The sequence below is a fragment of the Nyctereutes procyonoides genome, unplaced genomic scaffold (genome assembly GCF_905146905.1).
Source record: "Nyctereutes procyonoides isolate TBG_1078 unplaced genomic scaffold, NYPRO_anot_genome, whole genome shotgun sequence".
In the NCBI taxonomy this organism is placed as follows: Eukaryota; Metazoa; Chordata; class Mammalia; order Carnivora; family Canidae; genus Nyctereutes; species Nyctereutes procyonoides.
In genome coordinates this window covers 9,605,463-9,713,448 of record NW_026575147.1, presented here as the reverse complement: position 1 = coordinate 9,713,448, position 107,986 = coordinate 9,605,463, and the positions used below count along the sequence as shown (strand labels likewise).

Sequence of the window (107,986 nt, the reverse complement as noted above, 5' to 3'; positions counted from 1 at the left end):
TATTCCCACTACCATTTGTTGAAAAGAAGACTGTTTTGAGGTGCCTGGGTGGATCAGTCTGTTAAGTGTCTGCCTTTGGCCCAGGTCATGATCCCAGGATCCTGGGATTGACCCCCACATCGGGCTCCCTGCTCAGCATGTAGTCTGTTTGTCCCTCTCTCTGACCCTCCCCCTGCTTGTGCAGGTTCTCTCTCTCTCATAAATAAGTACAATCTTGAAAAGACTGTCTTTTTCCCATTTAATGGTCTTGAAGTCCTTGTCAAAAATCATTTGACCATGTATGTGACAGTTTATTTCTGGGCTCTCTATTCTATTCTATTGGTCTATATGTCTACCTTAGCCAATAGCACTGTTTTCATTACTGTAGCTTTGAAGCAGGAAGTGTGAGTCATTCAGTTTTGTTTTGCTTTGTTTTGTTTTTTCTTTTTCAAGATGGTTTTGGCTATGCAGGGTCAGTTGAAATTCCATATGAATTTTAGGATGGGTTTTTCTATTTCTGTGAAAAATGCCACTGGGATTTTAATAGGGAGGGATTGCAATGAATCTATACATCACTTTGGGTAGCAGTGATATTTTAATAATAATAAGTCTTCCAATCTGTGAACATAGAATATGTTTCCATTTGTGTCTTCCCTACTACTTTCAGCAATGTTTTGTAGTTTTCATTGTACAAGTCTTTCACCTCCTTGGTTAACTCCTAAATATTTTTATTCCTTTTGATGCTTTTGTGAACGGAATTGTTTTTGTAAATTCTTTTTAGATTGTTCATTATTTGTGTATAGAAATGCAAATTAGTGAAAAAAGAGAAATGCAAATTATTTTTGCGTGTTGACTTTTTTTATCCTGCTACTTTGCTGAATTCATGATTTATTTTAACAGGTTTTTGTGTGTGTGGAATCGTTAGTTTTCTACATATATGGTCATATCTGCAAACAGAGCTATTTTACTTCTTTCTTTTCAATTTGGATGCCTTTTACATTTTTTTTTTTTAGTAATCTCTACACCCAGCGTAGGACTTGAACTCATGACCTTGAGACCAAGAGCCATATGCTCTTCTGACTGAACCAACCAGGTATCCCCATGCCTTTTATTTTTAATTTTTTTTAAAGATTTTAAGTATTCATGAAAGATCCAGAGAGAGAGGCAGAGACACAGGCAGAGGGAGAAGCAGGCTCCCTGCAGGGAGCCTGACACAGGACTCAATCCCTGCACTCAGGATCATGCCTCCAGCCAAAGGCAGACGCTCAACTGCTGAGCCACCCACACGTCCCCCCCATACCTTTTATTTCTTTTTCTTGCCTAATTACTCTAGCTTAAACTCCAGTCATAGTTTGAACAGAAGTGAAAGACTTATTCTTGATTTTAGAGTGAACACTTTCAATGTTTCATCATGTTTACTATGGGTTTTTATTCTATAGTTCTTACGATGTTGAGAAGTTTCTTTCTATTCCTAGTTTGAGTGTGTTTATTGTGAAAGCATGTTGAATTTTGTCAAATGCTTTTTTCTGTATTAATTGGGATGATAATGTGTTTTTTTCCCCTTCATTCTGTTGATGTGAATTATATTCATCAAGTTACATATGTTGAACCATCCTTACATCTCAGGAATAAATCTCACTTGATTGTGATGTATAATCCTTTTAATTCGTTACTGAATTCTGTTTGCTAGTATTTTGTTGAGGACTTTTGCATCTACATTCATCAGGAATATTAGTCTGTAGTTTTCTTGTAGTATCTTCATCTGGCTATCTTGTATGAGGCAATGCTGACCTCACAAAAATTAATTAATTGTTCCCTCCTCTTCAAGTCTCCTCTTCAATTTTTTGGAAAAAAATTGAGAAGAATGGGTGTTAGTTCTTCTTTAAATGTTTGGTAGAATTCACCAGTGAAGACACCAGGTCCAGAGCTTTTCTTTTTTGGAAGATTTCTGATCACTGATTCAATGTTCTTACTAGTTTTGGTCTACTCCAATTTTCTATTTCTTTGTGATTTAGTCTTGGTAGGTTTTGTGTTTCTAGCAACTTGTCCATTTCATCTAGGTTATCCAACTTGTTGACATACAATTGTTCATAGTATTTTCTCATAATCCTTTTAATTTCTTTCTTTTTTTAAAGGTTTTATTTATTTATTCATGAGAGACACACAGAGAGGCAGAGACATAGCCAGAGGGAGAAGCAGGCTCCATGCAGGAAGCCCAATGAAGGACTGGATCCTGAGACTCCAGGATCATGCCCTGAGCTGAAGGCAGACACTCAACCACTGAGCCACCCAGGCATCCCAATCCTTTTAATTTCTATAAAATTAGTAGTAATGTCTCACCTTCGTTTCTGAGTTTAGTAATTTGAGTCTTCTATTTTCTTTTTAGTCCATCTAGCTAAAGATTTAGTGATTTTGTTGATCTTTTTGAAGAACCAACTTTGCTTCGTTGCTTTTCTCTATTGTTTTTCAATGTTTCATTTATCTCTGCTATAGTCTTTATTATTTCCTTCCTTCTGTTATCTTTGGTTTTAGTTCATTCTTCTTTTTCTAGTTCCTTGAATTGTAAAATCAGGCTGTTGATTTGAGATCTTTTTTTTTTTCTAAGCTTTATTTACTTGAGAGAGAGAGAGAGAGAGAGAGAGAGAGAGAGTGCATGAGCATCAGTGGGGGGGGGCAGAGGAAGAGGGAGAGAGAATCTCAATCAGACTCCACACTGAGCATGCAGCCCAACACAGGGTTCCATCCTATGACCCCAAGATCACAACCTAAGCTGAAATGAAGAGTTGAACGCTTAACTGACTGCACCATCCAAGTGTCACAGACATCTTGTTTTTGTTTTTGTTTTAAGATTTTATTTACTTATTCATGAGAGACACAGAGAGAGAGAGAGAGGCAGAGACATAGGCAGAGGGAGAAGCAGGTTCCATGCAGGGAGCACAATGTGGGACTTGATCCCAGGACTCCAGGATCATGCCCTGGGCCGAAGGCAGATGTTCAGCTGCTGAGCCACCCAGGAGTCCTGACATCTTGTTTTTGAATGTAAGTATTTATAACTATAAATTTCCCCCTTAGTAGCACTTTCACTGAGTCGCATGAGGTTTGGTATGTCGTGTTTCATTTTTGTTCATCTCTAAGTATGTTCTTATATCCCTTGTGATTTTTTTTTGATCTGTTGTTTGTTTAAAAGTGTGTTATTCGGGGATCCCTGGGTGGCGCAGTGGTTTGGCGCCTGCCTTTGGCCCGGGGCGCGATCCTGGAGACCCGGGATCGAATCCCACGTCGGGCTCCCGGTGCATGGAGCCTGCTTATCCCTCTGCCTGTGTCTCTGCCTCTCTCTCTCTCTCTCTCTGTGTGACTATCATAAATAAAAATAAAATAAAATAAAAGTGTGTTATTCAGTATCCACAATTTTGTGAATTTTCCAGTTTCCCTTTTGTTATTGATTTCTAATTTCATCCCATTGTGGTTGGAGGAGAGGATTTGATGGGCTCTATCTTTTAAGTCTCAAAATCTATTGAGACTTAATTTGTAGCCTAACATACTGTCTATCCTAGAAAATGTCCCATATGCATGAGAAAAACAATATGTATTCTATTGTTGGGTAGAACATTCTGTATATGTCTGTTAGATCTAGTAGTTTTATTGTGTTAAGTTCTCTATTTTCCTACTTCTCTTCTGTCTGGTTGTTCTATCCATTATTGTGAGTGGGGTACTGAAGTTTCCATTTTTTATTGTAAACCTGTGTATTCCTCCCTTCAATTCTTATCAATTTTTGCTTCATATATTTTGATGGTCTGTCATTAGGTACATAACTATTTGCACTAAAATTCTTGCTATATTGAAATTTGTATTATTATATAATGTTCTTATCTCTTATAACCTTTTTTAAAAGATTTTATTTATTCATTCATTCATTCATGAAAGAGAGAGAGAGAGAGTGAGAGAGAGGCAGGCAGAGACACAGGCAGAGGGAGAAGCAGGCCCTACACCAGAAGCCTGATGTGGGATTCGATCCTGGGTCTCCAGGATCACGCCCTGGGCCAAAGGCAGGCGCAAAACCACTGAGCCACCCCGGGATCCCCCTCTTTTTTTATTTAAAATCTGTTTTGCCTGATATTAGTATATCCACACCTGGTCTCTTGATTACTATTTGCATGGAATATCTTTTTCCATGGTTTCACTTCTGATCTGTTTGTGTCTTTGGATCTCCAGTGATTCTCTTGGTTTTCTTGTTTGTTTATTTTGTTTTTTTTTTTAAGATTTTATTTATTTATTCATGAGAGACACAGAAAGAGGCAGAGACATAGGCAGAGGGAGAAGCAGGCTCCTCACAGGAAGCCCGATGTAGGACTTTATACCCTGAGCCACCCAGGTGTCCCTCCAGTGATTTTCTTGTAAACATAATATATTTGGGTCATTTAAAAAAAGATTTTATTTATTTATTCATGAGAGACACAGAAAGAGAGAGGCAGAGACATAGGCAGAGGGAGAAGCAGGCTCCATGAAGGTAGCCCGATGTGGGACTCAATCCTGGAACTCCAGGATCACACCCTGAGCTGAAGGCAGATGCTTAACCGCTGAGCCACCCAGGCATCCCTGGATCATTTGTTTTTATCCATCTATAAACCTCTGCCCTTTTTTCCCCTACATATATTTTTATCTTTAGGCACCAGACCAAAGTGACAGCAAAAGTGAAGAGGAGTTTGGCAAAAGAGTGTAGTTACTTCTCTATTCCCCTACCCTTTGGAAGAACAAATATCAGAACCATCTCCTGATGGAGAGGAAAGAAGTTGCCTTCACCTCTATTTTCAGCAAATGGTACTTGTAGCTTCCGACTGCAGGAGTCAAATTCTATAATATTTAACTTTATTTTCTTTACAAATACAACAAATGTAAAACTAAATAATGAGGATATGGTATGTTAACCGAACCCAAATAGGAATTTCATAATTTGGTAAGTCTGAAATAAATGTTCAGGACAGATAGTACAAACTAAGAAATAAATGTTCAGGACAGATAGTACAAACTAAGAAATGGGTTTGCCAGCAGTTCAGTGAAATGGCTAATAATAATAGAACAGAACATTACATTTAAATATTTACACTGAAATCAAAGAACATCAAATTTATAAAGGATACAGAGAATATGTAGATCTCACATCTACAAAGAAGTAAACTAAGATTCAAAAGATTAAGTGATGGAAATAGCTTAATGCAGAGAAAAGCTTGTGTCAAACTCTAATTTTGTCATTTACCAGCTGCATATCTTGGCTATTATTAACTTCTCAGAGTTTTAATTTCTTCTCCTGTATGAGATAAATGTACTATCTAATTTACAAAGTGGCTATTAAGATTATGATAAAATACCCAGCTGAATTTCTCAAAGCCTAACAACTGTTCAATAATTATTACAATCTCTTCCAAAGTCACAACCTATTGCAGAGCTGGTACTGGAACCCAGGTGTCCTGGCTGTTCCTTAATGTGCTGCCTTTTCCAAGGTTGCACTGTTTCAAAGCTTACATTTAAGTCATTTTATTTTTTTAAGATTTATTTATTCATTTGAGAAAAAGAGAGAGAGCACTCTTATGGTGGGGAAGGGCAGAGGGAGAGGGAGATAATCTCAAGCAGAATCTTCACCGGGTGTGTAGCCTGATGCTGGGCTTGATCTCACAACCATGAGATCACAAACTGAGCCAAAACCAAGAGTTGGTTGCTTGACCCATTGAGCCATCCAGGGTATACATATGGATGGACATATTCATATGACTTCAACTAAACCAAGGTCAAGTCTTGATCACTGTGAATGAATTGACTGGCCACATTTCATTCATCCCCATCTTTCAAAAGTTACATCCATGGCCTAGAGTATGACTGAATCAAGTTTGATATTAAACCATTTATTAAACCACTTCTACATAATTATTTCTCTTTAAGCCATTTCTATTCTCTTTGGAGGACATAACTAGATTAATTTCAAAATTAATCTTTGATAATTAGTATTATGTTCATAAATGAAGTACAGCACATTAATAGATTATTATATCAAAGAGAATTTGTGAATCTCAAACAAGAAGTAAGGGAAATTTTAAGAAGAAATGCTCATGTTGGGATGCCTGGGTGGCTCAGTATTTGAGCATCTGCCTTTGGCTCAGGGCATGATCCTGGGATTCTGGATCAAATCCCACATCAGGCTTCCTGCATGGAGCCTGCTTCTTCCTCTGCCTATGTCTCTGCCTCTCTCTCTCCCTCTCTGTGTCTCTCATGAATAAATAAATAAAATCTTTTTTAAAAAAAATGCTCATGTGGAGCTCTCCTCCCTATGTAGTACCCACCTTCCTGAAAAAAAAAAAAAAAGATTGCTTTTGTCCAGTAGACCATATTCAGTGAAGTTTGTCTGACTACCCTTGGGAAGAAACAAAGACATTCTTTCTCATTGGATGGGATATAATCTCTCTCTTTTGATTAAAGAGCTTAATCCATTTACATTTAAAGTAATTACCAAGAAGGAAGGATTTACTTCAGTCATTGTGTTGTTTTCTACATGCCTTATAGCTCTTTTGTCCCTCATTTCCATCACTACTGTCTTATTTTGTGTTTGGGGTTTTTCCGTTAGTGAAATGTTTAAATTCATTTCTCATTTCCCCTTATGTATATTCTGTAACTATTTTCTTTATGGTTACCATGAGGTAACATTTACATTTAACATCCTAAAGTTAAAACACTCTAATTTGAATTTATAGCAGCTTAACTTCAATAATATAACAAAAATTCTGCTCCTTTACAATTTTGTCTCCATCTCTTTTAGTTGTTGATGTCAAAAATTACATCTTTATACATTGTGTGCCCCAAAACATAAATATTGTAAATGCATTAGTTTCTTAAATTATGTAGAAAACAAGATTTGGAGTTATAAACCAAAATCACAAAAATACTAGCTTTTACATAAAAGCATTGTTTTTTTTTCTTTAAATGTATTTATCTCTTAAATTATATAGAAAACAAAAAGTACAAACCATTGTTACAAACCATTGTTACAATTATTTTTTAATTTTTGTGTTTTTAAAATCAATCAATATTTTCCTTTATAGCTTCAGATTTTGACTCATCCTTTAAAAATCTTTTCCCTAACACCTACACAAAAATAAATTCCAGACCTAAATGTAAAAGCTAAAATAGCAAAGAATAAAAAAATAACAGGAGATACTTCATGACTGGGGCAGGCAAAGGTGTCTTTTAAATGACACAAAAATAGATCATTAAACTATTAAAATTAGTAATTTTTGTTCATTAAAAAACCCAACAATAAAATAATGAAAAAACTTAAAAATAAAGAATGAAAAGGCAGACCATAGGATGGGAGAAGTATTTGCTTCTCTGTATATTGCAACAAAGAACTTGATTCCAAAATATCTATCTATATGTAAACATCTTACAAATTAATAAAGAAAAGATAGTTACCCAACACAAAAATAAGCAAACTACTTGAACAGGCACCTCACACAAAAGAGGATATCCAAGTGGTTGACAAGCTAATGAAAAGATGCTGAACATAAACAGTATTCAGGGAAATAAATGCACATTAAAATCACATGTTACTAAACTCACAAAGCTGGAGGATTTGAACCTAGATAATCTATTAACCTCTCTTGCTCTATTTACTTATGTTTAAACTGGGAATATTAATGTCTGTCTGGGAATTTATAGTCTTAGGAAGAATAAGTGAATTAACAAAAAACAGATAACCATGTAGTGAAATAGAGTGAATTGTGTACTAAAAATCCAGAGCTAGAGACACAGTGACTATGTTCTTCATCCAAAAATCAGCATAGATAGATTTAAAATGGTTTTTTTTTTTTTTTTTTTTTTTTAGGGAGCCTGGGTGACTCAGTAGGTTGAAGGTCGGCCTTCAGGTGAGTCACAGTCTCTAGATTCCAGGAGGAAGCCCTGCATCAGGCTTCCTACTCAGCACAGAGTCTGCTTCTTTCTCTCACTCTCTCTCCTCTGCCCTTCCCCACTGCTCATTCTCTCTCTCTCAAATAAATACAATCCTTTTTTGAGAGTGTGTGCCCATGAGCATAAGAGGAGGAAGGGCAGACTCCCACTGAACAGGGAACTGGAACATGGGACTCAATCCAGGGACACCAGGATCATGACCTGAGGCAAAGGCTCACATTTAACAGACTGAGCCACCCAGGCACCCCAGACTAAAAATGTTAAGCCTTCCATCTTACAAGTTTTACCTTGTTCTTTGTCAATGCCCCTTAATTCCAGAGTGCATGCTGCTGCAAGATTAGCCCATTGAGAGTCTCAGAGCATAGAGTGATACAGACCAGATACTTTAACTTGGCCTTATAAATCTGTCCCCACCCTCTCACTAAATCCTTTTAAGAAGCTTAGCCCACCTCATCTACCAATATAAATCTCCTCTCTCCTCCCTATAATAGTTACCATTTAGCGAAAAACATCCTTTTATTTCATTCTTGTAACAATCCCATCAGGTGAGTATTATTTTCTCACCCAAGAGATCATTCCCATTTTACAAGAAATTGGAGGCTTGGAGTGAATAATCCACTTATCTGAAGTCACAGAAATGTTCAGTGACAAAGCTGAAATTTAAAGATAGGTTTTTTCCAATTCTAAAATCTACATTTTCTATCACTGTGCTCCACTATCCCCCAACAGCATGAGCTGTTATTGTCTTTGTGGGTCTGAAGAGGTGGATGCCTGCGTCCCTATTCACAAGCATGCTGTTGGCACCTTGGCACTGCCATCTGGGCGGGGACTGTCCTGGGGGTGGCACAGGAAAGGAAAATCTCCTTAAAAAGAGATATGTTGGGGCATCTGGTGGCTCAGTCAGTTAGGTGTCTGCCTTCAGCTGAAGTCCTGGTCTTGGGGTCGTGGGATCCAGCCTGGAGTGGGGCTCCCTGCTCCTCAGGGAGTCTGCTTCTCCCTCTCCCTCTGCTCCTCCTCCTCCTCATGTTCTCTCTCTCTCTCTCTCTCACACACACACACACACACACATACACACTGTCTTTCAAATAAGTGGATAAAATCTTAAAAAAATATGTTGAGAAATGGTGTGTGTTGGATTTAGGAGTTAATGCGGGGGTGCTCTAGAACTTTCATTTGATCCCCCAGTGGGTCTGACTTCAGGTCAGTGAGAGCTCCTCTTCTGAGTTCGCATTCCACCCACACCCCCTTCTCAGAGTTATCACTGGAGTCCCCTCATCTATGACCCAGCACCGCCTGGCCAGACCACAGTAAGCCTAGACCTGGGACTAGCTGGGCCACCCACTGACGATTTCACCCAGAATCTTAGGTTCCAGGCTGCCTGGGGGTGCTGTCCAGAAGGTGGGGCCAGTATTTGCTAAAGTGGGAAGGAGGGTGGGGCAGGCAGCTGCTTACCTCAGCAAGGTTCCTTTAGAGGAACTAAGGCGTCCCAGGCAGAGCAGACAGGGACGTGTTTGTGTCCCAAATAGCTGATGCCTATTGACAATGGCATGGGACTGCCTTCAACCTGATTAAGTAGTTTCAATGTCTGCCATCAATCTGAGGAGGCAGGATGCAACAAGAATCCCTCTGAGTGTCACAAGCAAAGCACAATGCTCACCATGTACCTGGCCAATTTCAGATGCTTTACATGGATTAACTCCTGTCATCTGCACAACTCCACCAGGTGGCTACTATTATCACCCATTTTACAGGTAAGAAAATACAAACCGTAATTTGTAATTTGCCCAAGCTAGTAAGTAGTGATTATTCACCTGTAAAACAGGAATACAAATGTCGGCCCTAAACCTACATAACTCAAGGAGTTTCATACACAACTCCTATGCATTGGTAATAAAGAGTATTTCTTAAGCTGGAACCATTACAGCTTTTCTCCTAACACCTTTTGGGATAGAGGAAAGATTTTTTTTTTCCAGTGGGGTTCAGGTAATGTGGGTGCAAAAAGTTCCTGGAATGATCCAAAAAAAATTGGTAACCGTGGCAGGGTCTCCAGGCAGGCCAGGCCAGGGTCTGGGGTTTTTTGTTGTTGTTGTTGTTGTTGTTTATAGTTCAAAGATTGATTTTTTTGTTTCTTTTTTCTTTCTTTTCTTTTCTTTTTTTTTTTTTTTGCTTTTGTGAAGAAAAATAAGGTTATGTTTTTCGTTTGAAAGAAAACACGAGGAAGCCCCCCTCCCTGCTCTGCTTCTCCCCTGACCCAGCGGGGTACTGGGACCTCTGGTCTTGGGCAGGAGAGGGCACTGTGTTGAGGCTTCCTCAGAGCCACAGTGGAAAGGTGTTCGGGAATGGAGTTTGGCTTTGTTACGCAAAAAAATAAAATGAGAAAACTTGACACACATGCCCACTATACAAATGGGGGGCCAAGAAGCAGCACCTCCAAGTTGGAATCATCTCTGGCAGTTCCACGCAGGGTCCTGGTGCGGAACCAGGGTCCTGGTGCCAGGGGGCTCCCCACACCCCGTGTTCTGAGATGCCGGATGGGAAATTTTGTTTTCACCGTATTTATCAAGATATTTAAAATAAATAAATAAATAAATAAATAAACAAACAAACAATTTTTTTTTTTTTTTAAGTCTGCTTAGTCGCAGGCGAATCTGGCTGGCGCTTCTGCTTCGAAGACGGCGCAAGGATAAGCCCAGGCCCGAAGGCGCCCGGTGGCCAGGCGGCGGCTCACCCGCGCGCCGCAGCGAGCCCAGGGGCCTTTCCCACCGCGCCGGGGTGCGCATATTCAAACGCGGAGGAAGGGAGGCAGCGCCCAACTAGCCTGCGAGGCGTGCGCGGGCTTTGGGGGGTCTGCGCCCCGCAGCGCGCCGCGGCCCCGCCTGGGCGGCTGAAGAAGGGGGCGGGGTGGGGCCGGCCCCCGCCCCGCCCCGCCCCGCCCCGCCCCGCCCCATGTAAGATCCTAGCCCTCGGCTGGGGCCTCCCTCCCAGTGGCCCGGCGCTCCCCTCGCCTCCCGCGCTCCCCGCACGGCCGCCCACAGGCCCCGGCTCCTCTCCCAGCGTCCGCCCGGGCGGGGGCCGCGCCATGCCCAGCTCGGCGCCGCGAGCCCGCCGGCCGCCCGCTCCCCCCGGCGCTCGGGGCCAGCCCCCGCGCTCAGGCGGCTCCCGCGCGCCCCGGCCGCCCGCGCTCCCGCGCCGCCCCCCAGGCCCAGGCACGCCCCGAGCTCCCGGGCGCCTCGACTCGTCCTTCTCCGTCGAGGCCATCCTGGCCAGGCCCGCCCGCCGCGCGCCCGCCGCCCCGCGGCCCGGCCCCGCGCCCTCCGGGTTTCCCGCGACGTGGCTGCCCGCCTACCTGAGCGCGGGTCTCCTCCAGCCTTGCCCCCGGCCGCCCCGGCCCGGGCTCCGCCCGGCTCCATGCTGCGGCCTTCGGGGCCTCGGCGTCACAGGTACGAGGTGGCGGGGCGGCGGGCGCGTGGAAGCCGCGACGGTGGGCACACGGCAGGGGAGGAGTCCCTGAGTTTGAGAGCCACGCACGGTCGGGGCGGGGCCCCGCGCCCCTTGGCCACGCGCTGCAGCCCGAGGCCCGCGAGAGGGGCTGGCGGAGACCAGGTGGCCGCCGCGCGAGCCGCCCCCCCACGCGCGCTGCTGAGGGGGGAGGCGCGGCGTGCGACGCGGGTGCCGCGCGGGTCAGAGCGGGCCTCGGCAGACGCGGCCACGGCCAGCCCGGGGGCTGCAGAGCGTCCCTTCCGAAGGGGTCGACCGTCTCTCGCTCCCTCCACGCCCTCGGATGACTTATGCTCGGTAGCGCACGCTCATCCCCAACGCAGCTCTCTTCCCCGGAACGGACGGCCCCGTTTTATCTGGGCGAAGCGGCTGCTGCGGTGGTGAGGTTCAGCGAGGAGCTGGGAGGAGCGGACAAATTCCCGGACCCCAGTGCCGCCCCCGCAGCTCACGGCCGGCGGGGGGAGCTTAGGCTCCACGCTGAACTGCTCCGAGCCTGCTGGCCTGTGGCGCTCTTAGAGGGGGACCTCAGGCGGTGCGGCGCAGGCACTTCAATCCAAATAAATAAATCCGTCCATGCATCCAACACGCATCTCCATCCATCCATCCATCCATCCATCCATCCATCCATCCATCCATCCATCATCCATCCCAAAGAGAATTGAACTGTTTCCCTAACGTTCTCTAGCGTTAACATCCACCTACAGGAGCCTTTTGCCATTTTTGGCAATCTGATTCATGCTTTCCCACCTACCCCTGAGCAAAGTTAGTGCAAGCCTTGCCAACCCGTTACCAAGATCCATGTAACAGTTTTACCTGGTGCCTACTCCCTGGGCTCTCTCCATTCTGCGTTTCTCCTTTCAGCTGGGCATTCTCCACCCCACCCTCATTCTAGGCTCTCTACCCCATCCAAATTCCTGCCACTGCATCTGAGCGACGTGCGCATGGCTCCAAGCCACTTTTCCTTAACCTCCTCACACTGCGGAGCTCTGAATTGCAGTTTACCATCTTATATTACAGTGATCTCATTTTCAAGTTCGTTTTTGCGTAGTTATTACATTCATACAGCTCAAACTTCAAAATGTTTAAGTTAGATAATTTCCCTTAACATTCCTGTTCCCCAGTCACCTGGTTAACCCCACCCCACAAGCAGCCAAGGATACCAATCTCTTTATCCATCCAGAGGTATTTTATGCATATTGTTTGTGTGTGTCTGTGTGTGTGTACGTATGCTCTTTAGGCTTAGAGCTGGCTCACTGCTCAGGCTTCTGGGGTACCCCAGACTGGGCTGCAGCAGAGGAACTTCAGGACACTGAGAGACCCCAAAAGAGGGTTCGGACTATGTTTAACTTGAAGCAGCTGGAAGAGTTGGAGAACGTCTTTACAAAGCAGCACAATCTTGTGGGGAAGAAGAGAGCTCAGCTAGCAGCCCGGCTCAACCTTACAGAGAATCAGGTGAGAGCAGGGGACTGCTGCAGGACCATGGCTGTACATGGAGGCAGACCAGAAGGCCCTGGGTGAGGTTGGGGGGAGACATGGACCCTCTGCCTCTGGGCCAGGCCACTGGGGGAGGCAAGCCATAATCTTTGGCACACTCCCTACATGAATGAGCAAAATAGTCCCATTTGAAACCACATTATGGGAATGACACACAATCTAGATATTAATCTAGAACTTTATGTTTCCATGTTAAAAAAAAGAAGCTGACAGTGAAATTAAGTATGTTCAAGGACAAAATATTAAAAATAGTAATAAACATTCCCTTGATCTCCATATTCTCCTCTAGCCACTACACCATTTTTCTGCTCTTTTCATAGGCAGACTTCCCAAGAACTTGTTATAGTCACTCTGTGTCCTCATTTCCCATCTGCTTAACTCATTCCAATATGAATTCTTTCCCCACTGTTCCATCGGAACTTCTCCTCTGGGTCCCTTAATGACCTCCAGGTTGCCAAACTCAGCAGATGCTGTCCTCCTTTTATTCAGTTGACTGCACCTTCTCTATTGACACATACTTCCCTTGGCTTCTGGGTACCACATTCTTGGTTTACCAGCTCTCTGGCCACTTCTCTGTCATCTCTGTAGGGGTACTCTTCTCTTTGTGACCTCAAATTTGTCTCCCCAGCTGATCTCATTTATTCCCACAGTTTTTTGTTTGTTTGTTTGTTTGTTTGTTTTAGATTTTATTTATTTATTCATGAGAGACACAGAGAGGCAGAGACACAGGCAGAGGTTGAAGCAGGATCCTGGTGGGGAGCCCAATGTGAGACTCGATCCCAGGACCCCAGGATCATGCCCTGAGCCGAAGGCAGCCGCTCAACTGCTGAGCCACCCAGGCGTCCTTATCCCCACGGTTTTAAATACCATCTCCCAGATTTATATCTCCACCCACTCCTTTTTTCTTTTTCTTTTTTTTTAAAAAAGATTTTATTTATTCATTCATGAGAGACATACAGAGAGAGACAGGGACACAGGCAGAAGCAGGCTCCCTCCAAGGAGCCCGATGCGGGATTCGATCCCCAGCGGCCCCATGATCATGGCCTGAGCCAAAGGCAGATGCTCAACCACTGAGCATCCCAGGCGTCCCCACTCCTTTTTTTCTCACTTGTACATCTACCTACCTTCTTGAGGTCTCCACTTGGATGTCTTCTGGGTAGGCATTTCAAACTTAACAAACCTAAACCTCAGTTCTTGACCTTTTCCCTCTCCAGATCTGTTCCTCTCTCTAACTCATGGCTCCACCATCCATCCAATTGCTCAAAATACCAAGTCATCCTAGATTCCTCCTTCTCTCCCACCTCCAGTCCATCAGCAAGCCTTGTCACCGATACCTTCAAAATACAGGATCCAAAAAAAAAAAATAAATACAGGATCACTTCAGTTTTCTCCATTGCCCCTAGTTCATCCCAATCCCAGCTTCTTTCTGGATCATTGCAGTAGCCTCTCAGCCATCTTTCTGCATCTCCTTTTATATTCTTCACATAGCTTCCATGGTCCTAGGTGATCTGGCCTCTGCTGACTCCTCTCATTTTCCCTTCCTTCACTTCCCCATCTCCGTCTCAGATACTTCAGCCATGCTCTTCTCCTTTCCGGTCCTCAAGCACACCACACTTTCCTACATGTCGTCCCCTGTTCCAGCCTGCTTTTCTCTGTCCCATTAAACCAGCCTCTTATCCTTCAACCTCAGCTTAAGTGCTGATTCCTCAGGGAGGATCAAACCCCCATTTGTGTTTATGTATTTCTTTGTTTCCATTTTTGTTATTTTCCTTTCTCTGGACTGTGAGTTCCATGAGGTCAGGGACCATAGCTCTATTGCTCCACCATGTATCACCATCACCTAGGATGGTAACTAGTACATAACAGGAGCTCAATAAATATTTGTTGGATGAACAAGTGGTGTCTGAAATTATAGGGAAAGGTGTTTGGGAGGAGATGCTTTGTTAGAAGAAAGAGCAGGGATGCCTGGGGAGCTCAGTGGTTGAGCATCTGCCTTCAGTTCAGGGTGTGATCCCGGGGTTCTGGGATCGAGTCCTGCATCAGACTCCCCGCAGGGAGCCTGCTTCTCCCTCTGCCTATATCTTTGCCTCTCTTTGTGTCTCTCAAAAATACATACATATATAAAAGAGCGAATGTGGGCCCAAAGAGCAGTTGTCACTGTGTGTCGGGCGGGGGGGGTGGGTGTGGAACCAGGGGAGCTGCTGGTCATATTCCAGCCTCTGACCATTGCCTCTGATTGTAGGTGAGGGTCTGGTTCCAAAACCGCAGGGTCAAGTATCAGAAGCAGCAAAGGCTGAAGCTGCCAGCTGTATCTGCCGTGGCTGCCCCCCAGGATGAGCCCTCCAGCAGCTCTGACAACAGCATACAGAGAGAAGACACTGAGTCAGGAGTGGACAGCTGAGGACTGGGACAGAGCCCGAGGCCATCTGGGCTAGTTCTTCTTGGGGGAACTAACTGGAACTACTGAGGCCTTTTTCTTCATCTGTGTAATGGGTGCATTAACAACTTAGTCCTCCCAGAGCTGACAGAATGTCTGTAAAGCTGTTACAGTGTACCAGACTGGGTGCTAAGTGTTCAGTAACTGTTAAGGTTTCTAAATTTCCTTCACCTGGGGAAATCTGCGTTCTGGTGTGGTACTTACACCAGAACTGGCCTCTCCAGGTATTTCATCTGTTACTGACCTGGCCTGGCTGAGAAGGGGCCTCCCTGAATCAGTGTCTGGGCCTAGAAGCCTCTTGCCCTCTGAAGGTGGTGGAGTTGGGAGCAAAGAGGGAAAGGTAAAATGTTTTGCCTACTTGCCTTCCTGGAGTTTCCCAAAGTTTTCTTATTTTGTCTGAACTATTACCACTTTCAGTAGCTCAGCCCCAGCTGCCTGAGTAGAAGCAGGCATGCTACCCTGGCCACCATCTTTTCCCCTATAGTTATCCACCCTCATTCCTCTCCACCATTACATAAAATAGAGAAATTTGGCTCTACCTTTGCCAACGCAGGCATTTTGTCACCAACTCTGCTTATTTCCAGGAGACACTTATAACTTCTCCCCCTTCAAGATCTTAACTCATGATCTGCTTTCCTTCCCAGGAAGCTGCTAAGTTTTTCTATAAGAAACCTGCTGATAGTCTACCCATGTGAGGCCAATCACCAGCAATTCCAGACCTGATTTTTCTAGCTTTCTTCATTCCTGGAAAGGCCTCTGTTAAGGGTATTGATTTAGAACCTAGGATGGTTTCTCCATAGTGAGGTGAACTGGTGAAAAGAGGCCTGCCCTGCCACCTCGTGGTGAGAGAAGGCATGGTCCCCACTGCTGTTGGCAGTGTTCTGAAGGAAAGAGGAAAGGCAGGGAGCAGAGGTCGCCCTGGAAAACCACATGCTTCCAAGGTAGTGGTAGACCAGCCTCTCTTAGATACTAGGTCACAGGCTTCAGAGAGGCCAGGGTCTAGCCCCAAGAACCCTTCTCTCTCCCAGTCTTAAGGGAAATCCTTCCTAATGCTGGACCCAAAGTCAACTCTCTCAATCAAAGGGATCCAGCTGCCATCTACCTCTTCTAGCACCTGCCTCTTCAATTGACTTAACTTTTTAAAAATAAAAAAAAAATCAACAGTTAACCTGTTCAGCAGTTACTGGGCTCTACCCAATCCCCCAGTGTCACCATGAGACCATAACAGAACAGACACACGTCCTTTTTCAAGGAGCGCAAAATCAATTGGAGGACAAAAAGGCATGGTGATCAGGCTTGGCTGTGGGAATAGATGCTTTAAGTCAGTGGTTTCAGCTTCTTGGGGTCCTGAATGAGAAAACAGGCCCCTCTTCGGTTTCCAGGACAATGTGCATATGACACTACTTCTGCATACAATTTCAGGGGTCCTCAGACCTGAGGTCTATACCCTCTTCCATCACCCCTAGGCTGCAAGGTCCCTAAACCCCCTTAGGGGCTGAGAGAAGCACAATTCCAGCTTGATCTGCCGTAGAAGGCCTAAGGAAAAGGGAATTCTTGCACCCGACTGAGTAGGATGGATAGGTGCAGTAAGCTAGTCCTTCCTTTCAAGTAGATCCGAGACGGTAGAAATCGGCCGGCTGCTGTCCCACCCCTCGGCTGGGTCCGAAGAGCGCTGGACTCCGGCCACTGGGTGGAGAGACAACAGGCACAGAAACACGAACCGTACACAGATACATCAAAACTATACACACACCGGTACGTACGGAGACACAGACGCAAAAGCGCACAGATGTAAAACACAAAGGCAGACCCAGCTACATCCAGCCAATCGACCTAAACATAGATTAAAGGGATCCAAATTCGGACTCCCTAGAGCGCAAACCCTCACGCCTTCTGAGACACACACGCCGGGGGCGGGGCCGGAGAGGGCGGGGCCTCCCGGGTCGAGGCGAGGTCAAGGGTCAGAAGGCGGAGGCGCGCCCAAGATGGCGGCCTCCATGGGCGACGTGTTCTCTTTCTGCGTGGGCGTGGCGGGCAAGGCCCGGGTCGCGGTGGAAGTCCGTTTCGTAAGCAGCGCTAAGGTAAGGCCAAGGCAGAGCCGCCGGGAGCCCCCACTCTGTCCGGCTATGGAGACAGCCACGTGGGATCCCAGCCCGGAGCCTAGAAGCTCCTGTGCTGCCCGGACTCGGCGGCTCGCTCCCTACTCGCGGCCCGGGGGCTCCCTGTCTGTCCCCGCGCGAAGGCTTCCGGGGAGGTCACGCGGTGGATCGGGGGCTCCGAAGTCTCCGTTCGTTCCCCCTTTCCGCGGAACCCGGAGCGCCCGCCGGCGGCCCTACTCCCGCCGCTCCACGCAGGGCCGGGGGTAGGGGACGCGGGGCGCCGGGGCTTACGCGCCAGGCTGGGCCCCGGGGGTGGTGGGCGGGGACATGCTGAGCGGAGGGAACTGAGGTAGAAACAAGCCTGGGCCCTCAGGGATCTTTCTAAGTGAGATTTGGGGGTGGGGTGTGGAGGGAGACTAGGATCTTCCATGAAAGGCCTTGGGATGCTAAGAAATTTGGACCAGAGCTCGAAGCCCCTGGGAGCATTTGAAGCGTTTAAATAGGAGAGTGACGTAATTTTGTCGTTAGATTATCGTGTTTTAAAAGTTATAGAAAAATACCGAAAATGCATGTAAGGAAAGAGAAAGTAAAAATCACTCATAATCCTGTACTATGTACAAATATGTGAATATTAAAATTACAATTTTAGAAATCGCTGTTTGATGCAGTAGTAAATCACATCAATAAACCTACTTCTACGTTGTTGTTTTTTTATTATTATTTTTTATTTCTACGTATTTTTAAGAGCTGTTTCACGGGATGGACGCAGTTATTCAACCAACTACTTATTTGTGGACTTGTATGTTGTATTTTATTTTTTCATCTCTGAGATCAGAGGTCTTGAAGCTCAATTTCTGTGCACACATCCTTTTGTTCCCTTCAGCAGAGTGTTTTCTCTCCCAGTTAACTTTGCCAAGTGATATGTGGAAAATGGTATCACTTTCATATACATTTCTTTGTTTACTGAGGAAGTTGAATAATTTATCATGAGTAATGGCTGTGTGTATTCCTGGACCCTGCCCAAGAGGTCAGCCTTGTAGTCATCTGCCTCCCCATCTCCCCAACCCAACCCACTATTGCCTTCTTTCCATTCCAAGACACATCTGGAGCATTCCTCTCCTTCCATGATAAAGCAGCTCCCCTATATCCTTGGTGTTCTCAGCTGCTCACATTTCCATATCCACCACAGGCCTCTGGGGTTCTTGACTAGGTCATAGTTTGATGGTGTCTGGGTTCTATCACTCCTAGCACACAAAGATAGTCACCTTTCCCTTCACTGCACCCCCTGTCTCAGCCCCTCCTCTCTTTCCTTCTTCCTCTCACTTCATCACATCAGCCATTCTGCTTGTCCACTTGACCTTTCCAAGCCCTCTATCAAACCCCACCCCTAGAAGAATGAGCTGGCCACCCCCTCCATGCCCACACCTGATCTGCAGCTGGAGAAAATCACATACCCACCCAGACATGGTGACAAGATGGATTATGCCAAGCTTTTTACATCAATATTCATCAAGCGAGATTGATTTGTGAGGTTTCTCCTTTGTGCTATCTTCCTCAAATTACTACATCAGAGTTATATTTGGTTTTTTTTTGGTAGAATGGAGAAGCTTCCCATTTTTCTCTGTTACTGAATAGTTAAAATAGCATAAGAATTACTTATTCTTTGGCTTGAGAGAGGTGGGTCATAAGCCATATGGACTAGGGGCCTCACATGGGAGTTGTTTTTGACTATTTTCTCTATTGCTTTTCTGGATATTTGCCAGAGCGATCTTTTAAAGACTGACCAACTACTGTGCCAGGGACAGTACCAATCAGAACATGATAGTGGCTGACCAAAGATGATGGATGCCAACCAGAGTGCCATACTGGTGCAGGTCAACCAGATAATCCGCACTGCTTCTTTGTCTAGGCTTTCTTCCTTTTGAATTCAGTTTTGGTGATTTATGTTTTTCTAGAAAATTATCCATTTAGTAAAGCTTTTAAAATTTACTACATAGTCATAGAATTTTGCACAATATTTTTTTCTAAAATGTATTTTTCAAATTGGAAATATCTTTGCAAATTTATGCCCTTTGCATTCAGGTTTACTTCTCTCCAAGCGTCTTGGTAATATAAATGAGAGCTGCTTTTCTTGAAACACTGTCTTATGTTTGGGGGGATGAGTGGTTTCATAAAGGAACCAGCTCTGATTCTGTTCCCTTTGTTTTGATGACTAAATATTTTCTGCATTCGGTCCTCCAGAAAGAGAGAGAAAGACATCGTTATTTACCCAATGTTGAGATTTGAGATTGTCAGCAATAATGTGGGTCCATGTTGATATCCCTTTGTCCCATTGAAGAAGGCCATCTTTTCATTTTGCTAGATTGGGTCTGGCGCTAAAAGGCACGGAGGTGGGGTTCCAAGAAGACAACCAAGGATACATCAATGGCTTTGGCAAGAGGTTTTGTCCAGCTGTTCCACTCTGCACTTAGAGCTCCCAGAGTATTCAGGGTTGAGATCTGTAGCTCATGGGTTGCTCCAGGCCATCCTGGTTTACACATTCCTGCTTCTCTGACTTTGGGAGGTTCTGCTATCTAGCCATAGTGCCAATGCTGGAAGGAAACTGGGAGCTACCTAAGAGGGCACATGATGGGACGTCTCACTGCTATGTCCCTTCCCTTCCTTACTTTCTTCCTTCCTTCTTTCGTTCTCTTTTTGTGTCAATTCAGTGCTGTCAGGGGCACTACCCCTCTTCTCTAAGTGTACCTCCAGAGTAAGTGCCCAGCAGGGCCAGTAACTGCCTGGGTTCTGAGGCTATCTCCTGAGCCCCTCTGCATCACCTTCATGTCTTACAGGCTGTGTACAGTGCTTTAGACCACAGTCCTCAGACTTTAACATGCATGTGCATCATCTGAGCATCTTGTTAAAATGCACATTCTGCTCAGCAGGTCTCGGGTGGGGCCTGAGATTCTGCATTTCTAAGTCTTCCAGAGGATGCCCTTGTTGCCCATCCATCACCTCATTTTGAGTAGTAAGAAGCTAAAGCTCATAAGGTGAGCTTGGGTTGAGGTGCATCCTGGAAACTACCGTAGGTATTGTTATAATTTTCATATGTGAAACAGATGCAAAGAAGTGAAGCAATTGGCTCCAAGGTTCACAGCAAGTAGTATTAGGGTTGATGCTAGAATTTGTCATTCCTTTCAGTGTAACACTGAGAAATTGTTGTGTCCTTTGAGTACCCCACTGACCAGGGGAATACAGCACATTCTCCCCCAACTAGGCTTCCCTCTACTGTGGCATAGGAGTCCTCTGCAACCCTGAGCAGCAGTATCATTGCCAGGATCCTGGAGGGGGGCACATGGGTGACTCCAAGAAGACCACCCTGTCATTACCACCTCCTGGTACAGGAGCCTCAGTGCTCCTCTGGCCTTTCCAAAAATTCTCCTCCTCTGACTGACATGGCGGCTCCCTCCGCATCCCAGTTCCTCTGCTCTGGAGAGGCTGACAGAAGTGTGGCTGAAAGTAGGTCAGCGGAGGCAGTTATGAGAGGATGCTGACCATGTTCCACCAACCCTCCCAAGGCAGAAGCCTCTCCTGAGAGGGAGGTGAATGGGGGGTGATGCTGGGCAGCCCTCTGGGAATCCTTGGAGCAGTGTCCTCTTTCTCTCTTTATGGCCATCCTATTCCTTTTTCTCCCCGGTAGGGAAAGGGGCTGTTTGCCACACAACTGATCCGGAAGGGGGAGACCGTCTTTGTAGAACGGCCCCTGGTGGCTGCACAGTTTCTCTGGAATGCACTTTATCGCTACCGAGGTGAGCACATCTTGTCCACTTCTCATGGCTGCTGGGCCTAGCTGTCTTTGTGTCTCTGGTGTCTCTGGGAGTTCAGGTGTTGGGAGAAAAGTTCATCTTCCCTTGGAGAACTGTGCCTGAGAACCATGCTGCTGTCTAGTGTCAGGGCATTTGGGACTGCAAATGAGTGGTAGAGGGGCTCTTCCAGTCTGCTCCCTGGGGGAGGACTGTCACTCAGATGGAACTCAGACTGAGTCAGAGTATGGGGGATGTGTGTCATGCCAAAGGGCTTGTGCCAAAGAGCAGCCCCTCCAAGAGAGGGCCACGGGCCCTGTGGTCAAAACAGGCTGAGTTAGGGGTCAGAAGGAAGTAGAATGCACTTAGTTTTTCCAGCCATATGCTTTTTTCACACTTAGGCTACAGACAAACATGAAAGGAGGTCACTTGGCTGCAGAATGTGGGGAAAGCACATTCTGAGGGGATAGGAGGAGAGCCCCACAGACTCAGTCCCATTGGGAAGGGGGGAGAGCCTGACAGGAGGGGTGGAACTCCAGAGAAGGAAGAAAACCAATCGGCGTTGGAATGCCTGTGAAATCATTCACTCACTCATTCTGTTCTTTAACACGGTTGTTCATTCACTTCCCAAATGTCTGCTGAGTACCTACCATGTGCCAGCCACTATTTTTAGCCCTAGAGATGCTGCTGTGAAAAAGACAAAACATGGCTCCTGTCCTAAAGACACTACTCACATTGTCCTGTGTGGCTCTCTCCCTCAGCTTGTGACCACTGCCTTCGGGCACTGGAGAAGGCAGAGGAGAATGCCCAGAGGCTGACTGGGAAACCAGGCCAGGTTCTGCCTCACCCTGAGCTGTGTGCTGTGCGCAAGGACCTCCACCAGAACTGTCCCCACTGTCAGGTGAGCATCCCTGGGGAGTACACATGGAAGGGAGCTGGGGGAGAGGCCTTAGCTGAAGTCCTCTGTGAGTACCATGAGCAAGTCACGGCCCCTGAGAGCCATAATGTAGGGGAACACATTCAAAAGACTCAGTTACCGCTCCATTTGTGTCCTCCCTACCCCTGTCCCGCTCCCTAGAAAATAGGTCTGATGAGAACTTGCCCTCTTCCCAGGACGTTGGCAGGGGCTCTTCCCTCTACCTGAAAGCTCTCTCCTTCCCATAGTTTAACAAGCCTGGGTGCGCTTCTCACATGCTCCCAGGACACTATATGCTTTCTGCTCATGATGCCACAGAGCTACCGCTCAGGGGCTATTCATAGAAGGAACACAGTTAGTGCAGGTGAGTACCACTGAGGAACGTCTGTGCCTCATACCATGGCCAGATCCTAGGGTATTGACCTCCACCCACTCATCCAGGTGATGTACTGCAGTGCAGAATGTCGACTGGCAGCTGCTGAGCAATATCATCAGGTCCTGTGCCCAGGGCCCTCCCAGGATGACCCCCTGCATCCTCTCAATAAGCTGCAGGAGGCATGGAGGTAGGTAGCATTTCATCTCTTCCGTTTATCTTCCCTCTTTGCCTGCCTGCTTGAGATCAGCAGGTGCAGTCATCTGTCTTAAACTGCCATCCCCCTGATTTTTCCTCCATTCTTAGGGTTTAACAGAAGTCACATCACCCAACCCCCTGCCTTCAATGTGAACCGCCAGTCCCGCCACCCTCAGTATTGTATACACTCCCAGGAAGAGCCCCATTGAGCCACTAGGGATGTAAAGTCCTGCCCACATCCTTGCCAATGACTTCCTCTCTTTGGTTATAAATGGAGCTGGTAGGAAGGATTCTCCATAGCAATCAGACTGGGCTTCCCTGAATGCAGCTACTGGGAAGGGAATTTCTAGGCCAGATCTTTTTTTCTTTCACCCCAGGAGTGTTCACTACCCCCCTGAGACTGCAAGCATCATGTTGATGGCCCGGATGGTGGCCACAGTGAAGCAGGTGAGTCCACCCATCCCTCTCAGGGAAGCCAGTTCTGACCTCATTTTCCCCTTGGCCACAGTCTTCCCCCACTCACCTCAAAACCCTGACTTGGATGAAGAGCTCCCCCTGGGCTTCCCAGAGGAGAGCTATGCGCTATGTAAAATCAGGAGCAGCTAACCCATAAGGCTGGCAGGAGACTCATCTTTCCTGCAGCCTCTAGTCTAAGACAGGGTGTCCTATACAGCAGCAGGTCACGTACTCAGCTTACAGGTGCCACTTTTTCAGGATTGTGCCTCACATGTAAAGTGAGAGGAGCCACTCCAACACCTTCTATTAACATTGAAGCTCCACAGCCTCATCCTCCTGCTTTCCTAAGTGTTACACTGGCCAGCCTGGCCCCGTTGGGGAGATGGCTGGGTGTGGGCAGGGAGGGGAGGAAGCTCCCAGGCCAAGGAAGGGTCTACCAAGAATCTCATATGTGCTGGTGTTTCCCTGATGGCAGGGGCTTTAGAATCACAGCCTACCCTCCCTCCTGGGCACAGGGGGCAGCGAGGAGGCAGCCGTCCCCAAGTCCATGTGTGCACATGCATGCATGTACGGGCATATGTGAACATGACTATTTGTTCACTTGGTCATTGTTCACTACAGGCTAAGGATAAAGATCGTTGGATCAGGCTCTTCTCCCAGTTCTGTAATAAAACAGCCAATGAGGAGGAGGAAATTGTCCACAAACTCCTGGGGGACAAATTCAAGGTTAGTCTTTGCCTGTGATCCCCCCACCCCCAATAGCCTTGAAGGTTCTGTGGCTGCCTGATGGGAGCTGCACATTTGGTCCCTTCCCAGCCACAGGAAGAGGTTAGAGCCTAGGGCCTATATTCCTGCCACTATTTAACTTTGTGACCTAACATGGACCAAGAGTTGAGAAGTAGGATGATGACAGAGGAAGGAAGGATTGGGTGCCCTGACATAATAAAGCAGAATCTCAGGATAGCAGCGGGCAGGTCTGTCACAACGGAGAAAAACGGGCTGGGGGTCCCTAGGGTGAGGGAGCAGTGTGAAACAGGAGGATTTTAGCTGCCCGTGTGCTGAGTACCTACTCCCACCCAAGGAGGATAGCAGACTCCCAGGCAGGAGCTGCCTGAAAGCACAGGCAGGGTTGAAAACACAGCTGGGGTAGGCCTTCCTACATCCATTCTGGGGACAGGAGTAGGGAGTCAGGCTGGCCCGGAGGCCAGGTCAGGGGGCCTGGAAGATGGTGGTAAGGACAGACATTCCAGGCAAGGTTGCCTCAGCCCTCCTGGTACAAGCGCTGGAGAATAGGGAGGAGTTTGGGTTTGCCACCCTGGGTTGGAACCATCCACCAGACTGCCAAGGTTCTTTGGAAATAAGGACTCTGTGGCCTTCCTTTGCGTTCAGGGAAAGCTCATTCTACAGAGCTGGCCCTTTCCTTCCCTCACCCGGTCTTCTGGGCCCTGTCTGGGTGCTAATGGCAAATCCCCAGGAACACAAGTCTCTCCCTGCTTCCCCCACACCAGGGCCAGCTGGAACTTCTGCGGAGGCTCTTCACAGAGGCCCTTTATGAGGAGGCACTCAGCCAGGTGAGTGAGTGCCGGGGGAAGGTGGGACCAGTGGCCTCCTACCCATTCCAGCTCCCCAGGAGCAGCCAGGTCAGCATCTCCTACTTGAAGAGCTAACCCCGAGCTGACTTGGTATGAAGTTGGGATGGGACTGACTCACAGAAGACTTCCTAAATGGAGAGTTGTATCAGGAAGAAAAGTGAGTGACTGTAGTCTGTGCACTCATTTTTCTTTCTCCCCACAGTGGTTCACACCAGATGGATTCCGGTCTCTCTTTGCTCTTGTTGGGACCAATGGCCAAGGAATTGGGACCAGGTTAGGAGGGAATGTTCCAAAGCTATTGAACTTGTCTCTCAGGGCTGGCGTGGGAGATTGACAGAGGAAGGTAGCCACATCTTCTTTCAAGATTAGGGTGGGGTAAGGTATAATTCTGTGGCCCAAGCGCTGGACTGGATGCAGTGGTGGGAGTCAGAAAGGCTCAGGTGGTAAAATTTGCTCTTGGGAGCCTTGGTCTTTTGGGGAAGATGGGCCTCTGCCCCGGAGAAAGAAGTGGGCTTAACTTGCCTGGAGGTGGAGAGTCCTGTGAGCTGGGCCTCCTCTTCTCCAACCATGGATGCCTGGGACCCCCAGCTCCCTGAGCCAGTGGGTCCATGCCTGTGATGCTCTGGAACTGAAGCCTCAGGACCGAGAGCAGCTGGACGCCTTCATTGACCAGCTGTACAAGGACATCGAGGCAGGTTGGTGAGATGGACCCTTGGTCTCACCCAACCTTGGATGCCCCCCATTCAGATACAGTCTTCCCCTGAGGGAGTTCTAAGTGAACAGTTGGGGAAGTTAATCCCTATGTGCCTATGAGAAACTGTAGATCTATCCACAGGACACAGAGATAAGCCATGACCCCAAGATCCATACAGAGGCTCGGTCCTGAGGGTTGGGGGGTCCTGGACAAGTAAGGTGATACCATTTATGGGAAAGCAAGCTTGTGCCTCCAAGAAGCAAGGTCAGGTGACTAGTGGCAAGACAGTAGACCCAGTGCCTATCCTCATAACCCTTGTTTTCTTTTCCTCCCAGTAAAATGGATAGAATAATATCTGAATATTACTGTCTTACAGCAACTGGCGAGTTTCTTAACTGTGAAGGATCTGGCCTGTATGTGCTTCAGAGCTGCTGTGAGTCCCGGTATTAAGGAGGGGTAGCCTTACGGCCACAGGACATCTCTCCTACTTGGTCCCTTGTAGGCTGGTGGAGAGGACTCTAGGAGCAGGATTGGGTCTGAGCTTCTTTGGGGATTTTCTCATTCATTCATTTATTGGACTGTTCATGCCTTAATATATGTGTATATATCAGACCTTCCAGGGGGCCAGGCCCTGTGCTAAAGTACGACACAGACTCTGATTTTAGGCATATACCACCACTGCCCTGTCAGGTTCGGGAGGGGGGTGTTACAAGACCTTGGGAGGAGGGAGCTCAGGCGAGAAGGGGAGTCTCATAAGCACCTGACAGGGAGGAGCAGAGCCAATTCACACAGTTGTCTTTTGCAGACTCAGCCTCTCCCCCTCTGATTTCCTCACTGTAAGCCCCACCCCCCCAGGCTCTGGGACCATTCTGCCCCTCACAAACTAGGCTCACAGAGAGCCTTGGCTCAGCTGTTACCAGACAGGACTGAGTTAAGTGGTCAGGCACGGGAGTTCTTTCATAGCCCTGCTCCTCCTGTGGGACACTGGAGACACAAGCGAGACTCCAGCTGCCCAGTGTTGAGGACAGCAGGGGCAGTGATGGCAGGTGGGAGGGGATAGGAAGTAAGTGCATGTGTGCCTGTGCTCTGTGGTCTTCAGGAAAGAGCCCCAGACAGGGAGTTGGGAAGCTTGGGTGCCAGGATCTGTGCAGCCCCAGCAGGGATCAGAGAACAGGGAAGGATGGGGAACCAGCGCTCTGCACCTTGAGGCTGTTATTTTTATTAGTCAACAGTCCTTATTATTTGCCTCTTTCAGGTAACCACAGCTGTGTCCCCAATGCAGAGACCACTTTCCCAGAAAACAACTTCCTTTTGCATGTCACCGCCTTGGAGGATATCAAGCCAGGAGAGGTGAAGGGGCTGGGAACTGGGGGTGGGGTTGGGGAGGGGGCAGTTGGCCCTGCAGGTTCTCCCCAAAGGATAGCCAGGGCCCCCAGTTCAGGCTGTTTAGTTGAATCCCCACATGCCCCAGGACAGGAGTCTTTCTCCCCATGATTATGCTCTAACCCCACCCCTCCCCCAGTTCTTCACAAAATAGCCAGAAAGCCGCAGAGCAGTGATTGAGGGGCAACTGTGTGCCCACATTCTTCTTCCTAGCCACCTTTTAATCAACAAATCCACTTCTAAGAAAGCAAGAGATGGCTCTTTGTGGCTTGGGCTGTGGATGAATGTGTGGGTTTGGGTCCTGACTGGGCACAGTACACAGAGTCTCGATGCATCTTCCAGGGGAAGTAGCATCATATCAAGATAACCTCTGACCCCAGCTATGACCTTGGCCATCAACTGCCTGTAACCATAACCTCGAGGCTAACCACAGTTCCCTCTCTGTCTCAGACACAAGTTGTTGGAGCCTCTTTGTGGTCTGCTGAGGGCACAGAGAAATGGATGAGGGCCTAGCGTCTGGGAGATGGGGCAGTGGGTAGAGATGGGGCAGTGGGTGGAGAGGCTCCCATCTAAGAGAGCACAGACTGCCAGATGCCACATCTTCTCTGCCCTCCAGGAAATCTGTATCAGCTACTTAGACTGCTGTCAGCGGGAGCGCAGCCGCCACAGCCGCCACAAGATCCTCAGGTGCCAGCTGGGATGCGGTGGGTGGCTGGGCTCTGGGAGGCCCCATCCTAGTGGCCGCCTGACTTCACCCTCACCACCATCCCCCATCCCCTGCAGAGAGAACTATCTGTTTGTCTGTTCCTGCCCCAAATGCCTGGCAGAGGCGGATGAACCCAATGTGACCTCGGAGGAGGAGGAAGAGGAGGAAGAGGAGGAGGAGGAAGGAGAGCCAGAAGATGCAGAGCTGGGGGATGAGATGACTGATGTGTGATGTCACCCTGCCTGGAAGGGACCCTACCCCAGACCCTGCAGGAAAAGGGGGCCTTCCTCCCAAGAGAGGAAGCTTGGAAGGAACTCCCCATTCCCCTTGCCTGGTTTCCCCCCCCCCCCCGATTCCAGCTCTGTTTCTGCCAGAAGGTAGGACAGAGGCTGGACCCTAGGCCCTAGGCACTCACCTCCCATCAGACCTCATGCCCTAGACACTGCTGCTGAGTGGCTCAGGCTCTGTGCCGTCACTGAGCCTCTCAGAACTGCCCCCGCACGATACACACACACTCTCCAGGTGTGAGCAGCTGCAGCCAAGGTCAGGCCCTAACAGTGTTCTTCCCCTTGGCCCCATGGCCATGCTTACCTGTCCATCTGAGGCTTCCCCCTTCCAACCTGCTACAGAGGGGGTAATAACGTGGCAATCTGAGGATGGCCTGACTGCACTGAAGAAGAAAGGAAGGATGAGCTGCTTCTACTTTCTTCCTCACCTCCCACCCTTGTAGCTGCTAAGGCAACTGCCTGCTGCTAGCAGAGCGGGGAGAGGCAGGAAGGCACAGCTGGGCCTCTAGAGCATCTTCCCTGAGGCTCTGTGCCGGGGACACTGAACCAGGGGGATACTTCTCCCCACCCCCCCATTTGGACATCTGGGGCAGTAGAGATTAACCCCATCCCCAGACTCTGAAATCTCTGTACCTTGTGCCTTGCCTACCAGGCCCTGGCACAGTGGCTGGCCACATGGGGTAAGCAAGAGGCCTCTGCCTCCCTCAAGAGGGGCATGTGGGGGATCATCACCCCTTCCTCACACTTTCCCACCGAGGACTCCAGCAGCATGGCTGACACTGGGGCATGACAGGCCTATGCTCCTTAATTTTGGATGCTCAAGAGGCTTCCCTGGGACCAGTTTAACATGGGTCTGTGAGGGGCTCTCTTGGCCTCAATTTCCATCTTTAGGGTCTTCAGAGAGGAACATTGAAGTCTTCCAGAAATCTAGAGGAGCTGGGCTAGATTTTCTGAGATAAGCCCTGACTGTATCACCCTCCCCTTGGTTAGCACCACCCCTCACTCTTGGGTTGGATGCTATGGGAATTATAGACCATCACTTGAGATTTCTTTGCCTACCTTCCCTGGGGAGCCTGCCACACACCCCCTGATGAGGGATCTCTGGGAGGGCAGGTGCCCACCCCGTAGGTTGTCCTAGATCATGAGCCAGTTAGTGCCCACCTGTCTGGTATATCGGGTTCTTAACTCCTTCACAGCAGCCAGCACCCCCCACCCCCCCTCTCGCCCCTGCCTGCCCACTGTTCTTAATAAAGTATGAGTGGTGACAGGCCTCTGCAGGAATGCTTCATGGAGAATGACTCAACAAGCTGTCTGGACACCCAGCAGTCACATAGGTGGTGCATAGGCAATTGGCTTTAGACCAGGTGATGGCAGGAGATGGGAGCTGCAGCTTCTCAGTTTGGGCTCCTCTCTGCACTCTGCACCCACACTCTGCTGTGCAAATGTTTCTAAATGCCAAGAGCACAGGTCCTTTGAGTTCTAGTGTGGATCCCCAGGACCAGGCTACTGGAAGAGTCTTCTCAGGGGACTGAACTATGGCTTCCTGAGTTCTTGAGCAGGAAGCAGGCTGTTGGGATCCAAGATTAGCACCTAAGCACTGGTCCTAAAGGACCGTGGGCAAGTCATTTACCCTCTGTGGGCCTCAGTTTCTTCCCCCTCAAAATACAAGCATGGGACCAGAGGAATATGAAAGCCCCTCCCACCCGTGTGCTCTTATTCTAGGACACGCTTGCAACCCTGATGAGAGGCTTTATTGCTAAAAAGACAGTGAGGGTTTATTAATTCCTCAAACACCAGCTCCTTGAACCACTCCAGCAATTGCTGTGAAGTACACTGAGGAGACCTTGGGAGGGGGAGGCTGGAGCCAGGTGGGATGGGACAAGTCACAAGTGGATCTCTGGCCACCTGCCTTTAGCCTCTTTTGTTCCAGATTCTAGCCAAGAAGCTCTGGGGCCTGACTCTTGCCTCATCCCAAGGCATGAGATGTTTGGGGGTTCCCTGAGGGAGGGAAGGCTAGCAGCATGGCTTCTCTTAGCATAGCCAAGGCCCAAGCCTTTTTCCTCTGCCCAGCTCCCCCTGTCCCCAAATGCTATCCCCAAATCCGAAAGAGCAGACTTCCTGGATTTTCTTTTCCCAGCTCAGAGTTGTTTAAGGCTGGTATGTGGGAACAACTCTTCTACCAGAAGGTCCAGGGCGGTTGCAGCAGCTCAAAGGTAGGGATGCTGGTGACATTAACTGGGATGGAAATGATGGCCCATGGCAGCCCATGCTGTTCCAGGGAGCGGCGGATCATGTAGCTGGGAGGGCATGAAGAGAGGTGGTGATGGTCACTTTCTCAGCACCCCATCATGCCCCACTGTCCCCATCACTCTGGGAGTTCTAGAGCCCAAGGACTTGGCCCTCCAACTTGTTTGGCCCAAGGACTCTTGGCCCTCCAACTGAGGCTGGCGGGGAAGGGACTGGTGATTGCCCCTGACCTCCCCAAATCGTGGCACCCAGCCTGGTGCTGATACAGCCAGAGACAAAGAGCCCTCACCCATCTCGGCCGAGCAGGAAGAGAGCAGGGATGTCAGCTGTGCGCTGGGTACTGTCCTGGATCATCTCCACGTAGAAGCTGTCATTGTCAACTGCATTGTCAGAGATGATCACTGCCCGCCCGCCGTGCTCCTGCACCACTCGGGTCTTGGAGAGGAAGGAGCAGCCCCTGGAAGAGGTGGTGATAAGACCAAAGGAAAGGCAGGTTCCTAGCTAGCCCTCAGACTCACACTGGAAGGATGAAAGGACCAGGGGGAATTTTTTATAAAGCCTCATAAGTAAATGGTCAAAAATCATGGAGAACCTTAAGACATTTCTTAAAGACCATTAAAAACGTGAGTTATTTCAGAGCGCCACCACCAACACTGATCTCAGAATCCACCCTACACCTGTCCTCCTTTTATGCCTGTGCCTCTCTGCTCCTTACCCTCTCTCCACCAGAGCAATCTGGTCCTGGATGAAGAAACCGTTGCTGAGCTCCCCACAGGCCTCTGAAGGTTCTGCAGGGACAAGGTGAATCTGCTCATACCTTGTGTGCTGAAAGACATTTAGATAGGTCAGAGTGAGGAGACTTGCCAGTTTTAAGACCAGGCTGGTCTACTAGTTCCTCACAAAGTGTGAATAGTAGTTTCTGTATGCTGGGCACTGATTTTTACTAAATTCTCACCAAGGGCTATCTTAGTTGTCCTACTCCATCCTGCCTTTCCATGAACAACATAGGGGAGCTGGTATGGACCCACAAAGGGGAAGTAACTTGCCTTAAGTCACAGAGTGCAGACAGAGCTAGCAGAACCCTTGGTTCCTCACTATTTCGTGTCCCCGAAGACAACTTGTCCCTGTCTGGTGTCCAGGTCCTATTACACCCAGGAGGGTAGCTAGCTGGAAGCCCTTTCTTCCTACACAGCAGTCCTGGGAGGACAGAGCTGGATTCTGCACCCTTCTCTGTCCCAGCACTCAAGTATTGGTTGAAGGGATGAGAGAGTCACCTTACTTAGTGGGCTGGAGGTGGAGACAAGATCAGAGACAGGGTCTCCCTGAACTTACAAAGATACCACCAAAGTCCTTGGCAGGTGTGGCTGTGAAGATGTATCGAATGTCTCCAGGACTCAGCACTTGGAAGTACAAATAATCATGGATGCGTAAGCCTGGAAGATAAAGAGTACGGGTGAGATGCCTCCGGAGAACAAGCTGCTTCAATTTCAGATCGTGGACACCTTGTCTTCAACAGGGCTGGCTCTAGTCTGGGCTCAGGGACCCAACTTCAGCCAAGTGAGTCCTCCAGGTGGGTGAGACAGATGCTCTCTGCCCTGGGAAGGATAGAGCTGATGCAGAGAGAGTTAGCAACCCCAGAGAGATCAGCAGCTGCCGCCACTGCTGCTATGCAGGGGAGCCAGGAAGAAGGAGAGCCCTTGTGTTCTCTCTCTCAGGATGAATCTGTCTTTGCTCTGAAGTGGACCTGAGAGTTTCAAGGTGGAGCCGTGGTAGCCTTAAAAGTGGACTCTGTCTGGTTCCATTGCCATCCCGCTAGTCTAGCCACTATCATTTCTTGTCCTCACAGGTCTAGCTTCTTAACCAGTCTATCTGCCTCCATTTTTTCTCTCTACTGTCCATTCTCCCAAACAACAGTCAGGGGGCTTCTTAAAATATCTTTTTAAAAAATTATTTATTTGAGAGGGAGGCAGAGACATAGGCAGAGGGAGAAACAGGCTCCCTGCAGGGAGCCCGATGTGGGGCTCCATCCCCAGACTGCGGGATCACACCCTGAGCTGAAGGCAGATGCTCAACTGCTGAGCCACCCAGGTGTCCTGCTTCTTAAAATATCTTAGAGCAACTATGATCAGGTCACTACTCCTATGGCTCCAGTACCCCTCAACAATTACCCTTTGCACTAAAAATAAAATCTAAGCTTTTAAGTGTGGTCCTGTTCCATCTGGCTCTTGGCTCCTGCTACAACCTCACCGACTCCTTCCTGGCCTCCTTTCAGTTTCTTCACTTCTCTGAGTCTTCTTGCAACTGTTCCCTCTACGTGGGCGGCTTCCTCCCCTTACCCCACCCCAGTTCTTCCTCTTCACCTGGCTCACTCCTACTCATTGGTTAGGTCATAGCTTAAATGTCTCTAGAGAAACCTGCCCTATCACTGCTCTCCCCCATGCCCCTTCAAAATGAGCTTTTTCTCCATTGACATTTTCAACATAATTTGTAATTATATAGTATTTATAATTTTTTGTTTAATGTCTGTCTCCTCCACTAAGGCAAGAGCTATAGTTTTGTAACTTAGCTCAATGCTGTATCCACATTATGTAACAGCGGCTAGGATATGTGGGTGCTCAATAAAGGTTGTTGAAGGAGTGAACAACTATTTTCAGCTCCATTGCAATGAGGAAGAGAATTTTCAGAACAACCAGATTTTTCTGGCGTTTGAGACCTTCTCTTCAGCACCAAAGTGTAATCTTTTACCTAGACTTGAATCACTGGTTTCCTTAGCCCAGCAAGTGAGGAATGTGGAAGTGTGGAAGCTGCCGCCACAGGTCAAGTAGTCAGTCAACAAACCATCAAGCCACTATTGTGTGTCAGGGTTAGGACTGATTGTGGCTTTAGCTGCCCTTCTCCACTGCCCAAAACTCAGCCACTAGATCAAGTTTCACTGGCTTGGCATTGGTCTCTAAGCCTTTTTTTCCCCGGGGAATGGGGATTTCCCATCAGATACATTCCCAAGAAGCCTGAACACTGAACTCACTTTCCCACACACGTCTTTTCCTGGCCGTTGCATCTGCTGATCTGTGTAAATCAAGTGTGGGTATACGTATGTGCTCGTGTGTATGGGTGTATACGTTTATGTGCTCCTTCAGGAGCAAACAGGTTGTGTGTGTACGTGCGTGCCTGCACCCGCGGGCCCACGTGTAAGAATGTGTGCTCCTGCATGCCCACGTGAGTGCTCACATACCTATTTCCAGCTTGTAATCTCTCTAGCTGTCCCTGGTTCCTTCTAGTCACCCCTTCAGCCATCTGGGTCGGCGCTACTGGGGGCGTGGAGAGGAGTCTTGCTTAGACGTGAGGAGCCGAGGACTCAGAGTCTTCCGGCCGCGCCTTCCTCATGTCCCTGGGGACTACCACCCACTCAGTCCATCGCCCACGCCCAGACCTCCCCTGTCCCGAATTCGCGGGGTCCCCAAGGTGACCCGGGACTCCCCGCCCGACACGCGAGCAAGCTAGAGGGCCAGCCCCGCCCCGCAGCGCAGCCCCGCCCGTTGCCGCTCACCGTGGGCCGCGACGCACGCGGGGAGCCAGAGCACGAGACACCACCAGCCCGCGGCGCCGGGGACCATCTCCAGGGCCCGGGCCGGCGCCGCGCTTCCTCTAGCCGCCCCACCGCGCTGGCTCGCTGGACTTCAGCCTGACAGCTGCTCCGGCCCCAGCCCCCAGGCCCGCTCTTACCGCGGGTTGGCGGACGGGAACGAGGCCCACGGCTGATTGGCTCCGGTGCCTGCTCGTGTAGCTGCACGTTCCGCCTCTGCGCCTTAGCCCACTTCCTATTGGCCAAGAGAAGTGGGGCCGAGGCCTGATTGGTCTAAACTCTTAACAGCAACTGCCGCCTCCCCTCCCCCGGCGCCCCGGCCCCTTAGTTTGGACTCGACTCCGGGACTGCGCGGGCCGGTGGGCGAGCCGGAGTTGGGCGCCGCGTCTCGCTTCAGCCGCGGGAAGTCCGCGCGGTCAGCCGCTGCGGTCTCGGCCGGATCTCCCCTGCGGCCGCCGAGCAGGACGACGATTTGCTTCTCCCAAGTGTGCTTTCCTCCTGCTCACCCCTTCCGTGGGAAGGCGTTCGTCTGGCGTCCAGGTGGTCTCCCGCGACCGCCGCTCCGCTCGTCCTCTGCCGGCTTCCACCGGTGCCTGCTCTCTGTCGGTGGGCGCTGGGGACGCGGCTTGGTGATCCCCTCCCTTGGCGAGGCTGTGGCCCGCGCAGAGCCAGAAAACGGGCAGTGGGGCAGCTGCCGGGTGCCCACGCTTGCTTGTCTGCCGCAGTGTGCGACTGTGACCTTGGACACCTTTCATAACCTTTCAGCCGCAGTCCCTTCATCTGTAAAATGGGCATAACAAAACCAATGCGATAGGATTGGAAGGGCTGCGAGATCTCTTACCAGGTTCTTATTTAATAAACCCGTCCTACAGTCAGCATCCAATAAATGTTTGTGTTTATTGTATTCCTTGGTCTGGCGGGGGGCGGAATGAGGGTTAGTGGGTAACTCGGGACGAGCGAGGATTCTACTTGCTCGAAGAGAAAAGCATGAGCAAAATCGGGCGACCCCTAGGTAACCAACGTTTCTCGCAAGAGCGCCCTCGGACCTCCAGCCTTGGCCCTTCTAGCCGTACCGACTCTGTGGTAGCAAACTATAGAGTGGCGGAAGTGGCCCGTCCCCTTCCTCTCCCGAGCCAACGGCTGGGCGAAGCTTCTGGGGACTTCTCTGTCGCGGGGGATTGTGGGGTTGCTAGGCCGCCCGGACGCGGAGACTGGAGGAGTTGCGGGCCACCGAATAAGCTTCCAAAATGATGGTGAGTGGCGTTTCGCACATCGGCCGCCATCCGCTGCCATCCGGTCCGTGGGTGACGCCGCCCGGCCCGAGTCGGTCCGGTAGGGCCCTCCGCTCCCTGCTTATTGTGTCTTTACCCGGATCCCGTGTCTACCGGTGACCCCGGCCCGCCGCGGCCCGGCTCGGCCCCAGCACGGAACAGGGGCCCTGGGCGAGGGCTTTGTGGGGCTGGAGGGAAGGCTGTGGTCTGGCCGGCTGGGGACTACAAGTCCCAGGCTGCTTCGGGGCCGCGAGCCCGCCTAGGGGACCCGGTTTGGGGAGCGCCCCCACAACCGTAACCTATGTTAAACGAGTGCAACTTGAGTGTGCGTGCATATGCGGTCGGCGGGCCGACTTGGAAGCCCTGGTGCCTTGAGAAATGTGGGGTGTAAAAACATGTGCTTCTAGAACGGGCGGAGGCAGCATGGGGACCTTACATTGAGCTGAGCCTAAGGGTTCAACTAGGGTTGCTCGCCGGTTCCCCGGCCCGCCTGCTGCTGAATCAATGGAAGCAGACGTGGCTTGTACTTGAGCACTCACTCGTTCATTCCTAAACACGTTTTTAGCGCCTGCCGAATGTAGTGTAACGCTAGCTGATTGTTGGGGGGTGCAGCTCCTCCGCCGGGAGAACGGACAGGGCACAAGGTGGGCACTACGTCATAGGTGGGAGGACCCGGGCTCTGACTCCGACTCTGTCTGCCCCTCCGATTTGGCATCAGACCAGGCTTTCCGAGTTGGCCATTCTAACTCGGTGTCGTTTTCTTGAATGACGGGTGTTAATGAATCCCAGAGGCCCCCTGTAGGTACCCGCTTCCACATCTTCCCTTTCTGCCACCTCAGCTGTAGATACCTTCCTTGGATCCCAAGCCTCCTGCTGTCTCTTGTGTTACTGTTGAGCGAGGCCCCCTTTTAGGGAGGTGTTTGAGGCAAGACCCTAAGATACTGCTCCCTGTGGTACACTTGGCCTTTCGTTCATTCATTTTGGTCTGCCCATCAGAGGAAGTCCTCTGTCCTCTTCTGGCCTGCTGCCACTGCTTCCTGTCCTGGTAGATGTCACACTGATGCCTGTGAGATGTTGATTCTCTTACCAAATGCTGCGTGAATCCAATTGTACCCATGATAGAAGGAACCTAGGATTTATCTGTACTCTTTCTCTCTCCATACCTCTTAGTACTGTCCTTTTTCAGTTCCTCTTCCAGCATTACCTATTCTCGAGGTCGCCCTCATCTTCCATGTAGAGGCAGCAGAGCCCTCGAGAATAAGAGCTATGGAGCCACACTGAATGCTTAGGTTTGTAACTAAGCTGGGTCACCTACTAGGTGTGTGACTTTGAGCATGTTACTAAATTTCTGGCCCTCCATGTATTCAGGAGATTCATTGAGCTAATACATAGAAAGTGTCCAGCATGTAGTAAGCACTCAGCAAATGTTAGCTATTCTACTAGGTGGTGATTTGCTTCCCTTCCTCTCTGTAATCTGTCCTGCTGACAAGGCTTCCATAAGAGTTTTGGTAGAACTGAGTATCACAACCAAGGCTCTTCTGTCTAGTGATGAAACTCTTCCCTGAGGGGCTCCACCACAGTTGGGTTTTTCTTTAACTGACCCCTGCTCAGTTTCCTTGCTATATTGGTTATTTATATTTTTCCTTTTGGAATGTGAAACTTCTATCAAGAATCCTCCTTGCTGGGATCCCTGGGTGGCGCAGCGGTTTGGCGCCTGCCTTTGGCCCAGGGCGCGATCCTGGAGACCCGGGATCGAATCCCATATCGGGCTCCCTGCATGGAGCCTGCTTCTCCCTCTGCCTGTGTCTCTGCCTCTCTCTCTCTCTGTGACTATCATAAATAAAATAAAAAAAAAAAAAAAAAAAAGAATCCTCCTTGCTGTCATGCCCCTAGTATTCTAGAAGGCTTCTGTGATTGGAAGAGAGGTAGAAGGCACCTGTGGCTCAGTCAGAAGAGCATGCCACACTTAATCTTGGGTTGGGGGTTTAAGCCCCATGTTGAGGATAGAGAATACTTAAATAAAACCTAAAAAAGAAAAAAAGGAAGAGAGGTAAAAGGGTGCCCTGAGGAACCTCAATCTTGTGACTTTTGGTACACTTGTACAGAATATATGTCCTTGCCTTTGTGGTATTGTGCACTATACGCCTTGGCATATGGACACCTGTTGTTTTACAGAACATCAAGCTTAATAATACTTAAATGTTTTGAGGATGAAGGTTAAGATCATTAAGCTGAAATTCCAGAGCCTACCATGATATCCTTGGCAGATTACTGGTTCCAGTATTGTTTCTTTACTTGAATAAGAATGAATGAGGTTGAAAAGTAACAGAAAAGAAGCTGGACTTTCCATAGCAGTGCATTATTAGCTCCCCAAGGGCATGCCCGACACGGGGCTCAATTCCAGGACCCTGAGATCATGACCTGAGCTGAAGGTAGATGCTCAACCAGGTCAACCACCCAGGTGCCCCTTGTGTACAACTGTTAGAACACCCGCCATCTAGATTTGGCCTCATATGAAGCAATATACATCAGCTTTTGGTCCTGAAAATTCAACTTTATATATACTTGTGTTTGATGCAAGCCATGAATTAAGATAGCACTAGCTTCTAATTTTTGGAAAAGCAGTGGCAGTATGCTGACACTAAATCAATGGAGAAATCTTAAGTACAAAGCAAGTATGGCTCAGAAGCAGCTAACCACATAGTCCCCACATTCCCTATGCTTTATAGGCCTTATATAAATGGCAGGGTGGGTAGAGGAGAGATCTAAGGGAAGGGAAAGGTGGTTGAGCTGGATTGAGCCAAGCCAGGTCAAACAGGATGAATTCCATGTCGGGCTCTCTGCTCATGGGGAGCCTGCTTCTATTTCTTACTCTCCCTCTGTTCTCTCTCTCTCTCTCTCTCTCTCTCTCTCTCTCTCTCTCTCTCATAAATCTTAAAAAAAAAAAAAGTTGTACACAAAAGGAAGCAGAGGACATTATGGGATCCTTTGTTTAGGGTGCTCCTAATAGCTGCTGTTGAAAAAACATCTTGGAAGAATTGGGGCTTTGATGAGTTGTTGGCCTAGTGGTAAGAAAGTGCATTTAAAAAAAAATTTAAATATATTTATATATATAATCATTATTATTAAGTAAACTTTGCAGCCAACATAGGGCTCAAACTTATGACCTGGAGATCTAGAGACATCTGCTCTACCGACTAAGCCAGTGAGGTGCCCCAGGAAAGTGGTTTTGGTAGGAAGTGCCAGAATAAGGGTGCCTGGGAGGCTCAGCTGGGCATCTGACTCTTGGTTTCAGCTCAGGTCATGATCTCAGGGTCTTGAGATCTAGCCCCACTCAGTACTGAGTCTCTTGTCCCTCCTCTGCACCCTTCCCCCATGTGTGTATGTACACACACATACTCACAAATAAGTAAGAAATATTTTAAAAAGTGCAAGGGTAGCTCTTGTAAATAGAGGTACAATTTGGAGGTGGAGGTAAGAAAAAGTCTTCACAAGCATTATTATTATTATTTTTAAAGATTTTATTTATTCATGAGAGACACAGAGAGGGGGAGGGCAGAGACACAGGCAGAGGGAGAAGCAGGCTCCATGCAGGGAGCCCGACGTGGAACTCGATCCCGGGTCCCCAGGATCACACCCTGCGCTGCACACGGCGCTAAACCGCTGTGCCACAGGGGCTGCCCCTTCACAAGCATTAAGTTATCCTGTTGGAGAAGTGAAAATTTGTGGAAGACAATCAGAAGAGTTTGAGATCCAAGTCAGTTTTTGATTTGAAGTGTAAGACTATCTAGGATGAGGATGAACTGAAGAAGCTTGGAGGCTGCCGTTATTTAGTAGGACAGGGTGAGGGTGGAGCCTTTGGAAGGGACACCTTTTTCCTTAAAGGAGATTTAAGAGGCCTGAGAGAATGCTGGGAGTATAAAGAAGCCATTTCTTGTTGCCAGACCTGGGATACTTCTGTGAAAGGGAAGAGATTCTCCCTTCACCTTGTGCTTGGCCCCAGATTTAGGGGTTTATCTGACAGCTATTCTTTAAAAAAAAAAAAAAAAAAAGTAATGATATATGTTCTTTGGGAAAAAATTGAAACAAAAAAGAAAATATACAATACAAAGAACCCTCTTTACTCCCACCCTCATACTCATTAGAGTGTGTTGTGCATCTTTCCAGCCCCCTTCTATGTATTTACATATATTATCTTGCCTCCTACTTTTTCTCTTTTTTTGTGTTTTATGTAGATAAAATGTAAGTCAAAACATGCCATTCCTCTGCTAAAAGTTTTTCCAGAGCTTCCTTTTGTAGGAATAAGATCTAAATTCCTTAGCATGGTCTACAGTTGAGTATGTGATCTGGTTCTGGCATGCCTCTTCAGCCCTATCCCAGTCTTCCTCCTGCCTACTACCCTCCAGCTGGACTGGCCAAAGGAGTTGGACTTTTTCAGGAATTGCCCAGTGAATATGGAGTCAACCTCATGGGTCACTTGACTTTCTTGTGTGTTAATCCCTGATTCCTTATTGTTGGGTTGAGATATTCCTTGTGCTTTCCCATGGCTTTTCTGCTCAGACACCTGAAGTACCTATAGAGGTGGACATGGGCGGTGGCTTTCAAACTTCATATTGCAATCCATGGTAAAAAAATAAATTTAAGTCATTGCCTAATATACAGAATTCAGTCACAAGCACAGGAAGACAGTCTGGTTTATGAGCTCATCCGTGAAGACACAGGTTTTGATACAAACTCGGTTTGCTAGGATGAGGAATTACTGTCTGTGCTGATGGTCACTGAAGTAAAGATCTCTAAGCAAGCCTTTAAACTCTGTCTTCCCAGAGTTTCTAAGGCAGGTCTGCAAATAAAACTCTATAGGAATAGTGGCTGTTCTCAAGGCTAGCATGCAAAATAGAGAAAAATTTCTGTTGGGACATTTGATTGGAGATTGGTCACTGGGAATCTGTAGAACCTGCATGAGAGATGGACTCACTGTAGTAGTTTCACTGAGTTAGATTTGTTGTCATTTTGTGAAACAGACAGACATGCTATTTGTTTCTCTGCCTGGTTCCTTCCCTATACTTCAGCTAAGCATGTTTTGGTAAAGCTGCTTGCCTGGGCATCTCCAGGACACCACCTGAAGATGCAGGCACCTCATGTTTTGCATCAGTGCCCCATCAACTTCTCTAGGATTAAGCTGTAATGCAGATAAATGGTTGTTTTGCTAGAGGGTGAACACTGAGCTGCTTCCTCTTGTGCTGTGACCTAATTCTTCAAGACAGGGAATGGTGTCAGAAGTTGAAAAGGCAAAAAAAAAAAAAAAGAAGAAGAAGAAGTTGAAAAGGCTATGCTTATTCCACTGAGCACTGGAGAACATAGTATTTGATCTGTTTTTTTAAGACTAAATTATGCTTCTCATACTATTTTCTAGCACACCTGTAGGATATGCTATAGTCTTAGCAGTATCCCTGGATGTAGGAGCTAGTTAAGGAGTCAGTGTGGTGGATAGTGGGAATAATGGTTTTAAAAAGCCTCCAGAGGGCAGCCCTGGTGGCGCAGCGGTTTAGCGCCGCCTGCAGCGCAGGGCGTGATCCTGGAGACCCTGGATCGAGTCCCACGTCAGGCTCTCTGTATGATGCCTGCTTCTCCCTCTGCTTGTGTCTCTCTCTCTCTCCCCCTGAATAAATAAAATCTTAAAAAAAAAAAAGCCTCCAGAGGGGCACCTGGGTGACTCAGTCCATTAAGTACTTGACTCTTAATTTCAGGTCATGATCTCAGGGTCATGAGATCAAGCCTGGTATCAGGCTCTGAGTTCAGCAGGGAGTCTGCTTCTCTTCCTCTGCTCCCCTTCCTTTGCATGTGTGTGTGTGCAAGCATGCTCTCAATTCTTTAAAAGTCCTCCATATATTTGTTATGGGAGAGATGGAAACATTTATCCTTTATGCTCCCTCCTTGTATTTCATTGTAATAGATGATTATTAAAACCAGTCCATTGTTCTTTCTTCTCTAGCCCACACCAGTTATCCTGTTAAAAGAGGGGACCGATAGCTCCCAGGGCATCCCCCAGCTTGTAAGTAACATCAGTGCCTGCCAGGTGATTGCGGAGGCTGTAAGAACCACCCTAGGCCCTCGTGGCATGGACAAGCTGATTGTAGATGGCCGAGGTAAGTGTGCAGGGTTCCTCAGGCTGGGGTGCAGGAGAGGAGACTCCTGGAGAATGTTTTGGGTTAGCAGAGGTTGGCATCAGAAATGCTGCTACTTTTAACATCTCAGAGGGATTGGTCTCTATGAAATGATTCCATTTCAATACATTGTCCTGAATGCTGACCCTATGGGAATGTATGGGAGACATTGGGCTCAGGAGCCTGTTTCCTTGTAGAGAGAGGCAGACTGGAAACATGAAAGGGGACTATCTGAGTTGCTTGTGATCGTTCCTATTGTATCATGTTACCAAGACAGAATTCTCCCTCCTGTTTTAGTGTATTAGCTGATGTGTGAGATTGGGTATCAACTGTGTCAAGAATATCTAAACGGTTTCTCATTCTCATTTAAAGTAATATTTTCTACATCCAGTTTGAAGTGTGCTAAATGCTGTTCAGAGAAAATCAGGTGCTCATGGTCTTCAGAAGCTTGTGATTTTAAGTGGCCCTTTGTGCACAGAGCTAAGTCTATAAAAAAATCAGTTCATTTATGCCATGATCTCCTCTGCCCCATACCAGTAAAGAGTATGTGGGCTCCAAGTCCAACTGGGAAAAGGGTCTTTAAATTTTTACTTTGTGTTTGTTCCTTTTAAGGCAAAGCAACAATTTCTAATGATGGGGCCACAATTCTGAAACTCCTTGATGTTGTCCATCCAGCAGCAAAGACTCTAGTGGACATTGCTAAATCCCAAGACGCTGAGGTGGGAAAATCAAGCATGTGTTTAAATAAACTTTGAAATACATGCCTGCTTGCTCCTTTGCTTTTCTTTTAAAATTTTTTTGACTTTATATCTGAAATTATGATTTCACAAGTAATACATGCTTGTAAAATATTTAGATGGAATTGAGAATCTTTTAAAATTCATACTGTTTCATTGCATGTAGCTGAAATCTTAGGACTACGCTCATGTGCTGGCATTCATATCAGTGACCTGGTACATAATTTAATCTCTAATGTGTCACCTTATGAGATGGAGCTGGAAACTGTTTCCAGTTTACCTGTTTTTTATTGTGGGTTTATTTTTTAATTTTTTTAATTTAAATTCAATTTGCCAATATACAGTATAACACCCAGTGCTCATCTCATCATGGGGTTTATTTAATGATAAAATATAGATAACATGAAATGTACCACTTTAGCCATTTTTAAGTGTATAATATGATGGCATTAATTAGTCTGTCTTAAGACATTTCTTTTTTTTTGTCTTAAAACATTTCTAACACTGAAGTCTTGATAATAAATATTGAGAGAAAAGGTTTGCATTATAGAGTATTACAGGTATATTTTGAAGTTTTATAAAAGGTTTATTGGGACCCAGTAGCCTATAAAAACAGTATGGCTTATATAAAATTAAAGTGAAAATAGTCTGGATTTGGCCTGTTACTGTCTTTATTAAGGGACTAATTAATACCTTTCTGGCCAGGAATTTGGCAGCTTAAACCCTTTACCACAGCAACACTTTTTCCCCTTTGAAAATCCCTCAACATTTAACAATGGACATAATTGAATTGAAGGTAAATTTCAGTGAAATCAGAGGTGAACTGGTTTTAGCTCTTTCTCCCTCATTAAAAATAGGGTTTAGATCCTATTGTAGAAAATGACTATGTTAGACATTTAGCAGACTAGTGATCTGCCTGTTCCAACCAGTGTTCAAAGTGTAAAGGACTTTGGCTGGTCCTAGAGGGTTGTTTTATTTATTTTTAAAATTCTACTTCTGTTTTTTTTTTTTTTTTTTTAAGATTTCATTTATTTATTCATGAGAGACACAGGGAGAGAGAGGCAGAGACATAGGCAGAAGGAGAAGCAGGTTCCATGCAGGGAGCCCAACGTGGGACTCAATCCCGGGTCTCTAGGATCACACCCTGGGCCAAAGGCGGGCACTAAACCGCTGGGCCACCCAGGGATCCCCTAGAGAATTGTTTTAATGGGATTTGTCTGGAAATTATCTTTTTGTAAACTCCTATAGTACTTTGTGCTTCTTTTAAAGAATATTTTTTGATGTTTCCTACTACTGTGGTTACTTATGACACATAAGTATTATATTATGAGTGGGAGTGTCTTGTTGTTCATCAAGCCCATATATGTAATAAGTTCTTGGTTAATCTGCTTGTGTAATTTCATATCCTGAGGAACTGGTTGTCCAAATCAGCCCTCTTTGGAGAATGGGCATGGCTGGTGAATTAATTTTGTAGCCCAGAGCCATTCGATGGAATGGATACCTAACTACTGTTACCACCTTCCTTGTACTTGTTGCCATCACCTGTGCTTCCAGAAAAAACATTTCACACCCATTTAAACAGTCCCCACTTTAAATGGGTAGGTTGCCTAAAAATGGAGTTTCAGGCTTTATCTCTAACCGTGAGAGAATATGGGGGCACCTGGGTGGCTCAGTTAAGTGTCTGCCATTAGCTCAGGTCATGATCCCAGGGTCCTAAGATTGAGCCCCATGTCCAGCTCCCTGCTCAGTGAAGAGCCTGCTTCTCCCTCTCCCTGTCGCTCTCCCTGCTTGTGCATGTGTGCTCCTCTCTCTGTCACATAAATAAAATCTTTAAAAGAAAAAGAATAATAAACATGAGAAAATGTGAATTTCTTACTATCTTCTTCCAGGTCGGTGATGGTACCACCTCAGTGACCCTGCTGGCTGCAGAGTTTCTGAAGCAGGTGAAACCCTATGTGGAAGAAGGTTTGCACCCACAGATCATCATCCGAGCTTTCCGCACTGCCACCCAGTTGGTATGGGAATAACTGGCTGCCCTGGCCTTTGCCTGGGTACCTTCATGTTTTCCTTAGAATAATACCTTTAGTGGGGTGTAAAGAGACTGGTAACTGGGTTCCTTGGACATTTTCTGAATTTTCCCTACTAATCTCAGTTCTAACATTCAGTAGCTATTTGACTAATCTCTTTAAGCCTCAGGTTTCCTGGTGGACTCAGTAAGTGAGAGTGGGGTTTTTTAGTTTGTTTTTTATCAAGTTCCTCATGACACACGTCTTCGGACCTTGTTCTTATTAACCTTTGACCTTCATTCTGTGATCTTCGGCCAGTCAATCACTCCAGGCTTTACTTTCTTCCTTTACTCTCTGTTTCAGGGGTGCTTGGTGTCTCAGTCAAGTTATTTCAACTCAGGTCATGATCTCAGGATCATGGGATCAAGCACTAGATCAGGCTCTGCTCTCTGTGGGGAGTTGACTTGAGATTCTCTGCTCTCCCTCCACCCCTCAAAAAAATTATTTACTATCTGTGTTTCAGGGTGGTGACATTAAAACAAGATCATATATGAGAAGTACTTTTGAAAAGATACTAAGTTTAAAATACAGATATATTGCATAACACATCTAATTAACCTATAAAGTACTAGAAATCGTCATGGATATCTCTCATAAGCCAGAAGGTTTGACCCAGTCTAGCATCCTAGTTTGTTTCTACTTATTTGTTTTAGTGTGTTCCTTGAATATTCAGAGTTAAATCCTGGAAATACCCTGATGATTCTTCAGAACTATATCTATACTGAACCTATACCTGTTTGTCATGGGGAGTTTTCTAAACTGTAGAGATTTGTGTTTCCAGGCAGCTACAAGACTTGGAAATACTGTTTGAGCTACAGAGTGGGACTGTTTAAGATTTGGGAGTAAACAGATTGGAGAGTGGCAAGAGAGACTGGGACCACCTCTCCATTTTGCCCTTGGCACCAGAGACTCATTCGGCTTCTGTTGTTGGCAGGCAGTTAACAAGATCAAAGAGATCGCTGTGACCGTGAAGAAGGAAGATAAAGTGTAAGTTTCTGGTGGGCTTTGTCAGAACCTTGACTTTCCGTGGCCAAATTGGATGTAGAAGTGTATTGCCACCCTGTATGGGCCTGGGGCTATTTGGCTCTTGATAGACCCTTGGCTGTACCCGAGCTCACACAGCACAAAAGAGGCTGTCCACTGTAGTTTTAAAGCTGTCACACCTGAGGTCTCTGATTGCAATCACCATCTGCCAGTAATAATCTGTCCTAAAGATATAGCAGATGAAGTTGGTGTGGTCTGAGTTTAGGGACTAGAACAGAGACCCACTCCACATTGTAGTAGACTCAACACGAGGGGCTTTCCGGGACTGACACAGGTCCCACCATCCTTGTGTCCCAGGGAACAGAGGAAGCTGCTGGAGAAGTGTGCCATGACCGCCCTGAGCTCTAAGCTGATTTCCCAGCAGAAAGCCTTCTTCGCTAAGATGGTGGTGGATGCAGTGATAATGCTCGATGAGTTGTTGCAGCTTAAAATGATTGGAATCAAGAAGGTGCAAGGTGGTGCTCTAGAGGTAAGCCTGTTACAGCCTCCCTAGGAGGCTCTTACTCTCACATGGACTCTTCAGACAAGTTGGTACACGAGGTGAACACATATTACAGGTGTTGTGAGAATGCATTTGGGCTAGAAGTCGAGTTGAGTTGTATTCCCCCACTCTGTCACTATAGCCTGTGACTGCTGATATATTTTGTAATATCTATGGACCTGTATTTACTTTTCAGCAGAAATCAGATTAAACTCATTGATTTTTAGAATCTCAGTGTGATGTGGGAGGGGATAGCACCAGATCCATCTGATAATTACCTGTGACCCTCTCAGTTAATAAATCTGAGAACTTCTTAGTCCCTTCTTTTCCAAGTGACACGCCCAAGCTCTTCCTTTTGCATCTGTAAGCACATATGTAAATACTGCTTTTCTAAACACAAGTGTTCATTTATAATACATAATGTTGTAACTTGCTTTTGTCCATTTAACCATGTATTTTAGAATTTGATCTATATCAGCACGTGGGGCTTTTAATCCAGTTCTGCACGATAGAGCTTTCTGTGATAGTAGGACTGTTACATGTCTGTGTTGTCCATTTTATGGTAGCTGTTAGCCATGTGTAGCTACCACAGCACATTAAATGTAGTTAGTACAACTAAGGAACCAAGTTTTTAATTTAATTTTTATTTATTTAAATTAAAGTAGTGGGATCCCTGGGTGGCGCAACAGTTTGGCGCCTGCCTTTGGCCCAGGGCGGGATCCTGGAGACCCAGGATCTGGTCCCGCGTCGGGCTCCCGGTGCATGAAGCCTGCTTCTCCCTCTGCCTGTGTCTCTGCCTTTCTCTCTCTCTCTGTGTGACTATCATAAATTAAAAAATTAAAGTAGCAACATGCGGTTCATGGCTACTGCATTGCCTAGCATAACTAACTTGTTCTTTTTTTAACACAGTGGTATCTAGAAGCATCTTTTGATGTTGGCATCTCCGTGCCACTTTGGTCCTTCTCCCCTCTGACCTGCCCTACTTCTTTACTCAATTGTGGTGACCCAACCTGAGGTGATTTGGATAGGACAAGATCTGCTTGAAATATTAAAGCCTGGCCTGGCCCTTCACTTTTTGTTCTTTGACTTATCTTTCCAGATTATATTCCCACTCTGTGCTCCTCCTCCCCTTCCTCCTGTCATGGCACCTGTCAGTGGACTGAGGTTCTCTTTTCTCTAATAAAGCTGTGAGGAATCTCTAGGGCATCTGAGCAACCCCCCTGTCTTTGGTCCCTGTACCCCTCCTTTCTCAGCCCATCCATCGTGGCTTACTGACTTTGTTTTTACCACTGCTTTGGTAGCAGTAGTCATCTTCTCCTGGGCCTTCCTGTTTCCCCAGACTCTTGAGATTAGATTGGCATTCACTCAATTAGGGAGCAAAAGTGATCGTTTTGTGTGGTCAGAAAGCCAGGGATTCTCACCCACTTCTTAGGCTGTCCAACATTCCTTAAGCTCATATAAAACCTTTAACACCTCTCTCTGTGTGACTATCATAAATAAATAAAAATAAAAAAGGGGGGGGGATCCCTGGGTGGCACAGTGGTTTGGCACCTGCCTTTGGCCCAGGGCGTGATCTTGGAGACCCGGGATCGAATCCCACATCGGGCTCCCAGTGGATGGAGCCTGCTTCTCCCTCTGCCTGTGTCTCTGCCTCTCTCTCTCTGTGTGTGACTATCATAACTAAATAAAAATTAAAAAAAAAATAAAACCTTTAACACAAAACCTGAGTCACAGAATTCAGTAGATGGTGGTAGTGGTTATTGACTTATTCTCAGGATTAATGGAGAACTTCCTGATCTGTATCTTTAGTCCTTACCTCCCCCTTGAACCTCAGGCTCCTGTATCTGCTACTGAATTCATCATCCAGTCCTCCAAACCTGTAGCACTTTCTGTGTTCTTTGATATGGTTGGTATCATCACCATTGACTTAGTCCCTCACGCCAGAAATGCAGGGTCATCTTTAAAAATGTTTACAACTTCTCACAACCCGTCAATTACCATTGTCTCATTTTGCCCACCAATTTACTATTTACTTCTTAAAGCTCTCTCTTTTACTTATTCTCAAGACCACTGTCCTGGCCGTGGTCACCCTTCCTCCAGTCTTGCATCCCCTTAATCAGCTCTATTTTCTGTTGTAAGGTGAGCTTCCACAGTTTACTACCCCGTGTATAAAGCCTTTGGGGGTTCCACATTGCATACAGAATAAGAGGCAGGCCTTAGCAGAGCCTATAATATTCTAAACTGGCCCCTGCCCTCTGCTTATATTCCTGCAACTATAAATGGCTTTGCATTCTCTGATACCAACACACTGCTTCTTCAGAACATCTTTTCCTTTTTCTGTTTGATAATTCTGCCTATCCATGTTGATGTAGCTCAAGCATTGCCCCCTTTAGGATGCTGTGGATTTGAGTAATGCACGAATGTGTTCACTGATAAAACTACCATATTCTAGATTAGGACTATAGATTAGCACTGGCAGAAGACACAGAGGTCACTGAGCTCAATATACACTTTTTTTTTGAGTGGAAATGACTTGATCATTTACTAAGAAAGAGATCTGAGGTTTGAAATGCCGAAGTCAGTCCCAGGTACAATGTGCTTACTACTCCCTGCTATTAAATCCAACCCATGGGGAGCTCGTGTTCTGAGGGACTGACATAGAGGAAGCCACAATTGTATCTAGAGAACTGTACAAGGAATTTCTGACACTTAGGACCTCTGGCCTCATCTGGGAAGAAGAAGCACCTAGGCTACTGCACACAGGTAGAGTATGTGTGTGCGTGTGCATAGGGCAGGTACGGGGGGGTATGTGGAGGTGTGTCCAATAGCTACAGACTGGGGTTTGAGTTGGGATTGAAGGGGTGAGGCATCGGGACTATACTTTACTCAAAAATGCCCGACCCCTTGCCTAGTACCATAGGATATGTTCAGCATTATCCCTTGGCACCTGCTTTGGATGTCAGTCTTAGAGGATAGTGCAAACAGACCTTTACTGTGCTGAGTCTCTGCAAGCTGAATGATTGGTTTTCTTCATACTGAAGGGACACCCAAAATCTGTTTTATATTTTCCCCAGATTTTATGAAAATGAAAAGGCTTTGTTGTAACAGTGAAATAAAGACATGGTTAATTCCATCAGGTTCAGGGGAATGGACACACATTAGTGTAGCATACCTGATTTCATTTCAGGCCAATACTGAACTGTGTACTGTTTTTTTGTGTGTGTTTGTTTTTTTTTTGTTTTTTTTTTTTTTTTTTGACAGGAGTCCCAGCTGGTCGCTGGCGTTGCATTCAAGAAGACTTTCTCTTATGCTGGGTTTGAAATGCAACCCAAAAAGTACAACAATCCAATGATTGCCCTTTTAAATGTTGAGCTTGAGCTGAAAGCTGAGAAAGATAATGCTGAAATCAGAGTCCACACGGTGGAGGTAGGCCCCACCAGCTGGCAGTTGCATGGAAACAGCTTTCTGGGCCAATGTCTTGGGTCTTTGTGGCCGTCTTGGGACCAGCTCTGTTTCTCAGTCTCCTTATGAACCCACTTCTGGCCCCTGAATATATTGCTGTCCAAATACCAGGCCCACTTCTTTTCTCAGTGAAAAGTTGGTGACCTAGACCTGAGGAGGTTTGAATAGAGAAGACCTGCTGAAGTATTATCCTCTCGCCCCAGGAAGGGCTGGCAGGGGCCCTCCTCCTTTACATCGATCCCAGTATTTTGAGTCTTCTCACTTGAGCAGATGAAAGGTCTCCTCCTGTACCTGGTTCTACACTGTAGGGACAGGTGTACTCCCATCACTGATTATACCAAGGCTGTATCTGGAAGTAGCAGTGCCACCCAACCATAAGCAGGTGGTATTGGGTAATGTGTCCCCAACACAGAATGGCCTCTGGGGGAAGAGGTCTTGTCATTGGGAACTCCATGGGTCTAGCTTCTCAGAGGAATCTAGAACACTCAGGCTAAACTATTTCTCACACCTTGCATGTCAGCTCTGGAGTAACTCCTAGTCCTGGGGTTACTTTCTGCCTTTGTGTTTGAAAGCTTTATGTGGTTGCTAAGTTACTGTATAGGGTCCTTGTTTAGTTGGACTGAGGAGAGGCTATTCTGTTTACACTTGTTAATTCCCAGATAAATCAGCATATTTTATTTTAAGGGGTATATCTTAGCCTACCATGTTTCCTCATCTTCCCCCAAAAGCATCCTCTTCTTTTTCTGGGTCTTTTCAGGATTATCAGGCAATTGTTGATGCTGAGTGGAATATTCTCTATGACAAGTTAGAGAGGATCCATCATTCTGGAGCCAAAGTCGTCTTGTCCAAACTCCCCATTGGGGATGTGGCCACCCAGTACTTTGCCGACAGGGACATGTTCTGTGCTGGCCGAGTGCTGGAGGAGGATCTGAAGAGGACAATGATGGTAACCAAATATTCCCATGCTGCTCCTTAGTGTTCGTGGCCTTGAGGGGTTTTCATTTACTCCTGGTGTACTAGAGTGCAGTAAGGTGGGCGTGTGACCCTAAGCTTGTCTTCAGTTTTTGTTTTTTTGTTTGTTTGTTTGTTTGCTTGCTTTGAAGTATTCCAGTCACCATGTTCATGTGCTCTGCACAGGCAATACTCAAGTCAGGAAATCTGATTTGTGAGAGCACCTAGTAGTAATGCTATGATAAACTCAAGTTTTGGTGTTTTCAGCCAAGTTTACTCCTTTTCTTTTTGAGCATCTCACCAAAGACATGTTGGGTCTAAAGCACCTATCTTAACTAGTTGTTGGGCCCAGGACAAACTAGGTGGAGGAGTGGGTACTGGTGAAGTAAAGGGTCCCCATCTTCTTGAACTAGGCCTGCTCGCCTGTCACATGTTTTTGTTCTGTTTTATTTTCTCCTCTTCCAGGAGGGTAAGGGTGAGAGTGGGTTATCCAGTGGGACTCTCCTGGGGCACTGTAGCAGAGTTTAGCATGGGAATTAGCTTTTGAGATTGGGTGGCGGGAAGTTGTCTTTGGGCTTCATGTCAGCCTTTACTGCCAGGTGATCTTACCTTCTTGCGCCTTTCAGGCCTGCGGAGGCTCCATCCAAACCAGTGTGAATGCTCTGTCAGCTGATGTGCTAGGCCGCTGCCAGGTCTTTGAAGAGACGCAGATTGGAGGCGAGAGGTGAGCCACGGCCCTGGGCTGCCTATTGGCTGAGTTCATAGGATCTGCCTGGGTCTGGTCTTCTCCCGTCTTTTGGGTGTGGTATGCAGCACGTGCTACTCTTTTGGAGGTCTCACCTTTCGGGGCTTCAATGACTCCAATATAAACTGTTCTGAGGGGGAAGAAGATCAAGTTGAAGCTAAAGTCTGACTCTACAATATTTTATGCCTCAGGGATACAGCCCCAACCCTTTCCCCAAGCAGGTCTCCAAGAGTGAGATTGAAAAACCTAGTGAGGAACCAAAGAGCAGCTGCTGAGTGTTGGGAGGAGGTGGTGAGGTCGCATGCAGCAGCTGGGCAGCAGAAAGAAGTTCACATGTATGATTTGATCATGGGTGCAGGTACAATTTCTTCACTGGCTGCCCCAAGGCCAAGACCTGCACTATCATCCTTCGTGGTGGTGCTGAGCAGTTTATGGAGGAGACAGAGCGGTCTCTGCATGATGCCATCATGATCGTCAGGAGGGCCATCAAGGTACTAGGCTGGGGTTTCCTGCCCACATAGCCCACTCTGCCTCCCCAGCTGATAAGACCCTGGATTTGTGTGCTGATTTTCTTCCTTGTATAAGCTGTCCTTCCCTAGATGGCCTGTTGGCCCTGAGTTGCCTCACAAATCCTAGAGAAGTAGCCTCAGTCTCTAAAAATAAGTCACATTGCCTTTAAGGCTATGATTTGTGAGCAAGCAGTGAAGCTGCTATCGTCAGCCATTCCAGTGATTGTATCAATGCCCTCAAACTACCAGGTGACCTTAAAGACGGTCAGAAACCATACGTTCACCAGATCAAAGTTGGGATGGGCTAGATCTGGGCTTCCTGTGGTTTGGAATCGGGAGGAATGAGGAACCACTCCCCTTCTGTCCTAGAGGGCCTATTGACTGGCTGATCTAGCTCGGCTCTGGCTGGAGCTTGGATCAGGGGCCTGTTAGCATTAAAAGGTGGGTCTTGCCTCTGCAGAATGATTCAGTGGTAGCTGGTGGCGGGGCCATTGAGATGGAGCTTTCCAAGTATCTGCGGGATTACTCAAGGACCATTCCAGGAAAACAGCAGCTGTTGATCGGGGCATATGCCAAGGCCTTGGAAATTATCCCACGTCAGCTGTGTGACAATGCTGGCTTTGATGCCACAAACATCCTCAACAAGCTGCGGGCTCGGCATGCCCAGGTGGGTCCTTCTCCTTGGGGTCCAGGGACTGGGTGCATGGAGCTAAATTTTGAGTGTGTGTTGGGACCCAGTGACAGGGCTAGAACTAAACCCAGTACTAGCCAGCTGTGCCTCTGAGGGCAGAGAGAAAGCCGCAGTGCCAGGACTGGAGGTTCCAGGGTTTATTTAGTGCTGGGAAGAGTATGATGGCTCCTTGTGGTGCCATCAGAGGAATCAGGGGGACCTTGCAGCCTCCTCCCTAGAGGCACAAGCCGACCATGTGTAGTGGGCTTCCCAAGGTGGTGGTGAAGTGTGCCAGAGCCCTGCTGAAGAATGGCCTGGCCATGGCCCTACCGCCTCTAAGTTGTGGTCTCTCTCAGAATCTAATTTGTTCATTTGCTGTTTAACAAATATTTGTTTAGAAATATTTGTTAAGTATTCAGCACTGTGACAGCAGCATTTGGTGAGTGGCCTTGCTTCTGACTTGCGTGAGGGCTTGAAGCAAATCATTCACTTCTCCATTTCCTCATCTGAAATGGAGACTAATGGAAGCAGTAAGCTAAGGGATTAGAAAGTGTTCCTCCCGAGAAATGGACAGTCCTCAGGTGACTTGAGGCCAGGGCCTCCCGAAACACAGCATGTTGACTGGAAGAGGGCCCAGAGCTCTTGAGTGAACAGCATATCTAGGGTTTGAAGAGGGTGATTGCTAGGGGCACAGGCGAGATGTGTACATCCAGGTTCCTGGTGTGAGGCCATGCAGACGCCATCCTCCTTGGAGAAATGCAGGCAAGTTCAGAGAGCGTGAGGTTTCCTAACACCCGGAGTCTTTGGAGGATAGGCAGGAAGCTATTTGAGAGCAATTCCCTCTCACCTCCCCTTTTTCTGCTTTTTTAGGGGGGCATGTGGTATGGAGTGGACGTCAACAATGAGGACATTGCTGACAACTTTGAGGCGTTTGTGTGGGAGCCAGCCATGGTGCGCATCAATGCCCTGACCGCAGCCTCTGAGGCCGCCTGCCTTATCGTGTCAGTAGATGAGACCATCAAAAACCCTCGCTCAACAGTAGACGCTCCCCCAGCTGCGGGACGGGGACGGGGCCGGGGCCGCCCACACTGAGAGGCACCTTGTCCCTCACAAGAGTGGCTGGCAGGCTGGCTGCAGGGTATGCTTACTCTGTCTTGGTTAATGGGTATTATGAGGAAGGGGTAGTAATTGGCCTGCTCAGCTCTCACTGGAGGTTATTTAAATAAACCTAAAGACTTAAATAAACTTAATAGACTTAAAATTCACTTGGCAAATTATTTGGGCTGGGAGTTTTACCTAGAAATGTCTTGACTCCAGGTCAAGATTTTACTTTTGTATGTGCTCACCCACAGATAGAAAAATGTTCTTCTTTTCTGTTGGGCTGAGTCCTGAACAGCCTCTGGTTGTTACAGCAGAGTGTGGGTCCACTCTGCCGGCGGGGAGCTCCACTTGAGGGGCCTCTATCCAGAAGATTCACTTTAGTGGTTTTCTTAGTCCCAGAAGTGGCTGGGAGCTATGGAGTCCCTTCCTTTTCTTCTCATGTCATCTTGTTTAGCCCTGGCCTCACCAGGCACTGCTCTCAGGGTTTGTCTGGTTTTGAGTAAATGTGTTACATTACCTTATTTACTCCTTCTACCTCCATACTCTTTTGGCTCAGTCTTTGGTCTCTCTTAATAAGCAAGATCTCCTGGTTGAGGACTCTTGGAGGAATGTTCTAGAGGCCACATTCTCTTTAAATTCTGTAGTGATTCCTTACAAGTCCATTGAGGTGGCTGAAGGAGCACCCACTTGGTCTTCTTAGTTCAACCACTGATGGTCTTGGGAGTTCCTTTTGCTTTTTCCTGACCAGTGGAGGTTTGGAATGGCCAAAATGAAATGGAAATCAGGAGGGTCTGGCCACCTTCTTGTTTATACTAGTCCCAAGAGCTGCCCTGTAGTCGGCTATAGTTTGTAATAGTTGAAGGTACAGATGAGTAACTGTCACCTTGAGCCATGGAAACTTTTGCTGCCTGACACTAGGAGTAATCCCCTTGAGTCTGGGCCACTCTGGTTAGATGGACTCAAAAGCAAAATGGGGTGGTGGGCAGGTGCAGACTGTAGAGTCTAGCATCCCTCCTAACTTGATAATCTCTGGCTAAACTAATTTTTCTGAACCTCAGCTGCCCTCACCTGTGTAATGAACATAATAGCTCTCTCAAGAGTTGTAGGGATAAATGTTCATCTACTTGTTTGATGCTAGAGCCACACACAATTTACGCCTAAGCACCTGGTCTTTTTTCTGATTTTATAGATTTTAAGACTTGAGTAATCAAATCTGTGAGGCAGCCTCATTCTGCAGAATGGGGGAGTTAAGGCCAGAAGGTGATGGGTAATTTGGTCTCTCCCCTGATTGGCTGGCTGGAGCTTCCTAACAGGTGGCTGAGCACCGAGGGCCTGGCTCATGCCTGCTGCTCCTACTGTATTTGTGCTAGGGTTGTCTTTAAAGATGGCCTCCCCCCAGCTGAGGGGCAAAAATGACACCCTAAGGTTTTTGTCTGCGTGAAGACCTGGAAGAGTGAGCTGTGGCAGGGACAGTGGTTTGCATGGCTTGGCTTTCAGCAATGTTTGCAGCCCTGACACAAATCTTCCCAATGTTTTATTCACTGTTGCTGCCATCAGGTCACCCACCCACTTCCTGCAGAAAAGCTTGGTGACAGACGGACAAATAACGGCCACCTGCCATTTACTTCCCTGGCATAGTCCAGTTTCACCATCTTTTATTAGATACAAAGTCATAAATTTTCTGATGCCCATGTGAGTCCTTTTAAATACACTCAGGTATATTCAGTAGAGGGCACCTATGGATGACATGGAGCAAAGTGCTGGGATGGTGACACCTAGGTGGAGCAGAGAAGTGGGGCCAGGGAAGGCCCCCTGGGGGCTGGAGGTACAGGCACCACTTCAGAAACAAAACCAAAAAATGCTCTCCACCCCTCCACCTCATGTGCTTGGGGTAGGGGAAGCTACCCTCACGGCTCAGGCCTGTTGCAGCCTGGCTGTGCAGGGAAGGCAGGCCTGGGGGCCAGTTGTGGGGGTCCCCACTAGTAGTGCCCACTAGAGCCAAGCCTACTGGTACCAGTTGTGAGGCAAGCCTAGGTCACCTCAAGCCTCTGCACTTGGATGCAAGACCCTGCCAGGGCAGAGCTGAAGCCTGGGAGCCCAAGGCCAAGCCCCTCCCCCACTGGAACCTTGCCAGCAACAGCAAAGGTTTGGGCTCATGGTGGGGAAGCCTGCCTGATTGTCAGGGCAGTCTTGGGACTGGCTGGGGTCCCGAGGGGGTTGGGGAAGGAATAGGAGCTGGTTGCCTTAGTCGGCCCTGGTATTCCGGTCCTCACCCAATTCTAAACCTTATCCTCAGGCAAAGGCTGCAGATGAATATACTTGTCTAGAAATAAATACATACACACGATACACAGCAGTATATACAGAAATGCAGGCCTGGAACAAGGCTGGGTGAGAAAGCATGATCACCAGGGTTAAAGAGAAGTGCCAGGCCCCTGGGAGGAGGAAATTCTCCTTGGGGACTGATGGGCTGAACAGGTGACATGAATTTGAGTTAACTCCTCTGGGCAGGTAGGCCCTGCCCCCACTCACGGTCTCTGCTGTCTTCACCCCAAGTCCACCAGGAATTGGGTCTTTGGCACCAGTAGTCGCACTGGGAAGGTCTTCAGCCTAGCGTCTTAGACAATTAGGGCCTGGGCAGCTTCCCACCCGTGGCCCAAAGGACCAGGGGAACAAGGCAGCACTCAAAGGCAAAGGATGGAGCCAAACTTTGGAGAAGCAGACCTTGGGAGGGAGGTGGCTTTTTGTTTGCTTTTGAAGCACTTCTTGAGGGGCTGGCTCAGACCACTCTCAGGACCAGGAAATCCTGGGCAGTCTTGGTCCTTAGGGGGTTTCTTGGCCAGTGAAAAGCCACAGTTCTGAGTAGCACACCTTCTACCCCCAGGGGTCAGATATACACACCATTTCCTTTGTTCTCTGCTAGGGCCAGAGGGTGACAGCCCAAAGCCTGATGAAGTACTCAACTAAATGTGCCAAGCCTCCCAGATGCCAGGTCCAGGCCATAGGACAGGGACACCCAAGTGCTGGAGCCCACGGGACCTCTACACATGCCTGGGACCCCTGGAGCAGCCCTGCCTTGATTTGTTCAGACATTCCTCTTGCATCTTACTAGGTGGGAGATATGAGGGGGGAGGAGGATTCTCCTCTGAGTGAGTGAAGGATAAGGTGCTTCAGTGGCTAGACCCTCCATCCCTGTTCCCTATCCTCATCCATGCTCTGGTTGCCAAAGTGAACAAATGGCGCATCCCTGCAGACAAGCTCCCCATACAGCAGCAGGGCTCATCCCCCTGAGAGTCAAAAGATTAGCTTTGAGCTGGGGTACACGGGGCCTGCAACTTGCCAGTTCTCAGCATGCATGGTCTGTGAGCCCCCGGAGATGGGGGGAAGGCAGCTGTGTAGTGGAATACACTGTAACCCTTCATTCCCTTCAGCAAGAGCCTGGGCCTGTGTGGTATGTACTCCTACACATCCTTCACACACTTGGCTGGGAGATAGAAGGTGGGGACTTGCTGGCCAAACTTCCTACCAGCCACCGGGGAGGGGGGCTGTTCACTCTTCTGCCCCCAGTGCTGGTGGTGCTCAGGGCTGTACTGAATGAATCACCGGGCGAATGAACCTGCTCCTATAATCAGCACTTTTAGCACAGCCTTTCTCTCCCACTGTAGCTCACTGCCCGTGCACCCTGACCTCTTTTTCCAGAACTGATGCCAGGCATTCCAGTGGGTACCCACCCAGGGAGAAATTGCCCAGTCTTGTATTCAGGGATGGAAGCTTCCTGGGGCAGAAAAAAAATCCCTCAGTAAGGCAGGCTCAGGCCAAGTGGAGCATCCCTTTGTGCTTTGTCCAGGAGATGGGGAGGGCAGCACCTCTGGTCCTAGGGTCTCGAGCAGGAGGTATAGAGGGTGCAGTTGGCAAGGCAAGAGAGATGCACCCAGGGCACCCCCATATCCCTTCCAGGCCCCTGGAGGACAGAGAAAAGTTGTGCTTCTTTCTGCAACTCCTGGGGACAGGGACAGGGAGGTGGGAGCCAGCTGCTCTGGAGTGGGGGATGCCACACAGCCAAGGCTTCATGCAGGACTGGGTAGGGAGTTGCCAACATGATAGCCTTGGTATCTGGGGTCTTCAAGGGCAAGGCCAGAATAAGCCACGGGAGGAAAAGTCATCAGGAGCTGGGACAGAGCTGGGTGTAGAGCCAGGGGAGCTGGATGCCGAGCCTTTGGGCTCCCAGGTGTGAAGGACCCCTTATAGGGTAACCTGGGGTTGGGTCTTGATGTCCCAAGCCAGGCTATAGCAGAAAGTTAGGTCCCTAGAAAGGGCTGAGAAACTAGAGAAGCCCAGCTCCAACCAGGACCAGTAACCTAATGGTTAGGGCAGAGCTGGCCCTGTGGAGGAGAGAAGGAAACCCTAAGATGGATTGAGGTTAATGTCTGAAAGAACTTTCCAAGTGAATGTTGGCAGGACCTAAGGCCTCTATTACCACTATGGGAGTTCTGAGAGGAAGTAGGGAGATCTGAGTCTTTGGAGCCTTAATGCCAGAACCTGTTCTTGCCGGAACTGTGCAAGAGTCCATGAAAAACCCTCACTTGTATTCTGTGGCTTCTAAGCCAAGTGGCTCTGGCTCAGGCCTCAGCACTGCCCCTAAGCAAAAGCACTCCAGCATTGCCCACGGCCCATGGGGCCATTGAAGGCAGGAGAGGGAGGCAAGTCTGAGGAGGCTGCTCTTCCTTGTCCTTGGCCTCAGGGGTCTGGTTCCCTACCAAGGCCACCCCTTCAAGCAAGCTAGCCAGACAAGGAAGCAAAACAAACCACCCTTCACCTGATCTCCTTCAGGCCCTAGCACAGAAGGCAGCCCAATGACTCCCTCCCACCCACAGCACTGGGGACCCAGAGGCCATGAGATTGCTGCCCAAGCACCTGGATTAGAAAGACATTTCTTAAGGACAGGAATTGCTTCTCACTGCTGATAAGGTTTCCCAGAGCTGGGACCTTGCCCCTTCAGAGGCTTGGGGTTGGTGGAAGTATAGAAACATGCACCTTTTAGCTTGGAATTTAGCTCTGATGTGTCGTGAGGGTATGTGGTGGCTGAGAGGAGGGGTCTCATCATTTCTACAGCAATAAAAACTAAGTTTTCTCTACTTGGCAATTTCCCCCCTTTGGAAGTGGTGGTGTCAATATCCCGGGGAAAAGTTCTAGATGAGTGTTTTGCCATTCCAAGCCCATTCCTGATACCTCGCTGCACCCCTGCCCCTCACTTTTGGCTGACCACATTCCCAGACCCATAGGCCTATCTGTGTTATCCCTGGGGAATGTGGACCCACCGCCTAGGCAGGATATCTGAAGGGGATGCCCCCAGAGGGCTGGGACAGGGCAGGAGGAGGAAAAGAGCCCTCCTTGCCAAGTCTGAGCTGCTGTGGGGACACCCCTGTGGCTGGGGCCTAGCAGAGGCCCCTGACCCGGAGGCCAGTCAGGAAGGGGAGGCCTGCCCCCATAGCCTGAGCATTGGAGGAGCCACTCAGGGGTTACTGCCGGTCCTTAGGGCGATGACACCAGGTGCTGGTGGTGACTCAGCTCCTTGCTGGCTGTGCCCAGAAGGATGCTCCAGTTGGGGGTGAATAGGGGTCGGAGGGCAGCTTCTGTCCAAGCCCCTGCCCTGAAGAGGCAGTGCCCAGGGTCAGGCCTGTTGCTCTGTGGTCCCAGGAGGAGGACAGGAAACTGTCAGCCCCTCCCTGGAAACCAGGGATAACACTATGCCTCCAAAGGTCTAGTCCAAAGGTCTAGTCCAAATCGGGGTCCCTCTGGAGGTCCAAAGAGAGTGGCCTGGTGTGGGGCTGGCGGGGGCCCTGCCGCCCCCCGCCCGGGTTAGCAGCCGCCGTCCACCTTGATATGCAGGATCTTAGAGAAGCCGGGCCTCCGTCGTAGGGCCTGCAGACAGAACCCTGGGTTAGTTCCCCTCAGGGTCAGGCATGTGGGGCCCTCCCATTATACACCCAGGTCACCAACCCTAGCCTAGGGATGTCATCCAGGGTCTTGGGGGGCCCAAGAGCCAACTCCTCACCTGGAGTTTTGTCACCATGTCCTCAAACAGCTTCTGGGCCTCGGGACTGCTGGGTTCTTTGAAATAATCACCAATCCCGATCTGGACCACAATGGACTTGAGGTTCCGGCAAATGCCTAGGAAAAGGTGGGTAATGTGGGGACGGCTCATGTTTGGCCAATGGGACTGCTGCTTCTCCAATCACTACTTAATGAAACCAGAACTGTCTGAGAAGATGGTCATGTGTCAGGCACTGGGTGCCACATAGAGAGCAGACCAGTGGCACCCAGAAGATCAACCAGACAGGGACTGGGGGGTGGAGGGCAAGGTCATACAGCAGAGGCTACAGTGGACTCTGGGAGGAGGAATGGGCAACAGCCAATTGTGCAGGAGCTCTAGGAACTTCCCTAGCAGAAGGGACAGTTGTGCCATGGCCTGGGCATCTGGGAATGAATTCAAGGACAGAGTGGCTGAGGTGAGGCTAATGGAGCATGGAAGAGGGGAGGCAGGAAGCAAACAGATTGGGAGCAGAGGGCTTAAGGGACTAGATGGTGCCATGAAATTGATGGAGGAGGAGGAAGAAAGTCAGGAGGCTGAGAAGGTTCTGGAGCTCATGATTTTAGAGGCCGAGCAATTAGTTCTAGTGATCAGTCCAGGGCTAGGCCATGAAGGTGAAGGGGAAGGAGAAAGTGGATCCTGGAAATAATGAGAAAGTCGAGGAACCTTCAGTGCTCAGGGCTTAGGTGTGACCAGGGCCTCAGGAAGGGGAGGCCTTCCCCAGGAGCCTGAGCATTGGAGGAGCCACTCAGAGGTTACTGCCAGTCCTTAGGGCGATGACACCAGGTCCTAGTGGTGACTCAGCTCCTTGCTGGCTGTGCCCAGAAGGATGCTCCAGTTGGGGGTGAAGCAGGGATCAGAAGGCAGCTTCTTTCCAAGCCTCTGCCCTGAAGGACTATGGGCAGCCTCAGCTGGGCACCCATGTCCTCAGTGAAGGTGGAGGAATGGTCAAGAGTGGAGGAGGTGGCTAGAGGAAGCTGGGCTCAGAGGATGCATGCTGGAGTCTACGATAGAAGAGAGGAGTCTTCACCCTGAGAATGGTCCGAGTGGGGCTCACATACGTTGTCTCATTTAATCCTCCCATTCATTCCAGAAGGTCAGCTTTAAAAATGGAGATAGAGAACCCAGAGAAATATAGTAATTGGCCAGTCACACAGCTAATGAGCAGGAGGGCCAAAATTGAGACCTAGGTCAGTCCAGCTCTAGAACCTATGTTCATACCCTGACTGTCCTGCCTTCACCCTTTGCTAGAGGCTCATGTGGGGCAGACAGCATTGTACAGCTCATGTCTCCATGTGGATAGAGCACAGTGCAATAAATGTCGACTGAACTGAACCGTTGGGACCAGATGCTGGCAGGCCTTGGCCGCCACACTGGCTTCAGAAGACACTGGTGGCAAGGCCAGGATTGGCATCCCGGTCAGTCTGTCCCCAGTGCTGGCGCTTGCTGCCTAGGAGCAACAAGGAGTTGGATATGCTACTTGCTGACAAGGCATGGTAAGAAGGCACAGTGGTACCTGTCCCCTACATTTCCATTACTCACTGTTGAAATGCAGCAGGGCCTTGGGGGTGACAGGGGTGGCCGTGAGCACCAACATCTCCAGGCCCTTCAGACCTTCCCGGCAGACTTCAGCTGCCACCTCTTGGGTGATCTCTGACACGTGGTCCAGCTCCAGGACCTGCAGCCGCATGCAGTTTCTTGCTAGGAAGAGGAGGAAGAGGGGAGGTCCTGCTGACAAAGTCCCCAGGTCGCCTCTGGCCCAGTGCCCTGGTGCTCCTGCTACCACCTAGGCTGCAGCCCCAAGCCCTTCTGGGATTTCGGTGTCACACCCATGCCTGCTTCCCACCACCCTCCACCCCAGCCACAAGGAAAGACTTACCAAGTGATGCCAGGCCCTGTACCCCACAGCCAGCGCCCCCAACCCCCAGGGCCCGAAGGTGTGGCCAACAGCGACCAATCATCTGCAGGCAGCGGTTACTGAAGCGTGTGGGCTGCTGGCTGGAGATGGGGCAGAGAGAGGGCTGTTAAGGAAGCTTCTGGCTGCACAGCACCCCAAGCCTCAAGCCTGTTCTTCTTTCATGCCCCCCAACCCCACTTAGGCTGGGGCCCCACCAACCACTCAGCTGTTCAAGTTAGAAACCTGGGATCATCCCTGACTCTTCTTCCTCCACCTCCTGCCGAGACCTACAGATCCTGACTCCTGAATAACTCTTCAATGCACAGTTCAGACCACCATGCATATTCCTCTGGATTCATCTAGTCTCTCAGCTAATTCATCCGGCACCTGCTGACAGCAAGCCATTTGTTCCTATATCCTCTCACTCAGTCACTCAACAAAAGCGCCTCAAGCATCTACCATAGCCAAGAACAACCGAGCTAGGCCCTGGGGATACAGTGGTGACAGTACAGACTTGGTCCCTGCCCCCAAGGAGGGGTGTGGGCACAGAACATAACCAGTCTGGTGTGATCCTGTGTTCATGATCAGAAACACTGCAAAGGCTCCCAAGGTCTTCCTAGGTAAAATGCAAAAATCTAACCCCCTTAGGCAAGACCTTGCCCCCACCTTCCTCTCCACACTCACTGCTCTGCCCTGCCAGCCACAAGGCCACTCATGCCAAACCGGCCACAAGGCCACTCATGCCAAACCGGCCGTTTCCCTGAACACTTCATTCCCCAACATTCACCTAGGCAGTAGATTCCCTGGCGTCTGCCACACACTTGATAGCAGGGATATAGAAATGGACATTCACAGCCCCGACCCTGAGAACTGTGAGCATAGTGGACACCCAAACAGAGAGAGATGATTGCAAAACAAACTACAGCAGGAGTGGAGAGGAGGTGCAACAGGAATGGGGGGCAGGGCGGGGAGCAGCAGTCGTGTGCAGAGAAGGCTTGGAGGACAAAGTACAGGGACAAATGAGCCTGGTGTGAGGAACTTCAAGTAGAGCGGTGGATGATATGGATTCTCCCAACAACCAGCTCTTGTGTATTCTACATTGACCTCCCAGAACAGCCCTTCATGTGCCAAACAAACACGGCTATTTCTAGCTGGTGTTGACTGAACACTTTCTATGGGCTCTGCAGGCTTTATATACACATCAATCTGAGCCAGCTACAGTCCTACTAATGCTGTAAGATCTCTAAGATCACCCTTACTTAGCAGTTGAGAAACTAAGGCATGACTGGATTGCCCTAAGTCACACTGCCAGTAAGCCAGGACATCACGCCAGGTCTGATTTTGAAGCCCTGCTCCTAACACATAAATACACAGACTGATGAATGTGAATCTGTCTCCCCAACCAGTTTTTGGAATGGCCTGGAATCCATCCTCAGCCCCAGCCCCAGCCCCAGCCCAGCCCCAGCCCAACCCCGTCCCCTCCGGACCCCAGCTGGGGCTCACCAAGGGTGAAGTGGCGCCACCTGGAGGGAGACAATCTCTCTGCAGCCTGCGCCCAGGGCCCAAATGACCTCATGGCCCACGGGGTCGGTGGCACTCCTGTTGAAAACATAGAGCTGGGACCTCCCATCCCAGTGGCCTTTGCTCCCTCCCCCTTGGGCCAGAGAACTCTTGGGTCCCTTTGCCTGAGCACTGGGGGAAGAATATGCAGATCCCAGGGATCCCTTTGGCCTGGGCCAAGAGGGTACAAGTCTTGAGTCTGGTGGTATGGACCTACCTGTAGGTGACAGCCTGCAGGGCACGGCAGTAGCAGCTGGCCAACCAGAGCGAGCGGTCAGTGAGGATGTTGGGACAGTGGGAGATGCGCAAGATCAGCAGATTCCCCCCAGCAGCCTTCAACAGGGACTCCAGCCCTGCTTCCAGGCAGCCCCTGGGGATGGCCAAGAGGTCAGGGCACTGCTTGTGGTCACTTCCTCCAGAGGAACTATCCCCTGGATAATCCTGGGTCCACAGCCCAGTAACACCCAACCACCCGCCCAGCACGGCCTCACCGGGTGCTCCGCGCATACTCTTCTTTGCTCTCCTTCTTGCCCCGCTGCCGAGGTTTCAGGTTCTGCAGTGTCAGCGAATGAGCCTGCGTGCACCACTGAGCCAGCATTGCCAGGAACTGCAGGGATAGAAGGGTTACCAGGGGATGGAGGGGTCCAAGCTTGGCTGGCTGGAGGGAGACCAGCCCCAGATCAGGAGGCCCCAGGAGAGCACTGTGGGGGAGGGAGGCTGAAGCTGAGGGTTGCAAGGGCCAGACCTTGAGGGCTCAGGTTTTCTGCTGGGACAATGGCAGATTCCCAGCAGGGGTGGCAGACAGGGACAGGTACCTTGGAACAGACGCGGGCATTCTCAAGCAGCACCCGTGTCCACACTGCAGGGTGGCGAGCCACAAAACGCCAGTCTCGGCAGACCTCAGCAGCATGCAGCAGTGTGCGTGTGTCCAGGTAGGTGAAGATGCAGAACAGGGCAGCTCGCATCTTGAGGATCTCGGGGCTGATGACCTCGTTGGAACGTGAGGGGCTGCCCCTCTCGGCTCGCCGACCCCGCCCACTGCCTCCCTCAGGGCGAGCTGCACAGTACCAGAGAGTCAAAGGTCAGTATAGAGGGTCAAAGGCCAATGTGGAGGTGTGGGTGGGGTGGTAGGGTGGGGTAGAACTACATACAGAAGGGAGGGGCATGAGAGATCCATGCTGGGGGGCCACTGATGTGTGAAGGACAAGGGGCCTCTGCTTCCCCCTCCACTGCATACCCCACCTCTAATTATACAAATTAGAAAAAGATGGCCCTTCCTTAAATAAACTGTCTTTAAGATCACGTATCATCACATTGTCCAAACTCATCCCCAGATACAGCCACTGAGTCAAGTCTAAGAAAGGGTACAGATGGGGGGTGTGAAGGTACAGATGGATAGAAACCTGTCCTCTATGAACAGAAGGCCAGGGCAAGGCTGCCCAGAACAGTCACTTGAGAGCAGCCATGCACCTGACCTGAGCCCTCTAACCTCCCGACCCTGACCACCCACATATGCACATGACCTTCTGCATATATAAAAGGGGGCTCTCCCTGCTGTTCCGGGGACTTCAGTCTTCAGTAACACTCAGCTACTCTACTATGAATGTCAACGAGCCTACCATGTGAATGGACCCCCTAAGATGTGGCATCTTTGTGCAATACCCGACATGAGCACCCCTGTGCTGCAGCACTGCTCTTTCACGACTTCCTTGCCCAGGGCACTTGTAGGAGAGTTTGTCGTTATGGGAATTCTTGGACATGGGGAAAATAGGTATAGGAGCCCAAGAGATTCAGTGCCTCAGCCCCGTGTCCCCTGAGAGGGCCCAGCACCAAAGAAAGTCTGGCCCCTCTGGCCTACCCTTCCAGGACTCACCTGAGAGCCGGCAGCTGCTCAGTGGCCCAGCCATAGCAGGCCCAGAGCGAGGGGCATCTGAGGGGCCCTCAGCCTCTGACTCCGTGGTTCGGGAGCCCACGTCTGAGACATCACCCTCTTCCCCCTCCGTGCTGTGTCGGCGGGGTCTGCGCTGCCAGTTCTGGATGGCCTGGCGCCGCAGGCCTGAGCTGCGAGGGGCCTGGGTGCGCTCTGAGCCACTGTTGGCAGCCTGGGCCCGTGTGCCCAAGCCCCCAGGGCCACTGTCCTCGGGGACCCCCTCTTCTGGCCGGGGTAGCTCCAGACTGTCACTGTCATAGCAGCCTGAACTCTGGGATGCAGCAGGGACACGGCTGGAGGCCCTGGGGTGGGGTGGACCAGACGGTGAGGAGAGAGGGGCATCAGGTCTGCCCAAACTCCCCATGCCACCCCTACCACCAGCCAAGGGCAACCCACCCACCCTACTTTCCAAGAACACCCTTCCAAGAGAGTGGAAAGGCAGACAGAGGTGACCCGAGGAGTATGGGGAAAGGAGAAGGAGCCAAAGCCCCAGATGGGCCAGCCATCCAGGGGGCCGGGGGATCTTTCCAGGGTGAGGGTGGGCTGTGTGGGACGGGCCAGGCCCGAGGCTTACCCTGTGCTGGGAGAGGAGCCATGCCTCGACACGGCGTATGTGCTAGGCATGGCCTGGCCTGCGTGGTGTTCTCGCTGTGGGCCCCCAGAGCGGGAGGGAAAGGTTGGGGGGGCAGAGGAGGCAAGAGGATGAGAAGGAGCAGGAGAAGCAGGGCATAAGATGGAGAGAAGAAAGGAGGGAGAGGAGAGAGAAGGAAAAAGGTTGGGAAAGATGGACAAATAGACAGACAGACAGCCCAGAAAGGCAGGCTCACCAGCCCCTCCCCACACCCATCCAGCACCCCAGACCCCAGCTTGTGGCTCCTGGGCTCTCATTTTGGCAGAGATGGGCCCCTGAGAACCAAGGTGGCTGGATCACAGCCTCGGGGGCTGGCACTTCTGCCCAATCAGAGAGGCAACCCCTGTGTCCAGACCCCTACTTCAGGCCTGGAGTCTGCTCCCAGGGAAGAGCCGAATCAGGGAAGCATGGAGCATCTCCGGGGGAGGCCAGGCCATGTGTGACATGGGACTCTCGGGGCAGGCGGGCACTCACCATTCTGCCTGGACCCCGGGTACCAGGCCCGGCGCCACCTCCCCCACCTCCACGGCCCAGGCTGGCGCTTGGGGTGCTGCCACAGCTGCTGCTGATGACCTGCAGCTGCCGCTCGGCGCGGTCCGCCCGCTCCAGCAGCTCCTCGATGAACTGCTGCAGCCGCAGCTTGGCACTCGCCTCCCGCGCCGCCGTCTCCTTCAGGAACTGGTCGATCTGCACCACCTCCCTGGGCCCGGAGCAGTCTCTTACCCCAGGGCCTTGGCCTGGCTGCCCGCCCGCCCACCCTCTGGAGGAGACCCTGAGCAGTAGGGAGAGACACGGGCACAGCTGCCCGTGGTGCCTACTCACGCTTGCACAGGTGCGTGCAGAACAGGTGCATGCAGAACAGGCCCGGGCACGAGGCCCTGCACCACGGCACACACAGAAATGCAAACATATACCCCAAGTCACACACACCCCACTGACCCAGCCCCAATGCACCTGCCGGACACCCTACTCCCCATGGAAATATCCTGTCCCACTCAGAGCCACCTCCTCCCTCTGGAAACACTGACGGGCATACAGCCACACGTGCACTCAGGCACAAGTGCTCATGTCATGTTCACTTGCAGGCATATACGCAGTCTGAGGCAGGCACAGTCCCACTCATACATTCAAACACATGTACATATACATACATTTTCAGAAACATTCTCAGATGTAGAAGCCTCCGGGAAGTGCATGGACACACAGCACACTTCAGAGTCACTTGAGCATTTACTCCCAAATGTATTTACAGCTGTTCATGCATCCACTCAACATTTACTGAGCAGCTTTTAGGTGTCAGGCACTGTTCTAGGTATGTACGGATACAGCAGTGGACAAACCTGAGAAAAGCCCTTGCCCCCATGAAGCTTCTGTCACAATGGGAGTAGATAAATAATATCCGTATTTTCCACAATTCTACATTTAAAGACCAGAAAAATAAGGAGGAGCCAGCAAAGAAAACTAAAAAGGAACAGACAAAAAAGATAGAAGGACATCCCAGGAGAGTGTCCTAGAAGCCAAGTGAAGGAAGTGTTTCAAGGATCAGCTGTGTCAGCAGCTATGCTGCTGATAGGCTGAGGTGATGATGAATGGGCCTTGGCAACATGAAGGTTGTTGGTGATATGGAAGACCGTGGTGGAGGTGGACAGCTATCTGCTCAGAGTGGGTTCGAGAGAGAAAGTAGGAAAGGACCTTGGAGACAAAGAGTATAAACAATACTTTCAAGGAGTTGTTCTACAAGGAGAGAAAAGGGACGGTAGCCTAATAGGGCAGAGGGGTTATGGCAGATGGGAGAAACGACCTCATGCTTAGATGCTTTCAGGAATGATACAGTTGACAAGGGAAATCTGATGATGGCTAAGGAAGAGAGCAGAACCATGTCATGTCTTTGAGTAGGCAAAAGGGAAAAGCATCTGGTGTCACAAGGCAGGGGCTGGCCTTGGCTAGAGTCATAGGAAAACGAGAGGAGGGGATGCCTGGGTGGCTCAGCAGTTGAGCATCTGCCTTTGGCTCAGGGCATGACCCCGGCATCCAGGACTGAGTCCCACTTTGGACTCCTTGCACGGATCCTGCTTCTCCCTCTGCCTGTGTCTCTGCCTCTCTCTCTCTCTCTCTCTCTCTCTCTCTCATGAATAAATAAATAAATAAAATCTTAAAAAAAGAAAGAAAGAAAGAAAGAAAGAAAGAAAGAAAGAAAGAAAGAAAGAAAGAAAGAAAAGCAAGAGGAGCAGTTTTCACAGCCAGGCATGCAGTCACACTCGCATGTACTCACAGTCCTAACACACACGGTCCTGGCACTCTTGGCCTCCCACACACCACCATTACATGCTTGGGCCACCGACACCATAGGACAAAGCCAGGGCCACACACACACACACACACACACACACACACGGCCACTCTCAGGCCCACTCACGGTGGCGGCAATGGCAGTGACACACTCGGTCACCCAATCAGGAACATTCATGGGCACACCCGCCCACAGGGCCCCGTGGGCCACTCACTGCTGCTTGCGGCTCAGCTCCTGCTCCTTGTGCACCAGGTCCTGCTTGAGCGAGGCCAGCAGCTCCACACTCACGTCCACCTGGCGCGAGAGCTCGGACGCCCGCTCCTCCAGCTCCTCTTTCTCGCGCCCCAGCCGCGCGCTCTCCTGCCGGGCCGTCTCCAGCTCGGCCGCCTTGCGCTCCAGCTCGGCCTGCAGCCGCCCCACCTGGCCCGCGATCTTCTGCTCCACCTCCTCGCTCAGCCGCTCCAGCCGCCGGTCCACCTCCAGCTTCTCCAGCGCGCGGATCTTGAGGCGCGCCAGGCCCTCCTCGTAGGCCACATCGGCGGGCGAGGGGGGCGCAGGCGAGGCGGAGGCGGGCCCGGGGCCCGGCCCGGGGGGCGGCGTCGAGCAGGCCGAGGAGGCCACTGACTTGCGGGCGAACAGCTCGCCCAGCGGGATCTCGATCTCGCGCAGCGCGTAGCGCGCGGCGGCGGCGGCGGCGGGCACGAGGCCCGGCTCGGCCAGCTCTTCGCAGGGCAGGCTGGCCGGTACCAGGTCGCCGGCGAAGTGGGCGAGGGGTGCGTGGTGGTGGTGGTGGTGCAGCAGGTGCGGCGCTGCGGGCGGCGGCCCGGCCGCCTGCTCCTTGCCCTGGAAGGACGTGCTCTCGAAGACCTCCCGCCGGGCGCCGGGCACGGCCAGCAGGGCGGCGGGCTCGGGCGGCAGCGGGAAGCCCGAGGCGGCGGCGGCGGCGGCGGCGGCGGCGGCCGCGGCGCCGTCGCAGATGCTGTTGGTCTTGGAGAGGATGTAGAGCGTCTCGTAGGTGTGGCTGTACTCCAGGTGCGCGCGCAGCGACGACAGGCTCCGGAAGCGCTTGTGCTCCCCGCAGCGGGGGCAGCGGTACGGTAGGTCTAGCGAGGCCATGGCCCCGCCGCGCCCGCCGCGCCCGCCGCGCCCCGGCTCCACCGCGGCCGCCCCGCGGGTCAGCCGGGCGCGCTCATGGGGGGCCGCGGGCGAGCCCCCCTGCGGGGTCAGTAAGGCTCAGGGCGCCCACGGCCAGGGGCGAGGAGGCTAGAAGAGAGGGAGTAAGCCTTAGGAGCGTGGTCTACAACCCCCTTAAGAACACTGACTTCCAGGGATCCCCCGATGGCGCAGTGGTTTGGCGTCTGCCTTTGGCCCAGGGCGTGATCCTGGAGACCCGGGGTCGAATCCCACATCGGGCTCCCGGTGCATGGAGCCTGCTTCTCCCTCTGCCTGTGTCTCTGCCTCTCTCTCTCTCTCTGTGACTATCATAAATAAATAAAAAAACTTACAAAAAAAATTTAAAAAAAAGAACACTGACTTCCCCAGGAAACACGCGCCCGTAACGGAGGGGCGAGGGCACACCAGCGGCTTGCCCTCCTGGAGGGGGCTGGCCAGCTCTGGTACCTGCAGGAGGCCTGTCCATGGACGACAGTGAGAAAGAATGAGAATGCTTTAAGCGGGGAAAAAGGGGGCATTCGTTATGCTTAGAGTTACAACCTATATCCCATCCTAGACATAACCCGAGGGCCCATCACCAGTAAAATGGATAAACTGTGATCTATTCCCAATGCAATTTTAGCCAGCAATAAGCAAAGGAAGCACTGATACACATAACGACATAGATGAATCCACTGGATATTCTACTGCATGAAAGAAGCCAGAGCAGAGTGCATACTGTAGGACTCCACACATGCGGAGTTCAAGCACAGACTAAATTGATTATGACAGAAGTCAGAATAGAGGTTACCCCCAGGGAGACTATATACCGAGAAGGGGCAGGAGGGAACTTTGTGTGATGCTCAAAATGTTCTAGATCTTTTTTTTTATTTATTTATGATAGTCACAGAGAGAGAGAGAGAGAGAGAGAGAGAGAGAGAGAGGCAGAGACACAGGCAGAGGGAGAAGCAGGCTCCATGCACCGGGAGCCCGACGCGGGACTCGATCCCGGGTCTCCAGGATTGCGCCCTGGGCCAAAGGCAGGCGCTAAACCGCTGCGCCACCCAGGGATCCCTGTTCTAGATCTTGATACGAGTAGTTATACATGTGAATACATACATAAACAATCAACCTGTATACTTAAGGTTAATGTACTACATGTATTTCACTGTAATGTATCTTATATCTGAAAAAAAAATTCCTTAAAAGATGATGCTTATTTCCATGTTATGCCAACCATGCCCATCAGACAGGCTGGACTCTTGGTACCATGTCGCGGTGACCAAATTGTCACCTCACCTGATGATACCTGTGTGTGTGTGACACTGTTCCTGTCCTGCTTCTGTACTGCACCCTCCCATCGCTCCCACTCTAGGCACATATGTGCTTTTTTAGAGTGCTTTGCTAGGTCGTTCTCCATTAAGTGCCCTGTCCTGCCCTCCTCTTTGCTCCAAGGGCCACCATATTTGTCCTCTCCAGGCCCCTTCTAGCACAAGCTACCACCCTTCCTGACATCCTACCCCTGGCTACCGTCAACTCCCACTGTCCCTCCTCCCTCATCTCTGGCTTCTGCTCACATCTCCTCTGCCTCATGGAATCTCTACCTCATTCATCACAGCCCTTCTCTTCCTAACTGCCTGTAACTAGGCTTCAATCACCCTCTGCTGTCACTGTGCTCCTCTGGGTCACAGACCACCTGCTTATCAATCAAGTCATCAACAAGGATGTTTACCCACTCGTTCCTTAGCTGATACTACTGACCACTCCATTTTCACAGGCTGCCGTGAAGCTGCCCGCTCTGGATCTCCAACCTCCTCTTCTCATTGCCTTCTGAATCTTCCTGCCTCCTGACCTTCACACCCTCTTTGCATCTGCCCTCTCCCTGGCAGTCTAGTTTGCTCCCACATGTTCACTCCCAGCTTGAAGCCATTGACTCTCAGCTCTGCGTCTCCATCATGACCTGCTCTCAAGTTCCCTTTACCTTCAGGCATTTCCACATGGATGTATGGGTGAATGTTTATTCTCTTTACCAGCCCAGCACCCAGTCCTTCTCCTGGTAAAATCACTCTGCTGTGACCTTGGAGAACCATTCTTCCTTCCCCAGTTTCTCAGTTCACCTGGTCTGAGTGGGGGTTGAGGGTCCACCCCAGCTCCAGGGGTCAGAAAGTGATAGAGACCTGGCCAAACAGAGTCCTGGGATGGGCAGAGATCCCCCAAGCTGTCAGGAAGTCATTCCTCCAGGACTTATCTAGAACTACTGAGGAAAAGCACCCTCGTTGGTCTCAGGTTTCTAAACTGATAGGGAAGGCCAGAGCCACAAGGGCTACCTTTGTCTCTCTGGGGAGAAACTTCCTGGGAATGGGCCAACACAGAGAAGCAGAACTGAAATGGAGAAAGAGATTTCTCACACTGTTTGAGATCCTGGTCTGTTCAGTTGGGTAAGCCAATCAGCTCATTTGTTGCTTAAGCCATTTGGAGTCAGGTCTGTGGTGCCTGCACTAGAAAGAAGTCTTAGCCCACAAATTGGAATGAGAAACGGAATATTTTTAAAGGAACAGACCCTAAGGAGGAATTAGCTGAATTAAGAGGGGAAGTAAGATAGTATCACTTCCCCCCTCAGAAGATGGCAACCCCTGCTACACAGCAGCAAAGCAGCTGACCAAACTCTCCCACTGTCTCTGGAGCTCAGATGATGTTCCTACCTGGAACATTAGGGAACTTGTGGAAAAATGTCACCATGTTGGGATATGGCCTTTCCCACAGCCTCAGTAAGGTCCAGCAAGAAAGAGACACACTCTGGCTGAGAGGGGCACATCTGAAAGCAGAGAGGAAGAAAATGCTGCTTTGCCTAGAGAGGCGTTTTCTGCCTGAGGCCAGTAATCCAATATGGCTGAGAGTCAGATAATTAAGAGCCAGTTCTCTGCTTCTAGCTAAAGTCAGCTCAAGCAAAGACAGGGAGGCTGGAAACACAGAGAGAGGCAAACCTGGGCCCTGACAGGCTCTTGACTCCTCAGGCCCTCCAAGAACCCCTCCTGCTGTGCCCTCCCAGATCCACAGAGGCAACGATGGCTTTCATCAAAACAGGCTTCTGCTGAGATGCAGCTTGAGTAGGAAGGGGCAAAGGAACTCTGCTTCCCACGCTAGACTAGAGGTTTGCATTGCCCCATGGCAGAGGCCTAGCTAGAAGCCGCAGAACCACGAGCTCCTGGGATGGGCTGAGCACCAAAGGCTATTGCTAAGAGACAACCCTGCTCCTCCCCCAACACTATCACCAGGGACTTGATTCAAGAGTTACAACTTCCAGTGAGGTCTCTAGTTTGGTTAATGGCTCTGGGGACAACTGAATGCAAATTGACTGGAAGCTTCCTAATGATTAAGGGGATTGTATTGCCAGAAAAACCCACAAACCTGGAAAACAAAGGCCAGGGGTTACTCAGCTCCTAATGTTTCCCACCCCTTAAACTTGCATCAGTGGGAGGTAATGCCCCCCCATGCTGCTTTTTTGGGGGGCACAGAGCAAGAAGGACAAGGGAGGCTCTTCGAGATGGCAGAACCAAAGCAGCCAAAACACGAGTCTGGAACCCTTACCCTCACTAACTGGTCAAGCCTGTGGACCATGCTATGGGTCTGTGACTAGGGAGTGTTTTTCCTCATCTCCCCTCTTCAGCTGCATGTGTTTTATTTTTTTAGCTATCTGATCTTTCCTCCATCACAGTCTGGCCATAAGTTGAAAGACAAGGGCCTAGCTCAGTAACTAGCCCAAGGAGACAGCCCATCACCAAGATCGTTGAATTGGGGCTGGACATGCTAAGTGGGTGAGAGCTTGGAACATCTCCTTTCTGGAGATGGGACAAGTGTATTTTAAGTTTTGTGAGGGATAGTTGTGTTATGATAAACAAGAACATTTTAAAAAATTGTACAAGTAGGGGGATCTGTGTAGCTGTTGTTCAGAGGTGGGATGCCATGGACATTTATTGTTTTTGCTGTTCAGCTCCAGTCCCCCTTTGTGACTAGACCTCCAGTTTTCCCTTGGAGAACCATTCCCCTCATTTTGGGTTGGGCTCGGAGGGAAGCACATATGACCTTAGCCTGTTCATCAGTCACAGTGATTATTCATCCTGGGCACATTTCCCACTCCAGGTCCATACAGCCCCTCCAGGACCTGTGCTCAGCTGGTAGGATGTGAGCCCTGAGCTCCTTGTCCCATTTCTATCTTCCTTGGGCAAGAAGAACAAAAAGACTCCTGATGACTTACTTCCCTGGAGCATCCAGATCCAGAGGTGCCTGAAATTGTAATCCAGGACTTGTCAATTGTGTGAGGCAGCAAATTCTTTTTGCAGCCTAAATCATTTGACTCAGTTGCCAGTCACTAGTAATGAACCTCTAGACTAACAATGACCCCCCAGTGTCAAAAAGCAAAACTTGGGGGACACCTGGGTGGCTCAGCTGGATAAGTGCCTACCTTCAGCTCAGGCCATGATCCCAGGGTCCTGGGATCAAGCCCTGTGTCAGGCTCCCTGCTCCTTGGAGAGCCTGATTCTCCCTTTCCCTCTGCCTGCAGCTCCCTCTGTGTCAAATAAATAATAAAATCGTAAAAAAAAAAAAAAAAAAAAGCAAACCTTGGACTTCCCCTCACCCACTCCCTAGGATCCATCCCTATCTTCTTTAGCAGTGCCACTTCCTCCCAGTCACACCATACCACTGACCATCTTGACTGTGCTCTCTGCTCACCATCAAGACCTGTTGACTTTTTCCTTCAACAGTTCTCTTCTGCTGCTCTGTGCCTTCCTCACACTCAGACTGCTGGCTGGGGCTTAAGTTCAGGGCTCTATTCTGTCCCCTATCAGGTATCAGATTCCTCTGTCTACAGATGACTCCCACTCATGCTCTTTCAACAGCTCCCAGCATCTACCAACTGCAGCCAGACTCAGCTTCACCTTTGGCCTCACTGTCCTCTTGCCAATTTGAGAGTGAAAGTGGCCTGGCTGTCAACTGGGTGGCTCAGTGGTTCGGCGTCTGCCTTTGGCTCAGATCGTGATCCCAGGGTCCTAGGATCGATTCCCACATTGGGCTCCCCACAGAGAGCCTGCTTCTCCCTCTGCCTATGTCTCTGCCTCTCTCCGTATATCTCTCATGAATACATAAATAAAATCTTTGAGAGGAAGGAAGGAAGGAAGGAAGGAAGGAAGGAAGGAAGGAAGGAAGGCAGGCTGGCTGGCTGTTTTACTTGCATTGCTCTGATTACTCTAGCTGGATATTTTTTTCACACACTTAACAGTCATTTATATTTCTTCAGTGATTTGCCTATGCACTACTTGGCTCATTTTCATACTAAATATTCATATTTTCTTATTGATTTCCAAAGGCTTTTTCTAATATTGATCCCTTGTCATTTATATACTACAATTGTTTTTCTCCAGTGGGTTGACTGTTTACAATCTTTATTGATATAATAATGCTGATAGTTTGTTTCAGTAAAAATCTTTAGGATTTCTGATTTGGTTATCATGCTTCATTTAAGTCCAGCCCCACTAGAAGACTATATAAACAGTCATATATGTTTTGTTTTTGTAGTTTAGGATTACCTTTTTTAAAAGTCTAGAACAATTTTTAAAAATTAAGGGCCTTAAACAAATAACCATAGTACCATAAATTGACAGTGACTTGGTAGCATGCAAATACTTCAGGCTGTATGGTTTCCTTTTATGCAATGGAATTTTATTTTATTTTTTAAAGATTTTATTTACTTATTCATAAGGACACAGAGAAAGGCAAAGAGAGGGAGAAGCAGGCTCCATGCAAGGAGCCTGATATGGGACTTGATCCTGGGACTCCAAGATCATGCCCTGAGCAGAAGGCAGATGCTCAACTGCTGAGCCACCCAGGCGTCCCTATGCAATGGAGTTTTAAAATTCAACTAGAAATAGCATGCATGGTGAGACAAGGATTTTTAAAAACCATAACTTGTTATGGACATTTTCACACATATTCAAAAACACAATATGATCCTAACTCCTATTTACCCATCACCCAACTTCAACACTGATTAACTTACAACAATTCTGTTTCAACTGTATACTTGCTCCCCTGCCTTGCACTTCCCCCACCCCTACCACTGGATAATTTTGAGCAAAACTATTATATTATTTTACCCAAAAAGTACTTTAGTATCTATAAGACAAGGATTTAAATTTCTTTTTAAGACATACTTAGTCACTGTTCTAACATCACCATCATTAGGTATATTAAAACCAAAAAGTAGCCTCAAGAGCTAAATCCAAAAGATAGTTCTCTGAAAAGACCAACAAAACAAAAAGCAATCTACTGGTAAATCTATTCAAAGGGAAGGAAGGAAGGAAGGAAGGAAGGAAGGAAGGAAGGAAGGAAGGAAGGAAGGAAAGAAGGAAGGAGAAAAGAAAAGAAAAGAAAGAAAAGAAAAGAAGAAAAGAAAAAAAGAAAAGAAGAGAAAGAAAGAAAAGAACACTATGAATGAGAAAAGGGATATGACCACTCACAGATATTTTTTTTTTAATTACTAAAATGCTACCAGGTACAACTCTTGGCCCACATTTTTGAAAATCTGGATGAACTGAATATTTTTCTAGGAAAATATAAATTATCAAAATTGATTCAAGAAGAAATAGAAAACCTGACTAGATTAATAACTATAGATAAAATTGAAGAAGTTGGCAAAGCAACCAAAGATGTTATAATTAGAATTCTGCTCACACACATACAACTGTTCTGGAACACGGTTTTCCATAATGTATGGTCAGCCTGGTATCAGGGCACCTGTATGTACCTGCCCATCCCAACTAAGTGCTGGTCCCTTTTGTGGGGGCACTTTCAGGGTGTCAGAACTGGTCAGCCTTCTCCCTCCCCTCTCCACATACTTTTGAAGCATCCTTTTCCTGAATAGCACCCTGCTAGTCAGGCTCTGAGAAAGGGGAAAGTCTGAGGGTGCAGGCCTGAATGTAGATGTGCAAAGCAGAAGGAAGGGACTTCTCGGGTCCAGGTGGCTCTTCACCTGAGGCCAGCCTGCCCCCTAGTTTCACTCCACAGGCTGGAGCAGAGGAATGACTATGAATCATTCTTAGGAATATTTTTGCCTAAGATGTATACACTTACTCAGCATGAGCATAAGCTTTGCCTGAATGCAGGCAAGAAGGTGATGGAGGGAGGGGGAGGCAAAGAGGAAGCAAACGAAAAATAGAAGTGTTGCCTGTTCAAATTCTATCACAGTCCTGTATTATTAGTATCATGACAGAACAGTTGGAGATTTTCCTTTGCATTCTAGTCTCCCAAATCAGCAACATCTGCAGCCCTAAGACCTGCTTCCTTTTTGAGCCTGGCCCTGCCCCTCACCATCCCCAGGGCCCTGTTATGTCCCTTCTCCCTTCTGAAATGCCTATCTCAAGTCTACTTTCTTCCAAATGCAGCTGAAGGTTTTCATTGGGTAGAAGGATTCTCCAGGCTGAACCAGAGGTATTGTCTTTTTTTTGTTGTTTGTAAGGCTTTTCAGGTGTGTGAGTCTCATCTCTTCAAACAAGGCCGACCATCTCAAGATGTGTGTCTTCTCCAGCTCCTGTTTACTGTCACATTCTCATTGACTCTGCCAGAATTCCTGTAGTGGACATTTGTATTTTTATCTGCTCGGCAATTCTTCTCCACCTTCTGGTAATACAACATCTCATTCTTTCTTTGGTGAGCTGCCCCTCTCCACTCCCTGTAGTTCTGACAGGGCTGCATGACCCAGGCCTGTGCAGTCACGGTGCTCCTATCTCTTTGGCCACAATGAATGACCCAGGAATGGGCACATTCCTCAAGCTGAACCAATAGAGTCCTTCACTGGGAATGTCAATGAAAGATTGAGGAGTTTCTTCCTTCTCTGGGATCATATGCTAGGATGATGAAGCTGTTTTGGCCTTGTATAAACTCCACCTACCACATGGAGAAAGCCCATGCGTGATGGGAAAAAAATTATAACAACAGAGTAAAGCTGAGCCAAGAGCTAGAAAGAGTCCTCACCACATTTTTGAGAACCCAGGTGCAGTCATGTCCCAAACCACTCATCCCCCTTCCTTCTAGTTATCTGAGTTGGTACATATCCCTTTTTGCATAAAATAATTTGAGTGGGATTTCTGTCCCTTGTAATTAAAAGTCCTAATATTCTTGCAAATCTGTATTTTTAGCCTTGAATTCTGTCCTGAGCTTTATTAAAACATGAATTCATTCATTGTACATTTAATAAGTACCTGCTCTGTGCCATGAACTGTATCAGGGTGCTGTGCTAGGTATGCTGAGGACACTCAGACCAGCAAGATCCAGATCTTGCCTTCAAACAGCTTGTGGTCTCCTCCAACAGACTGAGGTATTAGATGATACAGTCATGAAATTAATGCTATGTAAGAACAGGATTCTACACTCAACTTAGCTTGAGGAATTGGGCAACTGGGGAACCCCCAGAGATGGTAGCATCTAAGATGACTCTGGAAGAGTAAAGAAGAGTCAGGTGAGGAAGTATAATTATGAGGTTGTGGGGAGGGGAAGGAAGGCATTCTGAGCACCAAAAATGGGATCCATAAAGACAAAAAAGTATGCCTCCCCCTGGGAACCAAAATGTAAGCTCTGTCTCAATTACTGCTACTTCCCCAGCACTTCAAACACTGCACGGCATGGGGTAGTTGCTCAGGTGTTTGTGGGATGAAGAATGGCCCACCTAATCAGATGTACAACTGAGAGAATGGACTACCAAGGAACAGGATCAGGAAAAAGGCTATTGGTAGTAGAAATTGTTAGCCGAGGTAGCAGGAGCAGCAGAGGAAGGGAAGTCGAGAAGACTTGGTGACAGAATGATTGTGGCTGGTACTAAAGTGAGGAGTGGGGCAGCCCAGGTGGCTCAGCAGTTTAGCGCCACCTTCAGTCCAGGGCCTGATCCTGGAGACCGGGGATAGAGTCCCATGTCGGGCTTCCTGCATGGAGCCTGCCTGTGTCTCTGCCTCTCTCTCTCTCTGCCCCCCCCCCCCCGGTCTCATGAATAAATAAATAAAATCTTTTAAAAAAAAATAAAGGGAGGGGTGAAGGATCAAACTCAGGTTTGAGTTTTGAGCATCTAGGTAGATGGGGCTGTGGTTCAGTTCGGAGGGAAAGTGAAGCAAGGCGGGTTTGGGGGAGACATCAGTTTAGTTGTAAGTTCCATGAGTTTGAGGTTCCAGTGGGCCTTGGAAGTAGAGATAGATCATCGGTACATAGTTCACAACGTGGAGCAAAAAAATAGTTTTGGCAACATAAGCATAAATGTAAATGAGTCGGACCAGGCAGAGGGTGCAGAGAGAAGAGAGCTGGGGAAAGGTGGATCCTCAGAGAGGTGGAGGGAAAGGAACCAATAAGTTCCTAAGAACCAGCAGAAGCCATGAAAATTCGGTGGGAAACTTTCAGAAGAGAGGGCATCAAGGAGGGAAAGAGTGGGCAGTAGGGTAAATGATAATGTAAACAGCAGAAGTTGATGACATAAGTAAGAGCAGAGGTGCAAAGGGCCCACAGCGGACTTCAGGGAGCACTGCTTTGATGAGCCTGGTTGATGGGGTTGAGGGGAGAGTGAGGTAGAGACAGTGAGTGGACACAGGAAGCTCAATTGTGAAGGGGAAGAAGCTGCATGGGAGATTCCAGAAGGGGTTTTTGTTTTTGTTTTAGTAGAAGGGGTTTTTAAGATGAGAGACACCTGAACATATTCAAATACTTCTTAGAGATAACCTAATTCTAATCTATACCATCCCTTCCGTGAGCCCGAGGTATACATAGCCCAATGCCTTAGACCTAACATTTAGAGCGATTCTTTTTTTTTTTTTTAAGTGCTCCTTACAAGCAGCCTATAGAGAGGGAGAGGATGAAAAGGATATTTTAATAGGTGGCTCAGAGCTTAATATGGCGAGTAACATCACCATACCGCGATATTCACCTTCAAGCCTCCTTCTTTCTCCTATTTCCCATCTTGACCAATGTCTTCATTATCTGCTCCACACCTTGATGCAACCCCCGAGGCATCTCTGAATTTTCAAAGTCCCCCTCAGACCTCATCAATCACCAGTTTTTTTGTTTTTGTTCTTTTCAATCACCAGTTTAAAGATTTTATTTTAATTTTTTTATTTTTATTTTTTTAATTTTTATTTATTTATGATAGTCACACACAGAGAGAGAGGCAGAGACACAGGCAGAGGGAGAAGCAGGCTCCATGCACCGGGAGCCCGACATGGGATTCGATCCCGGGTCTCCAGGATCGCGCCCTGGGCCAAAGGCAGGCACCAAACCGCTGCGCCACCCAGGGATCCCTCAATCACCAGTTTTTGTAATACCACCTTCTAAATATTTGACTCTATTTCCTCTAGCCCCTGCCCCAGACCCTAATTATCCCCCTCTATCTGGTCCATTGATACTATTGCTAACTGCAGTCTCTAACTCCTCCAGCTTTGAATTTTTATGTTTTCTGCAAATACAGATTCAGTCATGTCACTCTTCTAAAATAAATCTCTGAGGGCAAGCCATCTTCTGGGATGTAAAGTCCACAGTGCTTTGACTGCCCTCAAGGCAGGTTGGGACCCAACCACCACTCAGCCTTGCCAGCCTTGCTTTTGCGTCTGCTCCCCATGTGCATCCTTAATGAGCCCTGTGGGGCTTAGCTACACTGAGAAATACCATGTGCTGTCACACCCTCAAGTCTTGGCTCATGCTGGTCCCTCTTCCTTGGACTTCTCCAAAATGGTGAATTCTACAGGCCCAGCTCAAATGCTACCCATTCCAGAAGCCTTCCTTGACTCTCTCCTTCAGCTCAAATCACATCACAGCACCAGTCACTCCTTACCATAGCTCTTCACACATGGTAACAGGTGTCACATGCTGGATGGTCATGGACTTGTTTGCCCATCAGATCCCACCCTACGCATATACTGGAGGGCAAGGGCAATGCAAATGATTTACCGTCACACCTTCCTCCCACACAGTAGACATCAGTATATCATTCTTAGAGGAATCACACTGAATAATGGATGAACTGATTGATTTCATGTAGCCAAAGTGATTTCTACCACTCATCATAGAACTGGATGAATCTGGTTATAATTAAGTCAATCTAAGAATCACCTGGAATAACAAGTGCTTCCCTGGCTCTGCTTACTTCCACCCACTGGGAAGTAAGAACTTGCTGTGTCTCCTTAACTCTGTAACTATAGGAACACCCGGGCGGCTGAGGGGTTAAGTATCTGCCTTTGGCTCAGGTTGTGATCCCTGGGTCCTGGGATCAAGTCCCAAATCAGGCTCCCTGCATGGAGCCTGCTTCTCCCCCTGCCTGTGTCTTTGCCTCTCTCTCTGGGTCTCTCATGAATAAATAAATACAATCTTAAAAAAAAAAAAAAAAAAAACCTCTGTCACTATAGCAGAGTTCCAAGCTTCCCTGCTTCATTTTTTTTATCCACTCAATGAAGAGATGTCAAACATAAGGGCCATGCCTGCCACTAGAGACACAAAGATGAATCAGACAGCCAGGCCCTCAAGATGCTTACAATCTGATCATCTAAACAGTGAACATTTACCAATTATTCTGGTGAGGTACCATACTTCTCCTTTAACCCTCATGAGTGCTGCCAAGTTGGTGGTACTGCCTCTATTTTAGAAGGAGGAAAGTGAGGCTCAGAGTGGCCAAATCACCTGCCCAAGGCCAGGAAGTGACAGGAGAAGACGTTGCTTTCATGGACCCCCTGGAACCATGCCTCCCAGGATTCTTGTCCTTATGTGGTCCCCTCCCATATTGACTCAAAGCTTGGCTATGTGACTTGCTTTGGCCAATGGGACATTAGCAAGCCTGACACAGGCAGAGCCTTGATAAGCAGTTGGGCTTATCCTCTTGGAGTACTTCCATTTGGGATCCAGCTGCCATATAAAAAACTTGGACTAAATTACTGACTAATTAGATGCTACCTGTAGAGAGACCCTTGAGGATGAAAGCCCAATTTGATGTTCCTTCCCAACCAGTCCCTCAACTGAATGCTGCTAAGAGGTGCCACGTGAGCCCACAGCTATGGCCACAGTCATGGCCAACCCACAGACCATGAAAAATAATAAATCACTATTGTCTTAAGCCCCTAAATTCTGGGGTGGTTTGTTACACACCAGTGAATGAGTGACAAGCTAGGATTTGAACCAAGCACTACCCGAATCACTTCAAAACCCACACTCTTAGGGGATCCCTGGGTGGCTCAGCGGTTTAGTGCCTGCCTTTAGCCCAGGGTGCGATCCTGGAGTCCCGTGATCAAGTCCCACGTTGGGCTCCCAGCATGGAGCCTGCTTCTCCCTCCTCCTGTGTCTCTGCCTCTCTATCTCTCTCATGAATTAATCAATTAGTTAGTTAAAAAAAAAAAAACCCACACTCTTAGTTTCAACATGTGTTACTTTTGACTGGGAGTAGAATGTCACGCCAAGTCTACAATATTTGTCAGCTGGCCCAAGATAGCACTCAATGAATATTTGTTGAATGAATGAATAAAGGGAGTGGTGGGCTTACAGAGAGGCAGGAAAGCCCAGGGAATTCAAAGGTAGATGGCAATTATCTTTTAACAACCATCACCCCCTTCCAGCTACAAATATTCCAAAAGCAATAATATGCTAGGCATCCCTAAATCTAGAAACAAGTGTGTGGATATCACCAAACTTCCTCTCTGTATCTTTCTCTGTTAAATTCAGATCAGGCAAAATTGAGAAGTTAGCAGAGTTTGGGTTTTGATGGTCATGCTCCCTGCCGCCAAATCTCCCACCATGCTTCAGCCATCTCCTCTACCTCTCACTCGGCCTTCTGAGCCCAGGAGCTCTTTCTACCTCTTTCCATAAAAATGAACGTGCAGGAAAGGAGCAGAGAAGGTGGAACTCACAGAAATGGGTAAAGAAGATTTGGATGTTAATAGATGGCTTTAGAGGCCTAAGAAATGAAGCTCTAAGCTCAGTGCTTTCAGGAAACATCTGCCAGCAGGTGGAGAAGGTGTTCTAAGGATGGAGAGGCAGCTGGAAGTGTCCCTGTGGATGGAGAATAGAATAAAGGAATGCCCCCTGACTCTCCAAATCCCCCCCAAGAGGGAGGGGGTTCTGGCTCTCCACATCTGGGGCTGTGGTCCGCACAAGTGTACCTCCCAGAGCAGTCACTATAGCCTAATGAAGACCCACAGGGGTCAATGCATCCAGTCCCCTGCTTCCTGGCAGCCCTGACACTGTCTTTTCTGTCCTAAGCTCCCCCCGCACTCTTGTGCTCCTGCAAACATGCACACACCTCCCAAGGTCACACATACATGGCTCCAGCACCTGGATCCCACACCCAGAAAGCCATCTGGGCCCCTCCTCACTGCACGGCCGACCTAAGAAGAGAGCAGGCCCCACTCCCCATCACAGGCACACCATGGCAAGTGCACACAGGCGCCGTGCCACACACTCACATGCAAAGCAATGCAGTGGGGAGCACACATCCAGATCACTGTGGGCAGTCACCAACGGAGGCACGGGATATGAGGAGGCAGAAACATGCGTGCACACACATGCACACCTCCAGATCATCCAGACTGTCACATGCGCACACCGACACGCACACAGATACCTGGAGCCTCCCACAGACTCCCGCACAGGTGCCCAGCCAGGCCTCAACACCAAGCCCCTCCCCCACCCCTTTTCAGAAGCAGGTGGAGAGGGCTGGGTTTGAGGGCGCTCCCCTTCCTCCCTCCCTCTGGCCCGGCTCTCCAACATCCAGAGTCCCAGTGGGGGCTGGAGCCCGCCCTCGCCCCCGCCCCCCAACCGGGCTCCGGGAGCTACTGGCTAGAATGGGGGATGGGAAGCCTGGTCTCAAAACGTTCTGATTTTAATTTCTTAAATTAACCCCTTCCTTGCCTCTGGCCTGGCCTGCCCAGAATCCCTCCCGGTCCGGCAGCCTCGCGGGCCTCCCGAGGGCCGTGGGGGAGAAGGAAGGGGAGGAGGAGGCAGCGGCTGGTGTCCTCCCTGCCTTCTCTCTCCAGGAGCGGTCCCGCAGCGCGCCCATGACTCGCCCTTACCTCCTCCACCCCGCGGCGAGGCCAGGCCCCGCGGCCCTCGGCTGGGGGTGCACAGGCAGCCCCCGCGTGCCGCGTCCAGATGCAGGGCCGCCCCGGGGCCTCGGATCTCGTTCCCCTCCGCAGCCTCGGGTGGCCGCCGCGGCTTGCGCCCCCGCCTCCTTCTCGGGGCGGGGGCGGCCGAGCCTCCCAGCCAGGCGCAGCGGGAGGGGCACACAAACCGGGTGGGGGAAGGTTGGAGGAGGAGGAGGGAGGAGGAGGGGGCTCGCGGCCGGAGGAAAGGAAGAGAAGGGGGAGGGAGGCAGCGAGGAGGTGGGGCGGAGCCGGCCCCTCCTTCGGGGCGGGCTCTCCCGCGAGCTGGGGAGCGGCAGATGCAGCCAGAAGCGGCTGCGCTGGGACCCCACGTTTTGGGCTGAAGGTGCCATCGATGGGGGAGGGGCCTGCGGCGCCGCCCTGGGGGTGCAGGGATCGCGGGCCGCGCTTTTCCCGGGTCCTGGTCTTCCAGGCTCCCGGCACCGCCCAGTGCACTCTCCCTGCCCCCAGGCACCTCTTCTGCCCACCTTTACTTCAAACCTCTCTGCCCTAGCCCTACCACCCTGGCTGGGCCTGCTCCCACTTGGGGGGAGATCCCGGGGGGTGGGGAGACGATTCCGTGGGTCAGGAAAAAGGGCGGGTGTGCTGCACTGCTCCTGGGACATGCGCCACGGCCACTAAGCCTCGTGGGCCGCGCGCTAGATTGTGCACTCGGCGACCTCGGGCCAGATGCTCGGTCTCCGCAGCGAGGGCTTGAGTCAGTCCCCTCCGGGCATCCCTAGGGAACCCGGAAAGCTGCGAGTGGTTGCTTTCCCAGGAGCCAATTTTGCCCTTGAGGGTACCATCGAGGAGAACTTGTCCCCATCACAAATCCCATCCCGGACCTAGAGGAGGAGAAAAGAGGCAGAGACTGACCTGCGGCTTTAGTTCCTTCCTACCCACCCCACCTCCATCACACTCGGAATCCCACCTCTCAACCTCCACCCCCCCCCACCACGCCCTGAACTTGGTTAGGAGAGAAGCCCAGCTCCCTAGGACTTGAGCATCTAGAGGGCCCTTGGCTTAAGGCCTATCCAGCCACCGAAGCAGGAACAATCTGGCTGTTCTAGGCTTGAAGGAAGTCCACAGGACTGCAGTGGGGCCTGAGAAATCAGACATGGTGTTGAGGCTATCAACGCAGGGCTGAGCTGGACGTGGGTAAGGAAAAGGGGAGATGAACTCTAGGCTAGAGACAGTACTTGGGTAAAGGCACAGAGATGAGCTTGGGCAGGGTTGAGTGCCAAGGCTATGAGGGGCAGTGTGGCTGCAGCAGCACAGAAATCCAGCATAGCCCGAAGATCCTCCAGTAAATGAGGCTGACAGGGACTCTTCTTGGCCCCATCCTACTCCTGCTAAGGCAAGGCACTGAACATTTAATATTAGTAAAGATAATTTGTAGATTTGTCTGGTGGCTCTTGAGGACAGGCAAATTTAATAAGGACTGAGGCTGAACAGTGGCCAGTCAGGTCAAATTACCCTTCTCCCAACATTTTCTCTTCCATCCCTAGTTTTTAAATTTTTTCCACCTCCAGAAAGTCTTCTTAGATTGATTGACTGAGAAATCACTTCCTCTAAGACCGAAATTATAACAGCTCCTATTAGCCAAGTGTAAAGCATCCTACTAATCATTTTTATGCATATCATTCAATTATCCTAATAAATCTATCATGTACATATTATTATTATTCCTACTTTACAGATGGGGAAGCTAAGTTTCAGGGCCCAGTGAATGGCACAGTCAGGATTTGAACTCGTTAATAAACTCCAAAGTCTGCACTTAAACACAGTGCCCTCCTGCAACCCTTTTGCTTTATTAAGCCTACTGCACCCTCTCTGCCAAAGTACAGATTCCCTAAATCCACCTACTTTTGCAGAGAACCAAAAATTCCATATATTGTCTTGATTCTATCTTTGTTCTGGTGGTGTTTATCTGTCTTCATGCTATACTTCCTATGAATATGCAAAAACAATATATGGCATGCCTGTGTAGTATGCATGTGCTTTTGTGCATATGTGTATGCATGCAGGTATGTATCTGTGCATAGGCACATATGTGTATGTGCATAGGTGAATGCATGCATATGTACACATGTTGGTGTATACTGTGCATGCATGTGTCTATTAGTGAATATACATGTGTATGTATGTGGGTGTGCATGCATTTGTGTGTGTGGAATGTACCCATGTATGTACACATGTGCATGTGTGTGTGTGTATGTATGTGTGCATTGCGCATGTGTGCTCATGTTACATTTCACAGACAACAGTTCCTGCTTGGTTGTTATGGGAACCACAGTTCTAAAAATGTTAAACTGAATCCCACTCCATGTGGGCCAGAGAAACCAAAAGAGAGAGAATTGAGTGGCAGACACATCTGGGAGCCCAGAGCTGAGGTACAGAATCATGGGCTTAGCAAGAACTGGATAGGCACAGGCGCCCCAGAAGTCTGGTCCCACTCATGAGACTGCTGTGGATTGGATCAGGACCCCAGTCCTGCTTCTGCCTATCTCTCCCTTCTCATCTTTTCTCAGCTTCATGCTCTCCAAACACTTTCCTTCCTTCCTCTTTCCTCCTTCTCTTTTTTCCTTTCTCCTTTTAGCAAGTTAGGCCTTTACCTAACCAATCCACACAACAATTAAGCACTTAAGTGTGCTGGGCAGTAGGCATGATGATATGGAGCTCACACATATGAATCAGACATAGTCTCTGCTCTTGAAGGAGATCAAGAGTGGTAGGATTTGGATAATACACAAGGGGAGAGGAGAGAGCAAAGGGAGAAAAGACAGAGGAGTATGGAAGATGAATCTGGATCAGGTATGGAAGGCTTTCATTGTAGTGTATATTGTTTTGTAGGAAGGTAGAAGCTGTGGACAGTTCAGGATAAAACACCATGAATAATGTTTTAGGGAAATTATATCAGTAGTGATGTGCAACGTGGAATGGAGGGAGAGGGAACACAGGAAGCAGTTTGGTACAGTGCAGGCTTGTCTCAAATAGGGCATAGGGGCTGGGAGGATGAGGGAAGAAATAGCAGGCATTCTGGGTTGCTTTGTCAAACTCTTCCCTGTATCCTACTCCATCAAGATTCTTATGACCCTGTATCTCCATGGTGAAAGTTAGGATGAGAGTGACCTTTTATCACTGAGGTATGTGTTGAATTCTTCAAGTATTCTAGAAAAGAAGTAAGTTGGAAACCACTAGCCTGGCATATGGTGGGTGTTCATTAATACTTGTAGAACGAGGGGATCCCTGGGTAGCTCAGCAGTTTAGCGCCTGTCTTCCGCCCAGGGCGTGGTCCTGGAGTCCCCGGATCGAGTCCCCAGATTGAGTCCCACATCGGGCTGCCTGCATGGAGCCTGCTTCTCCCTCTGCCTGTGTCTTTGCCTCTCTTTCTCTCTCTTTCTCTGTCTCTCATGAATAAATAAATAAAATCTCTTTAAAAAATACTTGTAGAATGAGTAGATAAAGGGATATACACTTATCTTGGAACTGGAAGGCCTAAGTTCAAGGACTACTTCCATCTCTCACCATCTGGGTGCCCTTAAGAAAATCCCCAAATCTCTTGGGCCTCAGTTTCTTTCCCTGTACATTGAGGGGTCAGAAAGGATGTTCTTATAAATTCCTTCCAACTACATGTTATGTGATTCTATTTGACTGTCATAGCCACGGTGTTTGTGTATGTACAGGAAGTGGCAGGTACTGAGGCCCTGGCCATAGGTACAGAGAAAATAAACACAGGAAATATTTTAATATTTTTAACATGTTCTGGCTCTAGTTTTTTTTATTATTTTTTTTTATTTAGTTATGATAGTCACAGAGAGAGAGAGAGGCAGAAACACAGGCAGAGGGAGAAGCAGGCTCCATGCACCGGAAGCCTGACGCGGGATTCGATCCCGGGTCTCCAGGATCGCGCCCTGGGCCAAAGGCAGGCGCCAAACTGCTGCGCCACCCAGGGATCCCCTCTGGCTCTAGTTTTAATCAATATTGTGGAATAGATAAACCAAAGACCCTCCTGCTGCAGAATATGTGGACTGACTCATAAAATATAACAGACCTCTGAGAAGCTCAACCAAAATTGCAATTAAGGAAAGAAAATCTATCCGGATCAGTATTGGGCATAGAGCTGGGAGACCAAGAAATGTAAGCATGGGATGTTCTGTGACTAACCCCAGGAGGTATGGGGAGGGAGGCTTATTGCTTGTCTGTGCTGCCCTGGCTGAAGAAGTGGCTTATGAGAATGTATAACTATCTGAGTTAGAGTTTAACTCACAACTCCTGTGTGATACAGGAAGCCCAGGCTAAATTAACATAAAGACTGATCTCCATTAGTTGATACTCTTGGGAGGCATGGCACAGGAAAACACAAAACTGCTCTGGGAAAACATATTCTCTCTCTTTCTCTCTCTCTCTCTTTTTTTTTTTTTTTTGGAAAAACATATTCTCAACCCAGGCCACAGAGTATTATTGCCCAGGTAAATCCCCACTGGAGATGAGCTCACAAGCTAAACACTACAATGCATAAAAGGGAACAATGTACCATACATGAGAGTAGATAAGACCCTGAAGAACTTCATAAGATCCAACAGGTCTGAGTGACAGCCTGGATATAGGAGGAAGAGGGGCCAAACATGAATCCCATAGAACTGTAAATTATTTACGTGAGTCTAAGGACCCACCCAAACAGGTGATAGTCACCATTAGCAGAAAATTGGATATATAAAAGAATGATATGATTTTCGACAGTCTTTTAAATGACAGCGGGAACCCATATGGAAGTGTTCATTAATATGACCAAGGGGCTACAGCTAGGGTAGAGACCAGGGCTGGTTGGCTTAGAAGTCATTTATGCAGCAGTGATAGCTAAAGGCCTGGAAATTAATGTGCTTTCCAAAAAGAGTATTAAAATAAGGATGGTGAGAGCTAGGAACTACGTCTGGGAAAACACCCACATTTTGAAGGCCAGATGAAAAAGAGGAGCAAATAAGGAAAGAGCTCTCTGTTTGTTCTTGATTCTTTTTTTTTTTTTTTTAAGATTTTATTTACTGGGGATCCCTGGGTGGCGCAGCGGTTTGGCACCTGCCTTTGGCCCAGGGCGCGATCCTGGAGACCCGGGATCGAATCCCACATCGGGCTCCCGGTGCATAGAGCCTGCTTCTCTCTCTCCCTATGTCTCTGCCTCTCTCTCTCTCTCTCTGTGACTATCATAAAATAAAAAATCAATAAAAAATAAAAAAAAAGATTTTATTTACTCATGAGAGACACGGAGAGAAAAAGAGGCAGAGACACAGGCAGAGGGGGGAGCAGGCTCCATGTAGGGAGCCCGATGCGTGACTCGATCCCAGGACTCCAGATCACGTCCTGGGCTGAAGGCAGGCGCTAAACCGCTGAGCCACCCAGGGATCCCCTGTCCTTGATTCTTTATGGTTCTTGGGTTTGGGTAGATTTTCTGATGATTTGATTTAAATTCTTTCCATCTCTGGCCTAACATTATTTCCCTCACAATCCAGCAAATGGAGCCATTTCCCTTGGGAGTACTAGGAAGGACTTTTCATCTCGGAATTCTAGAACTAGGCTGGGCTCTGGCATCAGCAGCACTACTAAGTCACTTCTGTGGGGTTCAATTTTCTCATCTGTGATATTTAGGTTTAAGTGTGTGTGAGGACAAGATGGGGCATGATAGTGCTGACAGTACTTGATAGAATGATTTAAAGGGGGTAAGGGTGGGGTGGTTAGACACCACCCACCCACAGCCTGTCTGCCCTTCTTTCTTTGCTTAGGTTGTATGATTTGCAATAAGCTGCTTGAAATCTGGGCCTTTCTGCTCTTCCATACCCTACTCTGCACGGAAAGTGAAGTCAGGTGGTCCATGCCTGTGAGTGAAAGGTGTGGTCACTTAAATAGTAAGCTAATGAAAATCATTATTATCTTGGGTCTCTGTGAATCCACCTCTTATCTATTATAATGCCGGATGGTCCCTCATTTGAGCCTCTCTACAGGGTTAAAGCATTGCCCGCTGCAGGCTACTCTTAAAATGTTAACTCTTCTAGAAGAGGTAATGCAGAGTCCTTTACCACAAATTGGTCTATTAGATACAAGATTCTCAATCACGTGAAAGTACTTAATACTTGGGGAGAGAAATGGGTGGAATTCTCTGACTTGATAATTTTGTCTCTGGTCAGTTGGACTGTGGGGTGGAGGGTGAGCATGTCTGACACTGAAGGAAGCCAGGTTGATCTGATATCATAGAGCTATAAGGCACTCTTAACTCAAGAATAGCTCAGCTCGAAAGAGAAAAGACTGAAACCTGCACACAAGCCCTATCCTTTCCTTAGCAGAGAGAAGTTACTGGGGAGGAGAGATAGGGTGGCACAGCAGCATTTTTAATGCTCAAGGTGGCCAGAAAGAGTATATAAGCTTTTGAGTTGGGAGTTCAGCTTTCCTCCCATCTAGCTCCAAATTCCCTCCCCAAAATACCAAGGGTTCACCTGGAAGGAGAGCTAGGGAAAAGCAACTATGGCAGGTGCGTGGCTGGATGGTAAATGGGCTGCGACCACCTGAAGAAATATCCTTTTGTGAGCAACTAACATCATGACTGTGAGAATCTGGCAACCACTTTGCTGGGCTTGGCTCTGCCCATCCATGGTCTAGCTGAATGCCGAGTCCCTTTTGGCCATGACAGCATGTGCTTCTCAAACAGAACGCATGGGCACTAGCTGGAGCCTCTGTGATGCCGAGGACTCTGGGTGTTCACAAACAGCACTGCCATACTGCAGTGTTCTTTTGCCGGCACTACTGCCTGGGGCTCCCTCTAGTTGCCGAACCTATTTCACTTCTTGATAGGAAGCCTTTTCCAAACAGTGCTATTAAGCGGAGTTGCCACCATTTGGGGGTTGGTAAAAAAAGTACTGGCTTTGTAGCCAGACAGATCTGAGTTTGAGCCTGTCTGTTCCTAGTTGGGTTACCCAGCAAGTTACCTATTTTGCTCCCTCATCTTTGAAATGGAATACATGCCTGCTGCACTCAGGATTGTGAGGATTACGGATAATATCTGCCCAATGTTCAACACCTAGGCATCACAATCACTCTCAAGTTTCAGAAACACTTTGAGCTCTTAGGTCAGTTGTGACTAAATGCATTTGTTATTTCAGTACATATTTATTGAATGCCTACTATGTGCCACAGCCCGACAGTAGCTGCGTAATGATTCCTTTGGCGTATCTCCTTTCTCTTCTGGCACATATTCTCCTGGGGTAGTGACTGGGGGAAAGGGTCAGAAGCCTGGATGGCAGATTCAGTAAGCTTTTAGCACAATGATTTTAATTGCAAAAATAAACAGTTTTGTCAACTGCTCGAGAGTAGCGTCTGCTTTACAAAAATTAACAACAACAAAAGGAAATAACCCCAAAGCAAAACGTTACATCCAATGACTGCTGGGAACGACGTTGCTGTACAAAAGCCCGCGCGAGACCGGCTCGGCGCTGCCCCAGCCTGCCTCTGGGGGGGTCTAATGAGGGGCGCGGGGCGTGCGCCAAGCCAGTTACAAAAGACTGTCGTGAGTCCCAAGGCAGTGCCTACCCAGGGGGTGGCCCGAGAGGACTCCGCTCAAAGCCGGGCTGACGCGGGAGTCAGCGCCGGGACCGCGGGAGCTGTCCACGGAGCTGGTGCTGAGCGAGGCGCGAACGGCGGGCACTTGAAGGGAACGGGAAGCCGGACCGGAGGGAGGCCCGCCCCGGGACGTGCCGGGGAGAGGGGAGGGGAGGGGAGGGGAGGGGAGGGGAGGGGAGGGGGCTGGGCCAGGTCGCCTCTTCCTGCCGGGCGCTGGCGGCGCCTCCGTCTACAAACCCATTGCCCCCTCACAGGGCGGCGAAAGAGAGGCCCAAGGAGTAAAAGCCAAGGCCCTTGAGCCGCTCTTCGGCGCGAGCCTTCTGCTTGAGGTGCACCTTGCTGTGCCTTTTCTTCTCATCGCTGCGCGCGAAGCGGCGGCCGCACACGTCGCAGGCAAAGGGCTTCTCCCCGGTGTGAGTGCGCACGTGCGTGGTAAGGTGGTCGCTGCGGCTGAAGTTGCGGAGGCAGATGCGGCACTGGAAGGGCTTGTGGCCCGTGTGTATGCGCAGGTGGCGGTTGAGCTCGTCGGAGCGCGCGAAGCTGCGCACACAGCTCTCCACCGGGCAAGCAAAGGCCTTGGCGTGCGGCCGCGGGCAGAAGCAGCGCGCGCTGCACTTGCCGCCCCGGCGCCCCTTGCGCCGCGCCTTGGTAGCGGGGAACGCGGCGGGCGGCGGCGGCCCGGGAGGCTCCGGCACGCCACTGCTCCCAGCGACGTCCGCCACCAGGGCTTTCGGGAAGTCCGCCGCGGCGCTGCGCAGGCCCAGGGGGGAAACCTGAGCCTGAGGGCCCGCCAGAAACTCTCCGCCGTCGCCGCGACTCCCTCCCTCCCCACTAGGAGGGGTCAGGAGACCCGGGAGGCCCTCCGCCACCTCCCCCAAGTCACCCGGGGCCAGCGGGAAAGCGTCGTAAGACCCCGTGGGGTAGAGTCTGTTGGCGGGACCGGCCGGCAGCTCCGCCGGGCAGCTGATGGACAGCAGGTCTTCAATCTTGGCCCCCACGGAGGGGAAACGGGCGTCGGGGGCGGCCTGGTAGCCTCCCTGTGACCCACAGCTCCCTGGGACTCCAGCTGAGAGTGGTTCCCAGGGAGCGTAGGGGCCCTTGAAGGCCGCGGCAGTGTCCAGCGCGGGAGAGGCCGGGGGCGCCCGGAGACCTGGCTTGACGTCAGGCGGGGAGAGCTGAGGCTCATACAGGCACTGTGAGGGGGCGCCTGCCGAGGGCGAGACCTCCCAGAACGCATCTGGGAAGGTGGCAGCGCCCATATCCGGGGAGTAAAGGTCCGCTGGACCCGGCAGCAAGGCGTCGGGGCCTGCGGGGAAAGAGGCGTCCAGCGGAGACCGGGAGGCTGCAGCCTCAGGGCTGGGGAAAGGTGCCAGACCTAGGATGCCGGACATGAGGTTGAAGAGAGCCTCCGGGTCGTGCGGGTGTTCGGGTACTGCTTGGATGAAGAAGCTACCGCTGTAGCTGAGGCCAGGAGGGGGCGTGGGTGCGGGCCCCTCCAGGAAGCAGGAATCGGCTAAGTCCCCCCCAGCGCCGCAGCTGCTCAAAGCCCAGCTCAAGAAGTCGCCTGCTGAGGAGGGAGCAGTAATCAGCTCCGGGCACATCAAAGGGCGCGCCTCGGAGTCCGCAAGCCCTTCCCCACGAAGCCCTTGGGGCGCGCTGATGCATGAAAGGTGCCTTTTGCACACTGTGATCCAGCCAGGGCCCGCATACGCCCCAGGACGCACACACAAACATGCACACGCAAAACACACGTGCACAGGCAAAAGGTCGCCCTGATAAACCCACAGGTTCCTGCGGAGGCGTTGGCTGCACAGAGGGGCTGGGAATGGGGGTGCGCGCCTAGGATCCCCGAGCCTCCTACCACCCCTACCCCCACAGCTCTCTCGTCCCAGTCCCTGCAGGTTCCCAGGCACCATGCGCCCCCGCGCTGCGCAGCCGTCTGAGCACCCTCTGCCGCTCTCCTTACCTCCGGGGTAGCCGGCAGTCGCTGGCGCGTCCCTGCCGGGCAGCCGGGACAATTCCGTGCTGGGTTCCGCGCAACAGCCCTCGGTGGACATGACCAAGAGCGCGTCGGGGCTGGAAAACTCGCTAAGGTGGAGCATGGCGCGGCGGCGGCTGTTGGGCGCCGGGGGCCTCGCCCGCTGGGCTTGGCGGCGCGTGGGTGACGGGGAGGCCAGCAGTTGGGGTGCCCTGCGCCTCACAGACCCAAGCACCTGGGCTGTTGGCTCCAGGTGCTCACCTCTGGGAAAGGGGTCGGGGGGCCGAGGCGCCCTTGCTCGCCGGGACCGGCCTCGGGAGGCGGCTCCTGGCTTCTCCAAAGCGCAGCCGGGCTCCCCAGATCCGCGGCCCCCCCACTTATATAGCAGCGGCCGCGCGGGCTCCGGGCTTCCGACTCCCCGGGCCACTGCCATTTCGGGAGGCCCCGGCCCTGCCGCCGTGACGTAAATGCCCAAACATGGACACAGGATGTGTGCCGGGGACTCCCGAAAAGGAAAGCTCGGGCTGTGACGTCGCCTCCGCCGCCGCCGGGCCCGCGCCGCTGCGTGCGCGCTCGCTCCCCGAGCGTGGAGCCCCGTGCGCGCCGGGGCCGCGGGTGCGCCGGGTTGGGGCGCTGCGCTGCGCGGATCCGGGCGTTCGGTTAGAGCCCCTCCCCCTTGCAGGCAGGAGCCCGCCGTCCGCGAGGCAGAACGCCCCGGGCGTTGGAATTCCACAGTTAGGGATTCGAATCCCCTCTCTGCCACCTACTACCTGGGTCATTTAATCTCCCTGAATGTCAGTTTCCTCACCTGTGAAATGAAGCTACGTATGTCTACTTCATACATTTACTGTAAAGAGTGATTGGGTTAGAGCATGTTAAATTCTATGCATGAACACACAGTAAAGTACAGAGGTTCTTGCCATTATTCACTATTTGCTCCCATTTGTGTGTGTGTGTGTGTGTGTGTGTGTGTGTCATTTTCTTAGTAGCTTTTTTCCCCCTCGTTTGTTCTAGAAAAAAATAATTCAATTAAAAAGGACCGTAGCGCTTGCTACTGATGAGAGAAAAAGTCAATTAGTACAGAAGGGTTTATCCTAAACCGAAAAGTAAAAGTCTCTTTTTCCTACCCATCTACGTCTTGAGGTAGCAACATCTAAATTTCTCGTGTATGCTTCCAGAAAAAAAATTATGCATATGCAAGCATACACTCTGTCTTGCACTATAATTTTTCCCATTTTTAAAAAAAGATTTTATTTATTATTCACTCACAAGAGACAGGGAGAAAGGCAGAGACACAGACAGAGGGAGAAGCAGGCTCCTCGCAGGAAGCAGGATAGGGGAGTCAATCCCCAAACCAGGATTATACCCTGAGCCAAAGGCAGATGCTCAACCGGAGCCACCCAGGAGTCCCTTCTCCATTTATAATAGCTGAGAGATTGCCCCATGCCTGAACCTAAAGAGCTGGACCACTCTTTTCTAAGGCTGCATAGTACTCCATTGTGAGGGAGGCCAGTTTGTCCCCTATCCATGAGCATGTACGAAGTTTCCAATCTTTGCTTTTTACCAACGTTGTAGCCAAGTTCTTAACTATATAAATGTGAATATATAGGTGGGATAAATTCCAGTCAGTTTAATTCTGGGTCAAGGGTATATAAAATTTTGATAGAAGTAGGGCCAATTCGTGCTCCTTCCTCCCTCATCTACAAGCTATGAGATGCTTCTGTAGACTTTTTTCCCCCTGCCTTTATATAGATGACTTTTACTCTAAGGATGTTATTCCCAGCAACACACAGAGAATCCACAGGATATATTTCCCTGGAATCAGCACCTGGAATAATTGGGCTTCTTATGGGGGAAAAAAAAAACCCTAATCTTAAGGAGGCTGTGAATCTTGGCTGCAGCAGGTCAATCAGTTCCAGCAAAGAAGCCTGCCTGCTCTCCTGATTTCATTTCTCTTCTGCTGTGGTTTCGCTCCGTCTTACCTTCTCATTCTCTTTTAAAAAATTTTTTTTTGTTTTATTTTGTGTTCTAGCTCATTTACCTCTTTTCTGAGACCAAATTAGGGGATTAAATAAATACATGGGATAGCATGGTTTTCTTTACAAAGAACATCAATTTTTGGGAGTCTGGGAGCTGGGAAGTGGGGAGGGCAGAGCTGGGGTTTCCTCCTTTCTCTTTCTTAGGAATGGGATCAAAGCCATTCAGGGGTGGTGGGCTATAGTATGATTTGCCATGTATCTCCCAGACTCTCTTGCCCACTTTACTCTTCTTTTAGAAAGAGTTCCAAGAATGCCCCAACCCCACCAAATTCTCAGGCCTTTTGCCCTATGTCCATTGTCCAGAAATTCATTCATTCATTTTCTCAGTGTTCATTCATACAGTATTCATTCCTTAAATGCTTACTAAGGACCAGAAGGTAGATTTTGGCTTTGAGTCTACCAGGACCCTAAGACCCATCTCCACCCCAGCTGCTCCAACCCCACCCTACAGTGACCCTTTTAAGTGTGTTCGCAGAACATGTCATCACCTAATCCCTGCAAAACCTGGGTTGATACACTTGTGTTCATCTTCTCCCCATGTCTGGAAATCATACAAAGGCTTTTCAAGAGCCATACATGTGCACTAAAAAGTGCTACAGATATATTCTAGGTTAGCTACACGTGTGTTTGCATGTAGGAAATGAAAAAATCCAGCACATATCTATTAGGATTAAACACACAGAGCACTATTTCCATTATACTCTATTTCAGACCTGGGGGATTGATTGTAATCCAAATGCATCGCCAAAGCCAGGTGAGCCCACACCAGACACGCAGGGCACACATGTCTCAAATCCATTCTGGCATCTTGCTGCCTGGGAGGGAGGAGGAGTGGAGGGGTTTGGCTAGGCCAGTGTCCAGGGCTCCCCAGGTTGCCCCGTCGGGCCAGATTGGCCAGCCCCAGGTTCCCCATCCCTTCTGCTGTTCTTCCCTCTGCCACAGCATTCCTCCTCCTTAGTCATAGATAATTCCCCTACTCCTTTGGCAACTTCCCAGGCCTTTACTGCTCTCGGCCAAGGGCTACTGGGCTAGCTCTATGTTAAGACAAGAGTCCAAATCACCCCAACTTCTTATTACAGGCCAGGCCTGGGGACAGAGCTGCAGAAGGAAGAATGAATAGGAGAGGAAATGGGGAACACAGCTTGTGCTCTGGGTATCGGCTGGCCCACATCCCCATCTCTGAGCCACTCAGCTTCAGTGGACACACATACACACACTCTCCCATGTGGAGTGGTTACCTCTGGAGGGTAATTGCATCTGCATTTGGTTCCTTGAGGAGGAGAAGGGAATATAAAGCCCTTTTGTAGCCCTTCCCAACTCAGCCCCTTTATCCCTAAATTTTAACAGCTCTAAAAAAGATTCTAGGCCCTGATAGGATAAAGGTCTTTGGAAAGGGCTGGAAGAAAAAGGAGCTTAGACCTATGAGTTCTACTTTAATTCATGCTTTAAATATAAAAACAGGAACCGGAAGGGAAAAAAGCTGAGCACTTTACAAACGTATCATTTAATCATCCCAAAGCTCTATGGAATAAGGAAGTAGGGACCTATTTCACAGATGAAGAAACAGACTAGATAAGGTTAAATAACTTGCTCAAGACCACACTTCTATTCAGTGGTGGGACTGAGAGTCAAGCCCAGGCTAGTCTATTCCCAAAGATAATTTAGGAAAAGATTATTCATTTTACAAAAGGATTCACTCTAGGATGGCCTATATGGATGATCTCCCTCTAGCTTTTCAAGTAGGATATGAAGTATAAATTCAATCTGGCTGATGTCCTTCCCTGCAAGGATTCCCTGGAATGACCGCCATGAATAGGAGCGTCGTGGATCATATCAGACATGTGCCGAGGAGGAGCACATGCAAGGTCCTTGGGAACTTGTGGAACTTAGTGGTGGTGGGAGTGTGTGTGTGTGCCCCACGTGCACTCATGCATGCTCATGACCTTGGGGAAGGTGAGAGGAAATTTCTGATTTCCATGGGAAAAGGCTGGGGAAAGAGAGTTTACCTTCTGGACAAGCACAGAACAGACAATTACTGAATGAATTAATGAATGAAAAAATTCATTCATCAAATGTTCATTGAGCACAGCCCTGTGCCAGGCACTGCGCAGGCCCTTGGGACACTGATGCTGATGCTGCAGTGGGTAAGACTGGAAGCTCTGGATCCAGGGCGGGAGGATGGAGGAGAGGGGAATGGGGAGGAGTGAGCTTCCCTTTCTCTCTTCTGGGAAGGGCCCAGCCCCTGTCATCATTTTGGTAATGCTACGGCCCCCTCTTCCACCCCCCACCTTGATCTTTCTGCTCTAAATATCATTGTGTTCAAATAATAGTGTATATATTTAAAAAGACTCCAAGAAGACAGCTGCCTCAGAGTATTAATCATGAAGAGGCCAGCACTCAGTCTCCATGGCGACTCCTGACAGAGCTGAGAAGCAGCTACGCGTCCCACTTCCAGGGGCCATGGAGATGCAGGGACAGAGCATTTCTCACCCTTCTCTTTCCTCTCAGCCTCTCCTCTCTCTCTCCTTCTCCCCCTTTCTTCTTTCCCCACCCTCCCCCTCCACTCACTCTCCTTTTCTCTTCCTAAAAAATGTATTTAAATGCAAGGACTGAGGAAGGATCCAACCATCAGACTAACAAGGAACGAGGCCAGTGAAGCTGCAGCAGAGGTGAACTTGGCCTCCAACTAACACCTCTGCAGAACACAACTCCCCTCCTCAAGACCCCTGTAGCGCCTTTAGGCTACACTGACCACTAGGACAGGAGGAGTCTAAGCATCTGTCCCTGAGGCAAGGGACCCACTGTCAGGGCCCTCCTCTGTCCTTTCCCTCTTCCCTGCCCAAGGCCAGTCATTGGTTTATGGTTTTTGTCTTTATTCTTTTCTTAATGCCCATAAATTAACATAGTAGGTTCATTAGAAAAAGATAAACATATCTCTCCCAATTCTATACCCAGATATATACATTTAAATAGTATCAAGTTGATTCCTATGGATTTTTCTTCATGCATAATTCATTTAACATTAATCTATTCATCTATTCAGCACTACCATCATCATCATTTATACCAATGGTGTCACACTATACATATTCTTGTAATTAACATTATACCTCCAATGGTTTTTCTTTTCCCATCATGATATGGATTAATCTATAGTGTTGGGGTATTTTTTTAAGATTATTTATTTATTTATTCATGAGAGACACAGTGAGAGAGAGAGAGGCAGAGCCGCAGGCAGAGGGAGAAGCAGGCTTCCTGCAGGGAGCCTGATGTGGGAATTGATTCCAGGACCCAGATCACAACCTGAGCCAAAGACAGGTGCTCAACCGCTGAGCAACCCAGGTGCCCCAAATCTATAGTGTTGTTAACAACTGCTCTAGGGTATCCCATTATGTACACGCACTTAAGTTTTTTATAGTTTCCTGTTTTTCATTATGATATAAAAATCTGGCTGTGCATAGTCTTTTATGTGTACTTGGGGCACCAATGTGGGGGTAATAAGTATGCTAGTTAACATTTGTATATCACTTTCTATGGGCACTATTCACCAGGTATTGAGCATTTTACATAGTCACCGTTTAAGCCTCACAACTTGGTGAGTACTATTGGAAATTGAGGACCCCATGCTTAACCCCAAGGTTAAGAAACTTGCCCAAGCTTACAAGGTTAGTAAATGATGGTGCCAGCATCTGAACCTACAGTAAAACCATAGGCTAGATTCCAAAAACTGGAATTCCTAGGTCAAAGGTACAAACATTCAAAATTATATAATGTTAAATTTTCCTCTAAGAAAATTGTTCTGATTTTGGACCCAGACAGAAGCAAATGAGAATCAAATGGTAAGCACAAAGAGGTATTGCAGTGATATCTTAATTCGCATTGTAAATTTAATTTGCATTGTAAAGATTATTGGAATCTTTCTATGGGACCTTGGTATTTCCTTTTCTGTGATCCAGCAGAACCTTCCTAATGCTCTTCACATCCTCACAATAGGCACTGGAGATGAGGCTGTTCTGGCATTGACTAGAGTGAGGTCTGAGGTATGGGGGCTTCTGTGCCCTCCTTCCTTTTTTCTTTCTAGTTTGGGTCATGAGGGAGGTAGAGAAGAGGAGAGCTAGGTGGCTGTGAACCATTTAGGTTAAGCTTCCTAACTCTTCCAAGGCAGCTTCTAGCTGTTTTCTCACAAGAGAGAGGGAGGTTATCCCTTCTCCTGTCTTCCATTCTACATCCTTCCTTGGGCGAAGTCAACACTGGACATTTGAGAGGTAGATGATCACAGAAGAGGTGTGACTGGGATGGGTTCCAGGAGGGTCAGAGGAAGGGGAATGGACTCAGTGACTCCTCCACATTGCTCTCCACCCTGGGATTTGAAATCATCATCCTTCCACTACCCCTTCTTATAGAAGTCTAGATCCATTTTTGTGGGCAATGGTGGCCACGAACCTTGATATATGTTTAAATTTGATTAGGTAATGGTGTTCAGAGCATTGATTTTCTTTCTTTCTTTTTTTTTTTAAGATTTTATTTATTTATTCATGAGAGACAGAGAGACAGAGACATAGGCAGAGGGAGAAGCAGGATCCCTGTGGGGAACCCGATGCAAGACTCGATCCCAGGACCCCAGGATCACGCCCTGAGCCAAAGGCAAATGCTCAACCACCTAGGCATCCCCAGAGCATTGATTTTCAATTCATGAGTTGAGAAGGTGAAAAAGAGGCTGCCAGAGTGGACTGAGAGGCTGTAGCTCTAGAACAGAATTAGAATCGAAAACAAGCCTGCTACATCTCCCCAGTGTATTTCTTTCCTCCCTGGCCTCTCCTGCTTCCTCTCACCTGACTTCGTTTCACTGTTGTGTATCCTCTCTCCTCCCCCATCTCACAATAGTTCTCTTTAAGCTGCTTTAAAGTAGATTGGTCAATGTATTGGGATCTCACAGCAAAACTCCAAAAAACCCAGGCAGTTTAGCCATAGATGGGCCATTGAGCCATGGCCTGAGCCTTTTGTATGTCCCCAAACCTTGACAACCACCAGTAAGCCAGCCTTCTTGTTGCAAGTGACAGAAAAGTACTCTGAATTATTTAGGCCAAATAAATAAATTAACTGCACCCCCCTCCCAAATGGAATTAATCAGCAGAATCCAAAGGAGTGTCAACCAATCAACCAACTGACAAGGGGGTAGAGATACAGCCGCATGTCATGAGCTAGTGGAATGAGGAGCTAAGTATTTTTCAAATGCTCTCAGCTCTTCTTTTCTCTCACTGATGACTGAAAACCTGGCCACTAGCAAACTTGATACGGTGTTCTCCATGTCAACCTGCTGTGATAAATGGATTCTTGTTCTCAGTGCCAGGTAAAAAAATCCCAGGAAAGACCCCTGCTATCCTCCCTAGAAAAATTATCGGGGTAGGGGGTAGGATAATACACAGATAAGACTACAATGGGCTTGTGCTTGTGTTCTGAGGGCCTTTCCCAAAGAAGAGGAAACTGCTGGGAGCCAGAAAGCCTTCCAAGAGGCCTCAGCCTCAGGCCCTGAGGGGTGGAGCTAGGCAGCAATGGGCTCGGGCCTATTCTCCTAACAGGGGCAGAAATGGATAATTCCCTCTGTTTAACAGTGCCCCTGGAGCAAGTCGCCTACTCCATCTGTCTGCCAGCTCCAAGGAACACTGCCCAAAATAAAAATCCCTAATTAGCAATTCCTGCAATCCAGAGCAAAACAATGTATTTATTTCCTAGAATAATCTGGAGCCATATTCGGCTTGGCAACCAGTGGGTCCCACACATTCATGCGGTGTGCCATGTGAAGACTCCAGCAGGGGCCTATACTCAGGGCATGAGGGGGAGGGCTGCAGGGGTCCCCTGCCCAGATAGCAGCTACCAGGGGCCCAGAACAGAACTGCTTTTGTCAATGAGATACAGCAGGTTTCTGGTACAGGGTAGGTAGGGAATGAAAGGACCTTCAATGGGATTTCTTAACACCAGTTCCCATAAAGGCCAGACTGGGGACACATGACCTGCAAGGTCACAGAGAATCCTGTCATGGAGTAGTGATCTCAAGCCTAGGGGACTGGAGAACTGATTCCAACCCAGCTCTGCTGTTAGCTTGTTCTATGACATGGAACAAATTATCAATGCTTTCTGTGCTTGCATTTTCTCACCTGTGAAATGGGGGTATGTTATTTGCTTACCTATAGTCTGAGGATTAAGAGCTAGAATCAACAAATTAGGCAGTCGAAGGACAAGCACTTACTACAAAATTGAGAGATGATATGAGATGTAATATATCCAGTTAAGAAATAGTGGATAGCCCTGCCCACCTCAAATGTGCTCCCTGTTTTCTGGATACCTCCTCATATGGGGGTGGGATTGGTCATCATTACCAGAATTTTTGTGACTAGCTTTTTCTTCCCAATCCTTGCTATCATTCATTCACTTATTTGTTCATCTAAATATTTATTGAGGAATTAATATATCAGCCACTTCAAGAAATTATTACAGAAAGGTGTGATACACATGACAGGGGGAAGGTTTGAGATCATAAAATGAGGCAGTGGATAGTTATCTAGTCAAGAATATCAGGGGACAGGGCAGCTGGGTGGCTCAGCTGATTAAGCATCTGACTCTTGATTTTGGCTTAGGTCACGATCTCAGCATCATAGTATGGGGCCCCACTTTGGCTTCATGCTCAGCAGAGTCTGCTTGTTCCTCTCCCTCCATTCCTCCCTCGGCTTGTGCATGTGCCCCCCCCATCCCCTCTCTCTTTCAAAATAATAAATGAATAAAATCTCAAAAAAAAAAAAAAAAAACCCGACAGAATTTCAGGGGAAGCTTTCCTTGAAGAAACAGTATTTCATTTGAGACCAGGAGGTTGAGTAAAATTTAGCCATGAAGAAAGGACAGGTTGAATGGGGAGAATATGCTAGGCAATGGCCAGAGAGAGGGAGAAAAAGTGTGTGTGTAGGGGGGTTTGGGGAAGAGAGAGGATTTAGGGAACTGCAGGAAATCCATGATGGCTGCCTAAGGAGTAAAAAGATGCTAGAAAGGAAGGAGAAGTGGGGCCAGACCGGTGAGAAGGTAAGGTCATGGAGGACCAGTTAAAGCATGTTGCGGTATCTGGACTATATCCGTAGGGCAATAAGATGTCTTTGAAGAGGCTTAAGCTGTGTAGGACATGCAGTTTTTAATTTAGGAAGACCCATCTGCCTGCTGTATGGAAGGTGACCTGAAGGGAAGATCAGTTAGGAGGATACTGCTGCAAATCAGATGAGAGAAGGTCCTTAGGCCTGAGCCCTGGTGCTAGTAACAGGAAAGGAGAAGCTTTCAGAATCAACAGCCATTTAGGAGCTAGTATATAATGGCCATACACGACTGATTTGCTATGCATGGGTCAGAAGGGAGAGTAAGGAATCTGGGTTGACTCTCAGATTCTGGGTTTGACATTGGGGTAGTCATTTATTTAGGTGGAGAACCAGCAGGAAAAGCAGAGTCCTCCAACCAAACACACTGTGTTTTATTTATGGAGCTATAATTTACATACAGTAAAAGGAGCAAATTTTAAGTGTACAGTTTGATGACTTTTTACCCAAGTTGAGATATAGAACATATGCATCTCCCAGAAAGTTCCCTTGTGCCATTTCCAGTCCACAGATACTCCTTTGAAGTAACTACTTTTCTTTTTTAAATCAATTAATTAGTTAACTAGAGAGACAGAGAGTGAGCAGGGGGGAGGAGCAAAGCGGGAGAGAATCCCAAGCAGATTCCACACTGAGCAGGAAGCCCCAAGGGGGTGGGATCTCACAATCCTGAGATCATGACCTGAGTGGAAACCAAGAGTAGGACACTCAACCAATTGAGATACCCAGGTGCCCCAAGTTACCACTTTTTTCAGTGTTATCCCTATTGATTAGTTTTGCCTGTTTTTGAACTTCAAATACATGGAATAATTCAGTATGTACTTCTCGTGTCTGGCTTCTTTGGCTCAACACAAAGTCTATAAGTTTATCCACTCCATATTTTGCATGTATCAGTAGTTTGTTCTTTTTTAAAAATTACTGATTAATATTCCATTGTTTGAATATACCACAGTTTATTTATTCACTCTCCTAATGGTAGAAATAGGTTTTTGTTGTTGTTTGCCTTTCCGTTTGTTTGTTTTGAGGAAGCCAAAAGAAAAATGATTTAGAGGCATGTGGGTGGTGCAGTTGTTTAGGCATCGGACTCTCAGTTTTGGCTCAGGTCATGGTCTCAGGGTTGTGAGATCCAGCCCTGTTTCAGGCTCCATGCTCAGTGCAGTCTGCTTAAGATTCTCTTCTCCCTCTGCCCCTTTCCTCCACTCTCTCTCACTCTCTTTCTTTTTTTTTTATTTTTTTATTTTTTATTTATGATATTCACAGAGAGAGAGAGAGAGAGAGAGGCAGAGATACAGGCAGAGGGAGAAGCAGGCTCCATGCACCGGGAGCCTGATGTGGGATTCGATCCTGGGTCTCCAGGATCGCGCCCTGGGCCAAAGGCAGGCGCCAAACCGCTGCGCCACCCAGGGATCCCTCTCACTCTCTTTCTAAAGATAAATAAATAAACCTTAAAAAAAAGAAGAAAAGAAAAATGACTTAGAAATGGATGATAATTAAAGATACAATTAAACCCTTATGACCTACTATAAAACGTTAAAATATATAAAGAGTATGAATAAGAGATCTCATTTACTCAAGCAAAAAAACAAACTTTAAAAAATTTAGTAATAAACTGAAGAACGTGCAAGATGAATAAGAAGAAAACTATAAAATTTTCCTGAAGAACATTGAAAAATATGACTAAGTGAGGAGATATGTTTTCTTGGATGGAAAGGCTTAGTATTATAAATATATCAATGTTTCAGTGTCAGTGGCTTCTCTGTGAAGCAGACATTGAAATAGAGTCAGGAGTTCAAGGAGCTTATTTGGGAATGATACATGTAAGAGATAAAGGCAGGATTGGGCAGGAAAGTCTCAGCCTGCAATGCACATCTGACAAAGTCTCAGGCAACCCAATGATGAATATCAGAACAAAAATTGCCCATTAAAAAATCTTGCACTGAGAAGAAATGGCCTGTCCCATAGTACCCCCTCTGTACTCAGTCATTGGTGAGGTCCTTCTTAGAAAAAGCATGGCCTTGGCTTGAAAGCTGAGGTGAGCCTGAAAGGTGCTAACAGCTGGAGGCTCCACTATAACTGCATGTTTTAGCAGCTGGACAGCACATCCTTTCTTGAAGGGGGACTCCACAGCTGCTAGTCAGTTCTCTCCAATTAATCTGTAATTTTAATGTAATTCCAACAAAAATGCACAGATGAGATGATTATGTACAGGGAAAAATCTAAAGGAAGAAACAGATTAATTATGAGAAATCATAAGAGAGTTTGTGAAATTCTTTTTAAAGATTTTATTTATTTATTCATGAGAGACACAGAGAGAGAGAGAGGCAGAGACAAAGGCAGAGGGAGAAGCAGGCTCTCTGTGGGGAGCCCTATGTGGGACTCAATCAGGGGACCCCAGGATCATGACCTGAGCCAAAGGCAGACACTCAACCACTGAGCCACCCAGGCATCCCAGAAAGTTTCTTGATGCAAAGTCAACATATAAAAATCTATTTTTTCTATATATCAGTAACAATGAGTCAGAAAATGAAATGTAAAAGAAAAAGAAAACAAAAAAGAATTTCTAAAATTCTATCATTTTGGAGCACCTGAGTGGTTCAGTCAGTTAAGCATCCAATTCTTGATTTTGGCTCAGGTCATGATCTCAAGGTCAGGAGATCAGCCCCCCTGGGCTGCACACTCACTGAGGAATCTGCTTGGGATTCTCTCCCTACCCCTCCCACCCCTCCTGCTGCTCGGAAGCACACATGGGTGTTCTCTCACTTTCTCTCTCTCAAATAAGTAAATAAATAAAATCTTTAAAAGATCTACAAGTTTGTTTATGTGAAAATTTTTTATGTTTTTTATTTTATTTTATTTATTTATTTGACAGAGAGAGAGAGAGAGAGAGTACAAGTAGGGAGAGCAGCAGAGGGAGAGGGAGAAGCAGGTTCCCTGATGAGCAGGGAGCCCTACAATGCGGTGCTGGATCTCAGGACCCCGGGATCATGACCTTAGCCAAAGGCAGACACTTAACCGACTGAGCCACCCAGACACCTCTTAAATGTTGTTTGACAAAAGCCATAATAAAATTTAAAGCAAAGTACAATTTTGGAAAATAGCCAGAAGGTATGACAGGCAGCTTAAAGAAGGAAAAATACAAATGATAAAAAGATAAAAAGATGTTCAACCTCATTGCTAATAAAAATAAATGCAAGTCAAACAACAAGATGTAAGAGATAAAGATTTTTACCCTGCAGGTAAGCAAAAGTTTAAAAGGTTAATAATATTCAGCACTGGTAGCAAAAAAAGAATAAGGTATATCTAAACAGAAAGAGTTGTTTAGGATAATGTTTATTATTACACATTTTGTTTTATTATACTGTTAGGTTCAAAAGTGACACAGAAAAATAAACATAAAATGATCCCATTTTTTGAGAAACAATTATGTTTATGTGTGTTTGTCTATGTATAGATGAAGACCTTGAAGGACATACATTAAACTGTTAAGTTTTTAACTCTGGGGAAATATATATGGTGGAATTTATGTATTTCACTTTATGTAATCCTTTGTTTGAGTTTTTAAACAATAAGAATGCATTTAAACATAAAGAAAAACAATAGGAATTCCCTTTAATTCAACAGCTATACTTCCAGAATCTATTCCAAACAAAACTTCCCACAATGTAGATGTGAATGAAGATTCTTGATAGCATTGATTATAACAGAAAAACATTTGAAACAAAGTATATATCAATCAGGATATATTGGTTAAATAATTACAGTAATTCTTGCCATTGAAAAATTTGTAGCTGTTAAAAATGAGTTAGGATATCTCATATATATACCATTATATATAATACATATCTCATATATACTTTTATTTATTTATTTTAAAAGATTTTATTTATTTATTCATGAGAGACACAGAGAGAGAGAGAGAGAGAGAGAGAGGCAGAGACACAGGCAGAGGGAGAAGCAGGCTCCATGCAGGGAGCCCAATGCGGGACCCGATCCCGGGACTCCAGGATCACGCCCTTGGCTGAAGGCAGGTGCTAAACCGCTGAGCCACCCAAGGATCCCCCATATATACTTTTAGAAAGATGTTTTGATACATTATAACATAACAAAAATTGCAGAACATTATCGATGTCCAGCCCATTAAATTTTTTGTGAGTATAAAAATATTGATGTTATTAATTAGGAGAGGCCAGATGGGTCCTGCATGTGCACCTGGGTGTAAAAGGCTCTTATCATCCCTGCATGGAGGACACATTCTCCTCAGTGTGACCATTATTACATCATTATTTCTGTTAGCCAACATAAAAACAAATCATGAAGACCAAGGTAATAAAGATGGAGAAGAGAAGAAAAGGAGATGAAAATGAAATAAAAAGTTTGAGAAGATAAACGTTGATGTCATCAATTGGACAGGTGGTAGATGTGGCTACTTTGGGCTAATTCCTCAATTTCTGCTTCACCTTGCTTCTGAGGGCTTCCCTTTATTGCAGAGGCTGGGAAGCTGAAAACTACAGTTCTCAGACTCCTTTGCAGCTAGAATTCAGAATGCAAATTAGGTAATGTCAAGTTGTATTGTGAGATATGGAAGGTGCGTGTGGGGTAGAAGACATCTTCCTGCCTCTTTGAGTTGTTCTTCTGTTGTCAAGTCACGTCAAGGAGACACAAGGTTTTCCCACAACAGTGCTCCAGGGTCCACTCCCTGGTTTCTTAGGTGTTGAAAGGGGGTTGTGTTGGCCAGTAGACACTTTCTACTTCCTTTCTGGATTCTGTCTATTGAGCTCAATAATTTACATTCTGAGGTTCATTCTAGCCCTTCTCAACTTTTTGTAAATACTCAATGTCCTCTAGTAAATCTTTTCCTCTTTACAATACCTAAGGTAGTTTCTATTTCTCTGCTTTGGTTATTTTATTCCCATATAAAAAAACACCCAAAACTTAATTTTTTTAAAGATTTTATTTATCTATTAGAGAGAGAGAGAGCACAAGCAGGGAGAGAGGCAGAAGGAAAAGCAGACTCTCTGCTGAGCAGGGAGCCCGATATAGGGCTCAATCCCAGAATTCTGGAATCATGGACCTGAGCAGAAGGCAGACACTTAACTGAATGAGCCACCCAGGCACCCCAAACTTAGTGAAGATGGCAACAATCATTTATTTTGCTCACAAATCTGTGATCTGGGCAGGGCTCTTGGCAGGGAAGGCTCATCTCTGTTCCATACCTTAATTTGAGGGGCTCTCCTGAAGACTGGATGTCTATCTCCAGGAGGGCAAGGTGGTGCTGGCTGCCAGCTAAGTTGCTTGCTTCCTAGACACTAAGTTGCTTGCTTCCTCTCACTGCATAGTGGCTAAGTTCTGAGGCCGAGTTTGTATGTGTGTGTGTGTGTGTGTGTGTGTGTGTGTGAGATCATCTTTATTACTTACCTTCAGAAGTCCCATAACATCACTTCTACCATACTCTAATAGTTGAGACAATCACAAAGACTCATCCAGGTTCAAGGCAAGGGGACTTAGATGCCTCTTCTTGATGGAAGAGCAGCAAAGTTCTGGAAGAGCATGTGGGATGAAAATATTGTGGCCTTTTTTTAGGAAGTACAATCTGCCACATTCCTGCTCTGAAACATAATTGATATAGTTAATAATAGCTTTAAAAAAAAACAAAACCTTAAGAATAAAAAAATGGGCTAAAACTAAATGCAATAGAAAGTATTAAATCCGTAAATATCTAAACAAGCAATGTTTTAAAGGAATACACACACACACACACACACACACACACACACAAAGGAAGATCTTTAAAAGATTTAAAAGGTTCAATACAATAGGGGCACCTGGGTGGCTCAGGCGGTTGAGTATCTGCCTTCAGCTTAGGTCATGATCTCAGGGACCTGGGCCTCGAGCCCCACATCAGGCTCTCTGCTCAGCAGGAAGCCCGCTTCTGCCTCTCCTACTGCCTGCCGCTCTGCCTGCTTGTGCTCGCTCTCTGTCAAATAAATAAATAAAATCTTTTAAAAAAAGCTACAATATAGAAGCAAGTAGTTTTCTAAAGAATAAAGTTTAATACCTAGGATGTGAAGGTAAGGGAAAGTAATAGAAGATAGAATGAGAAGACTAAAAATTAGAAAAAGAAGCAATAAGGATAAGGATAGAAAAAGAAGAATTAAAATAGCCCACATCAAGACAACAAAATATGTTTAAATAGCACTGATACAAATGTCTATTAAATCAAATATATCTTTGTTAAAATGAGAAGAAAACAAAGTGACTGGAGGTCAGTTCAAGGTAGGTTCTGGCCCTAGACAGAAGCAGTCTCTCTTCAAAGTCCTGTGTGACCAGGATTACCTTTCAGGGGTGGCACTGATAACCCTGCCACATTCTGGCTTTGAAGGTCCCATCTCTTTGGCCAATCTCTCTCTTTCTCTTGATAAGAGAAAACCATTTCTTCTAACCATTTCTTCTCCATGCTAATTTTAGACTTCTGTCAGAGCAAATCTTTTTTGGATTTGGATGCCTGTATCCAGATCTTTCCTGGTTGCTGTGGCCATCACAACTGGGTCATCGTCCTGGAGAGGAGAGAACAGAGCCCCATTGAGGTACTTCCTGTGGAAGCCATCTTGCCACCATGCAGATTAAAGTAGGAGGTGTTCTGGGAATTGATGTGCAA

At 48.6% G+C, this 107,986-nt stretch overlaps 6 protein-coding genes across 7 annotated transcripts; 3 read left to right on the top strand and 3 right to left on the bottom strand.

Moving 5' to 3' along the window:
* Positions 1-10,993: 10,993 nt before the first annotated feature.
* On the top strand, positions 10,994-16,538 carry NOTO (notochord homeobox). The gene is made up of 3 exons (XM_055312583.1): positions 10,994-11,372; positions 12,668-12,882; positions 15,167-16,538. Exons 1-3 carry the CDS (start codon positions 11,012-11,014, stop codon positions 15,323-15,325), a joined length of 735 nt encoding a protein of 244 aa, XP_055168558.1. The 5' UTR covers positions 10,994-11,011; the 3' UTR covers positions 15,326-16,538.
* Positions 16,539-17,316: 778 nt separating this feature from the next.
* Positions 17,317-29,446, top strand: SMYD5 (SMYD family member 5). 2 transcript variants are annotated; one of them, XM_055312580.1, is made up of 13 exons: positions 17,317-17,442; positions 21,143-21,251; positions 22,007-22,146; positions 22,603-22,724; positions 23,110-23,179; positions 23,810-23,914; positions 24,697-24,759; positions 24,983-25,053; positions 25,369-25,475; positions 25,851-25,907; positions 26,730-26,824; positions 27,474-27,544; positions 27,641-29,446. In XM_055312580.1, exons 1-13 carry the CDS (start codon positions 17,347-17,349, stop codon positions 27,792-27,794), a joined length of 1,260 nt encoding a protein of 419 aa, XP_055168555.1. In that variant the 5' UTR covers positions 17,317-17,346; the 3' UTR covers positions 27,795-29,446. The 2 variants fall into 2 exon arrangements, with proteins under 2 accessions (XP_055168555.1, XP_055168556.1); XM_055312581.1 differs by lacking the exon at positions 23,810-23,914.
* Positions 29,447-29,579: 133 nt separating this feature from the next.
* On the bottom strand, positions 29,580-33,806 carry PRADC1 (protease associated domain containing 1). Its single transcript, XM_055312582.1, has 5 exons — positions 33,645-33,806; positions 31,430-31,530; positions 30,813-30,922; positions 30,387-30,554; positions 29,580-30,147 (listed from the first exon to the last, which is right to left on the bottom strand). Exons 1-5 carry the CDS (start codon positions 33,709-33,711, stop codon positions 30,027-30,029), a joined length of 567 nt encoding a protein of 188 aa, XP_055168557.1. The 5' UTR covers positions 33,712-33,806; the 3' UTR covers positions 29,580-30,026.
* Positions 33,807-34,800: 994 nt separating this feature from the next.
* Positions 34,801-53,045, top strand: CCT7 (chaperonin containing TCP1 subunit 7). The gene is made up of 12 exons (XM_055312652.1): positions 34,801-34,933; positions 40,944-41,097; positions 41,728-41,834; positions 43,742-43,867; positions 44,853-44,905; positions 45,260-45,431; positions 48,705-48,869; positions 49,663-49,851; positions 50,483-50,580; positions 50,960-51,092; positions 51,571-51,777; positions 52,651-53,045. The coding sequence occupies exons 1-12, from the start codon at positions 34,928-34,930 to the stop codon at positions 52,870-52,872; spliced, it is 1,632 nt and encodes a 543-aa protein (XP_055168627.1). The 5' UTR covers positions 34,801-34,927; the 3' UTR covers positions 52,873-53,045.
* A 1,481-nt stretch (positions 53,046-54,526) lies between these two features.
* FBXO41 (F-box protein 41) lies at positions 54,527-68,396 on the bottom strand. Its single transcript, XM_055312208.1, has 12 exons — positions 67,495-68,396; positions 65,465-65,690; positions 64,934-65,007; positions 64,303-64,661; positions 63,245-63,486; positions 62,921-63,036; positions 62,647-62,799; positions 62,373-62,468; positions 60,852-60,970; positions 60,515-60,673; positions 58,937-59,052; positions 54,527-58,803 (listed from the first exon to the last, which is right to left on the bottom strand). Exons 1-12 carry the CDS (start codon positions 68,394-68,396, stop codon positions 58,741-58,743), a joined length of 2,625 nt encoding a protein of 874 aa, XP_055168183.1. The 3' UTR covers positions 54,527-58,740.
* A 21,419-nt stretch (positions 68,397-89,815) lies between these two features.
* On the bottom strand, positions 89,816-92,511 carry EGR4 (early growth response 4). The gene is made up of 2 exons (XM_055312638.1): positions 92,151-92,511; positions 89,816-91,748 (listed from the first exon to the last, which is right to left on the bottom strand). Exons 1-2 carry the CDS (start codon positions 92,284-92,286, stop codon positions 90,433-90,435), a joined length of 1,452 nt encoding a protein of 483 aa, XP_055168613.1. The 5' UTR covers positions 92,287-92,511; the 3' UTR covers positions 89,816-90,432.
* Positions 92,512-107,986: the final 15,475 nt, after the last annotated feature.

Excerpts from the sequence above, each read along its gene's own strand:
- EGR4 (XM_055312638.1), bottom strand. The coding sequence starts at position 92,286 with ATGCTCCACCTTAGCGAGTTTTCCAGCCCCGACGCGCTCTTGGTCATG. Across the intron at positions 91,749-92,150 it reads GACTGCCGGCTACCCCGGAG|GCGACTTCTTGAGCTGGGCT; the intron begins GTAAGGAGAGCG and ends CCTCCTCAGCAG.
- PRADC1 (XM_055312582.1), bottom strand. The coding sequence starts at position 33,711 with ATGGTCCCCGGCGCCGCGGGCTGGTGGTGTCTCGTGCTCTGGCTCCCC. Across the intron at positions 30,923-31,429 it reads AGGACTTTGGTGGTATCTTT|CACACAAGGTATGAGCAGAT; the intron begins GTAAGTTCAGGG and ends AATGTCTTTCAG. Across the intron at positions 30,555-30,812 it reads ATTGCTCTGGTGGAGAGAGG|GGGCTGCTCCTTCCTCTCCA; the intron begins GTAAGGAGCAGA and ends CACCTCTTCCAG.
- CCT7 (XM_055312652.1), top strand. Across the intron at positions 43,868-44,852 it reads TCCGCACTGCCACCCAGTTG|GCAGTTAACAAGATCAAAGA; the intron begins GTATGGGAATAA and ends TGTTGTTGGCAG. Across the intron at positions 44,906-45,259 it reads GTGAAGAAGGAAGATAAAGT|GGAACAGAGGAAGCTGCTGG; the intron begins GTAAGTTTCTGG and ends CTTGTGTCCCAG.
- NOTO (XM_055312583.1), top strand. The coding sequence starts at position 11,012 with ATGCCCAGCTCGGCGCCGCGAGCCCGCCGGCCGCCCGCTCCCCCCGGC. Across the intron at positions 11,373-12,667 it reads TCGGGGCCTCGGCGTCACAG|GCTTAGAGCTGGCTCACTGC; the intron begins GTACGAGGTGGC and ends TATGCTCTTTAG. Across the intron at positions 12,883-15,166 it reads TCAACCTTACAGAGAATCAG|GTGAGGGTCTGGTTCCAAAA; the intron begins GTGAGAGCAGGG and ends CTCTGATTGTAG.
- SMYD5 (XM_055312580.1), top strand. The coding sequence starts at position 17,347 with ATGGCGGCCTCCATGGGCGACGTGTTCTCTTTCTGCGTGGGCGTGGCG. Across the intron at positions 25,054-25,368 it reads GGCCAAGGAATTGGGACCAG|CTCCCTGAGCCAGTGGGTCC; the intron begins GTTAGGAGGGAA and ends TGGGACCCCCAG. Across the intron at positions 25,908-26,729 it reads GTATGTGCTTCAGAGCTGCT|GTAACCACAGCTGTGTCCCC; the intron begins GTGAGTCCCGGT and ends TGCCTCTTTCAG.
- FBXO41 (XM_055312208.1), bottom strand. The coding sequence starts at position 68,396 with ATGGCCTCGCTAGACCTACCGTACCGCTGCCCCCGCTGCGGGGAGCAC. Across the intron at positions 62,469-62,646 it reads CTGCAGGCTGTCACCTACAG|GAGTGCCACCGACCCCGTGG; the intron begins GTAGGTCCATAC and ends TGTTTTCAACAG. Across the intron at positions 60,971-62,372 it reads GTGGCGCCACTTCACCCTTG|CCAGCAGCCCACACGCTTCA; the intron begins GTGAGCCCCAGC and ends CCCCATCTCCAG.